The sequence below is a fragment of the Lipophrys pholis genome (genome assembly GCF_963383615.2).
Source record: "Lipophrys pholis genome assembly, chromosome: 22".
Taxonomy (NCBI): domain Eukaryota; kingdom Metazoa; phylum Chordata; class Actinopteri; order Blenniiformes; family Blenniidae; genus Lipophrys; species Lipophrys pholis.
Window position 1 is genome coordinate 17,935,471 of NC_137644.1, and position 116,559 is coordinate 18,052,029.

The window sequence follows — 116,559 nt, forward strand, 5'->3', positions numbered from 1 at the left end:
ACACTATCTACATAGTTTCATCATATAATATAAGATGACATAATTTACATCAAAGTGCGTATGCAAGGAGAAATTATTTGCTTTCTGTGAGGAAGGAAGGTCCATACCAGGGCAGCGGTGGCCTTAGCGATCAGAAAAGCGGACTTGGGATTGGAGGTTTGGAAGTTTGAATCCTCCTGCAGAAAGGTCACCTCTGTGGCTCTCTGAACAAGACCCTTGACCCCCGTCAGCTCAGTGAAGCATCTTAATGTGGCTGCCCGCTGCATCCTAGAAGAGAGTGGTTAAATGATGGAAAAATTATTTTCCCAAGGGGACTATTTAACTATAATTAGTTTAGTTTGACCTTCACTTTGATTTCAAGAAAAACAGTTCTTGGGAAGATTGTTAAGTAGCGATGAGGGGGTGTTTACCTTCTGCTTGGTAAGACTCCGATGACTGAGGACTCATGAGGGATAGTTGCTCCCAGAGGTGGGCAAAGAGTGTCCAGAAACCCATTTACGCACAATGGAACAACCTCACTCTGTAAAAAAAAAAAAAATGTGACCACCTGTGTAGTATACTATAAATAGTACCACACATGTCCTCTGATATAATAATTTATTATAAATAAATAGAAGAAAGATGAAAATCCTCGCTGTTTCAGGGGGTCACGCACTTTGGGGCGTGTTGAGTTGTGACTAGGTTGTTTTTTTTTTGTTTTTTCTTGCAGTGTGCAGAATGGCACCGCTCTGCCGGCCGAGCGCTCAAACGCGCCCTCCCACTTTTTCCTCCTTTTTTATTTTTTTGACACGCGCCGTGGATGAGCTCTAATAGCCTATCGCAGTTTGAGACACTTACTTAACAGTCACACGCGCTCCCACTGAACCTAAAAAAGCACACTCAACTCCACCGGTGGGGGGGACACACAGACGCCGGATGAGATTTGTTTCCAGACGCGCACCGATGGCGGTGTGAGCCGTTGTTTTTGGGGCTGAGAAGTACGCACGGCGCCGTGGATTTGTGGACATTTTTCTTGCATCTTCTCCCCGTCCGGATCGTTTTTTTTTGTTTGTTTTTTCAGGGGAAGGGAAATAAACAAAGCTATGGATTACTCCATCTGTCTATTCCTACTCCTGACAACCGTTTCGTCTGTGTCGACCGGACAATTCCCAACAGCGCAGATGTGAGTACAGCTTGAAAACAGCCTGTTGGCTTTTCAAAGTGTTGGGTGACAGTCTGGAGGGGTGACAGCATATCTTTCTAAAGAGTTTTAACACTCACACTCTACATTTCTTTTTGGGAATTTAGAAATGAATCTTAAAGTAAGCGCTGCATCTTTATATCTAGATCTTAGTTTGGACTTTGGAGTAAACGAGCACTTTTGAATGAGCAGAAAGCGAATTTCTCCTTCCAAGAGATGATAGTTACAGTATTGTTGAAGGATACAGCTTAACTTTGTGAAACGTGATATTTAAAGCCCCTGTACATGTATTACCAGCCTGCAGCAGTGTGGCATACGGCTGTCTGTCACATGAAGGTAGACTGGGGTCTGAACTTTTTCTGAGCCACAGTTCAGAGGGATGCGCACGCGGGGGCGCGCTCTGGTTTACTTTACAGTACGTGGAAGCTGAAACTGTAAATGTGGGTGAGCTTGAGAGGACGTGCTCCTCTGATGAGAACAGTTTTATTTAAAGAAAAGACAGCTAAGAGTCTTTAATAGCTTGGTCAAGTTGCAGAAACTAACACAGGCAATCAGTTTTCATCAACAGTAATTCTATTTTTCTGTCTTTGAAAACTAATGGACAATCACATAAAAAAAAAAAAAAAAGCAAGTTGTCTTCCATTGCTTTTACTTGTTAATGTAATTTTCCAAGTATAATTGCTCCCTTTACCAAAACAGGAAGTCAACCCAAACCAGTTATTTCAAGGTTTCATGTACACCTTTGAAAGTTTATCTTCATTTATTTGATGCTATGAAAGTTTCCAAATTACCACAAAGCTTAGAAGCAACTGGTTGACGTGGGAAGCTCTAAATCCATATGCAATCAGTTTTAATGATTTCCAACATTCAGACATGTATCTGCTTATCAATCTTGAAATATAAGTACTCAAGTCCTCAGCTCTGAGTAAAATACTCTTATCTTGCAGAATGGTTATTTGGCATAAGGTAGAGTGCCGGTATCGCTCTCTCCTTCGAAATGTGATTCCTAAGGTCAATTTTTGCAGTCCGGCATTAATGGATGCAACAGATGATATATCAACAATCACAGTGATTAACCAAACATGTAGGTGTTCAAGCCTGCTCGGTGGCCATGCTGCACCTCACACTTAATCAACAGGTTCAGTGCTTTCCAGATGGTTCTGAGCAAGCCAGGCCTACAGGGTTTGGTTTTGAATGCAGCCCAAAGAGCGGTCCCAGAGAGCTGCATGATGGCACTTAGCCTAATGGCCGACTACAATGATGTCAGACTCGCAGAGTGGCCTGCCCGCTCCCTATATTTCATGGGCACTAAGTGGATTGATCTGTGGGTTGTGTACATGATATTCACACAGGCTTGGCAAACGGCAGACCCCACGTTCGCTGATGTAAGTGTCTTTGTTTGAATTAGAGCGTAATTCAGGTAAAAGGTTGCCAAAAATCAAAGCGGGAGCACTCACGACGTCTCAAATCTGTCTGGACTATATTTGAGTATAAACGATAGACGATCAAAACGAGTCTGTTTATCTTCCCAGTTTTACTGAGGCGGACTGCAGCCGCTCTTGGTCTACTGTTGTGATGATGGTGATTTTGAGTGACAAGCTTCACATTGACTCCTGAAGGTGAAAACTACAGAGGAAGAGAAGAAACTCGAAGGGCAAGACTGGAGAGACTGACCCAGTGTTACTTCCTTCAGGAAATTCACAAAATGTGGAGGAGCGAGATCCTGAGTCGTGTCTAATAAGTGAAAATACACATTGGAATAGTCTCCTTTGTTTTGCGTCGTCATCTCATGGCTTGAAGTGTGACTGTATCTCCGGGCTCCATCTCTAACCTCACATGCCAGCATCTGTCTTGTTTCAGAGCTTTCTGTTCATCTCTCCATCTCTCGGCCCTCCCTCCATCCCTTCTCACCCTCTTCCTCATCGCTCTCTGCTTCCGCCCCGCGCGCTCTCCCTGTCCATCTTCTTCCTGCCCCTCTCCCTGTGTGTGTCTTCATCTCCCGCCCCTCTCCGCTCGTCTCCTCGTCTCCTCTGCTCTTTGTTGCCGGAGGGCAGATGATTATCATCATCGAATCTGAAATGCAAAGTCTGATGTCATAGACTGTGCCCCAGAGATCCGAGCGCCCCTCGAGCGCGCTGGGCGAGATTTAAAGACAAGACAGAGAAGCAGGGAAAAGAAATGCCAATAAAATCCAGACTGTCTGACCTTCTTGTTTGCGTTATCTTTTATATAGACTCGATTTGTGCACAACAACCAAAGTGACAACAAATGTTAGATTTATTTTTTCTATTTAAAGATTGCCATTTTTCTTGCCTTCACTCAAATCAAAGACATATGTTCCTACTGTTTGTGTCACCCTCTTCTCTGTTTCTCCCTCTCTCACTTGCTTCTGAACAACTAACTAGATTTCATGCTCGACCAGCTACAGAACCATGCCTCTCGAGTTTGCGGCCTCGTCTCCGGCGATCAGGGAACATAATGTGAGGAGGTACTTGATCTAAACAAAGAGCAACAGGAGCAGTTGTGAGACAAAGGCTCACTGAAATTAGGCAGTGGCTATGTGAGTCAATACCTCCTCAAAATCGAGACCCGGACAAAGAGCAAAGAGCAGTGTTACTGCTCTTTGCTCTTTGTCCGGGTCTCGATTTTGTCCGGCCTGTGGGCCGCATGCAGCTTGTTTGTGGCTCATGAGCACCCTACGTGAGAGAATTAGTGTGCATGATGCATGCAACACAAGTGCTTTACTGTTATCTTGAACTTGGATTATTTTTTTCAGTGTGCATAGTTTGAGCTTGTGGGAGTATCTTTCATCATCACTGTGATGGCTATCAGAGTCATTACCTCTCAAACTATGAGCTCATAGTACGAACAAAAAGACTAATCCAAAATGTCCATGTTTTACCAAGACATTTAAAATATGGACTCAAGAGTTGGGTTTAGTTTGCAGCCTGGACTTTTGCAGTAGTCATAGTATTTTCTCAAAGTGACTCCTGGGAAAAATACAATTGCTCATCAATAGGTTGACATTTTGGTAAAATGTGCGTATGTGCTTACTTTACTTTAAAAACAAAAGTGTTAGAATTACATTGTTTTCTATTTTAAAAGTAAAGGGAGCTATTATTCATGGGGGGGGGGGGGGGGGGGGGGGGGGGGGGGGGGGGCGGGTTCTTGGCAGTCCTCAGTGATTTGTAGCTCCTGGACGGACAACCTCATGGATGGTGACGAGGCATGAGGCCGAGCCAAAAAGCATAAGTCAAAACACATCTTAATTAGCGAGGGTGTAGAGGAATTCAGTTATTTCCTGATTATTTCTCTGTGGTTTTAGTCACTATAAGCTATCAGCTGCTTCTCTATCATTCACATCTAATCAAACAGATGCGACAACGATTCAAATGTACATTTGATTAAGTGATAACGTTCTAGTTCCATTGCAATGTGCAATGTGTCTGGAGCTGTTTTGACTGATGCCAAAAGCTGCCTGTAATGGACACGTCTCGGTTCCCGCACGCAGCCACACATGTGCACCTTATTTCATGGGAAAGCTTCTGCTGGATCCCAGATGCTCGGCCTGTAGATTCAGTCATAAAATGTAACATCTTGCAACCATAAAACTCCAAAATGAAGATAAAGGGACTAATCATGCATTTAATCTACACCGCTTTTATCAAACAATTACTGAAATCATAATATACAAATTGGCTTGCAGCCGCCTTCACATTTCTTTGCGTTACGTCATCATCGCATTGCAAGACGCGAACCAGAAAATGTGGCTACATCCCCGGAAAATCATGCTGGCTACAGTCGCACTGTCCGACACGTTGACATTTTATTATTTCATTCATTTAAATGATGCTTTATTTTAGTCGATGCAGAGTGCCGCAGGCTTTGCTTCTTGATCGAATCACACACGCATGCTTCTTTCTTTGGCAGAGACGCGGGGGCGGGGAATGTCTCATCTATTAGAAATCACAGCAAATAGATACGAAGAAAGCCAGATAGATACGATTTTTACGTCAACTTGGAGTATGACACTGCTAATACGGGGACATTTGAAGAGGATGAATTAAGTGTGATGAGCAGCAGATGGAGATGATCAGCTCGGGGGCTGTCTTGGGTTTCCTTGGCTGTGATCGGCACCTCTTGGCCATAAGGGAGTTTGAGCAAGCAGGTATATTTCAGGAGACATGCTGGTGCCTCCAATCAGGCAGCTGACGGTTATATCTGTGACACACACACACACACAACAGAGCAAAATCCCCGTCCATTTATAAAGTTTTCTCTTTGCTGTCATTCTCACTGTCTTCTAATTTTTATTAAAAAAAATTCCATTTCCATCTGTACCTACGAATGTTCTCACTGATTTCTAATCTTTGCTCTACTGATCTTGCCCGCCTGCCCTCATCTCAACCCTGGCTATATTTAGGTAAGCCCTTAAGTGTCCTATACCGCAGACATTGAGTTGAAGATATGGGACAGAAGGGTGTCGAGTGTCTTGGGTGGGCTGCCTATCATTCTCCCTCGCCTCATATACTGAAATTTTACAATCCTTCGCTTATGTTTGGCCTCCGAGTTTGCTTTAGTGTCTGGTTTAAGTTTCTGCCGTCAAGTTCAAGATACTGACGTCTGTGTATGCGAGAGGAAAGAGGGGGGTTCAGGCAATGCCAAGGCAGTATTATTTAACTCAGAATTCTTAGCCACATGGAAATTCCCAAGAATTTTCCACTGCGCTGCTGCCCAGGCAACCTTGGGAATAGTTAACAGCTGTGTGGATGGGAGCCCTGCTTGGTACAGGAAGCACATCTGTATGCGGAAATATAAAGTAAAGGGAGGATAGTAAATTGAGCATATGTCACTCCCTACTTGTTTAAATACTTTGGAATATTAAAAGTGGCAATACAGAGTGAGAAGAGAGGCTCATGTTGAGTGAGACTGAAAGCCGAATATTGTAGAATTACCCAATGGTAAAACCACTCTTCTGTTTTAGGTTTGCAGGTTCTTCCTGTACAAGTGTGTGTTCTTTTACAGATACTCCCGTTTTTTCCCACAGTGCAAAAACATGCATTCGAGGTTATGTGTTCTCTCTGTGTGTTTGCCCGGTGATGCACTGGTGACCTGTACAGGTTGTACCCTGCCCTCATCCGTAGTCCCCTGTCACCCCAAATTGGATTAAGTGCAACAAATGATGGATGGATTGATGAGTTCTCTATTTCAGGAAACCGTGACGCCCTTAACTGACCTCCAATAAATGGTTGCGTAGCTAATGCTAATGGTTTGGCGATGTAATGGTTACATAGATGACTTAAAAACTAATTACAGGCAATGTTAGCAATTGTAGACATTTATAAAATAAAATAGTTAATCTTTTTAAATAAATCCTTGAACTTATATTTGAAAAAGGCTAATATTTAAGGCTTATTTAGCAGGATGGTGGGTGTTAATGTTGAACCCCGATTGTCACGATAATAAAGAGTGTGCCCACGATTAAATTTGTGAAAGTTTTCTATAAATAAACAGAGCTGTGGTTAAGGACCCATTAATCTCATCACCTTATCCAGACATTAAGTGCAGAAAATAAAAAGCCAGACAGCATTAGTCCATCTGCTGTGGGATATTTTGAGAGAGATCCACAAAAAAGTGGACCTGTGATGGCCTCTCTTGAGCTGCCTAATGGAGCCGCCTCTGCCAGTGTTCAGACTACAGCGTACAATTTGTGTAGCCATCAGGGACACCAGCACTCAGTACAGCACTAACGGTTCTCTGCTGTGTGGGCGTTGAAATTGACGTTAATTGGACATTTTGGCTAAGAGACGGTGGGAGCACAAAGCGGGTAAGGATTTCAAATCTCTGTTTTTGCACACATGGTACCAGACTGTCGGCGTTTAGTGAAGCTGAAGATGGCTGGGTGAGGTATGGGTGGACGGGTCACGTTTGCTCATAAAGTGTGAAGGTGACAGAGATGTGGCGATTCAGTCATTTGAGCGGAGTTCATCAAGGCGTGTAGCAGAGAGGATGACAGCTGGAGGGGACGACGGAGAAAAACAAATTATTACTTTCTGTGAGATTCTACGTTTGCACAACTGTGAAACCACGAAATGCATAAAAACTGAATTTTTTTGTGTTTATTATGTTTTAAGTTTCAACGCATTCCATTGTATTGATTTATATTGACTTCTCCTCTCTGACATTCATCAACTTTGCTTTTCCTTCGGCTCAAAAACATCTTCAAAGAGATCAGATCATCAATATCAAGCCCCCAAGACACAACCTGACCTATATTTCTAACCACAGATCAAACACGAGCATTACTCCCGTACACTGTATTCACATCAGTCGTGTGATATTAATTCAGTTGCTGATGTTCGTACTCGCACGTCGGTTGCGCAGGGACTTCAACAGCAGGTGATATCGCTGCGTGGCGAGCACAAACACTTGCAGGTGTCACAACAGTTCTGCGTCCTCCGGTCTAATGTGTCCAGACACCTGCTGGGAGAGGTGATACAATGAGAGCTGTTAGTTCTGTCAGGACTTGTATGCCGCTTGACACGAAGGGTGTGGAGGAGGCGGACGAGGCGTGAGGGAAAGCCGAGTCGGTCCAGGCTCGTCATGGTATAAAGTGTGAGGTCAAGTGTGGGTAAGTGTAGGAATTAAGCCGATTCTGGGAGATTCAACAGAATCGTGTTTCCAGTGAGGAGACACTTTATCCAGTTCAGGTCGTGTGAGGGGCTGGAGCGGACCCCATCTGAACACGTTCCGGGTGCATCTGTTATAAATGAACAAAAACACATCCATTTAAGAGAGCATCGTGTAATGTGTAACCAGTTAGTGTGGGGGAAAAAAACAGTATCCACAGGAAGAACATGCAGACTACCCATAGAGGAAGATTTGAGGCTCTTTCTGTGGTTTTTGTGCTGTGAGAGGAAATTGCTAACCATTACAGCACTGTATACATAGCACCAAATGGATTTGACAAAAAAAACAAAACAACGCAGAATCTTAAAATGATGCACTAAAAGCTAAAATGATTGGCTGTTGCCCATGGGAACAAAAATCCATTTATGGATCTTTGTACCATTTAAATGTGTTTTAAGAAGAATGCAAAATCAGTGTTATGTGGATGTGACCAGTTGATACTTTCATCATGTTATTGTTGTTTTTGTCAAACCAAAAGATAGTTCAAATTTAAGAAGCACAATTTTTTAAGGATAAGACCTTCAGGCCCTCCTTCCACTCTTTGAGGTTAACTGGTTGTTCAGTGTGTGTGTGCGTGTGTGCGTGTGTGTGTGTGTGTTTGTCTTTCTGTGTGTGCCCTGTGATGGAGTGACGACCTGTCCTACCTACTTTCACCCTCAGTCAGCAGGGATCAGCTCCACGTCACTGAATTGGATGAAGCAGTATAGAAGATGGATGGACTTTTTCAGAGATGCTTACATACTCATCTTGTTATCTGTCGCTGAGACACTATCCCTCCTAAAGCGACTTCTGATGAGCGTCTGCATCTGACATTTTCTCCTGTCAGGCTCTCGAAGCGGTCCAGATTATTTTTCTCCGATAATTATCATTTTTTGGGCTGTCCGTTTGAACACATCACCCATGACAGCTGATATTCTTGGCTGTCAGACTTTGTCCCTGGTAATTTTTGGATTAAGGACTTTCGGAGACATCAAGTTATTTTTAGCAGTTATTAATTGATTTATTTTATGGCACCAAAACAAGTTACACAAGGGATAGTTAAAAAAAACAAAAAAAACCCTGCTTGTTGGGCTAGAAAAACGCTTTAAAGTTTGCATAACTCAAAAAAATAGACAAAGTATCTCTCGACGTATCATCCTGTTATTCAGAGTTAATTAGTTTCCTTTTGGGTTTTCAATATGAGGCTGTTTATTTTTGCCTGTATGTTCACCTTTTCAATAAGTCCCGATGGGATCATCTCTCTGTAACGTACATTCAAGACGATCTCTGTGTAAACCCGGCTACAGCACGCTGCAACAGAAGTGCTTCACAAAGCTCACAAACTACTATTGTCAAGGCGTGACTTACATCTTCGGATCGTAGTGAAAGACTCGCTTCGAGGGAAACGCAGAGGAGAGGCAGGAACATCAATAACGTATTGCCACAGAGGATAATGAGGCCGAGAGACATTTACAAAGCCTGCAATTATGGCGTTATTGACCTCAATGAAGGAGAAGATATCCTCACTTGTCTCCTTTGTACTCTGTGGTGAAACATGTGATAGAAGGCAGAGAGGTGCCGGCGACAAAGGCAGGAAATTTCCTCCTTCATGAGCTCGTTTAGCCTGAAATACGATAGCGAGAGGCAGAAAATTAGGATAATAATTATGCAGAGTTTATTAGATGAAAGATTCAAGCTGCCGGTGGTGTGAAAGAAACAAGTCCAGATTCATCAAGTTACGCACAAACGTCAAACAGTCAGCAGAGTGGCAGAGGTGGAAGCAAAACGGAAGGAGAGACGAAATGAAGAGGGAAGAAATAAACTAATGGGTGGTGCTTTGACATGTGATTTGGGAGGAAAAAAAGCAAGGGGAAGAACAAAAAAGACAAGATTGGAAGAAAGGATGTCTATTATTTTCTCAATGTCCTGTCAAGCTCGCTGCTTATTACATGTATTGCCTTATAGTCAAAGCTCACAGTGGCTCAATTACATCCATGCTGACATCCTCAAACATCCCCATCTCTTTAGTGCTTGCTGTAATGGTGTCAGCCTTGTTTCTCTTTCTGACAACAGATTAGAAGCCCAAATTACTACTATTAGAGGCGGATTTAAGGTTTCAAACTGTCTTCCAGCGCTGGGAACCGTGACACCAGAACGTGATGAGATTGAAGGTGGTGATGGAGAGGGAGGGGGAGTGGGAAGTTTGCTGTCACAGGGTTTGGATGGTATTAAGAGATCAGCTGTGGATCTGTGGACTGGGTTCCGAGTATAAAAACAGGACGATGTTTACAAGGCGGGAAGGCGCTGGCGTGGAAACTCGGAGATTGGATATTGAGCCCCTGGATTTTTGCCGCTGCTCGCACACCGGCGCGTCGGTCCTGCAGAGCCGGCGAGTGACTCACGTCCCAACCTTTCTGAATCGATATTCTGGACTTACGTGGTGTCAGAGTAAAAAAGACACTAAAACAAAATAAACAGTCGTAATAAACGTGAAATTACAAAATTTATACGATCAAGTGAGAAGACTTGACTGCTTTTGAGCCGCCAGCACGTTAACCAACGAGATGTGAAAAAGGTGTACGACTGTTCCACAGCGGGACGTCGCAAAACATAAGAACCAGATAGACAGAGTTCCCCTGCTGTCTCCTCTTCAGGAAAGGATTTCGAAATGGGTTTGAGAGTAGAGACAGGACTTTCTAAAATAAAGAGGGTAAGATCTCTCCCATCTTCTCTCCATGAGCTCCACCGGGGAATGTCTTTTAAAGCTGGATTACAAACGCTTAAAAAAAAAAAAGTTTTTCATAGAAACCTGGAATGAAGGAAGTTACAGCTTAAAGTTTGAACGAAGTCATGTTCAAGGACAAATTGAGGCCAATTCATTTCTTATGTATAATTCGTTTTTCCCCAGTTTTGCCTTTCATTGTCATAGTTTCAGCTTTCAGTCGTAAATGTTTTGGTAGATATGGAGAAATTGTCGCTATTCAAAACAAACAGGAATCAGTCCTTCACTGCACAAGGACATTTGTGAATGATCTAACAGCTTTATCTTTTTTGTTTTTGTTTTGTTAAAATACATTTGGTATTTTATAGCAAATAAGGAGAAATGGTGCATGCACAACTGTGATGAGTGCAGCCGGCCGGATAAACAGATGGATGTTTACAAGAGAAGTCTTGAGTAGTTACATCCTGATTCTCAAGATGTTGGTTCAGAAATTGCCATGTTGATTATGATCAAGGCCAAATAAATACCTTCCGACCTTACACAAGATAATTCTTGTTAATCTGAGCTGCAATCCTCAATGTCAAGAAGCGACAGTTCGTTTTATCCATTGGTTCATGCTCTGTGGTGTTGTTTTTCTCTTCCAGTGATCTGTTTACTTGTGTCAGTGTTTGTGTCTCTCGCTCCATCTGACTTGTTGGTAATGAAATGTGAAAATATAGACAAAACTATAAGATTCGTGTTGCTAGTGGAAATCCTCTCCAAACACTGCAAGAAGCTGCTTTTCCTGTAATCTTGAGCTGTTTTTCTAACCTAAATGGCTTCCTGACATACTGGACCCAAGGGGCTTTAATTGGGGTGGCTTTTTCAGAGCTGATGGCATTTTTTTTACTTCTCAGGCTGATGTTGCTCTCAGAGTGTGTTATTTTGTTTAAAAGTGTATGAAACTGCATGATATCTTGCGGCTCGTGACTGTGGTTTTGGTCACACAGCGAGGAGGGGAGGACACAGTCCACCTCCTCCGCAGTCGCTCACAGCGAAGCCCGAGGGGTTAATGTGGCTAAAAGTAAGACTTGCATGCTGAGTCATTGCTCTCTAATCTCGGAACGAGTGTGTCCACTTTCTCCCGTTCGCCCAACGAATCTGCTCCTAACTGGCAGAGCGAGACAATTTGGTTTTCATTAAGGTAATAATGGTGAGTCACGATGTTGGAAATCGGGGGTTTCTTCCCCTCTCTAAGCTCCTTTTTGTTTTTTGTTTCAGTGTTTCTCAGGGCAGCCTTCATACTTATAGTCACGAAATACAAATAAGTGCTGCATTCATTTCCAGTACCGTTCCCGTGCTGCTCTTGTCTCAACCAAATGTCTCTTTAGTGAATCTTTCTCTGTTTGTCCAGTTTTGGCTCACCGGATCTTGTTTGCTGAACGTGGTTGTTGACTGTAACAAGGTTTATGAGATCAGTGAGGCTCCACACCAGAACAATAAGCTGAAAGAGGCCAAGATGGAAAATAGTATCTGTCGATTTTCCACTATAAGCAGCACTTGTCACATTACACCGGGGGGTGTCAGAGTCTGAATCTGTGGGCCTCCTCTCCTTAAGTTACACTTCGAGTTTTGCTCAGGTCTAAGATGTCATTGTTGAGGGTCATCCCATTTCAAAGACGCAAATTTCCCAAATCTTCGGACGACTCACCAACTTAGATTCTATTTATATTATTTGATTCTACCCAACAATTGTTGCACATAATTCTGAGCTTGGTTTAATGTAGATTTTTGAGGCTTTAAAAATTGCATGATGTGCACTTTTCCAAAAGTCAACTGTTCATGCTAAAGGAGTTGTTTGCTTCTTTGTTTCTTTGTTTGTATAAGCAGCTATCTTTAATGTCTATGACAGTTGATCCATTGTACCATATCTATGCAGTTTTGACTTGTCGAGGACTAGAAAAACCACATACAAATTATTCAAGCTTTAAATTTCATGGCTGCATTGACATCATCTCTGGTACAATATGAAGTGAAATCCAGATGATCAGTTGCAGAGGCCTTAAATAATCCTTGTGATAGTTTATTTCCTTAGACTCCCAACAGATGAGCTGAAATAGCCTTTTGATGCTGTTCATATAATTGCATACTACACAAAGCATGTAAATAATCCAAATTATCTGTGTCCTCAAGCATTTATTCAGTTTCTGATTTCATGGAAGTAAGTGAAAGTCACATTCACACCTAGAGGTAATTTAGGGTCGTTAATTAACCTCACATGCATGTTTCTGAGCCGCGGGAGGAAACCGGAATACATGGAGGGAACCCCCACACACACAGGCAGAACGTGCAAACTCTACACCTAAAGCCCGGCCTGGCTCATCAATTCATCCTTTGGTAAAATGATATCACGAATACATGTTGAGATATTCCTTCCCTCTAAATTCAGCAAAAGAGCTACACATATCCTTTTGACCTTTGACCTTGCGAGAACCATAGAGAAGCAAAGCGTTGCCCCCTGCTTTCCCCTGAAAGACCGGACTGCTCCTGTTACAGACACACATTCACATGACAGCTGGCCTTATGGAGGCAGCTTCTCTTCCAGTCATTAGAGCGATGAAGGCTAAAAGGAGAAGGGGAGGGGCTGCTTTACCCCCCCCCCCCCCCCCCCCCCCCCCCATCAGCCACTGTACTCCAGGCCACATGGGTCAAGCACAAATTACAGACACAGACTCACTAGTATGAGCATTGAGCATTGAGGAACTCTCATTTCTTTTGTTTTGTTTTCCCTGAACTGCTCTGCTGCGGTGTGCTGTGGCACTATCTGTAGTGGTGTTGCCACTGTTGGCCGGCACCTCATCTAATTTCACACCATTTAGCATGCTGGCATATTGCAGCTCGTGACTGAGGACGTGGAAAGATCTTGATGAAAATTTAATGGCGTCCCCTTTGCAGTTGGAGCCCTTACATCGGACAACCTGCTTGTCTAAGCTCCAGCCAAGTGTGTCTCCAACTCTGATGTCAGTGAACCTGGGATGATCTCTGCCATATGCACACTGAGTCACATTTCATAAACAGCATGCTGAGCGAGTCGGGCATCAGAGGTTTCTCATTTAATGCCTAACAAGTATGAAGCCTTTCCAAACCCAAAGCGGGTCCGTGTTTTAAATTCATGGCTCATTTCCAGCTTGGAAAAAAATCAGCACGCGTCCCTTATCATCTCGAGATTGCGAGTGACTGCAGCTGCGCAAAATGATATGCAGGCTGATAGGTATTTCCTACCTGGTTGAGTAAGCTTTTATAAAATGTGGAACATTTCTGCTGTCAGGTAGCCTGGCGAGGACTGTTTGTCACGCTGCCCTTTCAGCTCCTCTGTGCTGCTGACAGGCAGCTGCTTCTGGGGACAGAAATGCCAAACAGGCTGGAGTCATGGTGGATTGAATCAATCAAACGCTTCGGTAATGTTCATGTGCAGCTCGGATGAAATGTAGCCTTCTTTGCAAATTCCTTAAGTACACAGGAGATGAATCACAATGTGCTACACTTCTACAAAAGGAACTTCAACATTTTTTCTATTGTGATTAATAGAGACGCTTGTGAAAATCTTCAAATATATTCAAATGTAAGATCTTGATTTTTAAGACATCAGAAATTTTGAGCATCGGTAACATTGAAAACGTTAAATGCTGAGACTTCCTGCTTCTGTTTTAAAAGAAAAAAAATATTTTTTGTGCTTTATTCACACTCCAGCCATATACTGCAGATAAAATAGGTCTTATAAAGTGGGGTTACCTTTTGTTTGGGGTCTAATATTTTGCTCCTGGTGTTACGCCGCGTTCTGCACAATGACAGAACGGAGGACTCAGAAACAAGACGGACCAGTTGGATGATGGAGTCAGTGAAGCATCAGGTGACGTAGTGGTCAGACTGAGAGGAAAACAAAGCAGCTGCAGGTGCTCGGTGTTATTAACAGGCTGTTTAAAGGCTGCATCACAAATCCTTTGGACGGCAGTGAGGATGAGCAGGTGGAACTGGAACGCAAGAGATATGATGGCTATAAAGAAATCAGCTGATTGATTTAATATGTTGTAATTATTGGAGACAATACACATGACGTCTTTATAAAAACAAGATTTGGTCTGCCAAACATTTTATGAAAGAAGGCAGCTCATCTTATAATCATGGTGGAACAATACAGTACTGGTAGTATTTCTTATCAGAAGTGCAGAATTTTGATTGATAACCAAACAAACATACAATATCTCAATGTGTCTTTTTGTGACAACTATAAAAGGACTGTAGTTCATTGGCCAGTAGTTTCCTTGGAGGTTATAAAAACACATAAATAATTCATTTACTGTGTTTTAAACCTGAGAAATATTTGCTCCAAAGGGATAAATCACATTACTGAAACCTCAATACTAACAGAAATATTATTATTTATAGTGTGACATCTTGAATTTGAACCTCCCCAAATGGGATCCTGAATATAACCTCTAGAATATGTCATACGCTGGTATTGACAGATTGATTCGCCCTCTTTGTGGCAGTGGATCTTCACTTGATGTGCAGAATGTTTGAGCTGCGGTCTTAAAAGGAATATTATTGAATTCAAAAGGCCAACATGCTTTTTGTGTGGTCATGTCTACAATAATGCACACATTGGTCAAATTTGCCTTCTCCATCAGATGCAAGTGAATTAGTTAAACTGCACTTCTGAGCATATTGCACAGCTTTTACAATAATGACCAAAACATATCAGTCCCACATGTTGCTTCATGCTGGTGTGCACTGTGCCGTTTAAATGTTTAAAGCTCTACTTGTTCTCAGTGTCTGAGTGAGAGTAAGAAAGCAAGCGACAGAGTGAGTAACCGCAACTGGCAAAAAGAACAAAAGAAGTTAAGCAGAAATAAAGGGGGGTCTCGATTTGGGGAAGAGAAAAAAAAAAAAATCAACCTTCCTGACAATAAAATAAGTTGTCTGCTTCATAAGTGGGTGATATTAATGACCCAGTGAGACAAGTGTGAGAGAGACAAGAGGCTTGCGCTGCCAGCAGGTCTCACACTTGGCTGAGTTTCACATGGTTCCTCTCATTTCTGGGCCTGTGGTGAACAACCGCTGCAGCCCACTGGCTCTACACACACACACACACACACACACACACACACACACACACACACACACACACACACACACACACACACACACACACACACACACACACCAGCCATTTTGGATGCTTCTTTTCTTTGCTTGTCACCCCCTCCCCTGCCCTTCGAATTCCCCCAAGGAGCCGGGCCATTAGGGAGGGACCGAGTACAGCCGAGCGTGGGGAGGAAAAATGATGCTATCTTGTTTTTTTCCATGTACTAGTATAACTTTTCTCCTCCTTTTTTTATTTTCCTCTCCTCTGCTCCGCATTTAGACAATGTTTGTGGTCCGCTTTGAACTCTTTCTTCACTTAAGAGGAAACCACACATCCTGGTGTTATGCATTCAATGCATCCTTTTTACTGATAAGAGGGAGGCGACAGCTTGTGGAAGTGGCTAATCACAGTGCTGCTGAGCCTTTTAGTTGTTACCCAGGAGATTTTATTAAAACCAAGATCAGACAGATTTCAAAACAGACGATAATGACGACGAGCAATTAGCAATAGGTTTCATTTTTTGTGTATTTATAGAGTGTTTGTATGTGCTATAAATGAACACAAAAAATATAAACTTTTAGGATGATTTCTAAATCCATCAATCTATGACTTTAGCCAACTTTATGTTGAAGAGCAGAGACGAGTTGCTTCCAGCTGAAAATATGCAGGGAACATCCTGGACGCCGCAGTACATGACACGGCAGAACAGAGTGACACCCACACACACACACTCCTGTTTGCACAAACAGACAATTTGGTATCCCAGATTATTCTTAAATTTGTGTTTTTGTTGGAAAAATGTTCTCCTGGAGGAAACTAATACCCATAGAAAACCCTGACAAGCACAGGGGAAAACATGCAAGCTTCAAAATAAAGCAGTAAAAGAAGCAGAAGGATAATTTTTCACCCATTACGAGGATGAGCTCCAGCACCTTGTTAACCCGAGTTGGATAAAGCATTATATGTACATTGATGGGCTGTGGTGGAACAGGTTTTATACAGTCATTGTGTTGTGATGCTCTGTTTGCTTGTTGCCAGTCGGATCAAGAACAAACCACTGTTGTTTGTACCTTACGTACTCAGGTGCTTCCCCCGCATCATGTTGTTTTCCCTTCATTCGGACTATGCAAAAGAAGCTGGGTCGTCGCAGGATTGGTGTCAGCTTTTTCACAACCAGAGCCGTCTATGTGCATTTCTCAACTTGGATCGGCACATCGTCTGCGATTTTAACACTAAATTTCTCCGACACTCAGTAGATTTAATGAGAATTTGCTGCAGTACTCTCAGGAAATGTGATGAATTTGATTTTCTGCAGAGGAGTTCATATTAATTCACTGAATTGAGTTGGTGGAGAATGAACTTGGCACAAGTGCAACGTCAGCGTTTGTTTGAAAAGGAGGGCGATAGTTTGTACAGTTTCACCTTTAAGTTCTTGTTGTTTCGCTGGTTTTGTACTTGTAACAACTATTAACCTGTAAAATAAATCTGACCTGTTGAATTCTACCGATGGAAGGTTATCCTATATTGTTGTGTTTCTAAGTAAACCCGTTGTAAGCCTGTGTGTGTCACCATGTTGTGGAAGTGACAAAAGCAATGTGCTGACAGTACGTACATCCTATATCCTCCGTCAGCCATTAGCAGCTGTTTCTCAAATGGCTAAATATATTATGTGGCCGCTGTGCCGCGCATTTCCAGTGGGAGCTAACCCGGCTCACATTTCACAGTATTTTCTTTTTTTTTAAATCCGATAACAGAGACGAGGTTCGTGTGTCAAAGGCCCCTCCGCAGTGTGGAAGGTGAAGAGGTTAACTCACAGGGTGGGATAGACAAGCTAATTTTCTTTATGGATTTTCTCATGTATTTTTCATTGGCTGCAGTACACACTGAGGGAGAACGTCTATAGGTGTACTTACTGTTTGCCCTCGGGGAGGTGGGTGGATGGGTAGGGGGTGGGAGCGGGCCGGGGGAGTACATGTCAACAGGAGACTGATTGCTTTGTGGGTTAAATAGAGATTTTGTTACGTGGGAATTTGAGGAGGAAAAAAGTCAGAAATACCACTTTTAACTGTGGCTACAGTTTCAGGGCCTAGAACAGGGGTGTCAAACAAAAGACCTGTGGGCCAGTACCGGCCTGTAAGAGGCTCCCGTCCAGGCCCCCAAATCAAAACGCAAATTGTAAAAATGTCTGTGATTTTTTTAAGTGTAGCAGAGACAACATTAAGACCCCAAGCTGAGATATCAGTGATGCTGCCATGGAAGCTGGCAAACTAACATTTGCTTGAAAGCCAAGCTGTCAGAGTGACTTTGCAAAAATCTGCACAGTGATTGAGCAACCAGCTTAATGTTGAGATTTGAGTAATTTACGTGAGTATTTGTTTGGTTTTTGCAATAATATAGGCATTCTCATCATGTACACACTGCACAATAACAAAGAAAAACATTAAAGTTCACATTGAATGGTTATTTTTTTACCGATCCAACCCAGTCAAGATAAAATCGGTACGTATGTGGCCCCTGAGCTAAAAAGTTTTTGACTCCCCTGGCCCAGAGGCTTCAAGTAATAAATTTGGGCCGGTTCGAATCCCACTACTGATGGATCACATGACCCACTGGGGTAACCCTGTTTCAATGGTTTAAATGTCTCCAATGTCTTTCTTGTAATACTGTGAAACTCTAAAGTCCTGCTGGCTCTACCTCGAAATACTAACCCACACCCAACTCTTTGAAAAAAGTGATAAAAATACTGAAAAGTTGCTATAATCTGCTAAATAAAAACACAGTCTAAAGAGCAAATTATCTTGTGAACATCAGTGAACATTTCCAGACAGCCTGCAAGTTTGTTGCCCGTCCTTTGGAAATAACTTTCAATAACTCGTTGGTGCATGTGAGGTCTACAGCCGTGTCACATCTTATCTGACAAGTGGAGATTCATTGCTGTTTTGATAGTTGCGGGGGGTATGGTTGGTATGGTCCTACATGGATGTCTGTGCACATGCTCACACACACACAAGCACACACACCCCGAACTGAACTGAATGTTGTGAATTCCATATAAGGAGTCAGTGTCCTTAAAATCCTCGTGGCTGAAGTTACAGGCCATAAATTTGATTCACAACAGGTTAGACATGCTGGTTATTACTGTTTTGTTATGTTCACAGAGGTTGTGGAATACCACAGGATGCACTGATGTTTTATGCAACAGGCTGACGAATCAGTTCTGATTAAGTAGAGAACTCTCAGATATCTTCTGATTATGCTAGAAAGTGGTAAAGGTATACATAAACAGTTGAATCTTCATGAATGAACATTTGTTTCTTGCTTGCTCTTTTACATCACTTCTACTTTCAATCCTCTTTTTGTCAGAGGAATACATTAACCAGCGTCTCACTCCTGAGGATGTTACTCTTTCATACGTACATCTATGAATAGCTGCGGCTCGAATGCACAGCTCATGTGGCGTGGAGCAGCGTATTCACTCGGATAAACATTATTATTTCATGCACTCCCCATGTGAACATGCGGGTAGTTCTCAAACTGAAGTAACTCCACAAACTTGATATGACTGATTTGTTTTTTTGTTTTGTTGTTTTTTCTCTTGTGTTTATAGGATCAAGGAATGGGTGGACCAGATGCAAAAAGATTTAATCACATTAACAGACACGTCCAGCGGCAGGTCCAAACTAACAGAGGTAAGCGACCTTCTGTCACACACACACTTGCAGTTTTTTTTATTTTTATTTCAATGCATTTTTTTAACAAAATATTAATGATGAATGTTGTAGGAAAACCTCTTTCATACATGAACTGTTGAAATGCAGTCTGGTTCCAAGTGTATTTTATTCCGTGAGACTGTCTGAGCCCTTTTTATTGTTTGACGTTAACCTTTGCAGAGCACCTACCTGCTGGAAGTTAGTCACCACTGACACAGGCAGAAATTATTCCACGTACACATAATGTGTGTGTGTGTGTGGGGAGTGGACAAAACTACCAGAACGGATATGAACGGGAAGAATCTTTGGAAACGTTAAAAATACACAATTTAAGCTCCATGTACGAGCAAAAGTATATGTTTTAGGAAATGACCAAAAAAGGAGGGGTTAACTTACTTGTGTTAGTTACATGTTATGCAGATTTTTACTCGGCACAATACATCGTGGAACATGTTTCCTTGTAAGAATTATACTTTTTTTTTTTTTTTTTTTATGTAGTAAGTGCTGCACTGTAATTTAATGCTATTTATTGATGCGCTACCAACTGTTGATCGTCTTTACGATCACACCTCATAGAGGTCAAGGTTTTAGGGATAACGAGGAAACTTGAAGTTAAAGTTGTAAATAGCGAAACCCCCCTATCGCCTCCATTTTCCCTCATCAACCAATCACTGCAAGGTAGAGCTGCAAAGAAGAGATCGACTGTTTGAACATTGCGATTGTGGCAATATCGCTCTGTGCCCCAATTTATGTCGGCGTGTTAGCGTTACATAATTCATAATGATAACATAATGATGACAAGCAGATTAGCATGAAGACATTAATGTCACACTGATCACACAAATACACAACATTTACTTGACGTAAAGGTCAATAATACTGTCAAATTTTGAACTAAAGCTAAAGTCTCAAAAATCCCTTCTATTTATTTTAATTGATTATCTTTACTTGCATCTCTTCTTTTTTTCTCTTCATAATTAAACAAAAAATTATTTCTTCGATTACACTTTTATCCCAATACAAACATGAACTAGTTTCCCTGTGGCATTTCTCTAAACTGAAGCACAAAGTGGCTCTAAAATATCTGCAGGCAGATATCTATTAATTCACTCGGCTGGTTAAGTGCTATTATAGGAGGGCTGCATAATATATTACACTTGCTGAAGTGCAATAAAGAATAAAATTATAAATCATGTTTCTGATGCAGTCATGCACTGAATGTCAACATATTTGATAAATCATGTGAAGCCTGACTGCATGAGATGTCCAGCTGCTTGGTAGATGTGAGTGTGACAAGATCTTAGGTAGCATCATGATGTCATAAGGGACGGAGACAAGTGAGGGAAAAATGGACAGAGACAGTTTTCTAGCTCCAGTGCAGCATTGGTGAAACTCTGTCCCGAATGATTTAAAGTCATTCTTAACAATGCTTTCTATCTAGAGCGGCTCGGTGTTCAGCACCTTTGACTTTACGTATATATAATATTCACTGAAGCTGCAACAGATTGGGGGGAGAGAAGATCAAGTCAGTCAGGAAGTTTCCACATGAAAGGTTTTGTTAATCCGGTCATTTTTTTAAATGTGTTATAAAAACCGTCATAGCTGGCGACTGCAGAGCGGAAGTCAGAAGCACAAAGGCACTTAAATCAAGGAAAAGTGACAGAAAACACTAAAGTCAACAAACTGTCCAGAATGTGCAGCACAGACAGAACGAAACACTAATCTCAACACACAAAGAAATTAACATCGTACACTTAAATTTCATTATCACAATTCATATTAATATCACAATACTCTATATTATTAGATTCCTCATTTTGTGTCTTGTTTTTTTCATATTGTGGATAGTCCCAATGTTTTCAGTGTCTTTTTGCTCCGTCTTCATTTCCTCCTCTTTGCTCCTGCTGCCCCTGATTACCCATTATTGTTTCTCGTGTGTCTCCCCAGCCCTGTGTGTATTCAGCCCTGTTTACACGGGAATGAATACAAGTTAAAACGGGAAACTTTCATTTGGTTTTAGGCGCCCGTTTACACAAAAACGGTACTCGGAGCCACAGAAAAAAAAAAAAAATGTCAAAAACATTTTTGATGAGAGTGGAACTTTTTGAAAACGTTTTGACTCTGTCAAAAGCAACTTTTCTGAAATGCTGCTTCTGCGCCTGTGCACCACGGCCATAGTAAAGAGTTATTTTGAACATGCATGAGCACTTAGACAATAACAGAGTGGCATGACTCCCAGTCCACATTCTCCTGGGACTTGGTAGTTATATTGTTGACAGTCACCATAATAACAATCCAACTTGGTGGTCTGTCCATATGAATGTCTGTTAAAGTTTATGGCATTTTGTTCTCAGCATGTATTTGTTTATGGTTTTATTACAAAAACAATCATCGCGTGGCCCCACAGCAAAACTAAATAGTTTTCAGCGTTTCCATGTCAACAGACATTGTCTTCAGTATGTTGCTGTTTAAATGCTAAACTTTTTTTCAAACAAAAACAGAAAAAGGATCCATTTTCACTTCTTATCCTGCCTTTTTGCTTTGAGTTTTCGACGTGATTCCTTGGCGAGAAATAGTTGTTGCTTTAATTTGAACCTCTCTGACGATTATTGCACTTTGCTTGTTCAGTTGATATTGTGCAGCCCTACGCTACAGCCAAACTATATTTAGTGACACAGACTCCGGCAAATATCCGTCCAGTCGCCAGTTTCAACACTTTGGAACTTTTCTCTTTTTGTAATTACAGTTTGAACCACAAGAGTAATCCAGTCAAAACTAACACAGAGAGGGCTGTTTTCTTCACAAAAATATGTTTGGATATCACTTTGACTTCACATTATATCAATACCAAGGATTCAATATTGACTATAATTAGGGTTTATGCTTTCTGTCACTTCTCTCACACTCATTAACCCTCCTTCCTCGACCTCAGCTGTCAAAACACATCACTAGTCTATATATATATATAGCCGATTCTCATTCGACATAACGCTGCTTCGTGGCCTTCTGCCAGCACAGTGTACACACTCGGATATGCTCAGCATCACAGCTATGTCGTGGTGGCTGTAGTCCGTGCACACACACACACACACACACACACACACACACACACACACACACACACACACACACACACACACACACACACACACACACACACACACACACACGTGCACACTTAAACACCCATGCCAGAACCCCATCTGACAAAGAAGAAGCTTTTTAGATCCACATTGATTGACGTAATGCGTCGGGCACTTTGGCTCCCTCGACAATACAATCAGTCGTCTCTCAAACATTACAGAAATCATTACAAAACCTGTTTGCATCGGATGCTGTGGAATGACTTGTGACAAGATCAGGGAATTGAATGTACTTTGAAATATTTATCTCTGTCGAGCCGTCACGTCCGCTGCTTTTGGGGACACACTTTGTCAAACAGAAAGTGGAATTGAAAATACATTTAATGGGGCTACCTTTATTATCCATTGAGATGAATAATGTGCTGTACAATTCAAATGATGGCAAACACACTCTGCTGGGGGATTTAGTTGGTTAGTTTTAAGCTCCAATACCCCAAAATCCAAAATAAAAACGTAATTTTGTCCAATTCAAACATGCAACTACAATATTGACATTTCAAGATGAACAAAAAAGAGGATAGTTTTTATGAATACATTCCAAGTATAAACTTAACCAATATTACTTTTTTATTATTACGGCTCCTGTGCTAAGGCTAAAGCCATCTGGACGCCAGGAGGACGAAGGCAAACACAAGCACGTGCCTCAGTCGTGCGGTTTGAATGTCGGACAATGATATCCCTTTAGGCTGCTAAATAATTGGATGTTTGGCATTTGTGTTCCTTATTTCTCTTGCTGAAGCATACTTCATAGCACAGTGAATGGTCTTGTTATGTAACCTGACGTTGCAATTTAATCAGAGAATGTGCAGCTTTCTTTAGTAATCATGTGTGCGTTGGTCAGCGATGTCCAGTGAAGAGGAGAAGATTGCTTTTTAGAATATTTCTGACTTATTGACTCTGTACAGAACATCTTCCTTGAATAAAATGCTGCAACTGAGTTGTTCTGTAAATATAATAAACAGAGATCATTGTCTTATCGGGTTGCATTTCCAAACACAGGACTAGAGAGAATAATATCTTTGTAAAATTAAGAAATGTCACCATTACTGTTTTTATTCAATATTGTTGAACTTCACTCTGACTCAAGCTTCTATGTGCTGATTGTCTTAGATCTTCCATAAACACAGAATGCATTTCAGCGTGGAGTCCAACAATGCGAGGGAACTGGTTGCCACGGCTGCTGGGAACATCGAGAGACTCCTGGCGAACCGCTCCGAAGCACTAAAGGTGAGTTCAGACTGTTGATATGAAGACGTGTGTTGTTTTCGTCATTGCTCTGATGACTCTGATCAATAAGTGTTGGTGATTGTGTAGTTTGAAGGTTGAAACTGGTGCTAAGATCTGGTCCATCGTGCCTCTGGTTACATTGGCCGGATCTCAGGAGAACACACAATGCAAAACAATCTGCTTCTCGCCATTTCACATCAGAGCGGACACTAACAACTCGGCCGCCGCTTCAGGCCAAACTCTGATCCAATGTTATCAGACATCCTCCAGCGAGATTACTTAACTCATAGTCTGGGTTGCAACATGTAAGAACAAAACATCTTTACTGTTTTGATGGCCAAATTCCAACTCTCAGTAAATCTTTATGTATCCATATTTGGCTTTTTCACTTTGTACATCTTCATCCAGCTAATGCAGAATCCTTACCACACTTTTTTTCAATTGGACACAATGTGACAAGTGGGAATGCATGCAAGAGATGGCTGGCTACATCTATCCAGTCGCCCTTTCACTGATCCTACAATATCTGGCCAAGTGTATTAGTATCTCAGGATCCTGCCAATCTTGATCAATCGTACTCAAAGGGGAGAGAAATGTCCATTAAAGCCTGACAGCCTGTTGCCATAGCAACCCTCCTATTGATTATCCCATCAATCTCGCCAAGCATTGTGTTTTTCTTACATCCCGGTAATTGCCAAGCGACTGGGAACAATTAGTTTTGGGCGTAGTTGCGTTGCACCTTGGGAGATGAACAAAAAATGTGTACAGAGGGGGAGAGAGATGTTCCACCACAGACTCTGTATTTTCACCATCTGCTGTGTGTTTCACCTGTGCCAGATGTTGGCATTCATTTATTTCTTGAATGAAACTGTGAAAACAAAGAAATGTTGTAATTTATAAAATGCGTTTTTAGACAAACGCCATATGCTGAGGCCTTGTTACTCTCACATACTATATAGTGTAGTATAGGCTGTGCACTGCATTAGCACTTAGGAGTCAATGACTTTTGGTGTCATGGTAGCGACTGCAAACAGCGTTCTGTATAATGAAATAGAATCGAGTCAGCTTTATGGCAGGCAATTTATGCAAGGGTCCATAAGTAGTCACATGGTCCATTTAGCTGAATCATGAATTGAAATGGAAGTGGAGATGACTGTTGCATCTGTAATAGTCTTAACCTGCCATAAATGAGCCCTCAGTTTCGCTTACCAGCCTCTATATCCCCACTCTTGTGTTTAAAACCATCCTCTTCTTTCTCTGACTCCTCTCATTTTGCATGTCCAGTTAGACCGGCTGATCACGCACAGCAAGAAGCGATCACCTAAAAGAGAATTGCTTTCTGTCAGAGGGAAAGTTTGAGATTGAATTGTCTGATTGCGCGAGTATGAGAAAGATGGTGATGGCAACCGTAAAAGAGAGGATGGAGAGCAGCAGGAAGTCCATGGGCACACGATACGGCACACCTCCCATGAGGCAGCGTGCAATAGACTAGAAGCCCAGTGCAAACCACCAATCCATTAGGATGTCAGCCTTTTAGTACACCATTCAACAGGCAGCACTGTCTCCTGTGTTCCCACAGCACTGTTTGAACCTTTGAAGCCATTTATCTAACAGACTCACAGCCATAGAAACTACCACACACACACACACACACACACACACACACACACACACACACACACACACACACACACACACACACACACACAGACACACACACACACACACACACACACACACACACACACACACACACACACACACACACACACACACACACACACACACACACACACACACACACACACACACAGGAATAAATGAGCCACAGCACACAGGTGTAGGTTTCCACCCACAGCTACTCTACCCTGCATGAATTCTAGTTACTCAGTGATCTAGATTATGCCAATAGCACTTATGGAGGATACCTCTTCCCTGAATCCTCCACTGCCCTTTGAAAGGCTGTGATATGAAGACGTGCATTCAATGGAAGAATGCATTAGAGAGTGAATAGATAAGCGCTAACACAAATGACATAAAAGTCATTCATCCGTCTTCAATACCTGCTTCATCCAGAGTAGTGTTGAGGCGGGACTGCAGCCAATGTCAGAAAATTAAAAGATAAGAGCATGAAAGTCGCATGTTATCTTGATGACAACAATTAATAGGACGCCATATAGAATATGAATGATGTAACAGTCGGGACTAGAAATAGCTACTCACTAAATACTTCATAAGTCATGCAGAGTTTGACTTGGCCTCAAGCTTTATGGTTTAAAGCACACATACATGGGAAAGTAAGAAATTAGTGATGTATATTGTCTTTAATTTTCACTTATGCAGTAAGCACTAGAGCAAAAATGTGCATTTATTCCATACAGATTTGTGTTGGAGGAGGTGAAGCTTTTCTCAGCTAGAATCCAGTAAAAGACAAGTCCATTACAAAGCAAACACAAAAAGAGAATCATCTTTACACACATTCACACCTATGACCAGTTTACAATAATCAATAAACAATAAAAGCATGACAAACATGCAAACTCCATCCAGAACTTGCAACGAGATCGGCTTCCAATTGATTCAAATATTGCCAACATAAAAGAGAAGAATTTTCATAGTTGTACAGCTTGATAAATGAGCCAAAAATACACAATTTGAAAATTCTCTGACCTGGATGATTTTAGAAGAAACACATCAGTATTAGTTAATGTGATAAGCAAATTGGAGTCTTCAAAGTTATTGTATTAAAAATTTACTTTTGATATACTGATGATCCTGTCATTTGATGATGTGCAATTTCTTTTTGCCAAGTATATGGAATATGATAAAGAAAATGACCACAAATGTACCATTTACTGGCACTCTCATTGAGTTCCCTGGCAAGTAGTGATCAAAAGACATGCAATGTGCTTTGACATCTTTCACTTCTGGACTTGGCTCTGAATCTTGTGACGGCAGTTAGGAAGTATTCAACCGTTCAGGAACACCTGTTCTTGGACAAAGCTTTTCCCCAGATGGTTGAAATGGTCCCAGTTGGATGTCTGCTCTCTTGGCTTCAGTCATCCAGTTCATGACCTGGCCAAGCGTTTTTTATCAAAGTCACATATCAGCCGACTCACTTTGGTCTGGCAAATTGGAGGAATTAGCAGCTAAGAAAGTTGCCTAGTCGGTGGTGAAGAGAACTGGACTTGCGCTATACAATATTAAAGCAACCTGGGTTTTTGTTTTTTATGTGATCTTAAGCGCCCCCGGCTGGCTCAGTTGGTAGAGCATGAGACTCGCAATCTCAAGGTAGAGGGTTCATGTCGCCACCTTCCCGTGGGTTCACCACCCGCAGGAAAGGTTCTTAATCGGTGTAATGTGATCTGGGTGACAGTGCTCAGACTGCCACCCCCGCGACCTGGAAACAGATAAGTGGGAGAAAATGTGGATGTGATCTTAAGCAGTGACTGAGTTTCATTGTGTTTTGTAGGTCTGTTTACGCAACGTCATTTTCAGCGTTTCTGCTATTTCCGTGTCATTGGACATAGTGTGCTTCATAGTGGGCGTTTTTATTTGAAACGTTGTCGCGTAAACAGGGTATGGAGGAAGTTAATATTACCTTTTGTCAAGAACTCAAACGTCTTGTCTTTTTCAGTGTAGAAAAAAACGTGACACTGTCTGTATATAACAGATATAAGAAATGCACACGAGAACGTAGAAACACATCATGTCAAACATCTATATTTATAACGTATATCTGTCACTTTACAGTTCAAGCTTCGCCTAAGCAGGACAGGCCTCTGGCTACGCTTTGCTTCTTCCTGTTTGTATTGCGGTGGGCATTTATGTAAGGCCCAGCAACTGTCAGTGAACCCTGGCCCATTAGAATGATGACTCTTGTCATTAACTTAATCAGTAGCCTGTCTGGATTTGCTATCCGTCAGTGTGACATCTGCCCGTCCTGTCACCTCAATTCAATCACTACATTTCACAACGGTGGTCCCTTGACGTGCAATCTCTCAAACGTTAGCAGCTGTTGCTATTTAGAGAAGGCAGTTAAAATTTATGCCACAACTGACATTATTATTACACTTACTGAGGCTCCATCTATGTCATGTGGTGCAGGAGGCAAGAAAAACTCTTTGCAAGACTTCCTTGAGCTGTGGATTCATGAATGACGCTGTAGTATCGTCATCCCTACTAGTATGTAGTATGCATCTGATTTTAAAAAAAACAAACAGACTTAGCAATGTACATTTTGTTTACAGTGAGTTATACTCTGTATGTGTTCATGTGATCTAACTTGCATCGCCTTGGTTTACAAACCACAATCTCAGAGAACGATACTGATATCTGATACTTCCTCTCTTGTCATTCCTGTCACTGCTCCCACTATTTTCTGTCCGATCACCCTGTGTTCCCCTTAGCTCCACGTAGCTGCATGCTTCCTGTCACACTGTCCTATTGTGAACTCAATTAAGATCTGCCTTCTTTTGGGAAAAAAACTAAACAAAACAACTTTAATCCTGAAGGTGATATCACTCTTCTCGCATGCTTTTTTCAGTGTTAACTGGAATGCATGGCGCAAACTTTTCATTGTCAAACTGTCTAAGGGAACTTTACAGCGCTATCTCATGGTGTTAGGTGCCAGTGTGATAGTATTAAAGGCTGCAAATGTGTCCCTCTCTTCCTCTCTCACACGTACACGGTGTGGTTTTTAAAGATCCCACCCTTCGGCTTCACTCAGTTCAAGTTAATGCTTCCAAAGTACTGGTGGTCTGACAGGAGAAATCATTTTGCATCTGTACTGCTCATGATGATGAGAGTTTTCACCTCTCATGTACTGCCATGGTATTCTGCATTCAGTGTGCGTTGTCCTTCAAAGAGTAAAACTGTAATTCCCGACAGGAAAGAGAGAACCGCACAACCATTTGCCTCGATCAAACCCCCACCAAAGTTTTATTAACTCTCTTTTTTTTTTTTCTTCAGGGAGGGGAGTATTGATATGTTTATATGTGTGAGCATGTCTCAGAGCGCAGAGACTAAAAGTTTTCTCCCACATCTCTTTGACACGGCAGATGAGTCAGATTTTTCAGGCAGCTGCTGTCGGAGCTTAGTTTCACTGCTGAAACAACTCTGGAGATTACAGCTGAAGCTTTACTTAAACACCAGCTTCACTCCACCATTTGTGTGCTCATACACAAAACTGTGTTTCTTATCTTTCTCAGCTTTTGCTCATTTTCCAAAATCCACCTTCCTGTACCCTTCTCGTCACACGTGGCATTTTACGTCTCTCTGATCCATTTATTTTTCTCTCATCCCTTCCTCCAAGCCTGCCCTTCTATTTGTCTTACCCCCGTAACTTCACCCTGACCTCTGTCACTCTTCATTCCCATTTCTCTCTTGCCCTGTGTTCCTGTTTTTTCCCTTCTGTCCTGTCTTATTTCCTCGATTATTGAGCTTTTCTGTGCATGTCTTGACTTCAGATATTTCTTTCCAAAAAATGAAAGAATGAATGAACTTCTGAGTGTATAAAGGTTTTTTCAAAATGTCTTGTTGTTTTATGGAAATGTAAGCAGTCAGTCTTTCTTCAATGAATTATTTCCATGGTTTAACTTCTAACCCAACGATGTTCAGGGGGATGACTTGAGGACTAATGATTCATTTGACTTTTTTTCTTTTACAAATTAGAAAAAAAAAGAGTAGCTGCATTGAAGCAACTTCCTTCACTTTGTAATGAATCTACCAACAAAGATTTGGCTTCTACTTCACTAAAGGACAACCCACAAGCCTACCACATCCGGTACACAAAGCACGACCATCCTCGTGTAATCCCATCGCCAAATTTGCATTCTCTGTGTTTTTTTAGCTGACGAACTCTGAATACACCTGGACAGTTCACAACAGTCGTTTACGTACGCCAACACAGAGTATATTTTCCTGCCGGTTTATCAGATGTAAAACTGCTGATATTGTTCGTCATGGCTGAAGAATATAGTCTTATCTTGTACATTTAGAGGGGTTTACGTCCGGCTGTCGTCCAGCCTGTGATAACCGGCAATATATTTTATGATCAGGTCAGAAATTAAACAACCTATGACTCCACAGTGTGACTGCTGTTACGGCAACACACCAACTAATGGAAATGCAGCAGACAAACAATGCAACCCTGCAGCATTTAAAACACAGGGCCACGCCCATATTTTCTGTTGCCTTCTGTTCTAGTCCAGCAACTTAAGTCTAGGTTACATTTGCTTATTCTTGACTGCACCGTTGGCTCATGGATGATGTACGTGATGACATTTGTTTGCACTGAGGTATGTCTTAGAGCTTAAAGCCTTCTTTTGGGTGGAAGTCACTCTTGCAGCGGTTTTCAAAAAGTTGCGTTTTCAGTGGCTCCGAGCACCGTTGTTGTGTAAACGAACAGCCAGAATTCTACAAACTTTTTCCTTTTTCACTTGAAAACACTGTCCTGTGAATGAGGCCTCAGTTTACCTCCAACAAAGCTCCCAGTTTCGGAAGTTCAACTTTTCAAAGGGGACTTGCTTGTGCGGAGAACAATACGCTATAAACGTGAACACAGGTTTGTCACAGCAGAGTAGAATATGGATAGATGGCAAATATATATCAGTAAACTACATGCATAACATTGTTTCTCTTCTTATTCAAGAATTTCCCTTTGGGATTTAAGTATTTCTGTTTCTGTTCTATTATTTCACAGTGCAGCCAATACCTCCATGCTTCAGGTTGTGAACACTGATTGTATGAGTCATCACATATGCATCAGTAAAACAAACAAACAAAAAAAACCCATAAAGTGTTCAAGTTGCTTCTTGGATGGTGTTGGATGCCGTCTAAAAAAAACTTATTAATTAAAACATTGAGTGAAGATGCTACCCCGCACTGTGTCCCAACACTTGCTGAAGTTGTCTTTGTGTGTCGATGACTCACAGCCTCCTCCACTTCATAGGCTCTTAATTGCCTCTGTCATCCTACATAACTGTGACCTACAGTGCAGGTTTGACTAAGAGTCAGTCAGTCATCACACAGAACACACACACACACACACACACACACACACACACACACACACACACACACACACACACACACACACACACACCCCTCCCGTCCAATGTTCATTACACTGACCCATGCTTCTTTTTTTTAACCCGCCTCGGCAGCAGAGAGCCTCTCTGATATCCAGGCCACCTCTGACTCCGCTCTCATCAATTATTGAAACGTTCCTCTTAACCAATACTCTTTGATGGAGCCAGTGGTTAACTTCCCCCAGAGGAATAGGTCATTTATCTCTTCACAATGACACCGGCAGAGATTTTAAGATGTGTTCATTCATCATGAAACGGAGGAATTTCAAGTGGTGGGTATAAAACGGAATGCTTGTTCCTAAAAAAAAATACAAGGAATTATGGAGCATATCCTCTGACACCAGAAGCGTTGACATCAACTTACATTTTGAAGCCTGTTTTAAAATGATAGAATCTAATAGGTTGAGACCAGTGTATTGTATTTTTTTTTTCTTCACCACACACAACAGAATTGCTCCACAAACTCAGTGATTTCTTGAAATATATGAAAGACGGCTTAAAACTGAAGATCTGTGCTGAAAAAATAAATAAATAAAAAAAGATGGTTAATCTGTGTGCGTGCCGTCCAGGACCTCTCTTCCATGCTTTGTAGCTTCCTTTAGGGATGCTTGTTGACTAAAGCACCTGCTGAGGGGCAGATGGCGGCTTGCCAGGACCTCCCAGAGGGACAGAGACCAGACCTACCTGCAAAAAAGAAAAAATGAAAATGGAAGAATGAAAGACAAAGAGGAGACAAGGAGGTCTCTTTGTTTCAAAACAGTTTGAGGGAAGTTAAAAAACCAAAAAAGTGACCATCCAAGGGAGGGAAAAAAAAGAGCATAAGTGGAGGAGACATTTCAGGATGACAGAACAGACAGAGGAGGACTGTGCTATTTGAATATTGATTGAAGAGGAGGTTTTTTTTTTGCTTTGGCACTTTGGCTGCTGATTGGAAAGCCTTTGGCTGCCCACCAGAGTTTTAACTGCTGTTGGTGGCGGTTTTGGAAAGAAAAACAACAGTCGTTTACCACTCGAGGCCACTTGCATTGCTTTTGCTCTCCGTCGATGGGAAACCAAAATTTCCCTAATTGTGAGTGGGCCGATGGCGCTGAGATGGAGAGGCAGGTTGGAGTTGAGTCCTAATTGCCGAGCAGAAAGCCGGCCCGTGCTGCAGCGGGAAGATATTCAACAAAATGTTCCTGGTCTCTGGCGTTGCCATCGCATGGGAGCGTTTGCTCGCCACAGAACATGGACCACGGATGAGGCAGGTAACCATGACATCCTGATTGCCTAGCAACCCGGGAATCATAAACAGATGCCTTACTCCCAAAATGAGTCACTTTCTTTCCTATTTGTCCGTGTCACCCACTTTTACACGGGCAAACAAGACAGGGAAGCTTTTATTCAAGCGCCCTAATCTTTTCCCTTGTCTACCTTACGCGTGTACAAGATTGCCTATCTGGCAACAGCCGTGCTCATTAAACTGTCGACGAGAGAATGAGAGCACAAGCGTTAACACTCTTTTAACTGTTGTGTTATGTGGTGTTGCATAATTACAGTGCAGTCGCTGATCTCTAGTGTCTGCGAGCGCGTTATTAAAACGCCACTGGATGACATGCTGTGAGTCATTAGATACTGCTGTTAGAGTCCTAATCATAGAGTAGGCACACACACACCGATCCACACAGAAACACGCACACATGCTCATTAAGCTCCTCATTCACATATTTTCTATTAATTTGTGCAACAAAGTGGAAACTGTTTTCCTTGCACACACTCCCAGGAGTTTATATCCATTTGCACCCAAACATCAGGTTGTTTGTTTTTTTAATCAGTTATATTCATGAATGTGACTTACGGAAATGCTTGTTGAATTTATAATCTTCAGCAGATGAAATAAAAAACCTTTATAACATGTCACATCGTAAGGCAATATTATTGGCAGGTAATTTATACAAATGGGAAACTGACGGTGGAGGGGCCCTTTCAGAGTAAATGGCTTGTTGCAGACTTTATGGACATGATTAATATTGTGAGCAGTCTGACGTTGCAGTCACAGGGAAACTGCAAAAAGCTGTGATTAATGTTAGGATCATAACTTGTAGTGAAATATCATTATTCAAGATTATTCCAGAAGCAGAAATTGACAAATATGAGCAAGCTTGTCACTTTTTGCTGTATTTACGTTGACTACGTGAACTCAAGAAGCCAATGATGTGTGATAAAAAACTGCACAACATGCACATGCACAAATATGGATGATTTAAACAAAGAAACCATACATCAAACGTTTATTTTACTAATAGTTGCTAGGGTACATTTAACATGGATAATACAACTTGATAACTCGTGAAAAAAGTATAAATAATGCAATGAATACAAATAAAAAAGACACAAGTATAACATGCAGAACTGTTAGAGGCTGCTTGGAAAGACTTTGCATGGATTTGAGAGGAAAAGCAAAAAATATGTTTTCTGTAGTCAATGTGTAGTTTAATTACAAAAACAACCAACAGCACCCACTAGTGGCCCAACGTGAACACTACATGGGTTTTTTCAATGTAAATTGACATCGTTTTCAAAATGCATAAACAAGACCTTGATCCAGTAGTCATCCAAATATTACGTGCAAGTGACAGTTATGTTGTCAGTTTAGTGCCTATGCATTATTTTGATTTATTGACTACGTAAATATATTCAGAATTATTTTTAGATCATGAAATATTACAAAACAGTACCTTAAAATAACTAATTTGTTTGTTTTTTTACAAAGTGTATTTAATTGAATCAAGAGTTGCAAACCCTAACACATGCAGCGATCTGAAGTGATACATCTACTGCTTAATTTACTGCGTCGTCGTTTCATGCTCACATATTGAGCCACAGATTGATCAGGTATAGTCCGAGACTGATCCATAAAATCCCCTGTGATCCGGTATTTGCTGTTGGGCTCAGACTGCGCGCCTCGAGCCAATTTGGCTGCGTTCCTGCTCTGCATTCCAGTGCCAGAGGATACAACATATTTAAAAATCCTAACCTGACCCAACACTGTACACACAATTAGCATGTTGCTTACAGTAAATGAAAACACATTTTTCCCCCAAACATTTGCAGAGACATTGTAGTATTGACGTACACGAGGTGGTCCGAGCTCGCAGGCTGTGTGTTTGTAGTTTCAACAGCAACGTCTGCATGCATACACATATTGCATGCACAGTGTAGGCATTGCAAGGTAGTTTTGTTTTTGTTTTTTTTTAGTTTTTAAGAGTTTTGTGTTTGGTGTGATGCAATGTTGTATAAACACATTTCTGTGTCTGTCAGCTTAAAACATTAATATTTGAATATTTGAGCTCTATAATGTTGCAGAAACTGTGGAATCACTGAGTGTGAGATTTTGGCCACGAGTGACTCATTATCCAGCACGTCCTGTGTGTGTGTGTGTGTGTGTGTGTGTGTGTGTGTGTGTGTGTGTGTGTGTGTGTGTGTGTGTGTGTGTGTGTGTGTGTGTGTGTGTGTGTGTGTGTGTGTGTGTGTGTGTGTGTGTGTGTGTGTGTGTGTGTGTGTGTGTGTGTGTGTGTGTGTGTCTGTGTGTGTGTGTGTGTGTGTTGTCGTCGTCAGCCCAGCTGTCGCTCTCTCGGCGTGTCTCCACTGTTTTCCAGCTTTGTGTTTGTCATCTCTGTTTTCCTACATGAAAGTTATCAGACGTACAGTATCTGCATACAAAGAGTGAGTTTACATTTGATGCTTGGCTCATTGTACCTCCCTCAGTCACAGCTGGCTAAATTTCTGACTAAAAAAAGGTGATAGAAAATTGTGGCGTTTGTTTTCTAATACAACGTACAGCAGATGAGGTGTGCCTATAGGTGCATGCATGTGCAGGAGAGCCAGCGTTACAGCTGGGTACAGCTGTAATTGGGAGATCTTGGCAGCCAGCTGGCACACAGACAGGGCGGTTGGCTGGAAGAGTTTGTTGCGGGAATGATGAGCTGTCGAACCGGCGCACAGCAGTGGATCGCACATCTCTCGGCTTCACTTTCGGGGCATGTTGGTGAGGACTTCCTCTCGAGAAGATTACGTCTGTGATGGATAAGAGTTGGCTTGTCAAGTGACGGATTCTCACTGTACAGTTGTTTTCTTCTGTTACCAGTGTGTGGGGTTACATATGCATGTGTAATGCTCGCTTTCTATCCTCTCTTTCAATTTTTTTTTCTTCTCACCACTCTCCTCCTGACTCCCTACAGGCTGAGCAGGATAGATCTGACTAAAGTGCTGCCAGTCACAACAGCAGATGCTCATGTTTCCTCTGCTCTCCCGTGCCTCCCTACACATCAGTGGGATGGCAGGTGTGTGTGTGTGTGTGTGTGTGTGTGTGTGTGTGTGTGTGTGTGTGTGTGTGTGTGTGTGTGTGTGTGTGTGTGTGTGTGTGTGTGTGTGTGTGTGTGTGTGTGTGTGTGTGTGTGTGTGTGTGTGTGTGTGTGTGTGTGTGTGTGTGTGTGTGTGTGTGTGTGTGTGTGTGTGTGTGTGTGTGTGTGTGTGTGTGTGTGTGTGTGTGTGTGTGTGTGTGTGTGTGTGTGCGTGCGTGCACGCTCTGTCCTGCCAGGACGACATACTCTAATCACGCTGCCAGGAGCGGGTGGCAGAGATGCAAGCGTGTGTTTTCATGGTATACATCTCTCTGAGTGGCTTACAAAATGTAGAATCACAGGAGTTTCGGAGGATTGTGTTTTAAATCTGTCATCCTGCGTTTTTAAGGGGGTGATGGTGCTCAGCGTGTGCGAGTGAAAGAATTTTCTTACATTAATCGATCCCATTTCCCCGTCAGTCGTTTGCAGTAAATCTAATTTAAATTAGACGATTCCCGCATGATAAAGCAGCAGGAGCTTTTATTGATCACTGGACAGGCGACCCTCCCATAGTCATCTAATTCAGATCTGTGCAATAACACTGGTTTTCAATTTAATTTTGAAGGTGACGATTTTACTTTTCAATTGTTCTTTTTGGATTGATGTGGCGACAAATAAACCACCTTATTAAAAACCAGTGAGAGTTATATTGAGCAGAATGAAATAGATGTTATTTGTCAGATTTATCCCATACTCTTCTCTTATCGCTTATGTTTAGTTGCCGCTCCATCCTCATGAAGGTGCAAGTTGTGGACTTTTTCTGGTTGTGTTGCAAAAGGTGGTGGCCACATGGAGAACGACGGCTAACGACACTGGAACCAGTTCCTGAAGTCTCAGGCATGAAGCTTCACAGCACGAACCGAACAGATCACCTTCATTATCCCTTCTGTAACTCAGCAATACGTGCTCATTAGTCATTTTATGGCAGCTTGATATACATTATTTTTCCTGCCAGCTCATTAGCAGGTCCACATTTTGGCATGCTTATTTATTCTCATTACTTTGAGTTTATATATTTATTTATCCTTTTTACTTATATGTCACGTAATTTCTCCTGCTCAACATTCGTTGAGATAACAAGTTATAAGTTATCTTCATGTTGTCAGAGAAAGGATAAATCAAAACCACACGGAGCTCATAGTAGCCGGCTTAAAGGAGCATCCATAAAGTACAAGGCCAGACTTTCGACCCTTTGAACCCTTGACCTCCTGAACGACAGCCGAGCTCTGCGTTAATGAGCGCTCGCTCCTCTCTGGGTATTGATGTGCAGGTGTGTATAATTTCTGGAAATCCAAGTTGACCGCCGCGCTCGCGTGGGCTGAAAGGAGTCAACGAGCAGGTCAGGATGTCCCGAGGAACCTTCCGCCCACAAGGAAGCGACGAGAAAGTGAAAAAGTTAACCGTATAAAACTAGTTGCAGAACGAGTCTGGTTAAAATGCCAGCTTTTGATTCAATCCACTCTGCAGTAGTGCTGCACTATAAATATTGCAGATTTATTGTTCTGATATCAATATGTGCTCTATACCTACTGCAATAAATTATTTCCTTGCACTTGTGTTAATCACAACTCAAATCAGAAGATTTCATTGGAGAATTACTGTTTATATGTAGAAGTCGTTCAATACTTTAACACAGTTATTCATTTCTTAATGACTCTTTTCAAAGAAATCCTTTTTTATTATTAATCTTTACATGCCAAGGAGATTGTTTGAGTCATACTTCGTCCTTTTGAACTGCAACAGTTTAATTTCTAACTGAGTTCATGTCGAGATAATTGTAGTGAGCCAGATAAAATCCTTGTCACCTGAAGTCATCGGATGATTGGAATGATTGAATCTGACTCGACGACTTCAGAAAAGTGAGAAATGTTGATCTACAATATTGTATTTCTTTCAAAGTACATAGAGATGCGAGTCAGAAACTTTGTAACATTGAAACGTCTTGTCTTGCTTCACATTGTGTGGCTTCAGGTCGGGTTTACATTCAATTCGACATGAAAGGCGATGAAGAGACGAGTGGCTCTTGATCGACGTTTGTCCTCGTTTGTCACTTCGGCTTCCAAGAGGAGTAATCACATTTTTCACAAATCACATAACTGCCGCTATCTGATAACGATGATCACATTATGCCGTGTACGTGATCACTTGAATGATCTGATAAGTGATTGAATCTTTAGAGTGCACGTAAACGTGCTTGCGTGTCGCTCTGTATCAGCGATGAGTCGTGTCAACCCGCTTTTTGCGTTCTCCTACCAATGGGGATGAATGACTTGCAAGGACAAAACTCTGACACACGGTCAGAGTGACGTGGCGAATTGAACAACCTTGGAAGATGAACCACTTTACCCACAGCTGCCTCTTTTTGTTTTTGGAGAATACACATAATCACAAAGAAATATCACGTGATGGATTTGTTTTTGATAAACTCATTGTGTAAATGTCAGCTTCTTTCAGGAGTCTCTACACGTACACAATTATCCAGATGGAAGAATGTGCAAGAATTTGCGAATTGCATTCGTATAGACATTGTAATCCACACAAGCTTCCTGGTTTCATTTAAAAATGTAATGTTGTGATGTTTTCGACTTGAAATAGAGCCCATCCAGAGTAAATGACCCTCCGAGGGTTTTTCGTCCACAGTATCAACACGCAGCACAACTGTTGCATCAATAATGATCTGGCTGGAAACTGATATATTACACCTTCAGGTCAGTGTGATCTGCTGACCTCTCTGCACAGCCATATGTGGTATAATGATGGTATGTTACATATGCTGTGTTGTTTCCATACAAAGTGAATTCAGACTAGAGGTGCGATATGCCACATAAAATTACCTAAATAATCAGCAGAATGTGTGGAAACTGCATTTCACGGAGTAAACTGATTCAGAGGTATTTACTTAGTAACCCAACTAACCAGCTGAATCTCCTTCATGCCTTGTAATGCCAGTCTGCACCACAAGGTGGTGTGATGAGTCAAGCTAACATTTAGTTTTCTCTGAGTTTAACAAGAAAAGATAAAGTTGTCAATCCAAGTTGATAACACGGTGAGCAAGATGATAAGTGAAGGTTTTACAGTGACATACCAAACAGCTAAAACTGATGATGCGCAGACTGGACTCAACACGGCAACCATTTCAACAGCAGCAACTAAATTGCAAAATGTTCACGTTGCATGATGTTAGTTAAAGATGCGATAATGTTGTTGGGGATCGCAGTTTCAATAAGTATATTCTCCTCATGTCTTTGTGCTTTTGAATTTGCATATTATCCACAAATGCTCATTCATTTTCTGGATTGAAACTGAACTGCACCACATTTACTTTCCTTTTTTGTTTCTTCTTTTTCTTCTTTTAAAATCACATGTGCAGTTCAAACCAGCCATGTTTCAGAAGTGGAACAGTTTGTTGACTTTTGTTTGTTTTTCTCATTGTATCTTGATTTTTTATTAATTTTTTCAATTTTTTTTTCTATTTTGGTGCTTTATTGCTTCTGATTTCTGGCCTGTTGCCACCAGCTTTGATGTAATGTTGCAGTAATGAAGTGAAATTTGATCGGTTTTCTACACAATCTAGTGCAGTAGGTCTCCATCTGGGTTGACAACACGTAGAGAGCATGAATACATGGTTCATTGTGTGATTTAACTGAAAAAAAATGCATTTCTAGTAGAATTTGCCAAGTTACACACCAATCAGTGTTGATATAGTGTCGTTGTTCTTCATTATCAATGCCAGATTGAGAAAATAGCAGTAAAGACAAACAGGTATTTTGGGGACTTTCCCCAAATGGGAATCATACCAGAGTCTCACTGCTTCATGGGTGTTTGATCCCATGTGGTGTAAAGTCAAAACTCTGCTTTCAGGTCACCCCAGTGTCTCTCAAAGCTGCTGCTGCTGCTAAATTTCCCATGTAATGAGAGACCACGGTGAGCCTGCTGAGATAACCGAATTTTAGACAACAGGAGTGTCAGCCCCCAGCAGGCATGACGAGTGATCCAGAGCCAGATCTGCAGGAGGGGAGGGTCATTATCACACTGATGCCTCGGCGCCAGCTGATTACACAGTGAGGGAGTTATTCCATTTTAATAAAAGAAAGAGTACCGAGACGGATCAAAACCGAAAAAATAAATAAATAAATAAATAAAATGACCAGCCATATTGCTGTTTGAATGTCTGTTTGTGTAATGTGACCATATCTGTATAATCTGGATTGTGAAGCGACGCTGAAAAAAGTTAACCGTTTGCATTTCCACTCATTTTGATTGAGTGATTCCAAGATTGATCTGCACCCAAAGCCCTGCGACTCAGATCCTTTGAGATTTGCAACAATCTTGTTTAATTTCACAAGATTTAAAGCAATAATTCATCATGTCCACCCCCTCCCTCGTCTTTTTTCCAAAATGAATTTACTCCTTTGCCCCCCCGTCAAATTTTCGTTTCCCTCAGAGTGACTTGAAGTCCCTCGTTGCCATACAAATAAGCAGAAAGATCCGGATTTGACATTTCCCTGGGGAAATTAATAGTACAGTACATATCTGGACCAGCTGCAGATTAGAAACTGTGTCTATTAGAAACCTATTAACCTAGTCATTAATACCAGATCGGGGAAAGGAAGGAATAGGCGAGGGTCTATTTTTAGTGCCCCGTTGTGTCATTGTAAGGTGGTGTTAGACCGGCTGGAGGTATTTTCCCTGCTTCTGCTTCTGTTTGTCTTTTTCGGACTACATTTAGGTGTAAATAGTGTATGTCTCGAGCTGAGCTGACGGGCTAATGGCTTTTCGGCTCACGCAGAAAGTCACCCTGAGACAAGAGTCGTGATTTGACGTCGATGTGGCATTAACATGAAGAAAGACATAATGTGTTTTTCTCTTCCTTCTTGTTTTCTTTCAGAGACTAGCAACAGAAGCAGAGAAGTTCCAAAGGGAGCACGAATGGAGGGAACACAGTGAGGTGAGCGAGAGGCCGTGCAACACCCTCATCAACACCGGCTGCATTACGCACAGATCAAGTCGTACCGGGAACTCCACATGTGGAGCCGGTTGGAGAAGGAGCACATGTGTTCTTCATAATCCAATATGATTGTAACGATTGGATGGCAAACCTCATTACGGTGACAATAGTGTTGTAATGACTTCGTGGAATAAATTGACTTTCATTATTTTTGCATAATGAGCGGAAACAAGCAGGCGTGGCCGTGATGAAAAGACACTTCAGCTCATGCAAACAGGCATGCGTGCCAGTAGCTCTCGCACTTGGTCCAGTCGTGATCATAATATTGACATTATTACATTGGAATGTACATAAAATTTAATGAACACATTGTGATTTCAGACTGCGGCGCCTCACTCTGCATTGATGGTCTCTCGGGGAGTTACAGCGTGGCTCGTTCAGCTTCTCACTTGCCTGCGTTTTACCTCTGGCCTTTCCATAATAAATGAGCAGATTTTAAATGAACTTCCCCTGCAGCCACTAAACCGATGAAAAATTGTGTTCTATGTGCGGTCTCGGTGGCGGAGGAGCTTCAGAGAGGCTCAACTTACCCGTTTATCCTCTTACCTTTACAACTGCTCACGATGGAAAAGAATCATCAGGACTTGACAAACACAGTGTTAATCAAACTTTTCCTTTTTTTTGCTTTGCTTGGACATTGATTTATGCACAGATGAGCAGGTCACAATGTTTGCCTAACATTTGTAAGTAATTTTTGGGGAATGGAATGGGGATTCTTGCATCGTAGAACCGAATCAATATGAAAAAAATAGGCAGAGATCTACAGCAGTGTTGCAGCTATACAAAACCGATATAAACTCGTAAGATGCTACTGTGGTTTATTTCATTAAAGGTCAGGACTCTGTGGAGTTTGCATGTTGTCCTTATGTCTTCAGCGTGTGACAGAAACCATAGCCACACCTGTGAATGTGTTTAATGGTTCTAGTCTTTTGCTCTGTGGTAGTAGAGTGTAGAACATGACTGGAGGCGTGGATATATTACCGGTTTTTGCAGTTACACTTGGGCCTCGTTCACACTGCAGGGAAATGCCAGCCAATTCAGATTTTATGCTCACAAGTGACCCATATCCAACCTGTTTTGTGGCCGTGTGAAAGCTCCAATTCAGATTCTTTCACACCAGACCCAGGCCTCGTTCGTATGTGGTACCAATTCAGATATGTTTCTTCATGCCACTGCTCTGCCAAAATATTAAAGGCTGTTAAAAGCTGTGCTCTATTTTTTTTCCTCATTCTCCTTCTTTCTTTCGTCGTGTTGTCTAGATTATGTCGGCTCATATTTAATAACCACTTGAATCTACATGGGCTGACCGGCGTTGCTAGATATGGCGGTATCCCCCAGTTGGGGAGCCAAACTCTCTTACCTTTTAACTTTGTTTTTTTTGTGCATTTGTGTGTTTATGGCATGTTCATTTTTTTTACAGATATAATAGTTTTACGATTTTAACATGATTCCTTCACAGGCTGAGATTTGGGCTGGATTTTATTGAGGTGTGTGGGTTTTATGTTGTTCGGGCTGGAAACTGAGTCACATCTGGCAACCCTGGTGCTGACCGGCGTGCCATGCGTAAATAGCGTGCTCGGCGTGACTTCACGTCGTCTTCTTTGCTCTGGGGTCCGAAAACATCCGATCCGATCACGTTCACACAACAGGTCGTTTCTGAAATGGTCAAACACACGCAAAGAAATCTGACCCCAGCAAAAAATCGAAATTGAGGATCAAGACTTAGTCTAAGTCTAACTTACAATGAAACCACTACCTTAACAATTAACCTCAAAGGCACATTTTTATACTGTGTGGAGGAAACCAGAGCACGCAGGTAAAAGATGCAAACGCCACAGAAAAGCCCAGCCTGGATTCAAATCAATAAATTTCACACTATGAGGTCAATTGCCACCAAACCATGCAGCTTTGGTATTATACTTTAATAGGTTATATTATTGAAGAGAGTACGGTGAAGACATGTACTGTTTGATTTCTGTGACCAATGAAAAAAATCTGCTCTCGCTGTGCAGATATGATTAAATCATAAGGGCAATCCACAAACCCATGATTACTCACTTCTATAAGCTGATAATATTGAATAAAATAAGATAAATAGAATGTTTACATCAGTAGTGAAAAGTGAAAAAGTTTTCTAATAACATTTCTAGATTTATCAAATAGAATAAGTATCAGTTTTGTCTAAAAGGTGATTTATTGTCTTTTTTTTTTTAATAAGTTTTACCAGACATACGTAAAAAGTTTAAGTGACTCAGCACCTCGCTTGGCAACAACAAGTCATGGAGCATTCAGGGACACATCTGCGAGGAGTGCAGCTTCAAATTCATAGCTGTTGAAATCCTTTCTGTCTCCTGCCATTTGTCGTGACGAAAGTTGAACGCGTTTCCCTCCTCTCAGAATTCTCACAAACATGTTTTTGCAAAATGCAAACACCCTGTCCTCCTCTGAAAGTGTAAAAGACGTCCGCAGTGATAAAGACATGTTTGACATAGCTCAGCGGCAACAATTTAACACATGCAACAACAGTTAGGATGCCACCTACGACCGCGATAACGTCTCTGTTGTGTTGGTGCTCTTAAGGCTGACAGCAAACAGGTAATGACGGCTCAATGAATTTGTGTGCTTACACACAGGATCGAAAAAAAAAAGGCTTGTATTAACCAGCTTGTACCTTAAATACAAGAAATTAACGTATATTGATAACAGTATATGTCTAACAATCTATCCATTTTAATGCCACTGCCATGGATTTCAAATCTACATGAAACTTAAAAAGAAAAAAAGTCTAAAGTTCAATAGCAGTCCCAATATCTGAAATTAAATGATCTCCCCAGATTACCCAGCCCTGTTAAGTTAAGAGCAGTACCGCCATCGAAATACAGTGCGTGAGCCTGCGTGCATGCGTAAGTTCTTTTTCACCTTTGATAAGTGGGCCAGTACTCGTGGGCGCCTCTCCCTGCTGACACTAAACACTTAAAGGCTGTGACAGCTGAGAACTACACACCCGCATGTGTCTGTTCAGTTTATCATATTGACTTTATTGCTATTTATAAATGCTGTATCCAGCTGTTTAGCAGATATCAGTTCTGTTCAGTTTCTCATATTCACTTTAAGTATTTGTTACCCTCATATATTTAATTTAAAATGGAGTTGTGTATGTTTAAAGTCAAAACTGTTCGCAGATTTTAACACCTCCGATAACTTTGATTTTTGGTATTGAGGTCTCTTTTCTTTTCTTTTTTTACAACCAGTTACAGTAATGAAAGTAGTGGGAACAGATGTTGGAGTTTTCAGGGAGTGGATGGCATACTGAGTGAGTCATTAGGTTTTTACAAGTGTACAAATGAACTGCAGCGACACCTGGGAAAGATCAACTTGCATAGCATTAACAGTTCATACCACACCGAAAACTATTTGCTGGGTTTTTTCCCCCCCACCTTTTTGCTTTTTCATCCCTCACACATGAAGTGTTCTTGCACGCAGTGGAGGAGTGTGATGGTGTGATCTTGGTGCGATCGTCACCTCTGAAGGTGCACATTGTTGGCAGCAACTTGACCTGACAGAAGACATCAGGCCCCCCCCTGCGATCAGCCCCTATTATACAGTATGTGCATATTGGTATATTTGACGCTGCACATATATTGTCCTTGAAGTCATCGTCTGGTATCACAGCTGAAGCAGAGAGCAGATGCTCGTGCCTCGTACACCGTTCTCCGCTAAAACACCTGATTTCACGGTGTGTTACATAACAGTAGTAAGGACTGGCACAGTTTCTGGAGTGTGGGTGAGCCGCTCCAGAGGTGTCAGGCAGGTTGTGGGAGTCAGTGAACCAGGTCCGTGACTCCGGGGCATCTTCACATCAGCAGCCTGGCTAACTTGTTTGCGCCCTGCTAGTCCGTGCACTGACAGGAAGCACAGCCGCGTTAGAGCAAAACAACACTCCTTCCTTCGCCGACGCTCAGTGTCAAACACTAACCACAGCCACTGATACAGCCTCAAACGTGCAAGTTTTACTTACTACATGTTGTGTTTGGGATTAACTAAATCCATTCTTCAAAGAAATCAGTGTCAAATAATTGATCTACGAGATGGTTATGTAGGAATGGGTGCATTCCATCAAGCGTTCGCACTGTTTGCCCTTCAATAACAGTTTGAGACGTATAAGTCAAGAGTCTCGCCGTGCTTTGTGGATGATATTGGATCTATCGTCTTGCTGTTTCACGTCATTGTTCGGTGCAGTTCAAGGTGCAACCAAATCAAACTTCCGGACGGACCACATTGGAAAGTTCTGTTACATGTGAGCAGCAACACTCCTCTTCGTCATGCTCCACCTCTGTGTGTCTGCACGTCCTCGAATGTGTCACTCATTGTTCATCTCTTTGTTTCTCATTTTTATTTCGTTGCAGGACGACAAAATTGTTTACTACAATGCCAAAGATGACGTAAGTAAAACTTAATCAATCTGATCCTTTTTATTTTTCTTTCTCTTTCTCACATTCAACCATAATCCAGCACGAGAGATTATTACCAAGGCAATCAAGCCCTATAGTGGAATATTATGATTAGGATTATTCTAAATCTTACACCTGTTGGAGCTAAGAAGTTTGTTTGGCTTAAAATCTATAAAACGTAAAGTTTCTTTGTCAATGAATATGTGTATTCAGAGATTTTATTTATTTTAACCATGACATGCAAGTTCGACTCAAGCTGAAAGGAGAAGTGAGCTTGTTGGAAGTTGAACGTTTTAATAGAAACGTAAAGTTGCAAAGACTCAAGTGAAGATTTGCCCGTCAACAGATGTCATTCATGGACTGCATATGTATCTGCCTTTGAAAACAAAATCCTATTTTAATTTCTTTTTTTCAAATATAGGAAATCCAGAATTTAACCAAAATGTACATCTCAGTGTGAAACAAACTGGCTTTATCTCTTCTGGGTAGATTAATATTAAACCCTAGAAATGACTTCAGCAGGGCAGATCCATCGATCAAGATATATATAGTCCATCTATCTTTTCAGCAAATCACCCCCTGATGAAACGATATCGCTGTTCTGTATGAAAGGAGTCATTTTTCATGCATTGCCATCAGTACGTGTTTTGGACTTCATACTCGCAGAAAAATGAGCATGTGTGAGACATTGAATCCTGGCCTCAGACGTCATCTGTCTGCTATGATAAACATGGATCGGCACGTAGTTTCTCTCCACTGTCCCAATAGGAAAGTACCACACACCCACAGCACACTGATGTCACTCTGTTTGACTGGCAGGCGCTCGCCCCTTTTTACCTCTGTCAAAGACATCTGAATTTATCTCTCGACGTCCAAAATTAAAAATCAGTTTCTCAATCGCTAACTGACATTCCACTGAACACTCAACACTGACACTACCAGTCGAAGTACGTTCATCAGGGTTACACATACGTCTATAAAGTGGGAAAAAAAATGTTTTATACTGCATGATGGCGTCTAAACTAAACACTCGCCTCTGTTTTGGTTCTTTTTACAGCTTAATCAGACCGAAAACGAATACCGGTACGTTCCAGATGACTTTCACGTCGACCCGGACTTCAAGCGTCCCGTCTCCTACAACACCACTGCGGTCCACATCCCGACAGATATATATGAAGGCTGTGAGTAACAAAGAAAAAAAAATACACACTCGCATGCATTGCTTTCTGTCTCCCTCTATCCCTGTCATCACTATCTACAGTACAGCCTTCCAGCACTGTCTGCACCGTAGACCGCTCTACAGCAAGACTAAGCCATTCTGCTCTATATATAACCCAAATGCCAGCTTCCCAGTGGTCAGCGCTCTCCCGCCTGCCCGTCTTTACCCTGGTCACCAGCTGCTGTTTTCCCTCACGCCCGACGCTGTGCCCCGCCGACCTCTCCGGACAGTTGCGCAGTATGTCAGCACCTCCAGCGCTGAGCGGTCTTTTTTTGCAGAAGCTTCTGTTTCAGCTTCCTGTGTACAGCTTGTCTCGACAACACAGTCACCTTCTTTGCAGTGTTCCTCACAGTGTTAGATCGTTTTTACGGTCGCGAATAAATGAAAGAATCATTATTTTTGCATCATCTTAACTACTTGGCAAGGGAGCATGAAATGGGCTGCCAAAAAACATCGAGGCATGTGATGTGTCCTTGCTCCAAGGTATACAGTCTGTGCAGGATCAGAACTGCTCTTGCAAGCTGGATTTCATTACCTGGTGTTGTGTGTATGCGTCTCATGTTGTAATGCAGCAAGTTGACTGTGTGCACATTTTAGCAAATTAGAAGACGTGAGGTTAATGTTGGGGGCTACAGTCGTTATAGTTATCAAAGCAATCGCAGGTTTAGGCTGCTTTTGCATTTAAATATGTCCGTTATTTAACACAATTACACTTCTCATGCTTGTAGCTGATCTAAATCTGACACAAACATCTGTTTCTCAAGAGCTGAATAATCCTTGCAGCCATTTAGATTATGTTATTTTACCGACGACCGACCTCTATTCAATAAAATGCACTGCAATCTGCAAAAGAAACAACATGGAAGAATGTCAACGCAAAACCAGCTATCAAGGGAAAAGCAACAATGCAAACACTTGTAAAAGGAACACAAATGTTGACTCAGGCCTTAATAGTCTAATCACATACAAATGACTTCATCGGGGTAATGTACCGTCCCTCTCCTCCGTTGCCTCTTCCAGCCTGTGTTGTTAATAAAGCAGGAAAGCAGCACAGACAAGCCACCAACTTTCATGGCTTTGGCCCACAGTGAATAAATGGTCAGTCTTCAGTGACCTCACAGTGCCACCTGTGTAATGGAAATGAATGTAGAATATAGTTTTCATATGCAAAATACTGGATTTTGGTTTGAATTACACAAACTGCCCCTCAAACTAGAAGTGGAAACTTTCAAAAAAAAGTTCCCCACCGTGGGAAGAGGCTAAGCCCCACAAGCCATGCTAATAAAGAAATTCACCAAACCTCTTCCAGACTGGAATCACCGCCTCTGTACATGTACATTTTACAGACAGTATGTCAATACTTCTCAGACCTTCAGGCACAATGAAGCTCAAGTATCTTACAGCGTGGAAGCTGAAGGTCGCCTGACTGAACGTCAAGACCCGAGCATCTAAAAGAACAATGAAATAGCTTTTAAATCCATCCAGAAAGTCACTTTTTACCCGTTTAGATTCAAGGATGGCTAAAATTGAGTGCAACCTTCTTTAATAGACTACGTCTGTACGCATGCTCGTGCTCAAATCCTCTGGGTTTATTAGTCTTATGTGGTCGGGCACTGTTGAGTGCAAGGACACGGTGACACACATAAACTCAGAGAAGTCTGATGGTTACATACATACACAAAGGAACATGGGATCATGTCCTTTTATGCAAGATACAGATTTAGAAGCGCTTTTTTAATGAAATTTGTACAGGATAATCGACTCAAGAAAGGATGGCGATAGGCTTACGATGTAGTGAAATACAACTTGAAAGAGACATTTGTTTTCAATGTAATCACACATATTTACTCTAGTTAAAGATTACATGGGATCTTTTACCGGAGGCACTTTTTAACTAATATGGCATATTTCCACATCACATAACACAAAAGTACATCTGACACCAAAGCAATTAAATTAAGATATTAAATAGTTTTACTATCCTGGGATTGAGTAATAATCCTTCTTGACATTGACAGGCATTGGTTGAGCATTCAATATCAATTACAGTAATAATATTCACAGTGGATCTATTGAATGCAGTGGACTCCCTCACATGACTTGAATGTCCTTATGCAGCCAGTCACTCCATATAAGTCGGACTATAAATGTGCAGAGTGACGTTCCTCTGAGGCCTCTGTCTGTGCAGACATTTTTGTCATTGCCAAATGCACCCGGTTATTTTTACAAGCCGCTGTAATAACCATGAAAGAACGGGTGGTGGGTCAGGCTGGTGTAGGAGGGGGTTGCTCCTGGTATGATTCATCAGTCTGCCCTTTTATCCTTTTTCCGTAACACACGTGGTCATTTTATGTCTTTCTTATCCCTCAGCTTTAACATTTAGAGTGTAAATACACTTTTCTCCTCTCGTGCTGAGCTAGAATAATATTGTACTATACATGTTTAACAGCATTAGCTTTGAGGATTCTTCTTAGTTAAATGCAGCAGACCTTTGTTCCATTGAAACAAAACAAGCAAAAGTGTTGCAGCATCAGTTCTGCCCATTTGGTGAAAGTGCGAATGTTGCTGAGCAAAGTCACTCTTGTCACTGGAGACTAATTTCACTGTTCACTTGACACATTTTCTCATTAAAACTAGTTGACTAAGTTCACAAAGAAAAAGTTAAACAGTCAAAACATAGCATTGTTTCTAGTTGAGTATTTTAAACTATTTCCCCAATTTTTTTTTCATGTTAATTCAATTCAGGCAAGTGGCAAGTCAGTGTGCGCATACACACACACACACACACACACACACACACACACACACACACACACACACACACACACACACACACACACACACACACACACACACACACACACACACACACACATTTATATTGCAGCCAATTAATGCACATTCTATTGTATTACTCTTGTGTTTGTAAGTTTTTTTTTGCCAAAGCTTGATTCTTTCAAAGTCTTTTTGTTGCTGAGTCATTCACTTCTGTTTAGTTTCTTTGTCTCTGAGCTGACAGGGGAAATCTTACTTGTATTATTACATTTTATAGTAAAACACTCAGCAGTGATCAATTTACCTGCGCATCAGTGAAACTGGAAACCAGAGGGGGCGCCGAGGCCAGGTTATGAACCGATTGAACGACAAAGCTTTTCATTTCCTTTAAATACATCACTGCAAGACAAAGCCAGGCTTGTTGTTTCATCTTCTTGTGAATCAATGCTAATATTTCCGGTTGACTGTGCAGAATGTGTGAATATGAATAGAAAAAATTGCCTCAAAGACAACACAGTTTTTTTGTGACTAATTACTGAGCTTTATCCGCCTTGTTATTTTCATATATTCGAGCTTAAAAAAAAAAAAGAGCCTTGCAGGCTGTGTTGTAATGTTTCCAGTCTGTTTGTCGATGGCCTTCAGTCTCCAGCTGAGTTCCTGATGTATGAATTCACTGTGTTCGCAGTCGTCAGGTCGATGGTGAAGGGTGCGGCTGGGTGGAGTCCAGCAGTGAAGCCTTGCTGTTGCTGCTGTCTCTCTCTCTCTCTCTCTCTCTCTCTCTCGCTCTCTCTCACTCGCTCCCTATCTGTCTCCAAGGACGGGCTGCCATATCGCTGCCTCTCTGGCTGGCCGGTACTGCCTCTGCGTTGCCATGGCGATGTGTATGGAAGTGTTTGTCTGAGTGTAGGAGACGTACGTAGGTTTCTTGGACACGCCCTGCCGTTCTGTCTTGTTTTATGGAGGAGGGACCGGTAACTTGATTAGGGGACTTTGTCTAGACGAGGCCGGCGTCCTTGTAGCTGAAGGAGAGCTGCAGCATCACTCACCTCTTTTCAGTGTTTGAGACTCTTACATCTGTTTTTCCATAATCTTATTCTTTTGTTACTTGTTCCGAGTTGCTTTTTTCTTTTCATATTATCTCTTTTTATATTTTCTACCTCCTACCTTTCTATCTAACTGTCTTTTCTCTCGTCCTCTGTCACTTCATCCTTTCCCCAATGCTTTGCTCCACTTTATTAAGCATATTAATAGTGTGCTCTGCGGAGACAAATGTGCGACTGTCTTTTCGCCCCCGCATTAGTCCTGCTGATTGGAATCCATTCTCCCTGCTGATCCAGTGTGGGTGGTCAGGCTGGGATTTATTATCATGTTTATGTGTGTGCACGCATGCATACCAGCGATGAATCAGTTCGTGTGTGTGTGCGTGCATGTGTTTGGAGGAGGAAGTACACACTCGGGGTGTGAGAGTCGCCGTCCCATCACATGCACCTACTATGCTGGATCTCACGGCTGTGTGCATGTCTTCTCGCTCATTAGGCAGCCTTGGCGTGGATGCGATGAGAGGAGATGAGAGGAGAGGGCTGTGGCCTTGGCAGGAGATCGGAGGCTCGTCTGATGCCCGTTTGCATCAACGCTGTGTGGCACCTGTCAGCCCGAGACACGCACACACTGTGACGTGCTGAGATACTGTGACACCGTGTGTGTGTGTTTATGTTTTAGTCATGGCCCCCTTAGCCAAGCTCAGAGCATGTAAACTGAATTCCTTTTCTTTTTTGGACTCTCGTGCCACTTGAAACACGTCGTTTTTGATTTACAGTGCGAGCAGTTGAACTCTGAGATCCCTTCACCTCTCTCCACCTCCATGCTTCGTCCCTCCTTCCTTCCTTCCTCCCTCCCGCCTCCTCGTCTCGCCGTCATTGCATATGTCCTTGCCACACGTTGGATGCCTTCCTGCGATGCTGTAATCAGCTGATTGGGATTCGCTGGAGTCTCCTGCGTGCCAGCCGGTTTTCCAGGAGAAGTTACCTTCTTGTAATCCCATTTCGCCAGAAGTCAGACACGGGTGTGCGTGTCTGGTGTCTGAACGATTGCTTCTCAGCTCTGGCTGGTAAAGATCACTGAAAGTGCTTTTCTCACCCGCATGAACGCGAGTCCTTTCACATGCAATGGAAATGAATATAGCTGTCATGTCTGTGTGCGTGGGCCGGTGTCCATAACTCTTTATCCAACCCCCCTCCAGGCCACAGCAGCTATAAATGTGTTTCATGTCAACATCTTCATATCACCTCCGTTTCTTTTCACACTTTAAGTAAACACACCATTTACTTCTGTTTCAACATCTAACGATCTAATGAAAGTTGTCAGGAGGTCTACACACATTACCGTTTAATTACACATTACAACCGTCAATGTATCACCTTGTTATATCCATTTTCATCATTCATTCATTCTTCTTTATTGATATCGTCTTTACCAAGACATTTAAAATTCCAGGAAACACGTTGCGATTTTTGACTAATTTACTAATTTATGCACTAGGTGGCAGTAGTGAGTCACTGTACTATCTCTTCAGTCTATCTCTTTGTATTTTTGATTTTTGCGATTTTATGCTTTGTTTTTGGAATTGCTTCGTGACTATCTTTGAATTTGAAATTTTTCATTTGGACTGACGACAGAGTTTATGCTTCATATACAAGCCGGAACAGGCTGGACTTTTCTCGTTCCGTTTACTCATGTAAGCATGACACAGAGTTAACACGACGACGTTTTCAAGTGAAAATGGAAAACTTTCGGGGCGTTTAGGGAGTTGCTTCACACAACAATGGCACTGGCAGCCACCGAAAAGGCAACTTGTCAAAAACGATGTGTCTCTGTGTGGACGAAGGAAAAAACTACTTTTCTAAAAATGCTTCTACTGTGTAACATGGCCCTGATAAATAGTTCTTTTGCACATGCACAGTAGATTGACAATAATTATTTGAGTAGTGAGAAATAATTATTCCAAAAACAAGTGGCCCAACATGTAAAGGAAAGCCCATAAACAATGGGTTTCCACTGGGAATGTTGTTGTTTAAATGAGGTCATAAATATCAGTGGAATAACATGATGACTGATGTAGCTTATTAACAACTGCAAAAACAACTCGAAACACTACATCCTGTTGCTGAGAGAATTATGTCTAAATGAGTGAAGTTTGAGTTTGTCGTGTTCAAAAGTACATTGTACACCCTGCTGTCCATCAAGATAATATTATTCTCTAGAAGTTGGAACAAACACCGCTGGAAGAGCTGTATCAGTGTAAACAGACAATCTTGACATTTGGCATCAGCGGCCGGAAGAACACGCGTGTCATCAAGGTTTATGGCCAGAATTTACAGCCTGCACAATCAAACAGAGAGCAATGTTTACAAGGACGCCGCTGAAACTGGGTGTAGCAAACACCGCTGGTCGATACAGTGCATGGTGATATTGTAACTCGCCTTCACTCAAATCAGTTTAAGTGCTTTACAATAGTCTGGTGGGCATCACGGTCTAAATCAAATGAAGTCCACATCATTTACTGATGGTGATCACTCCCTAAAAAGCTCTTACTGTTGTTGCTAAGCATTCTTTGCTTCCATGTTATTACTTTGACCTTCAATATTTGCCTTCTTGCTTTCACTGAATTCAATCATAACTACTTACCTGTGTTATTTACCTCTTTGGAGTTTATTTTCTTTCCCTATTTTGTGATTTAATATCCCGAAATGTATTGTCCTTCCTGTTAATGTAGCTTTCCAATCAATACCACTATTAATAAGGTCTTTTACTGTCAGAAAAAAAAACTGTGCTGTGTGACTGCATACAGAAGTAGTGCACTTGTGTTTGCATCACAATGAGTAGTGACCTTCAGTGTCATAGAATAAACAGCCCCTCCTGATAGGATGATTGTAGGTATTCACTGATTCAGCGCCATCTCTGTAATTATTTTGAAATGCACGGGTAGTTTCAGCCACGGGCGATCTGACAGGGCATAGCACCGTGCAGCCTCTCCTCCCTTCCGTCACCACCCCCCACGGCCATCAGCTCATCAGTCACTGCCAGGATCCTGAAGGATTTGTTTGTGAAAGCATCTCCATGCCTCACAGGGAATATTTTGAATATTCTTTTCCATATTCAGTTCCCAAGTCTTCTTGACCCATGAATCATTCTTTTTTTTTTTTTTTCCTCTCACATGTCTTCACTTGTTAAACTTTTGATATATGAACTGTTTCTTCCCATATTCATTGTGGTCAGAGGCAATATTTCAGCTCTTGTTTCTTTTTTATTCATTCTCAAAGTCGCACAGACGAATTGTTGGCACCAAGCTAATGAGACCAACTCGAGTCCTGCTGGAGACACTTAACATGTACCACCTTCAATTTGTCCACACTAAATCAGATTATGTCTAATCGTCAGAAACAAACATCAGAGCGGGGTTTTGATTGATTTTTCCACACACACAAAAAAAAAAGACTTTTCTCCATGATCTGGTTGGATGAAAGATCCGGGCACTTTTAAATGTGAACCTCAATGAGATGTGCAATAAAAAGGTGTGAAGGCGAGATGCACTCTGCACAGACTGTCAATCCATCACAGGGCAAACGCAGAGAGACAGACAGTCACACACACTCACATTCACACCTACGGGCAACGTAGGCTCACATGCACGTTTCTGGACTATGGGAAGAAACAGAAGTACACAGAAAACATGCAGACTTCATAAAGAGAAAGATTCAGACAAAGAAGGTATTTATTGCATTGCAGCCATCTGTGTGCGTTCATGTGAATGTGATCAGTAATGCATTGCTTTTGTTACTGAAGCTGTGGGGGAAAAAAAGTGAAATAATTGAAATCCATTTACTATTTTAGGTTCTTTTTGAATCGAAAGTGGATATACACTCTGCAAGAACAGAGGAAATTAGCTATTTTTGTCAAGGTGGCAAGAACACCAAGCAGCTCTAGTCCGACCATTTCAGCACTAGTGAGCAGTAGTGCGCGATTCCTTTTCTACATTCTTTCATTTTTCATACTTTTCAACAACATCCACTTTGAATTTCTGACTGTAGTTGTCTGACACCATGGAAAAGGCAAATTTGATGGACAGTGAACATGGAGTAGTTGCAATTATAAATAGAAATAGAAAAAAATGTTTTTTAGCAGCAAGCCAGAGTGCGATCAATGAAAGGAAAATTAAAAGAAAAATCAGCACACAGATGGAGTTTTTCAAATACGGTGGCTAAAATACATTACAGCAAGTAGTCATCTAATCAGATATGTTCAGCTTTGCAGACATCACCCATTTTGGGGATGATAAAATGACCCTGGAACTAAAATTAGATCCTGAATCAAGCACTCAAAATGGTCCCTTGTATTTGGGGAAAGTTCTTACTGAACTGAAAATAGGGTCATTCACGATTTTACCGATGCAATACTAATTGTGTCCTTAAACAAAATAAATGTGTAGTCCTGCTTCGCACAAGATCTAATTATAGATATATAACATTATATACTTTTTTCACTTTACATCTCCCCTAGTTTGTCATTTTAAAAACTCTAAATGTGGACAAATCCCTATAAACTGTCGTGGTTGACATGTATGTCAGAGCGGGTTGTGCACTCACAATGCTGCATGGTGCAAACTGACTAAACGTACCTGTCAAAACAAAGTCACAGCTTCATTCTTTCTCTTCCTCATGTCATCCCACTTTTTTTTTGTCTCTCTCTGTCCACTCATATGTGCTGTCATCTATCTAATCGAGAACAAGTCGAATCTTGCGACTGAAAACTCTTCTGTTACACGCTGCCATCGCGTTTTTAGTCATTCGTCATTGACGCGAAAGCCAGCTTTTGTTTGAGGGATAAAAAAAAAAAAAAATCATGTTTATTGGTTGTAAGTATGCAAACACACTCGAACACACGTGTCCCTCCCTTCCAAAATAATGTCCCTCGGGGACGTGAAGCCACCCCAGACAAATTGAACCGACTGGAGTTCTGCGCTGCCGCAGTGATACTTCTCATTTCTCGGTCTCATCATAGTGACCTCGAGTCAACAGCACACACATCAACACAGAGATGGATCTGTTTGCTCTGAAACTGTGATTTGTTCCAGTATTTGGCTCGGATTAGAGGACACTGCCTCGCAGTGGCACAATGTTTCAGCTGAGGATTCATCAGCGAGGTCCGACCTGCTCATTCAGGGGTGTGTGTGTGTGTGTGTGTGTGTTTATTGTTTGGGTGTGTGTGAGTTGTGTCTCTACGTCTAAAACTCCCATGGCGAAACGATAATAGTTCCAGAGAAGAATCGCACTCGGTGAGAGAGCTGCTGGAATCGCGCCAGTCGCATATTTTGTCCCTCATCATGTATACAAATCAAATAGATTGGTCGTTACGTTGGTTTCCTGCAGTGACGGCTTGGGAAAACATTAAACACTGACTGCTCTTTTCCCGTTATTCCTGTGTTCAGTATGAGCACCACCGGGGGTAAAAGAAGAAGAAGAAAATAGTCATGTTTCTTGTTTGAGGTCTCGTTACCAAGAGACTTCTTGTTGATGTCACAGAAACCAGCAGGACTAATCCATTAAGGGCCGTCCGGAGGGAGCGGGGAGATCAGGCCTGAACAAATAGTCACCACTTATCATTAGGACACACTTTTCTCTGCAATACCTCGGGGAGCCATTTAAGGCCTGGACTAAACTCTCTCTTTATCTGACAAAGCAAGGAAATAGAGCTTCAGTACAAGATTGAGCTGTGGGTGAGGAAGGTCGGAGGTCTCAGACAGAAAACATCATATTTTCTGTGTTTCATGGCATCTGCTATGATTGAACTCTTCTTACATTTTCTTCTGGGTTTCAGTGTGCAAAAGTAAAATAAGCGTAATGGAAGTTCTGTAACTTTTGTTTTATGTGTTCTTGGTAATGTCTTTCTTCCGTGTGTGGTACAGTGAATGGATAAAGTATTTGAGCATTGTGTTTTTCATGGGTAATTGTAAATGTACTCAAGAAAATCCAGACAAACATTTACAGTTCATAATAGTAACATCATCAATGATTTGATATATTTCCTTTAAACCGAGTCAAGTGTGTGTATGTGGAGCAGATATTCATGTTCCTCTCAGCGGATCATTTATCGCATTGAACTGAGCAGATAGTTTGTTTTTATGAGATTATTTTTTTATCTGTATATGTTTAGTCTAAGTAAGCACGTTTAACTGGAATAATCAGGGGGGGAAAATTATTTCTCCTCCAAGATTATTTAAATGAATGTAATTCAATATTAATCCAGCTTTTCCTTGATTTTCATCCATTTGAATATTGGATCATATGAGCTGCATTCAGAATCTGCTGTGTAGAAGAAGAAGGAGGAGGAGGAAGTGCTTCCACTCGCGGTGCCATGTGCCAGAGCAGAGCTGCCTAATTGTGGGGGGAGTCAAAGGGAGGGCCTACCTTGATTGGGATTGGCTGAACCCTCGATGACACTAGATAGGGTTTGATTTATTCCTCCTCAAGCTAAACACGCCGTGGATATGGCTTTTCCTGAGCTGACCCTGGATCTTCTGGCTATCCCACGTCTTATTAGGAAGGTCCCTTTTAACCCGTTGTCTATTGTTTCTTTAATCCAGCCACTGTCACAAACACATACGCATACATAGATGAACGGACCTGTACACACACACACACACACACACACACACACACACACACACACACACACACACACACACACACACACACACACACACACACACACACACACACACACATACACACAGATATGAGTCACACATCCTCAGTTGGACAAGCAGCCCACTCTCCCGGGCAGAGTGCTGCTGCCTTTTTGGATCAAACTAGATTGGTGGAGCATTAAGCCAGTGAGAGCCTCTGCAGACAAACAGGTAAACAAAACGTTTACTGTATGTCTGTCCACTGAGTTCCCGGAAGATGATTTAGTCTTATTCCTGAAATATCAAATTGAATCATTTTGTTTCCTCCACCATGCTCCTCCTTGTGGAAATCTCTCGCCTCTCTCTTGCTGTCTTTTCACTGCTGGAGAATTTCAGTGTTTCGGGAGAGCGAAGCTCAACAACAACAAAAAAAAAAAAAAAAGGTGAAAAAATGGAAATTTCATGAAAGCAGATTGACGTCAGTTTCAATATCTGTGAAGAAACCTCCTCTCCGCCGTCAGTGTCAGTAGTCTAATGCTGCCAAATGTGCTTATGTGTGAAGGAGAGATTTGAAGAGGGGCATCACTTTTTCTCAGATGAGATTTTTGGAGTAAATGTTTCATTTTGAAAAGCCTTGACATTTTATGTTTTATGTTCTTTACAAATGAGTCATTTAATCTTTCTGTTTGTGTGCTTACACTCTGTAGCCACCATCATATTAAACGAGTTGAATTGGACCAGATCCTTGGAGGATGTTTTCCGGAAAAACAAAGAGGACGACCCCTCACTCCTCTGGCAGGTGTTCGGCTCCGCCACCGGATTGGCTCGGTATTATCCAGGTGAGTCCAGCTGGTCGTGGTCCAACTCACATCTCAGTGATTTCAAACTTCTTTTGAGAGCTTGGATTGGAGCCTCTTCCCAGCTGGTTTTGGCCCATGGGCCACATGTTTGACACCCCTGATATAGACACATTGACACCTGCTTATATACGCACAAAGGCAAGGATTTATTAATTTTATTAAACATGCATGTAACTTTAGTTACTTTCATTTTGTAAAGTTAAACTAATGAAAAAAAAACTAATTGCCCGTCATTATTCCACATGAAAGTATTGTTGTAGACGATGCCATTGCTTAAAATACGAGCGAGCAATAAAATGCATGTTGATCTGTAGTCTGAGAATCTAAATATAATTTGGTTATATTAATGGATTAGTCTGATTTGCCCACATGTGTGCGAGTATGTGTCGTCTGGACCTGATGGGCTCCTGATCTGTTAGTTTGGTCGACAGTTTGATCCCAAACTGTTCCTTTCTCGTCCCTCTCATTCCCAGCATCCCCTTGGATCGACTCGAGCAATTCAGCAAATAAGATCGACCTCTACGATGTGCGCATGCGACCGTGGTGAGTGGCACCACTCATGATGGGATATGCGGCTTTATGTCGTATCCAGTTGTTCGCCGCGAGTCGTTTATTGTTCGCTAAGGCTGACACATGACTCATTCACTGCATGTGTACATTTGTTTTGTGTGATAGGACATTTTATTTTCGAAAGCCGCATGTTGCATCGCCTACATAAGAGGACACACAAGCACACACTTCAAAACAATCTAATCCAGGTCTCTGGCCAAACCTGAACCCACTCATAAACAGATCAGAGCACTCTGATGATGAAGCCACTGCAGATCAAAGGATACCAATACGAAAGCTTCATTAGTCTCCTCAAAATAATTAACAACCTGGCCGGAAGCCACCAGTATGCTTTTAAGCACAATATTATATTAATTTGCGTCAGACACCCCGTCGGGTACTGACAAAAGACACACAACTGTATGTTGAAGAAATGAGAGTCGAGATAGGTAATTAAAGAAAAGAGCACTCCGATTGATTTTTCATGCAAATGATACTTGGTGATATTTGCTCAAAGGAAGATGAATGTGATGAGACTGCAAAATATAAAGTCTCCATCTTTGTTCGAATTAGTTTAAAAATGAACTTTTTTTTTTTTTTACTGTGTGTTTGCACCTTTTCTTGCACGGCATACATCACTTGTCTGTTTATTACTCACCAGGTACATTCAAGGGGCGGCCTCACCCAAGGACATGCTTATCCTGGTGGATGCGTGAGTGACGACCGTGATTCATCCTTTACAGTCGGACTTTATTTTCCTTTGCGGTGCCAGAAGGCCGTGACGCCAGCTTTGTGACGGGCTTCATCCCGCTGGGCGTCGCGCTCACGTGTGACACTGACGAACAAACGCAGCCAGCGTGCCGGACAACTTCATTATTTACAGTCCAGTTATCTCCCTCCTCTGATATAGGCCTGAAATCTAAAGTTATGGGAATATAAGCTATTCAAAATGGTTTGGACAAAAGTGCAGACTTAGATCGGATTATACAACCATTTTCACTTTAACACGTCCAAGTTGTCCAATTAAAGACTGAGAAAGATGGAGTTTAATAAAGGTACAAAGTATAGATGCCGGCAAGTTACTTTTATTCGGTGAGTGTTGGGCTGGTTAATCGCAGTTCCTGTGTAGTTTGGTACAAGAATAAGACACTTGATCCTCCCGGAGCAAAGTAGTTCTGTATCAATTTGCATGTATCTGTATGAAGATTCAGAAGAGAGTATCACTTTCTAGTACGGTCAATTATACATAAAGTATAATGACGCAGCAGTAGTAGTTAGTAGGTGGTGTTAAAATATGACATGCAGTCATCTTTTCATTATACTTATTGATGTACAGTAGGCCCATGGTAAGAATTGAGTGTATTGCCTGGAAAATGCATCAGTTAGATTCAACATTGCAATTTGTGACTAAGTGTAATAAGTGGCTAAAGACGAAGGACACCATGACTTCACAAGTCACAAGTATTATTTATTTATATTCTATTTCTTCTATTTATAGGTAATGACTTCACTCTCGACAAATGAAACTGTCCAGCTAACAAAGATCATACAACATGTATTAGTTTGATCAATATGATCAGCATGAGTCCTTTGATAGTTAAGAGTTTCATTGGTCTACGTCACAGTAAAGTTATTAAGTGTTATTACCAATAGAAATCCATAAAAATTATGAAAAAGTGTTTTTGTCAAACTAAATGGTGTAGCATTATCAGCATGAACCTTTTGACTCAGAAATCTGAGGGATTTTTTATATTTATTTTTTTGTCCACTGGGGTGGAGTTTCATTATAAACGACAGGCACGGTACACACTGGGGCAACGTAACCACGCAATGTGGTGAATGAAAAAAACAAATTGGTCCACTTGCATCTCTTAACACTGCACAGGTTATTGGCACACGTTGGATTAATGAGGCTCATTAAAAGCTGTGGCTGTGAGACTTCAGAGAAAAGGTCATTAAAGGAGCTGCGCTCCTCTTTTTTCCCCACTTTCTGTCATTTTTTATTCTTCTTCATGAAACATTTTAGCTATTTATTTATAGAGGGGTCTGAGTAGGACTCCAGTTTTGACAGTGTTGAGGTTTTCTTCTTCTTTTTATTATTATTATTAGAGACAGGATATGAATTGAAGTTCATGTTATAAATGATGATTACCAATCCTAGACTTTACTTTTATGAAAATCAGACAAAAAAATACAACAACTTGAATTTGCACTAATTTTGGAGACATAAAAATACAAGTTGGGAATCAGACATGTTTTTGAAATGTGGAAGCTATTTCCTATTCTATTCTATTGCTCTATAAAGGGTTAATGCCTCTGATTCACTTAAAGTCTACTGACTGTAATTGTTCCAGCCTTCTGGTGAAGTCGCTTTAGTCACGATGCAAGGACAAACGTTCCCTCCCCGCATGTCTATCCCTTCTCTCCCTCCAGAAAATGCTTGTTAAGACCTTTTTTGGCTTGCGGGTATTGTTTTGTTGGAAAATTCTAAATGAATAAATGAATAATAGAGAGAAATTCCCACAGTGATGTTATATCTTAAGATGCCGATGACATTTGATCATAACATCACTGTAACATTTACATTATGGTAAAACGTGCAGTTCTGTTCATTACAAACAAGAAAGTATGTTTATTTATCACTTTTTTTTAAAAAAAAACTCTATGTGTTTTTTGTATCCACCCTGTAGGAGCGGAAGTGTATCCGGTCTCACTCTCAAGCTCATCAAAACGTCCGTCAGCAAGATGCTGGAGACGCTGTCCGACGACGACTACGTGAACGTGGTCTATGTGAGTACCCGCGCTCGTCTCAGGGTCACTTCTGATTTTTGATTTTTATTTTTTTTCGCTCAAACCTTTGTCACATCGGTCAAACACTGATTAGAAAATGTGTGTTGAATGAGTTGAATCTGCAGGCGCGCTCATTGACGAACGTCAACATATTCATCTCTCAACTGTTTGAGTGACTTTGGCCTTATTTGAGTCATCGCTTTAAACACAGCTCTGACCTTTGCAATGACTTAATGGAGCACACATGGATGGATCTCCACCGTGGATGCATATGTTCATGGATGCACGCTCGTGTGCTCATTTGGCTGACTCAACATGTCTCTGCATGCATTTATATGTAGCTGTGTATGTGTCTGTATTATACGGTTGTATGTATGATAGGAGCATCTCCAGAGCTGCATCCAAGTATGTGTGACTAATCGAGTGAACACATGACACAGCTCGGGCAAGCCCTGAAATGCCAGAAGATAAATCTGACAAATGAGTGTGTGCTGCATTTAGGAGCCACACTCGAAATATGCAGCATATGATTTGGACTGGGGGGGGGGGGGGGGGGGTCGTCGTCAGTTAAAGCATTTCTGCATCCAGGCAATATGATGCAGATAAAGACGATGCATCACAGCTTCCTGGTCTGCTTGCTGTTCTGATAATATGCTTCTGTTGATCCACCTGTGGTCACGCATCAGTTCCCGGTAGAAGCATTGAAAGGCCCTGCAGCTGCTGAAGTGGAGTTAATTAGTTTATCAGTGGATGAAAAAGGTCAGCGAGAAGCAAGCACAACCAAACAAAAAGACTGTCGGTTGTATGTGTTAACTGCTGCAGGCTGAAAAATATCACACAGGTTTTGTTGTTGCATAGACGTGTGTTCTTGTCAAGCATTTGGAGGATGGGCTGAGGAAGCGAAAACCCCAATTTTTCAAACACAGCTCTTTGAAATAGACGAACGACAAGTATTCCAGAGTAAAATATAAAGTACATATGATGATGATGAAGATCTTTCTATCAATCATCATTTGTCTCTTCTGCTGATGGGAAAAAGTTCATTCGTGTTTTCTTATTTTACAGATTTGTTCACTGCAATTCATTTTACACTGCCTCACAGTCTCACTTTTATCGTGTGTTTTTTTTTTTCCTGAAATATTCCACACGGTTTTTGATTCACTCTTCCTTTTCTTTTTACGAGTTCTGTTTGTGGTTTTCTTCACGTCGTCTCCTCGGCTCACATGTGCGGGTGAACACATTTCCCTCCGCCTTAAAGCGATCATCCGCTGGTCTGCACGACCTCAAAGTCAATCAGTGTTTTTCTGCTCCGAGTCCGAGTTTCCTGTAATTTAATCAGTTGTTTCTATTTCTGTTGTCCTTTTCCAGGAACCTTGTTAAATCTTCCAATAAAACGTATGTTTTTATTTATCTATTTATTTTTTGTCTTATTCTAGGAGATCCAGTGAGAATATATTTGAAGTGTTGGAAAAGGCTTTGTTTGCTGCTCTGAAAATACCACATCATACAGTCTTAAATAATTTACAAATAGGCACTTAATAAGTGAAAGTTATTTGGCAATTAATGCAGATTTTGTTCTTTATTTACACATACTAGTATGTCATACACACCCACACACAGTATGTTGTTCTGAATTTTTGTTATTAATGCATTTGCGACATTCTGAGAAGTGTATTATTGGATAGATGATGTTCAAACTGAGTGTGTGTGTGTGTGTGTGTGTGTGTAGGAGTGTGGCTTCGGAGGATGAATGCCTTGGCAGTGTATGGCCCTGAGACGTCTGCCAGCATGTTGAATACTTGGAAACCGTTAAACGGAAAAGACCATTCTCCGGTGGTCGAAGGATGTAATTTCTTCCTGCTTCAGTACAAAGTGTTGCTGTTACTCGGTGACTCTTGCAATCACTGTTGCTTTGAAAACTCACTTAAGCTGTCACTCCTCTTGGTTTAACTTCTCTTTGTAGATGTTTTTCAGGAGGACGACTATAATTTAATCTGAAAATCCAATTCTCAAGTATCCACATTTGTATTAACATGTTAAAATTGATGTTTTTGTGCATCGTTTGTGTGTTTGCACATGTTTTGAACGTGATTGTGATTTGAGGGGTGTAGTCAAGACCAAAAACAGATGTTGGGTATTAATGAGCCATATCAAATCCCTCCATAGCGTGTGTGTGTGTGTGTGTGTGTGTGTGTGTGTGTGTGGGCAGGTGGGTGGGTGTGCATGATTTGATTTGGCTCCATCTGTTCGCCGACATTAACTATTCACCATTATTAACCTGAAATACTTCACATGTATGGTTGTTGTGAATGTGATCTAACCAGTTGCGGTAATCTCTGCCTCTGTGGCATATTATCCATCCATAATCATGCTCTTTGTTTTTTTACCTCCTTATGCCACTTGTTTGCACATCCCTGCTTTCCTTCCAATCCTTCCTTCTGCTCCTATAGCCCCCTTCGGTCTGTGCAGATTTGATTAAAACTGATTTCATTTGTTCATTTGTTTTACTTTAAAAAAAAAAAAAAAGAAAGAAAGAAAATGGAATCGCTTTAATCTCTTTGTTAAAATACTTCATTTTAATCGATCCTAAATCTTTAAGGGACACTGCATGTCTGTGCGACGAAGGCAGAAAAAAAAGAAAAAAGAAAAGGCCACATATTTAATTGGAAATATGTGCAAGTGCCTTCCCTTCCACTTCCCGTCATCCCTCCTTCCCTCTTCCCTTCAGTTCAACGAGAAGGCCACGTACGCGGCGTGCTTTCACAACCTGGTGCAGGCCAACGTGCGGAACAAGAGGATCCTTAAGGACGCCGTGGAGAACATCACTGCCAAGGGCATCACCAACTACAAAGGGGGCTTTGAGCTGGCGTTCAGCCAGCTTGCACAGGTAACGAGTCGGCGTGGACACGCTCGGTGAAACCTGCTTGGATGACAGTGATGTAGGAGGGTAATTGGCAGGTGCATTGTGGTAGTAACGGTAACTAATGGTGAAATCTGAATATGAAAGCAATGGCTTAATGCGGCTCATTTAATAAATGAGCTTTACGACATAACTGAATTCGTCATAGTCATTTAATCATGATTGTAATTAGAGTTTGTATCACATATTGATGGCTCAATCAGAGTAGTGGGTTAGTCAAGAGTGAGCATGTGAGGACCTCTACTGGTGGTTTTGAACATTGCAGCGAGAGTAAAACGTGTAAACAAAAAGACGAGGGATTTCCTGCAGCTGCTCGTGTAGGGTTTTTGTTTTTTGGTTTTTTTTCCTGCAGTCTCATTCACTTATCTTGAGTTGCCTGCTTGCCTTTGTATCTATTAGATGAATGTGTCCAGGGCCAACTGTAACAAGATTATAATGCTCTTCACTGATGGAGGAGAAGAAAGGGCAGAAGAGATCTTTGAAAAGTATAACCCAAAGCAAGCGGTAGGACTGTAAACACACGGCTTATCACAAAGCAGAACACGTAATGGCAGAACTCTTTTAATGTCGTATTTGTGCAACTCTTTCTCACCCTCCTAGGTACGCATATTTACATTTTCAGTAGGTCAACACAACTATGACAAAGGACCAATACAGTGGATGGCCTGTGCTAATAAAGGTAATTAAACATCAGTTCATCTTTCACTGGTGGATTTCTTCCTCTCACCACCTTGATTAAGATATTGCTGAACCAATATCAATGCAGACTAGTGAGAGGCAACTATGCATTTAAGTGAACACATAAAATACCTTCTAAAAGTGGACTTCTTTAATCCTAAAACAAAAACCTGTACTACTGTGTAACATTTGATCTTTCCTAAATGGTCACGACACAAAGTGGGCTACTTGAAAAGTACCTGACTTGTTTTATTCACATCATTTAAAAGGGGTGTTAGAATGAAAATAAGCATAAGTTTCAAAATTATGGCTTGAATATTCCTTTATTATTCCCACACTGGGGGGATTTCACTCATTAATATAAGTATATACATACACATCATATGAAGACTCAAGATGAATAGGAACACTTATAATCACATCTTTTCAAGCAGTCCTAATCCTATTATTTCATGTTTTTTACTGTACTGATTTAATATACCTTGATGTTATAGTTGAACATCGGCTCAAATAATAAAAGTACTCCCTCCTTTTAGGTTATTACTATGAGATCCCGTCTATTGGTGCCATCAGGTTGAACACTCAGGTAAAGGACACACTCATGTCGTCTTGTTATCCAGCCATGCAGTTGTGTGTTGTGCCCTCTTGTGGCTAAATGGCTGATGTGCAAGTGGCAAAACGCAGCTGAGGTCTTCCTGTGTCCCTCCTGGCAGGAGTACCTGGATGTTCTGGGAAGGCCGATGGTTAAAGCTGACAATAGGGCCAAACAGGTTCAGTGGACCAACGTCTACCTCGATGCGCTGGTACGTTATCTGTTACAACCGCTCCGAATTGTATGGCTGCACATCATTTAAGACAAGAGACCAGAGGAAATTATCTCTTGTCTGATATGGAGCTCTGCGGGAATAAGGAGGAAATCTGTTTCGTGTCATGTGAAGAATTGCAGATAAGTCATGTTCAGTTATAGTAAACATTTCCCGTCGTGTCATTCTGCTTAACGTAACTCTGATCTACTGGTGCTTGGGAAAGCGTGGGTTCCTTCACAAATGCTGCGTGGAGGCAGTTCTCTCGTGTTGCTTCTGTCAAAACGTTCTGTTAAGCGACTGTGTAGATAAGAGCGTAGACTGATAACATGAAGCCAAATGGTTTGGATACTGTCAGCTTCCATATCTCGACTGACCTCGTCAGCACCACAGACATTTTGACCTCAATATGTCTTAATGAAGATGGTTGGTTGCTTATATGATTCCATTTCTGTCTTTAATTATTTCCTTTTCACATAAATTACAGCTAGGGAATTTACATTAACTACGCCATGCGGATATGTCTGTTTGTCTCGGTATATAAAATAAATTGAATGTGTTTAATGTGTTACTCTTCCAGGAGCTTGGCCTGGTGATCACCGGAACTCTGCCTGTCTTCAACAAGACGAAAACGGGCTCAAAGGTATCGAAAAATACACTTTCAGGTTATTCTCTTGCTGATTTCATTTGATTTCTTATTTATTAGATCGAGTAAACATTAACTTTTGCACACCTTGGAATCATTTTTCAACTTTTTTCTTAGTTTGTTGGACAAATGGATCATTTATGTCTCGATTTTGGCCAAATAAATGATCAAAAACTTATTTTCAGTCTTTTTTTATGTCAAATCCCTTTTCTTTTCTTTATTTCCCAAAAGTGGTTTTAACTGTGCAATGACTTTTCTTTTTGATTTTTATCCATCGACATTGGAGTACACACGCAGCTTTGCGCACGTCTCTTTACCAACAGCAGCACAGAATTAGCGCCATGGAATATGGAATCAACTAGCAGCCTGACATCTGTTTCAAAGCGCCGTCGCCTTTCATTCATATTTTACGTGTTTATTCCCCGACTGTCTGTTGATTGATGATTTCATTCTGTCATCTCTTGTCTGCGTCAACTGAATTTATTGTATTGCTTTTACACTTAGCCCACAGGAGATCTTAAGTCTGTGGTTTGAGGATGCAAACATAATGTTTGCCAGGCCAGAAAATAAACACCCCAATGCTTTCAACTATTGTCTTATCCATTAATGCACTGCTTCTCTGCTGGTTCTTCCTTATAAGTTGTAGTGATGCTGAAGCGCTGGACGCAAGAAAAATGATCCAGTAGCTAAGTGTTTCAAGATGAATTTACATGTCTACCTATAAGAAGTCGAGGTTACGTCCACTATGACTGAAAACAAGTCTGGAAATGCCTCCTCAGTGACTCATTGCAGCACGTGGAGCCTTGTGGGGTTCGAACTGTCCAGATTTCTATTTCACCCCATTTCCTTGAAATCATTCAGTATGCACAGAGGGACTTGACTCATCCATAGAAAAAACAACAGGACTCAAACAGGGATCTTACAGTGACTTTTTCCACCGCTGACTGCCTTTTCAATTTTTTTCTTTTCTTCCCTTTCCTCCCTCAGAAGTCTCAAAACCAGCTCATTTTGGGGGTTATGGCTATTGATGTCTCGCTGGAAGATATCAAGAGACTGACGCCTCGGTTTACTGTAAGAGCATTTCCCACATGCATGTCCATGTTTAGTACAATGCTGAGGAATGTATGCAACAGATGTGTAATGCAGCACGGATATACTGAGACCTAAATGACCGAGAATATTCCCAGGAGGATCCTCTTTTTAACCTTTTAAACTCTTTTCTTCAACAGACATACACACATCAGCCATAACATCACAACCACTGATGGCTGATGTTCAGTTTTATCAGTGTTATTCACCTCAGCTGGGAGTTGGTGGGACATATTAGGTAGCAAGTGAACATTCTGTCCTCACATTTGCCGTGCAAGAAGCAGGAATAACTGCAAGCATATGGATTTAAGCGAGCCTGACAAGTTGTGATCGGTCTGCGGTGATCAGTATCTAACTGTGTTAGACCTTGAGAGGTGTAGTGGAGTCCATGCTTTGGCTGGGAATGAGTGGCCGGCAGTTTTAGGCAGGTGATCATAATGTTACGTCAGATCAGCTTATGTTGTTATTTTTCTCTCTTTTTGTTCCATAGTTTGGACCAAATGGCTACTACTTTGCCATTGATCCCAATGGATATGTGTTGCTCCACCCTAATCTTCAACCGCTGGTAGGCCGAGTTGCTCTTCTTCAATACAACAGCAATCGAATACTTCTCTTTTTTTACTGTGGACTGTCTAAAGCAGGAGTGTCAAACATGAGGCCCTCAGGAGGCTCCAATCCGAGACCCAAGCTGATATATCAGTGATGCCGCTCTGAAAGATAGCTTCCTCTTTTTTGGACATGTGTTTTGGAACAGAAGGTTTCATTTAAATGTTGAGATCATTGTCATTTTATTTAGTAATTGTTTGGTGTTGAGAACATATAGACATTTTCATCACATAAACTCTGCGCCACAAGAAAGAAAAACTTTAAATTATACTTTTAGTTAAACATTAAATATATCATAATTCACCTGTTATTAGGTGAGAAAATGAGACATTCTGATTAACGAGAGATTTTTTTTTTTTGGGGGGGGTGGAAACACAAATTCTCAGTCTTTCTGCAAACATTTGAAATGCAGGACCTAGTTTTAATAAACCAATTTATTACATTACTAAATGTTGTTTTGCAGAAATGCCAAGTAGGCTTTTGCTTTTGTCATGTTTATGTTTTTGGGGGAACTTAATTTTTTTTTTTGTCCTTTTTTGAACTTGTGGTCCAAGGATAACATTTGTGGAAGCAAAGGCAACATGTTACTCATTTCCATTTGAAACACACTTTTTCTGGTAAATTACATGCACACTGATTGGCTACATGTGACTACATTCACAAGCCAGAGAAATTGGTTTATAATTCATTCCTGCTCAAAGACTACAAAGTGTATGTTCTTTTGGATTCGAAAGATCAAAAGTTTTCTGGTCAGATTTTTTTTTTTTTTTTTTTGTATATCCTTGGTTCTCCAAGCCAGCTAAAATGTGAATGAAAGCGTGGGGTGATGACTAATTGCTTACGTTTCTGCACAGACTGCCAAGTTTCATGAACCTGTAACACTGGACTTTCTGGACGCCGAGCTGGAGAATGACATCAAAGTGGAGGTTTGGAAAACAGATGATTAGAACTTAATGATTAAATTAACTCGTGTATTAAAAAAAACAACTGAAAAAAACACAACCTCACTTTGTCAATGTAATTGTTTACCAAACAGATCAGGAAACAAATGATTGACGGACTAAAAGGAAATTATACTATATCCACGCTGGTGAAGTCTCAGGATGAGGTAATTGCATTTCGCTGGAGAAAACACTGGAGGAACATCTGTTTAGAAATGTACGTGCACTGACAGTGTGCTTGCTTTCCAAGCGTTACATCGACCAAGGTATGAGGACGTACACATTTGCACCGGTGAAGGGGACCGACTACAGGTAAACAAACATGCTTTCATAATGTTTCGGCCATAACAGCCCTATTGCATGCAGATAGCAAACTTTACGAGCCGCGCTGCAAAGAAACCCCAGATGTTTCCGATCGACACGTTTTGTCCTCGCTGAGATTGGCATGTGATCTCGAGTCCCGACACAATTGAAAGTCACTGAGGTGGAGCTATGGGATGTAAGTGTTCATAACTCTTTTGTAATGCTGAGATAATCCGTTCCTCCTGCAGGAAAATGCTTTGCAGTGGCACCATGATGCAATCCCGTGAATTAAAAAAAGAAGCTGTTTTTCTGTTGTTTCTTTTGTGCTCTCACCAGCCTGGCCCTGGTCCTACCCCAGTACAGTATGCATTACATCCGTGCCACGATTGGTGACACGATCACCCAGGCGAAATGTAAGTCTCCTTTTAAAATCACCTTGGCATCTTTTCCAACTCATGTACTTTCTATTCACAACACAAAAAGACACGATGCTCAGTGGAAAATTACTGCTAATTTTCTCCTAATTGTGAGGGTTAAGAATTACTCTCAGCTTGAGCGTCTTCTATATATATATATATCATCACACTTTCTCCCTTGTGGTGCAGGCCATCAAGCAGCAGGACAAGTTTCTCCCTCTTTAGAAAGCATGCAGTCATTAGTTCATTTATAGCAAAGTGCCCCACTCTGTGCTGGCGGTGTTCGTGCGTGTTCAAGTCAGCAGACGTATGCTCGGTCTCGGGTTATAGTCGATCACAGAGTCCATATATGTGTGTTGTCTCATGTCTCGGTTTTAGCCCTGTCTGTTCCCGCTAATAAAACATGTCATTGACTCATAATGTTACTCAACGGACAACTGTGTGTCTGGATCCAAAACGTTTGCACTGGTTCGGGTGTATTTAGAGTTTGGGATGTGAAGTTATTGTTAGGAAAACACTTAGTTGCAACAATTGCTCAGAAACACTCTGCGCCAACTATATAGACCAGCATATATGTGTGTATAAATTAACATACGGTGGTTTACTATGAATGAATGTAGATGAAAATAGAAAAGTTTTTTTTTAAACTGTAGGAAATGTACTTAATGCTGTGATGCTGATTGCAGTCCTACATGACCTTATTATACCTGTAATATCACTTTATATTTAAATTTTGCTTTTAATTATAACCTATTAGATCTCCAAGCCAGTTTGAGTGCCGCATACCTGCATTTGTAATGATTTAATTCAGTATAATTGCATTTGTGTGGTTCTGTTATGTGATGGAAACAGAAAAATGGCATACATTTCTATGAAAATACAACAGGAAAAAAAAACAACCATGTATTTCAGATTCACACAAACTGAAATAATAGATAAAAAGTGGGACTTAATTGGGAAAATATCTGATAAATTAGAGGATTGTATTTAATTGCATAGTGTTTGACACAAAACTGTTTTCGATTTATACATTTTTTGTTTTAGACAAATTGGAGCAAATTCATTTATCTATGCTTATGCAACATCTTCTGGTTTTTATTTTATAAAGTCAGCGTTGACAACTGTGTGTTTCCACATGATTACTAAAGGTCACAAAGCATTTTAACGATGAAAGATCATTTTGACCCAGTAGCGATGAGCTCAAACCAGATGTCACATTGGCGGCTTTAGAAGTGCTTTTCAAATTCGTCTACAATATTAACCCTGTGGGCACTGAACTCATAATACTGTGACAAGCAGCAGTGCTACATAAAAAAAAAAAGCCATAGTTACACATGGTATATTCCCTGATCTTGTTTTTATCTGCTACCAGTAGATTGCAGGCAGATGTGGCTTCGCTCCTGACGTCAGTCGTGGGTGTTTATATTCTGCGTTTTTGAAATAACAAGTTAAAAACTCGCCCTCTATGTAAGCGTGATGAGCTGGAGGAATAAATAGTGATTTACAGGAAAACACATCAATACAAGGAGATTTTTTTTTTTCACTGGTGAGGAACTTCCTGGTTCCGAGGGGGAATATTTAACTTCTAATAATGATCAGTGTCGAGTGAAACAAGAACATTCTGTACACAGTGACAGTCCACATGAGGCAGCATGCTGAGGATGTTGAGGCTTTGCTTTAACAAGGATTACAGAAGCGAGGCTGACAGGGAAGTGTTTGGGAGCACAAAACGACCCAAAGAACAGCGGGGGTCATGGTAAGAGGTACAAAAGAGGTCAATGACAAGAGAAAGTAAATCTACTGTGCAAATAAGTTCAATTTCAAATGCTGAAAGTGTGCTTTCATACCTTTGAATGTTTACTTTTATGTTGAATTTTACTGTAAAAAATCTGTAATCCAATATGGCCGCTGTCTTGTGCCATCACTATATGCAGATGATTCCATTACAATATTTCCATCACAAACTTTGGATCATATTGAATATTGGTTATTTATTTAAAACTATATTTTAAGTGTAATCTTGATACCAATATTGTTTATTCCCCCAAAAGAAACTTGTGGCACTTAAATCTTAGCCACATCATCATAATACCTAGGATTTTTATGACACATAGGATAATGTAAACAGTGACAGTACATCAACTGTAGAGATCAGCTCTTAAGAATTATGTTAATTTGGAACCAATCATGCAACTAAACATCCGTTGAATATCAAAAAAACAATATCCAGCAGTATATATATATATATATATATATATATATGTGTGTGTGTGTGGTAATTCATTCTTTAATGGCGTAGTCCATAGATATCTAAACATGCATCAGAGCAGTAGACACTTGATGAGTACATCGTAATGAGCTTCACTTTTTTCCCAAATGTCTTTTCAATCGTCCATTTGAGTTTCTTTCTTCTCTTAAACTGTTTCAGCTGATCAGCAAGAGCAGCCCTTCGACAACTCGACCGCTTCCTCAGGTGCACTGAGTGGACAAAATAAAAGACCATTAGATTAATGTCCCAATCTTAATTTCAATAATCTTAAAAAAAAAAAGAAAAGAAACTAACATTGAAATGTGCACTTTCATTTCCATCTGCGCATGCTGACAGTTCCCTTTGAAGAAAACTCACGTCTCCTCGTTTTTTGATTTACTGAGTTACTCTCATGTTTGAATGACTCACTCTTCACTGTTTAACAGTTACTGTAAATAACATATCTCGACTCTAGACTACAAACTGTTTGTGAAGGATTGCTACGTGTCTTAGTGTCGTAACACGTCATTGCACCCTTCTGATTCCTGGATTACCCGAAAAACACCTCTCGTGTTTTTCAGCAGTTGCTTACTCAAACTTTTAAGTGTTTCCTACTTTTGTATACAATATTCTTATTCAATGTCAGTTTGAATAAAATATTGTGAAACCTTGTTGGTTGATTTCCTTTCCTGCTCTCTTTTCCAATCCCTTCTTTCCCCGTCCTCCTCCTGACCATTCCCGGTGTGTCGGATCCCCCCCACCCCTCTGCAGCGTTTTTGGGCAAGTATCCTCCTCTTGTGCTTCACCCTCTAACCCCCCCCTCCTCCCTCTCATACCACACGCAGACTTTGGATGTAACTTCACTTCTTAACTTGGTTGATTTCTGTGTGGCTTTGCAAGCTCACAAACCGAGGAGCATTTTGTTCCGTCCATTATCTGTTTCTCTTCAATTACTGGCTTCTGATTAGTAATGACAATTCATGCTTTGCTGAATCCAGCTGGCCTTTGCCTTCGGAACCAGCGATTCGCATGCAATGCGTGCCCAAAGAGTGTCACACACACAGTGTGTGTGTGTGTGTGTGTCTGCGGCTGCATGTATGTATTTAACCCCCCACCTGTTGCAATGGCCCTCAGATGTGGTTTTGGCACTAACCCAGTGCAGCAGGAAGAACAGAGGACAGGATGTTTGTATTACCTAAAGGTGAAGCCATAAAGGAGAAAGCTGTGAGTCTGTACCCAAAACACGAGCCGCTGTGTGACTTTGTTTTCTTTGGTTTTCTCTTGTTTGACTCATACTGGGTTTTACAGCCTTTTTAAATAACTCCTAATGAAAGACAGGGTCTCTCTTAACACATTAGGCCCCCATCTATTCTGTCTATCCTTCTGTGCGCTTCGTCATTAGCTTAACCTCGTTTGTGGGTTCAGATTGAACGTTTACTGCAGCACAGTGATAGAGCTCGGTGGTCATTCTTGTGTGTGTTATATTCAACGAGTGTCAAAGTCGATGTAAAAAAAAACTAAAAAGCTGTCATGTATCAATTCCCACTTCCATTAGTCCTCGACTTGCCAAGCCAACGCAGCGTCTCTCCCGTGTTTCTGTGTTATGTTGAAATCCATTCGTGTTTGTGAGTGAAAATTTGATTGAATTTATAAAACTGACAAAAATGTCATCATCGGAGCACAAAGGCGTGCGAGAGTCCAGCAAATGTATTCAGTCGTCACTGCCCAAATCTCACCGCTATCCATCATTACTGGATACTTTGTTGGATTAGTGAGCACTGACCAAATATCAAAGAAAGACCACATGGGTGCAATTACTTCCCCAACTCTGACCACCAAAGAGGGAGTAGCCGTGTCGTCATGTGAAATTTTGCTGTGCAGTCAATGCGACGTGCTTTTGGAGAATGTCAAAGGAACACCGAGATCTGCGGTCAAGATCTCCCCATTTTTATTTTATTGTAATGCTGACACATCACAGACGTCTAGTAACACCACAGATTTACTGTGATCACCAAAAGAATGCTAATACTAATGCTAAAAACACAGACGTATCACTTAAAACCTTCTGGCCACATGTTAAGCCTCTCTCTGTGTTCCACATCGGCACCGTCCCCATTTACATCCAAAGACCTAAAACCTTTTGTTCAGAATGCAATATTTCTATTCAGGGCTCGCTCTGTGAATAAAATATTGTCACCTTTAACCCCTGTGGTTTTTTTTTTTACCCTGTCCCCCAACCCTCCCCTTTCTCCCCCCCCCATCTCGTCTTTACCTCCCTGGGGGATGATCCTCTTGTTCGCTCACTTTCTCTCTGCTGGGATTTTTTCCACTCCAGGGAAAGATGGCAAGTATTTTTCTCTTTACTTTCATCTCTCTCCTCCTGTTTTCGGGCCACGTCGTGCTTCAGCCAGTTCGTCTGGCTAAAGCCGACTCCCACCCCAACTTCTTCACTACCGGATTCTCAGGTGTACGTGCAGCGCCGTGCTCCTTTATTGTGTTAGTTGTCCGCGCAGTTTAAGCTCTCAGAACATTTGCTTCTACTTAGTGCAGCTATGTGAAGTGGGTGATAAATCTAGCCTCCGTTTTCTTTTATTCCAGAACCCTTAACTTTATATAGGCCACACACGGTCAGAAATGTGCAGATATGACACTACAGTTTGTGGTCTCTGTGGGAGTTTTGTCTAAACTGTACTGTTGAATATTCAGCAAGTGTTGCACTGTACTCCAGTGGAGCAACACCTCTTCTATACTTTCAGTTCAATGTTTAGAGCAATACCCTCTCTGGTATTAACCTACGTGACAGGAAAACTCATCGTATTTTAAACTTACCACCAGTTTCTGAAAGCTTGCTGGCGGACAAGTTTGACGAATACGGCTACACGTTTATCGCGCCCAGGTAAGATACGTACATTTTTGTACTTTCCGCTTGATGTTTTTCACTGATGTTTGACAAAGGTGGTTTTGATTTCCCCGCAGAGTTTACTGCAAGGACCTAAAGCCACCAGAGAAGAACTCCAACAACACTGAGTTCCTCATGGATTTTAACATGTACATCGACACAAAGACTCCAAACAATCCTATGTGTATGTATCCCAAAAAAAAAAAAAAAAGTTTCTTCTGTCCTCCAGAAACAAAGTTCATATGCCAGGGATTCCGCCAGGGAAAGTGTTAAGCCCAAAAATATTTGCTCTAGTATGTTTATGTGAATAAATCTCAGACATCTGGCTCAGTATTAAGGTGTGCATTGAACATTGAAGGGAATTGCGCCAACCAAAATGTATTCCCAGAGGCCTCCCTCTGCAGTCAAATGCAGACCCGGCTGGAGGGTTTGGTGTGCATGACCAGGCAAAGCTTTTTGTAATGTGGAACCCCCTGTGTTCATGTTACCCATTTTGATGCTAACTCTAAAAGTCTGACCATCACACGCCTGACTGCACATGTGTGAGGCACGTCAAGCTTAGATGTGACACACACGCCCATGCGCGCACAATATTCACCAGTAATATGCCTTCCACACCCCACCTATAGCCGCTCGACCTCATCCAATTACTGTGTGTTTGTGAGAAAGAGCAGGACACGTCAAGCCGAGAGCGCGAGCGGAGCAATAAAACACAAATCAGAGGCCAATGGACCTTCTCCCTAACATCTGACCAACGCATTAACATCCTTGCCATTTCTTGCATACGCTCAATGATATGAATCGCTGGTTTTTGGGGGGTATTGAGTAAAACAAAAGGTCCCCTGGTCTTTATAAAAGGGCTCCATTAATATGCTCCATAGTTCAGTTTGATGGTTTGCGTTTAAAAACTCACTTCAAACGTCTCGACGTGATCGATCCAATAAAACTTTTCACTCAATTTAGATATTACTTTCAGTATTATTGGCTGCTAGTTTAATGGAGTCCGTGGAGAGTGCGGAGGTAGTGGGAGCGAGGAGCTCGGGCCCATGTGGACTCTCGGCGGCTCGAGCGTCGTTACACGCCTTGCTTGGTTAAGCCACTGCAGTGGCGAAGAAGTTGAAGTACATTAGGAATTCCTCGGCTGCCTCCAATAAAGAATCTCTAATGAAAACCACTGCACGGGGAAGGAAGGTGGAGAAGGAGGGGAGAGAAAGTGTTGCACCAGCTGTTTTCTCTGATGTGTGTGGTGTGTCATAAAGGTTGGAGGAGGTGGTGGGTGTGTATCAACGAGCCTCGATGTTAATGGACTGGAGCGGGTCGTCAGAGGGTTCAAAGTGGCAGGCACGGCCTAAAGAGAAAGTGGGCGAGGGGCGAGCAGCTTTTATCGGCTGTTACGTCTGTCATGTGGTCTTGTAGGACGTCTGCAGAAAGATTTTCTTACACCTTTTACCAACCTGTTAGGAACACCCATTAACAATGGTGAAATAAATATAGATATTTTCATGACCTCCAAGGGTTCGGCTTGCCGTTTTGAACAACCTAGAGACTCTAAAGCCAACTCAGAAGGTAATATGTTGATGTTTTGCTCTTCAGGCAATGTGGAGCTGGTGAACAGATTACTCCTGGACGCTGGCATTACCTCAGACCTGATCAAGATTTGGAGATTAAACGAGCTGCAGTGAGTGAAACGCCAATATTTGGTGTTTGATAATGAATGTCCAAGTGGAAAAATGGACTACAGATGGCTCAAGTATTTCAGCACCGACCGTAAATGTCAAACAGGCAGAAATCACATTCCAGATTTTTGTAACTGTATGTTTTATAGCTTTATTTTCTCTGCTCGTCAGGCATGGTGTCCTGGCCAGATTTGTTGCCACTGATGGAGGGATCACACGAGTCTACCCCAAAAGGTATTTGTCAAAAGATGGAGGAGGGTGGGTTGATTTAGGAGCACAGGAAGAGGTGGATAATATGTTTGGGATTATCTGATAAAGAAATATGGTGCGGTCTGCTGAGAGAGGTAAAACGTGCCCGTGTAGCGCTTGATCTTTCAGAAGTTATAGCATCAAATAATTTGCTGAATTCTAAAACGTCCTTTAGTCACTGCCAGTGTCTGGTTCATGGGGGTAAAGGTCAAACCAAGTGGCCTCTTATTGGCTTATTTATCTCCAGGGCTTTCCCTAGGACGCTTTGGGCTTTCTTGGGCCAGGCTAGATATTGACGAGTTAGTTTTGGGACTTTGCTTGATAACCTACCAGCGAAACATGATTATGGTACAACACACGAAAAATATCACGTTTAAAACTAAACTAAAGAGCTGAAGCAGAGATTCTACTTCACTGTAGATGTCAGAAATTGTCACATTAACAATGAATGATAATGAAAAGTTCAACCACTGAAGGTAGAAGGAAGGTAGGAAGTAAAGACGAAAAGTAGAGGAAGTCAACATATGGGGTTGTTTTTTTATAATGCATTGAAAGAAAAATTATTTATGGAAGAAATGTACAAATGGATAAAACACCATTCAGAGACGAGGCAATTCGGTGCTTTACAGGAAATAAAGGAAATCCATTAAAATAAGGCGATTAAGAATCTTAATCTTAAACCATTAATTTTAGGACTTACATTAAAACACTGATTAAGAAAGGCATAAAAAATAAAACTAATATGTAAGCTTTATTAAGATAATTGGAATAAAATGAGAAAAATATGTTGTTTTATGGAAAGCCTGAGCAAATATTAGTGTTCTACGCCCTGATTTAAAAGGTGTCAGTAAGTTTGTTCCTGGAAAACCTGAAAGACTGACATGATGGAGGTGCGGCCACACATGCCCATCTTGAGAAGAGGAGGAAGTACTTCCTCTCGTGGTGCCATGTGCCCGAGCAGAGCTGCCTGATTGTGTGAGGAGTCAAAGGGAGGGCCTACTTTGATTGGAATTGGCTAAACCCCCAATTACACGATATAGGGTTTGATTTCTACACTCCAGAAATATATTTGTACACTCCATATTCATGAAGAATATTGTGAAGATGAGTCTTGTAAAAAAAACAAAGACAGAAAGTATCTTTTAACAAAAATGACTGTGTCCCTCGAGGATCAGGATTGTCCACTTCTGCATTATGGGATGAGTTGACGTTTGTCAATGAGAGGTTTGATAATGGCATCGTGTTCGTCTGTGTGTCTTTTTTTCCGGCAGTGCTGGGCTGAACTGGAAAGAAGAGGCAGAGACGTACGAGTCAAGTTTCTATAAGCGCAGTCTGGACAACGACCTGTACATCTTCACTCCAACACCCTACCAAGCCACTGAGAACAACAGTGAGTGAGAGACTATTGCATGATCGGTGTGAGAGGATTTATATAGTCTGCAACTGTCATAACGGTTTCAATTACGGCTTTGCATTAAAGCCTGATTTATCTTTTCATTGATTCTCCATTAAACTTGAAAAATCTTAGAAGAATGTGTTTCTATTAAACAACTACTACATTAACCCTCTGCTTATTTCGTTATAAGTAAAAAACCCTTTGAGAAAAGGCAATGAAGTGGGTTTCTCTTATTTAAGTCTTGGTTGACATATAACAAACGCCTGCTATTCGAACACAATACAATTCTGAAATACCACTTTTGCCTTAATCAAATAATAACTCAACATTTTTATGTTGTTGGAGTCTAGATTTAGCACACGTGTGTTGAATTACGCTGAGATTTACTAGATTCGAGCTGTTCTTTCAAGGTGATTTACGCCGATGTCACAATAGCGTGGGGACACAATCGGGCCGAAGTTTAAAAAGTGGTAACTTAACTCAGCGAGGGAGCGTGTAATGCAAAAGCCAATAAACGTTTTAATAAAAATGAAATGTGTATACAGTCTCTGTACAGTGTTTCCTTTGTTCTTCTCGCAGCAAATGACGACTCGGTGCTCGTGAGCAGAGCCATAAACCTGAAGATTAACGGTATCACGCTCAAGCCAGCTGGTGAGGACACACACAAGTACAGACAGGCACAAATTGTATTTACATGCTTAAATCTTAGATCTCAAATTGTGTCTTTTACTCTGCCACCTGTACGTAAACACGCTCACTCTCACTGTCGTGCTTTGTATTTGCAACCCTATAGCCTGAACTGAATTCGTGCTCCTATATCTCAAGACACGCCCTCAGTCTCTTATTTAATGGCCACCTCACCTCATTTGTCTATTTCTCCCTCTCAGTCTGACACATACACACAAACACACTTACACAAACCGCACATCAAGTTGTCTGGCGGCCTGTGATCGTTTGCCAAGTTTGCATTTTCTAAGTTCAGAGTGTAAAGTTTACACGGAGGTCCAATATGATCGAGGACGTCTGGCTTTTGTGTTTTGTCCCAGTGGTCGGTGTGAAGCTGGACATCGGGTCGTGGATGGCGAGCTTCATCAACACCACGTACAAGACGAACGTAAGTAGATTAGATGTGTGGGGAAAACCGAAATGTGCGTACGCACTTGATCCAAAACTTGTCATCAATCCGCTCTTCTGTTCTTAAAGTGCAACGATGAGATCTGCGGCTGTCAGAGAAATGACGAGGCGAGTGGTCCATATTCATATTTTCTATAATTACTTATATTTACAGGAAGTCGGCGCTGATTTTATCTCTCTTTGTAATTACAGTACGTAGATTGTGTGATACTGGACGACGGTGGCTTCCTGGTGATGTCCAACAGAGATGAATACATCAGTCAGGTGAGCCTCCACTTTTAACTCACAAGATCATTTGAGCTTGTGAACAAGATGCATCATCCAGCCATCTTCTTCACCTGCTTCACCATGAGGAGGGAAGCAAATATGGACATTTCACCAATCCATTGTGTGGCTGACACGGAGAGATGACTGTCCTCACATAGATGTAATCTAGACTCACTAATATGCCACTAAAACAACACAACAATTATGCTCTTAGATGTTAGGTGGGCGTGGAAAAAAACCTACACATGACCACTTACTACCATGCGTGCATCATATAATCAGTGTATTTATTTAATCAATAAGCATCCCAAATAAGACACTGCTGTCAGGCACGTTCTAGAAATGACAGCCACAACCTTTGACTTCTAAATATTTCTCTACTTAGTTTGGTCAATTTGTGTCCATTCAGCTATCTGACCGTCATGGCGTTACTCCTTGTTCACTTTGTTCAATTAGTTTTCTTAATCTTCTTAATTTGTTGTTATTTTCATGATATCGGTGCCCATAGAAGTGAAATGACGAAGAAAAACAAACAATTAAATAAGAAGTGGGACACGATTAAAAAAAAAAAAAAAAAGCAATCATAATATCAGTTCAGCCGACACACCCACAGTGTGAACAAGAACTTTTCCCATGCAAAACATACAAAAGTCTGCAAGCAAATTATTCCCAAGAGCTCTGAGGAAATGCTGCTGCAGAGTCCAACAGAAGGCTAGAAACAATCCGGCCGCTCGCCAGCGCACTCAGCAATCCTCCAAACTTCCAACATGTCCACTTGTACCATTCCTGGCGTCGCACAGGCAGTCTGTCAGAGGAACCTTCAGCTTTCGATTGAGGACCTCTCGGTAAACTTCGCATTTCGCTGTTTTACAAATATGTCAAGGCTCAGAAGTCCAAACTGTTTCCAGTATTAACAGACCCGCCGCCTTTAGATCGGCATCCCAGGGGTAAACTCGGGGCAATTTCAAGGACCTGTAGTTTTTTTTTCAAGATGGCTACACGTAGTGCAACATGTGAGCATAAACAGTGTTTTTGTCTTGTTTAAACAGCATGTAGAAGACTGTCTACCGTTTTAATGACTCATACTTTCTGCTCTGCTACAGTTTTGTCCGTACAAGTGGAGGTTTGCTGTTCTTTTGGGTGAAATATAACATATTGCAAAATATATCTCTTGAATCCACACTGTTTTTTTGGGTTGTTTTTTTTAATGAACATTACAAACTGTTGCCTTTATTGTCAAACACTCAGAAGATCTGAGGCAACCAGAAAGCAACAACCGCTGGTTCGCCACATGGATGACCTTCTGAGATTGTGTGTGTATGCAGATGGAGCTCAGATCACAAAGCTGAACATTATTAAAAACGTCCGCAGCATTGTTCAATCATGTGGTGACTGAATGCAGTTCAAGGTCTCCCGAATTGATGTGAGCATTGCAGCTAAAGTGACATGACTTCCACCTCATTAACATCTGTAGGGATGATTGTCTGGAAACAAAAACAACAACAACAACAACACAGACGCCACGGACATGTCCATTGAGTTCATTTCTGACCTTTAATTCAAGGGTGTCAAACATAAAGCCTGTGAGCCAAAACTGGCCTGCAGGAGGCTCCAATCGGGCCAAACTACCAAGAAAATAAAATAAATAAATAAAAATTTCAGCTCTTGGGAAACTTTGTCTTCCTTGTGCACACCTGGGTTTCCTCCAGGTACTCTAGTTTACTCCCACAGTGAATTTGAGTTTAATTGGTGACCCTAAAATGCCCGAAGGTGCGGCTTCTGGTGACCTCTGGATGAAGCCATGTAGAAAAAAAGATGGAAGACTAGAGGAAAAGGGCTTTTGTTTAAATATGGGAATGGTCGGATAACACCTGATCAGTTTCCATGGCAACAGAGGAAACTTTTCCTAAAACACAGCCGAAGCTAGTTACTGGTAAAATGACCATCATGTAAATGTTTTCATTTAGAAATGCCTATGAATACTACACCTTCAGACTACCGGAGCTTTGATTAATGCACTGAAATTAAATCTACACTGCTCATAACCTAAACAAGAACCCACTTTGTCCTGAAGGGTTACAACCTGTTCACAATCCTTCATCAGTCTCAAATTGCCCTTCTCGATATTAGTAAAGAATGAAAACACAATTTGACCCGTTGTTTCCTACCATTAACTGATACGAACCCAAATCCGAAAAAAAAAAAAAAAAAACCCGCACCTCTCGACCCCCTGGTTGTGCTACACTGTGCTAACAGTGGGCCCCCGCCGTCGTCTGAGTAAATGTTTTTCATGCGGCCTCAGCTCCTTCCTAATCAGGGCCCGGCGTGCGCTGGATAAATCAGTTGCCCTCTGAAGTTTGGCAGCAGCACTAAAACTCAGAGACCTTGTTTGGAAAAAGACTGTGTGCCCTCAATCATATTTCCTACAGGAGCAAAGTTTCTCTGAAAGCTTCTCGCCTTCTCTCCCGCTTTATGTCTTTCTCGCTCCTGCTCAGGGCTTTTCTTTCTCCAAAAAAAAAATAAGAAAACCCTCGGGGAGTCTGCAGCCAACAGGGCAGTGACTGTTAATTCATTATTTGTGTTATTACACAGGGAAAGATGAGAAGGCCTGCCTTTACCTTATAGATTGGAAGATTTATATATCCTTTGGCTGTTGGAGGAAAGTGGAATGGATATATGGAGGGCGGCTTGTTAACACTGACCTTACAAAAGGCAAAGGAAAAGGATAGTTTGCATTTCCTCGTGGGCGCACACACACACACACACACACACGCACACACACACACTTGGATGGGTGCTACTTACTGTACAAACTCCCTCCTGGATACACAAGAACTTAAACGCTTCCATGCACGCGGTCGTGTCACACCTCTGAGATGCCGAGACAAACTACTTCCTCGGGGTGGAAATTTACGGTCGTCTGGTGGACTGTGTTAATCAGATTATTCTGAAGTCTATCATCCTGGTCCGGGGGAGATTTACAGCGTGTCAGTGTCCGTTCGCTGTGAACACATATATGCACTCTCAATGCTTTTGTTCATGCTTAATATCATAAGAAGCATTATTTTTTTTCTTCATTACAAAATGTCAATGGTTCTTTGTTTCTGATATTATTCCCCCTTTTCGGGTCGAAGAGGTCAAACCCCCACTGGCAGCTTTTACCTCCGAGCCCTCAGACATGTGTCTTTTTATTTATATCATAAAAAAATCAAATGCCATGCTGCACAAATGCATTGAAACCGCCTCTACCCCTTATCCCCCCCTGACATCAGATCGGGCGTTTCTTTGGAGTAATCGACCCGATCCTCATGAAAAACCTGGTCAACTCGTCCCTGTTCACCTCCAAGAGCACCTACGACTACCAGTCGCTCTGTGACCCCGAGAAAGAGAGCAAGGCGGCTGCAGGCCTGCGATCCGTCTACGTGGTGAGTTACATAAGCCAGAGACCGACTACACACACACACACAATTTCACATGCGCACACCCACGCTGTGCATGTTCACACCTTTTTGATATCCGTACGTATACATTTACTCGTTTCCCAATATGACCAGAGGGGCAAATACAAGAGCAGCCAGTCGTGCTTGGAGCTACACTTTAAATCGCTCACACACATTCACAGAAACACACACACACACACACACACACACACACACACACACAGACCATCGCTCACAGGGGAGCCATAAATCTGGATCTAGCAGATGAGAAGGGAAACAGAGGGTATGGTGAAAGCGTTAGAGTGGGGAGTTGCAGTCGCAGTAACAGGATTAGGTGGTCCGGCGTGCTTGGCTAACGCGGCAAGCGATGTAGAAACCGGCGCTGTTTTTCATCACTTCCAAAACGTCTAACTTACAGTGAAATGATGCAAATTGTCTGCAGGCATTACAGTGACGGTGATGAATTTCCCCTGATGCTGAAAGGTTTATATTACAGGGAGTGGTAATGAGCTGATAACTAGTAAAAAAAGAATTTTTTTTTTTTTTTTAAAGTATTCATAGTTTCAGAAATCCAGGGCAAGTGAAACTTGTACTTTCCCAGCTGGACCATAAATGTGTACAGAACGCTTGAGTGGCCAAGGTGAGATGAAAGATTGCAGATTTTTTGTCCTGATCAAAGACACTGTCAACAGTCAGTGATGCCTCTAACACGGTTAGTTGGGACTCCTTGATGACTCAAGCAGCCATCAAGGAGTGAAGGAAAAGAATACAGGCCTGATTCACCAAAACAAGGCCCTCGCATGCTAACCCTAATCAAAGCAGCATGCCGGGGCCTTTATTCAAACCGTGTGCTACTTTGTTTTCTCACTGCTCCTTTGTTTACATATTTATCCTCACATCTGTCGAGGAGGATTGCGTTCTAATTTCCTCCCAAAAAGGGAAAATCTCTGACCGGACCTTTTGGTCTTTGTGCCTGGTAAAGCCGATCCGTCTGCAGCCACTGTAAACATAAACAGGATGTTCGGAGTGGCTCGACCAGCTTTAAATGATTTGTTAAACTCTACTTCATAAGTCCGATTAAGTGGTTTGCTGATAAAAATCCTCATTTTTTTTGTCCCTCACAGCCTACCATAGCAGATATTTTGAATTTAGGATGGTGGGCGACAGCTGCGGCCTGGTAAGTCCATTTTCTTATTTAGGTTTTTTTTTTGTTTGTTTTTTTTGGTCACATTTTCTAATGTGTTTAGCATTAGTGTCATCCTTTTTTCCCCCCCAGAACAGAAATATACAGTATAAAAACCAGCATTGTAAGTCCTTAAACCCAGATTCTAATGGAAAGCAGGCAAGAGTTTTTTTTTTCTTTCCTCCAAATGGACATATAGCATCTGTTTAATAGCTGAATTGTTCCCAAGACAGTCGACATTCCACAAAATCTTCTCCTGATTTATGCTCCTTCCCTCCGTCCTGATGTCATTAACAGCTTGTTTTACAATATGTCCAATAAAAATGGATCTTAAGAGGGAATGACCGTGTGACCACATATATGAATTTGAGCTTTTTTAAATTAATTTCTAAAATTAGAAAGAAATCTGCCTTCAGGGCCCACACACACACACACACACACATACACAAACATACACACGGGCTGTTGGTTTAGTTTTGGTTTGCGTCAGCAGTCGCACAGATGATTTATTGTAGAATACGTTCCAATGAATCCAGACATTTTTCATCTTTGGGACTTGCTTTTGCTCTCAGGTCAATCCTGCAACAGTTGCTGGTCAGCATCACATTCCCTAATTTCCTGGACGCAGGTGAGCACTCATCAATTTCATACATCGGAAAGGTTTTAATCGTGCTTTTTTTTTTTCTTTATGGCCCACTTTGTGCAGCTCAAATGTCCTCATGGAGATTTAATTGTTATATATGTGCATTCTTTCCCCCCCAATTCTTTTTTTTACAAAGCTAGTTTTCTGTCTTAAAATCTTGAAGCAATACTCAGCAGATGGTGGAATAATGTGCTCGCGATATTGTTTGTAAGCACCGTCGGATACTTGTCGTCAGAGGATGTCAGATGTTGCCAGACTGTGAAAATGCGGATTTGTGTTTGTGTGTATATCCTGTGTGCACAGAGATATGTCATTAACAATTCAAAACAACAAACTGCCGTCAAATGACGTGACGAGTATGTCTCATTTGTGGCCCGTAAAGAGTGTAGCATCCGTTATGGAAATAAGCGCCTGTGTTTATTTTTATTTTATTGTAAAAATAAGTTTTCACTGCCGTCATGACCACAAACACAAATCTGCTCTCCTCGCAATTAGTTGGCAGCTGAAGTTTTTGCAGACGTGTTTGCCTGACCAGAGGCTAACAAGCGTCAGTGACAGAAGTTATTTACGCTTGAATAAAAACAGTGAAAAACAGAAGAAAAACGAAAAATCTCTTTGACACGAAGCTAAAACGAGCCACTTGCCGTCTAACACGCCAACGGTTCAGCTCAGTTTCTCTACAAATACCAACAATCATTTAAAAATGATGCTTTATGAAGCATATTCCATTACGTTTGTGGTTTAGAATTTGAAACAAATTTAGAAATGGAAATCCCCGTGAAAAAAAAAAGTGATTTTTGTGCTTGGATTAAACCCCAAAATGTTCTACAATTGAGCTGAAATTGGTCTTAACCCTTCAACTTCCACTCAACTATAAAACTACTACTACTACAGTAAATTAGCTTTTTCCCACTTGACTATTCAAAAAAGCCACGACAAGGTAGGCAAAGATTGAGCTGAATTGATTAACTTGAAACACACCTCTGCATTTTCATTATTTGTAGGACTTGAGTGGAAAAAAGTGTCACTTATCGTTTTATCTCAAGCGTGTGATACGCCATATAAATCTGTGTGTGACGGCCTCCTGCAGCTGAGATGGACGATGAGGCGTCGGACGCCATGCTGAAGGAGGTGTGCATCACAGAGCAAACGCAGTACTTCTACGAGACCGACAGCTTGTCTTTCAGAGGCTCCGTCGACTGTGAAAACTGCTCCAGGTAAAACTCCACACGAGAGTCCGCCACGAAACCCCACGCAGCAGGCTTTTATACAAACATGCAGTTTTATACCAAAGCTCCCGAGTTTGAGTTGTGGCCGATACTTTTCCATCCGTGAGATACAAATGAAGTCCCCAGCGATAGCGCTAAAGACAGGGCTGTAAAAATTCACATGCCATGAAGGTGAAGTCAAGTCACTTGGTGTGGACCACCGTCTTGGCATGTTCGTGTGTGTGTGTGTGTGTGTGTGTGTGTGTGTGTGTGTGTGTGTGTGTGTGTGTGTGTGTGTGTGTGTGTGTGTGTGTGTGTGTGTGTGTGTGTGTGTGTGTGTGTGTGTGTGTGTGTGTGTGTGTGTGTGTGTGTGTGTGTGTGTGAGAGAGAGAGATGTGTGCACGTGTGTGTGTATATGTACGGTGTTTTAAGGCCCCCTCGTGCCGGCTAATGGAGTGCCTGCCCGCATGCCGCGCGGCGTTCTGCACATTAGCCGCGCACACGTTTCTTTTTAACGACCGCCATAAAAAAAAAAAAAAAAAAGCAGAGAAAATCATTTGCGCAGCAGCGACATGTGGGTTTCAGTAAAGCTGTGAGAGGACAGTGGGGTGGCACAGCAGGTTTACGCGCCCCGAGGTATAGAGGCGGCCGGAGAGCGCTGCATTTTTTTCATTGTGCCTGAGTGTTGAAGATGAAAGCTTTCTTGATCACGTGTAGGGGAGAATAACTGTCTACTTTAGTCGCTTTATTTAAAAAAAATTACAAATAAAGATTAGAACCGGCAACCAGAATATACTCAAACCTCCTCTTTCTGGTGAAGTCTTCAACTTTCTGCATCTCTCGTGAGTGCGTTTGAGTGAAATCGTATCTTTCCTGGACTCGAGCCCACGTGTCAACAACTGCTGGTGTGTCTCTTGTCTGTGTGTGTGTGTGTGTGTGTGTGTGTGTGTGTGTGTGTGTGTGTGTGTGTGTGTGTGTGTGTGTGTGTGTGTGTGTGTGTGTGTGTGTGTGTGTGTGTGTGTGTGTGTGTGTGTGTGTGTGTGTGTGTGTGTGTGTGTGTGTGTGTGTGTGTGTGTGTGTGTGTGTGTGTGTGCTCCTCTCCAGGCTCTACCATGCTGAAAAGCTGCCCAAGACGAACCTGGTCTTTATCATTGCTGATGCAAAAGGCACCTGCACGTCCTGCGACACGAAGCCGTTAATACAGGACGAACAGCAGTGTATCCTTTCACCGAACACGGCTATCATCTGGCAGGGGACGTGTGCGTTTGATTCAGTGAGCAGATGTTTTACAACTTTGACAAACCGGTCACGGGGAGATGCAATCTTTTTATTTATTTTTTTCCACCGTTCACCTTTTGAAAGAATCTCGGGAAGAGAGAGCGCGTACTCTCTGCCTTTTTTGCAAATATGTTGTTTTTCCGTCGTTCATAACTCTCACCGCTCTCCCCCCATTTGCGTCTTTTCTAAATCCCACAGCCGTAATAACGAGCGCGCATTTCCGTGGTAATTGACATTTACAAACTGGCTCGCAATTGAGGCTCGGCTGCGCTGGCTCGCGCTCGGGAGTCTGTACGGCAGATGGTCGTGTGGGATAAGTCTGCTGAACAGCTTACAAACAATTCTATGATGTTCTTTTAAACACACAGGGCTGTGCTCAATTACAGATAAAGCTGCTTGGAAAACACAATGCTCAAAAATGACGGCCACAACTTTGAGGTATTGGGCAATGTGCTGAAAATCATCCAGAAAGAGAGGCAACTTTCTTCTTCTTTTTTTTTCCACAATTAGTTGAAGATTTAGGACTTTAATTAAAAATAAGGATTTTCCTTTTTAATCATAAGATATTAAACGTTTTCCCAGCAGTAAACAAGTTGGGGGGCGGGGGGGGGGGGGGGGTATTTATTGTTAACATCATCAAGTTGTGACTTGTTCCTGACTGAACTCATCCAGCTAATGGTCCGAATCCCTGTGAAATGGCCCTCAATCCTCGGTACAGGAAAGGGCCTGCAGTTTGTTTTGACAACAATGAACACGTAAGTAGCTTTCGTCACAATCTTGCTTGATTTCAACGGCGCTATTCCTTTTTTTTTTTTTTTTTTTTTTTTTCATTCCATGTAGGGTTTTACCAAACTGCTAAATCATTGAAGAAGTGGATAGGTGTTTATTTACTTCTAACATTAAGTGTCATTATGGGACTTGTATCCAGCCACCTGGTGAGCGGGAGTCAAATATTCACTCCGTCTCGGCTCCGTTTTGGTTTTCATTGCCTCCTGGGGGGAAATATTCGACTCCGCAGCTGCTAAATGTTCCACTACGTTCACAGGACAGTCGCTTACCTGCTATTTGGTAGAGAACAGGTAGTATATAGCAGATTTATACGAGCCATTTCACGGCAAACAGTTGCTCTTATGTGAGCGTTGAATGGAAACTCGGGGAGTGTGTTATGTTAAAGAAACAATGGAGAGGAAGATGCTGAGGTCAAACTTGAGGCCCGGCCTGCAGGGCCGACACGTCATCACACGTCTGACGACGCTCTGAGGAAGACTGTAGACACAAAGATGTCAGCAACGTAAAACATCTTTCCATACTAATTTGTCCATTAAAAGAAACGACAAAATGAACATAATCCCACTATGTCCTATTCTTGCAATTGCAGTACAATTAAATTGAGAGATTTCTAACTAGTACCGCCGTCATTAGACAGATGAGGAGGCCGGAGTATCCCTCTTATATATATTGCAGTGCTTTGTACCCTCCTTCTAGGATTCAACACCTACTTAAACAAACCACTTGACCTAAAGACTCTCAACTGACTCCATGTGTCACTAACGCACGTATGGCCTGAACTACCGAGGGTTTGCGTGTATAAAAACTGGGGCAGACTCACGTTCACCCTCCAACACCTCTCGTACTGAAGATTGGATTTGTCACGTTTTCCGAAATGAAACGTCTATGAAACGGCTGTACTTTCCTCAGTCGGCTCACTGCCACTTTTGATTGACAGTTTAATATTTTCAAACACTGACTTTGTCACCAATCATCTCCTATGTTGAATTTCTTTTTTTATGTTTTCATTTTTACATTTAAATCGTTAGTAGTAACAATTCAAAATGTTCAATAACTTCTTTAACACCCAAAACACTGTGAATTACACTAAAACACAAAGTTCATCAATTTTCCTTGATGTTGTGGTGTTTTTTTATACTGTGAAATAAACAAATGAGGGAATGTGAGATTGTCAGAGAAGCTGAATTTTAAAACAGGCAGTTAGTTAAAGCCTCTAACCAGAATAGAATATGAATATTTTATTAATCCCAGAAGGAATTTTATAAATACTTTGATGTAATGATTTGCAAAGACAGAAAGCATGATTCAATCCAATCATAGCTTTGAGTAGGAAAACAAAAAAATGAGTCGTATTAGGCTCTGTTTACACAAAAAACTATTTTCTTTACGAAGAGCCACGTTTGCATCGTGGGAGATGATCAGTCACAAAGTCCATGTTTGAGGTACGACACAGAAAATATTTCATTTAAAAGTCACATCAGGTTCACATCAAGATCAATATCAACCTTTTTATATTTCAGGGCTTAAGAGTTTAAAACTTTACTTCTGTGTAGGTTAAAATAACCAACAAGCTGGTTTTAATTATATCAGGAGAAGAGAGTACAGACATTGGTGTTCAAAGTGAGGAAAATCTAGAATTACCCCTACAATCTAATACTACTGGAAATGATTCATTATTCACAATTTGTAAGCCAATAAGAAGTATTAAAGTAGTAGAATATACAGTGTAATGTATTTTATGTGTAAAGACTATCAAACCAATGTCCCTTGCTCCTGTCCTGCTGTTCTGCTTAACCTGTTTTCCCTATTTTACCTGAAAAGCGAGAGGAAGTGCACAAGAAACATATTTGGCAACAGACAACAGAAAACTTTCACTCCGGTTTAATCGGTCATGTCTCGTCAGTGGCGACGCTCCAGGACACTTAAGCTGCTCCCATGATATGGAAACAATATATCAGAAGGAGGAATCCTACCCACTGCACTTTTCCACTACTTATCTCTATCTTTACATGGCGCATGTCTTCTCCCCCCCCCCTCTCTCTCTTCTAAAATGTGTACAGGTTTCCCATGCAAAGATAAACAGCTGGTTGCTACTCGACTTATGAATAACTAAGCCAAACAAACATATTTTATGAGCCGCGCTGAGTCTCTGCGTGTGAAACCTCACTGCTTGAATGTGTTTGTTTTCACTCTATAGTCTTTTTTTTTTCTTAATGTCAGTGTCTTTAAAATGAACTCTTCTGCCTGCACTGTCTCATTCACGCACAAGCGCACACACACACACACACACACACACACACACACACACACACACACACACACACACACACACTCTAACTCTTTGAATGCTTAACTCTTGTACTACTATTGAACTAATCGATGCTTCGGTTTGCTTCCTAACTTGCTAACAGTATGAACCTTTTTTTTCTGCATGATTCTTTCTCTCTCTCTCTCTCTCTCTCTCTCTCTCTCTCTCTCTCTGTTTTCTCTGTTTCCTGCCTTGTGATTGGCTGTTGATGGTTAGGATGAGGCCATGTGCCGACGGAGCGCAGGCTCCCCATTGGCCGCCTCTCTGCTCATGTTACTGCTGCCACTGTTCATGTCCTGTCTCGGGTCAGTCCCATAACACTCTCTCTCTCTCTCTCTTTCTCTCCGTCTCTTTCTCTCTGTCACTCACTCATTACCATGTTGTCATTACCTCATTGCTCCAGTCTCTGGCTTTGCTGTGAGTTTCCCGTCCTCGCTGTGTTTTCCTCACCTTATCTCCTCTCTCTCTCTTTCTCTCCCACCGCTTTGAGTCTCCTTCCATCGTTTTCCCACACTCGTCCCCATCACCTGTTGCCTTCTCATATATTACACCACCGTCTGACTTCACCTCCCCGACTTTTACCTCCCCGGCCGTTTCTGTCTCTCGTCAACGTTTCCTCCGACTCACCTGACTTTGAACTGAAAGCCATGCTCTTCGCAACTTCCCCCCCCATCTATCATTATTGTCTCCGGCTCTCGTGTCTCTAATGATTACTGTGTGTGCAGACGCTCGCAAAAACAGACCACTCACTTCTCATTTGTATCTCGATTTTCATGTGTCCTTTTTAATGCGTCTCAAGTTTTTTTTTCTTCTTACCTCTCGCTTTCCCTACAGCGATACATTATCAAGCAGTTTTTGTCATTTTCATTTGCTTAAAGTTTTCCAGACATGTCCAAAAAAAAACCATTATTATCATTCTTGATTAATTATGTATGTGAGCCTTAACACGTATTATTAAAATATTCACACAAATTCAGTTGTTTCAGTTTAAAATCAGAGGAGGTTCAAATCATTGATATACAAACTTTTAGGTTTTTTTCAGTTTTTTTTCTCCATTCCAGAGTGTGACATCTTTCTAACAATTTCCCAGCCAGGTTTAGAAAAAAACTAAAAGAATCCATTGAAGCTTATTAATATTATTATTTTTATATATTTTCTGTAAACGTATTTGATTAATTGTGTATGTGAGCCATGACGTATTATTAAAATAATGACACGAATAAACTTATTTCAGATTAAAATCAGAGTCGGTTCAAATAATTTCTTATAAAAACCTCAAACTTTTAGGTTTTCCTGACGATTTCTCCATTGGAGAGTGTGACATCTTTCTGACATCTAATAAGTCCTCTAAATAAAAGCTTCTTGATGTAGGTCATGGCAAAGGAGTTAAAAATGATCCTCAAATGCATTGTTGCCAGGTTGGACAGACAAAACAAGCCGGAGACCCGTTCAGAACCGATACAGTCATTGAAAATATGGCCTTGTAAAATCATAAACGCTGCTTGTTAAATCCAATCGTGTTGATAACCCGCAAAATGACACCATAATTTATCGATGTGTCAGCATTAAGAACATTCTACTCAAAAACAACTTCAGGCAAACTGTAGACAAGGCAACTCTGTCCAAAATTAATTTAAAAATAAAATGCGTAAAGAAAGATTTTTCCTCATTGACACAAATTTAAACCAACTGCAGCGCATTTGATGCAAAAAGATGTTTTATCTGTGGATTTGTAAGTAGCACTGTCGCTGTCAAAACGCATATGCCTTTATTCAGTCTGATATTGTGCAAATCTGGCCTGCGTGGGAAGTCATGCCAGAAGTCTCTGCTACTTAAATTATAACAATACATCAGAGTCACACAAGCTTTGAACAAGAAAAATAAGGTTTTTCGGTTGTATATGTAACAAATTTGTCAAACATACAGCCTGCAGTCATAAAAAAAAAACACCATGCATTTCCACTTGAAATGTTGTTCAAACAGGGACTGAACTTGTCACTGTAGCTGTTTCTTATTTGAACTTATGGATGCATGACAAGAGATCAATTATTGCGTCATTGAAAATTAGCTTTGCGAATAAAGTCACATTATCGACATGAATGAAAATACGAGCTTAAAGCTGCAGAAACCCGAGAATCAATGAACAGCAAATGTCCATATCAGGTTTTTTTTTCCAATTGAAATATAATGTACGCTACGAGAATTTCAAAAAACATGGAGAACAACCTTAATGTATTTTGCTTGAGTAACATTGTAAATGTATTTATCATCCATGAAAAAAAAATTATAATTACTAGTCCAGGTTCTGTAAAACGATATTTAATTACACGTAGAGTCACAAAAATTTAAAATCTATTATCCTATCATGTTATTGATCCAGCTACTTGACATCAAATTGAACTTAATGAATGAGTTTGCCCCCCTCTTCTGCAGATCATTTATATCTGTTGAAACTGAATTGAATTTTAGACTTAGGCTTAGTGAAGTGTTTGTCTTAACTTAACTTTTTTCCCCCCTCTTGTCCGTTGGAACCAGGAGAAGGATCCCGACTGCGGCGGGGTGTCCGGCCTGAGCCCCTCGGTATGCCTGATGGTGGCTCTGCAGCTGGTGCTGCTCTGGATCGCCACTGACTCCAGACGCCACGCCGTCCCATCATGACCTCTGAACAACAGATCGCATCTTTATGTCCCTCCCTCCGTATCCCCAACCTGGCAACCAGCATGCAGCGCTGCCACCGAAATGAGGAACGCTCGACGAGAAGCGCTCGTCTCGAACAAAACAAAAAAAACCCAACCTGTGAGCCCCACATTCTGCCAGTTTCTTCTTCATTTTCAGGGGTTTCTCGAAGTGTTCTCACCGGGGTACAAGTGACGTAAGAAATGTATGTGACAAGATGATAATTTGAATGATAAAAGGCCTTCGACCTACAGCTATTCCTCGTCCCTTTAAAGGTCCCTGCCAGCAGAGATTAGAGGAACATTTGTTTTGATTGGCAAATAACGGACTTTATCCAGCTTGATGTCACTGAAGAAAGACATTGGACTGCCTTACAGTATCCGGACTTTAATCACAACGTGGGGACTCGCTGTTAAAAGATGATCTGTTTCATTCACCACTGCCAGAAACAGCGCTTCCCTTTGCAGCAGTATGCTTTGTTTTTACTTTGAATCGATTTGCAGTGGTTAGTTATGTAGGTATTTTATTGCTTTTTTTTTTTTTTTTTTTCTGGTAGGGTGTTCGGCAAAGATTTCCGAAATTGATGCCAAATCGTTCCTCTCGGCTGAGTTGATTAGATAACTCCACCCATGACATTTCTCTCTCCGAAGCCATTGGCTTCTTCTCATCTGCATCCTCTTGTTTGCGGTGTGGAAATCATGTTTATCGTTCCGTTTATGCACAAAGAGCTGCCCCCCTCCACTGCCACAGAGCGCCTGTTTCAGAGTGTATGGATTTTAGCTTTGTAGCTGATGGTCCTGAGCAGGAGTGGGAATAGTAATCGGACTTTCTGCCTTGGTATTGGATCGATCCAGTCCAAACTCTGGTGCCATTGCGAGCATTAACCCATGAGGATGAGCATGGCTGATGTCTTGCGCTCTCTCAGTGGACTAAAGATTTTCTCGTGCCATGTGGACTCCGTGACTCAGACTAAACCCCTACATGGTAGTTTCATTTTACTATTTATTAGTTAGCCGAATGAAGTGTCAGGACAACTTTTTACTGCTTGTTTGAATGCCGCTATAAAATAAACTGAACGAGGGTTATAGAAGAATTTGTTTTGTACCCACATTTGCACTCAAAGTCCCTTCAGAACTGTTCGAGCCCGGGACAAGCTCTCGACAACCTCAAACGTTCCCTCGGCCCTTTTGTTGTCTGCGTTTTCACTGCAATCCAGAAAAACCCACAGAGATTTGGCAAATTAGCCCGTGGACCAAAACTTTCACTCATTAGCCCCGACTGTCTTCACTGCACCAGCCTAATGTGGTCACGACTTCATGAGGCTCACGTCCATGAGCCTGTTGTTCTTTCATTATGTAGCTCACTTGGGTTCAAATACATAACCACCGCTTGTAAAGTAAAGTGTTTGCAGGGACAGGAAGAGCTTTTGTGGTCGTATTTGCGAGTGGGGCTTAAAGTCAGCTCATTATCTACATTTTTTTCATTTATTTATTTATTTATTATCCTGATTGGGGTCCCAACAGCAAATAAATAGTTTATGTCAAATACTTATAGTTTTTTTTTTTATTATTATTCTGGATGTAATAACTTTTCTGATACTAGTAAAATAGCCAGTAAAGTTTTATATGAAGGAAGTTCACTTCTTTACTATTTCTCTCTACTGCCCCCTAGAGGTGCTATTTCTTGATCAGAAACGCCATTCACTGTCCGTAATCCCACAGTTTGCAGTAAACTGGATTCATCCTCGGGTCCCAGAAACTAGTAATCTGTTTCCAATTGAAGTATATGACCAGTTTTCAGTCAGACTGTATATCGAAAGTTATCTTACCACTGTTGCCAACTCATACACTCGCCAGCGCCCAGACATTGTGTATTTATTTCCATCTGATTGCAGTCAAAAAGGAATAGTTCAGCACCAAGAAAATGTCTGTTTAAAAACCTTTAATATAAGGCGAGGGCGTTCAAATATTTAAATGACGGCCAAGTTTGATTTTGTGAAAGAAGTTTTTTTTCTTCTTTGAATATCTTATGATAGCTGAAATTTCACAATCTATGCAAGACAGCAAAGGCATTGATTGACGTAAAATATTTTCATACATAATCATGCTGTCGGCATGAGTTGAAAATGGGAACAGCATTTATTTATCTTATTATTGCCAAAAAGTAAAGCGTTTTAGTGTGTGGTCCATATCAAATCTAACTTACCGATCTGTGTGAGCCAGTTAACTCTGGAAGAAACTGGATGTGAGAAAGTAAAAAGAAATTGATTAAACTGATTAGTATTTCCCAGAATGCCTTTTCCTTGTGATATTTAAACAGGAATCATGTCAATAAATTTTAAATGCAAGGTACAGTAAGGTTTAGTTTCATCAAAAGACACTGTTTCGGAGTGTTTTAAGTAAAAGTAATGGTTTGGCAATGACCAATTTTTTTTTTTAATAATAGCCATTATAGCATCAAGGTAATTCCTGCTGCTTGGTGGGAAGGGAAACAAAGGCTGGGGGGTTGTGAAAAGTTGAATTTAAATTCAAACGCAAGATGAGTGCTCGGAGACGCAGAAAAAAATATCACAATTTTTCTGAAATGCTGCACATATTCTCCTGGGACTTGGTAGTTTCATAGTTGAGAGTCACCCGGAATCACAATCCAACTTTATTGTCTGTCCATACGAATGTCTGTGTGCTCCCATTGTTCACGTTTTAATGTATTGTTCTCTGCGCACGTTTGTGTGTGTGGTTTCATTATAATAACAAACAACAGCACCCACTAGTGTCCCTACAGGAAAACTACATTGTTCTCAGTGCCATCTCCGTGTAAACGGACATAAAATTAGAAAATGTTGTCCTACAAACGAAAAAACAATGTGTTGAAACGTTGTCACGTAAACATGGCCTTTGCGTTTTTCCTGTATTCCTAATACATGACGAAATCTATTGGATGTAAAACCAAGCAACTGTTTATTGTTATGAATTGCAGGTAAAAGTTCCCAAAAAAAATCAACATAAATAGCAGCATCAAGCTCATTATTTATGTTGGCAAACTCCGTATATCCCCATATACTGTTTATGAGTGGAAAAACAGACAAAAAGAACTCAATTACTATGAAACGTTGCCAGAATGCAACAACCCTCTGGAGTCTTCGGAAGGGAAATTATTTACCTCTGGAAGTAAATGCTTTCATTGCTTCCAGTTGGTTTGTTTGTTGGTTTGTCAACCGGATAACTCAAAAACTAGCAGACAGATTTTTTTGAGATTTCATTTTCCCTGAGATCGAGATAACATCCTCGCCATGCCGAGTGCCTTCCCGTTGGAATTGAAACTACATTTAAAAGCTGGGCTGTGGTGAAAACGCAGTTTGACAAGCTGAGTTTGTCAAAGGATGCAAATAGATGTTAACATGGGTTTGGACATATTTGTCTAAATTTGTACTGGAAAAAAGGAAAATGCAGTTCAAACTACAGTGTTTTAGTTTTTGTCCAAACACTCACATGGTGGTGAAACTCCTTGCAGTTTAGAACACTGTGAAAGCACCAAGTGAAAACTACTATACAACAGCAGTCTGTCCACACTCCTACTCCTCCCATGTGGGCTCATCTCCGTTCATTTAGTGTGCCTTTTTCTCACATTCGGTCCATATAAATGCATCGTAGGCCGGCAAGACAATGTGTTGATGCTACTGTAGATGGTTTTTAAGGAACCGGACCTTTTCTTTACTAAATGCACTCATAAGAATTCAGCTACTGATTCAGAATCAAATAATTCAGCCAAGAAAATCATAAATAATACTTAAAACCCACAGGACCAGAAGTGGACACTGGAAAAACAAATCAGTGTGGAAACTTTTGAAGATGTGGTGTGTTTATGGGTAATTTATATATCTACAGCCTATCAAGATATTATGTAAATATTGCTCAAACTACCGACACTCTATGGTTCATTTGATACTACTGCCCTTGATAAATCAGTTTGTGTGCGTATCGTTAAAGAGGATGTTGGTTTCTGCTGTTGTCTGACAAATACAAGGTCGACTGATCCATATGGAGGCGACGTGGGATACATTTATATACCTTCATGATTTTATCACCTATTCACCGACTCTCCTTCCAGTTCATGGTTTTGAAAATGTGGAGCATTTGCATCAATTTCCTGTAAGTCAACAGTTATCTGTGTTTGGCATTGGAGACGTCAACACTGGAGGGAATCTGAGGATGCTCCATTCACCACCAAATCACAAGCAGCGTGTGCGTCTTTTTACGCAAGACTTTATTTGATAAACATGAGTGGGATGTTTGGAATTGTGCTTAATTCTGAGGGAGAAGCGAAAGCCACATGCATATTTCCACTGACACTTATCCTCCACTAAACTTTGTTGGTGTCGGGTTTTGTACAGTAAGCATTTCTCGGAGTCGGATCAAGGAATTCTTCTTCTGTGGCAAAGAGACGCCACGATAATTAAAACAAATCCATCATCCTCTAAAAAGACTGACGCATATTTCGTTTTTTGTTTTTTTTCCTATCTTTAACTATAACCAACCAAAACTGTGGTGAAACTAACACTGGTATTTATGCACCTCATTTACTAACACTCAAATATCAAGTGCCATATAAAGTAGGATTCTTATTCTCTTGTGGAGAAACCTATTATCATTACTATTACATTTATGCAATGTTACCAAGGCAAGACGTACGTTTCATACGTTGTTTTTCCTGTGCTGCATGGTAATGGCTGATTATGGAGAAGAAGAAGAAGAAAAAAAAACTACCTGGTGTGCTCCTGCTTTAGTGTACGACGTCGGGAAGCATAATATCTCGACCGTGAGGCGTTTGTTTGTGAAATACTGAGGTTTGATCAGCTGATACTGCCGTGTTCTTGGGGAGACAGCATTTGGCTCCGCCCTGAGTCGACTGGAGGGAGGAGGGGGGAATCGCTGTGGTGTTCGAGGGTCTATCTGATTGTTTCAAGCCATCTGCGAGTCACTTTTATTCAATGACCATACCAGCGATTTAGCCTGATTAGTAAAAGTCACGACTGTCGATTCTCTGTTTCGGCTGATGCAATTCGATAACTATCAAATGGTTTGCTATGAAACTTTAATGGAGGATAACTGTTCAGATTCCTTCCTGTCATTATCAAAAGATTTTGCTACTATTTTGCCAACCTCCTGCTTATTGGGACAATCACCGTAGCCGTATATATGATTTTGTCTTGTTTATTGAGTTGTATTATCCATACATGACCTAATGGTCTCTAATTGGGAAGTCACACTAATATTGTAAAGTTTCTCAAACAGCAGTAGTGAAATATGGCTAAGTGAAATGCTGGTATGGTCATTTTGGGCATAGAAATACGAACTAAAGTACGAACTGGATGCGTTTTAGACGTTGGAGAACCTGAGAACGAGCTTCACACTTGTCCAGATGTTCCATTCAACTCTTTAAGTGCTAAAATCAGATGCTGTCACCTCAGGAATAATCTACTGTCGATGTGATATGAAGTGTTTTTGATTCTGTTGGTGCTCTTTGTATGGATCGGGTGGGTTGGCCTTCTTTTTATTTATGGATTTTTGACGATTGCTTAGTGTGTGTGTGTGTGTGTGTGTTTTTTTTGTTGGGTTTTTTTCTTCCCTGGCTGCCACTCTTCGGCAGATGATTGACGGACCTGTCAGTCAATCGTCCACTGCCTTTGGTTTAATGGCAGGCTCTCGATGGAGGCATCCACCAAGTCACCACTCGCCAGAATAAGCTCTGGGAGGGGCTTGGTGGGCCTCTTTGTCGGTCTCCCTCGATTGTGCTTTAATATGTTACACTTTAGTGGAACCTGATTCTTTCCAGAATTCGACATGTAAAAAAAAATTTACAGAAGTAATGTTGTTGGAAAAAAAACAAGCAAACAATGTTTATAATCCTGGGGAGGAACGTGTTTATTCATGTGAAAATAAGGTATAATTCAGAATAAAGGTTTATGATTACTATAAGCTGCATTGTGTTTAGATTCTGGCTGATTTCCATGTTTTTTTTTGCAAAATGTCTTTTTTTCTTCTTTTTTTTCGCTCGCAGCAGATCAGATTTCTACTAACTCCTGTCACATTGCCAACGTACATTTCCCATCCAAATGTGTGTGAGAATGAGAAGGAAGCACCCTGAGTCTTCTCTCCCAGTGTCTAGCCAACATCAGAAACTGACGTCCGGCCAAAATCAACAGTCCAGGAAAAGAAACCAAGGATTGGAAGGTCCGGCCTCGTCTCCCCACAACACTGAGTTTTGCTCAAGGACGCATCCATTAACAACGAACTGTAATGTAATGTGCCTCTGGTCATAAATTTGCAATAATTCCTGTTTTCCCTATTCCGCCTTGATCAAATGGGAAGTGACTTTCTCGTTAACGCAGTCCGCTTTGTGCTTGAACCTGAAACCAGCTGTGCTCAAGTCCAGAGTCTTAGAGCTACTATTCCTCACTGCCCCCCAAAGACAAACTACAGGCTCATTTTACGCTTTTATTATAGACGTTAAACTAACCCTGGTCCTGAATGCACGCAGCGCCGCTAAGCCATGACGAACGAGGAAAAACCTCAAATCCTTCAGGCGCTTGGGGACATTTTAAACAAGGGCCAATTACAATGTCTTTTACTATTTATTTTTAATTTTGAAAAATGGCCTTTATTGTTGGTAGCACAGCTGTTAAATGACCACATAGAGTCCAATAATCAGAAATAATGTGTTTTACAGAGGGCTGCATGGTGGTGTGGTGGGTACGAGTCTGGTCTTACAGTGAGAAGGGGGTGGTTTGGATTTGAGATTGGGGCATTTTGGGGTTGAGTTTGCATGTCCTCACGGTGTGGATGTTTTATCCCAGTATCATCACTTCCTCCAGTAATAGAATGAGCTGCACATTAGTCCACGTTTCATGTGAAAACGCAGTGTTTTAGAAATGTTTCGCATTTCCACGGCAACATTTTGAAAGCGGTGCAGTTTTCATGTTGGGCCACCAGTTTGTGCTGTTGGTTGTGTTTGTAATGAAACCACACGCACATGCACGCTTTAAACAATCCGCTTTAAACACGAGAACACGAACCTCCGTCCCAGGAAAATATGGACTGGCAGTCATGACTCTCCGGAGGCCGCCATTGTTGTTACTGTCTATCTCATCATGCATGTGCAGGAGAACTATTTACTATGGCTGTGGTGCACATGCACAGTAGCAGCGTTTCAGAAAAGTTGCATTTCCCCCCCCGTTTCCATGGAGACAGAGTCAGAGTGTTTTCAAAAAGTTTCATTCTCTACTGTTTCCACGGAGATGGAGCATTTTTGAAAACTTTCCATTTTGGAGCCATTTTAAAAAAGTTTAATTTTCAGTGGTTCTGCGCTCCATCGTCGTGGAAATGGACGCCTGAGTTTTACGTTTTCAGTTGAAAACATTTTCAACCCTAACATGGACAAAGTGGGTATTGAAGATGGATAACATGTTAGAAAACTGCTATTTTTGTTCATCTAAATGAACTAGCCTTTATTCAAGGTCTGCTTATAATCCCCATTCAATCGGGAAACCATCGTAATGCAAAGAAATTACACAGTACATTCTCTTAGGCCTGCATCCTCTAAATCTCTTTTTGAATGTATTATTTTTATTTGTTTTTCTCCTTGAGTGAATATTGTATGAAAGATTTATCGCCGTGTTTTCCTGTGACAGCACCCTGTCCTTCTTGGACTCCAATTTTTTTTTTTTTCTCCCTCCCCAAACTCTTCCTTTCCAAAAGTGTTATTCCTTGTCTGTCACGGATGAGTTGCGATGTCAACAGCACACTGTGGATTTCCTGCCAGAGGGCTCTGGATTTCGCGTCTGGCAACAAGATGACCCTGTTGGTTTACACTGAGAGGTCACTCCTGTTGTGTTTTTGATTGTTATCCTAAGTCTCTGGGCTTGTGGCCCTCTGTCACTGATTGATATCGGGCCTGAAGTCCCCATATGTAAACGGCCCGCAGAGTAAATATGAAAGGTTTATTATGTGAGTAATTACATTTGTAAGTATTAACAAGTCTCTCATTACAACAGCGGCTTTGTTTTTCAAAAACAAGATTTCCCAAAGAGCGTCGAGGTGACGTTACACGTTCACCAGCAAGAGTGTTTAAGTACTTTTTGAAAAGAGGGTATCTTAAATACCTGAATGGTCACTATAGTGTAGCTCAGCGCTTCATATATATGCATGTCCTGCTCAAACCCCCTTTCTCTCCCTCTTCTCAGCTAACGCTTACTCCTGCATTCCTCACCGTGCTAGATGAAGAAGATATGGTTCCTGCACTTTCCTTTCCTGCTCCGTGGAAGTGATGTTTAAGGGACTGGTTTTAGATTACTGGAGACTACGACGTCCCCTCACGAAACCCGTTTTATGCCAAGCGATCGCCGCCGAGAGACCTTTTTTTAATTTTTTTATGTTTTTGCAGGCTACAAAGCGTCCCGTACGCACAGTGCTTATTGGGGAGAGCTAACAACTGTGGGTTTTGGAGGAAACAGCATTGACAACAAAGAACAAGGAGAAGACCACCAAGGCATTACTGAGGTTTTGTTTTGTTTCCACATCTCCCGCCTCTTCGTTTTTTGTTTTTTTTTGTGGGTTTTTTCTGAGATTTCGAAGGTCGTTACTTCGACTCCAACGAGGGACATTTATAACCACTGCCATTCCAAATTAAATTCAGACCCCATCATTTAGATTTCAAACACCTCATAAAGGCATTTGTTTGGCGTGGGCTCAGGAGCCCATCAGGGCCGCCGTCATAAATATCTTGTGATTCTTACAAGGCACCAGGGGAGCTGAGATTGATATGTTTGGCAAATCTTGTTCTTCCCCACGGGACTTTTTTTTTTTTTTTCTTCAAAATGTGTTTCTCTTGTTCAGAAAGACCGAACCCTGAGGTCAACAGTCAACTGCCTGCAGCTCCTTACATAAACCTATACCTTTTTTTTAGATATTAGATTAGGATGAAAAAGATTACAGTCAAAGTATGGCTTTCCTTTATCATGACTGAGCATCTTCTGGTACCCGGTTGTTTCAAGAAAACATACCTGATTGCTGATTCAGCAACACAATCACTACCACATGGATTTGCTTGGAAAATCCTTCTTTTTTTTTTTTTTTTTGCCAAACAGATAACAAGGGCAAGTTGAGAGGAAACAATTTTTCACAGGTTTTCATCCCTAAAGTGTGAAGATTGCTTCAAAAGATGCAGGTTTAATCTTGGGTTCATTTCAAGCTTGCAGTTCCCTGTTGACCACACATGTTTGTTCTGCCTGCAGGGTGAATATCACAACATGAATGCAATGATAAAATTGCATTTTAAAGAGCATCTTTATGTGAGAATTACAGCTGCCGGGAAGGTATTTTTGTGGCCTTCACTTAAGGTGGAATGTCGGCTTGAAACTATTAAACCTCGTATTGGGAAATTGACACAGATAAAGATGGGGGAAGGCCTATATTTTCCCATGTAAACAGAAGTGTCTTTTAAACGATTCCAAGCTAATTCCTGAAGAAAAATCAAAAGAAATTATTCACATGGTTTCATGCAACGTGAACTCCCCGAAAGAAAAGATAAAAAGGATTTCGAAGAACTCAAAGTTTACAAAATAGCCTCGGCCAAGTTAAAATCTTCTTTTCATGCTTACAGAACAGCTCAAGTTGCAAATATCCTCCACCTGCCCTGTTGTCTCCGCAGCGCTTCGGATCCCTGTTGGGAGTTTTTATTTTTGTTGTTGCTTTGTGATTCATCTGCGGGTCATTAATGTACTCACTTTGTTGTAATTGCTGCAGTCTGGTAGCATCGGTGCTTCATGTTCCTTTCATGTTGCTTTTCTTTTTTGTCTTTTTTTTTTTTTCTCTCCACCACAGAGAAAGTGAAGCTGAAGCTGAAGTCCCAGCTGTATCAAGAAAACCGAAAAATAACCAGAGCAGATGTGCGACGATTTCCCTCGACCGGGGGGGGGGGGGGGGGGCGCCGTGACCAGCACCGGAGGTTTGATGTGGTTTTTGAATCAGCGGCGATCGCCCACGGTTCTGTATCAGCTGTCCCTGACTAAAACTTTGACGGAGTCTTATCTCGAGCGAGAGGAGAGAGAAAACAGGGGAGCACTGACAAAAACTTCCAGACGGACTAACGGCGAAAGAGAAACAAGCTGTCAAGACGTTTCTTTTAAACGATGGCGCTCAAAACAGGGAAGGAAACATGTTCGGCTGCTTTTCAACACCGACTGGAAAATGTCTCTGTGATTGACTCTCACAAACATTTCATCATGCCGTTTATCAACTCCTGTTGGCTTTAAACAAGGCTGTGTGGTCTGACAATATTACTAGTTAGTAGAGTTACTTTAAAACTTCTGGCACATCAGAATCCCGTGTTTTTAAAAGTAGTTGAAAGCCATAGCTTGAGTAAAAGTGAAGATACTGCTTGAAATCTACTTGGGTTAAAGTGAAAGTCATCCATAAGATAATTACTTGAGTAAAAGTCTGAAAAGGGGCGGCATGGCTCGGTTGGTACAGCCGTCGTCTCCCAATCAGAAGGATGCAGGTTTGAGTCCCATCTCCACCTGCCCACATGCCGAAGTGTCCTTCAGCAAGACACTGAACCCCAAATTGCTCTACTGCAGTACTCGGTAGTACTGAGTCAGTAAAGAATGGATGAGGCACTCCACCGGTAAACAGGAGTTTTGAAATGGTAACAGACTTGAGGACTATGGATAGGGTCATTGTTGTAATGAAACTTTTCTATATAGTAATATTTGTCACGCAGTTACAAACTGTAGTATGTTGCATCCTGCGTGCAGTTTTTATTCAGTTTTATTGAAATATTGCAGAGCGCCTAACGTCATGATAACCCTGAAGTTCAAACGAAAAAAATACTACCTGTGTAAATCAGATCTGATACTCAGACGAGAGACTCACTTAAATGTTGAAGAAAATAAAACGACAAAAAGTTTAATGCATTAAAAAGATTCAGTAGTTAAATAAAACAATATTTCTAGATATCGTGAGAGTCAAGGATCAAGTGGGTAAATCTGTTTAATGTGGACGAGTCAGCTCTGAGAAGGAAACACTCATTTTCTTTGTGATAAGAGAAAATTCCTGATAGAGCAGTGATACATGCTGAATCAGTCATGCACGCCGAGTAAACACTGATGGTAAGTCCAATTGTCTGTGATTTGTCAGCATCCGCATCTCCTCTGCTGGGACTGTTGTTGGCGTGTTGTTGCCTCCCTCAGACAACTTCATTGCTCACAGTCACAATGAGTGACCGGGTTTGCGGGACCACTGATTGCACTGCGGGGGGGGGGGGGGGGGGTCTCTCGTTACCCCATCAGATAGAACCTCGGTTACATAACACCGATGCTCAGACATGGCAGAATTTACGTTCTGGTGGAGGGTGAGTTATTTCCTCTGCTGTGAGCTCCAGGTGTCCGATGGGGACGGGCAGTCGGCGTTTCATCCGTGTGGAATAACACGGGGTGATTAAGTCTGGCACACACAGAAAGTTGACTCTTAAAGATCATCAGACACGCCAAGCTCTGTCTAGCGTGGCTCAAACGAGCCTCCAGCTGTGTGAAGCAGCTGGAGTTTTACGCTTGCGTTTCTACAAACCCACACGCATAAACATACATATGCATGCATAAAATACACGTACAACAGATAAATAAAATCGTAAAAACTTTAAAAGAAACAAACAAAGCCTATGGAGAAAGTGATGTACACTCTCCCAAGCAAAGGTAACTCCTCTGACTCATTTACAAACACTCACCACAGACACAGACACCTCACGCACACACACACCTCCCACAAGGAAGAAATTACAAGCATGTAAACAAGAAAGTGCAGAACTTCACTTACCGCAAATATCAAAGCTCTATATGGTGTGTGTGTGGCTCAGGTAATTAGATGAGTAAGTGCAAATGTGTTTGAGCATAATTACTTCAGTGAGTAGAGAGACAGTCGCACTTACTTTCTGAGAGGTACCAGTCTCAATCTCATGGAACCAGGATATGTTAGATACCTTGATAACTAGTTCACTACATGGTTTTAGAAACATGCTTGTTGTTATCCAAGCATGGTTTTTGATTGATGGAAAAGCTTAAGATTAGATAGAGGGGCCACACAATTTTGTCCATAGTATAATCTTTTAAAAAAAAAAGCAAGATGAGGTGAAAAAGTTCTCAGGTAAGTTCTTTACAAAAGTTAATCCATTTATATTTGGTTCACAGTTACACGTTTTGGTTATTGTGCAAGCTAGCTGGCTATCTATCTATCCATCTATCTATCTATCTATCTATCTATCTATCTATCCATCTATCCATCTATCTATCCATCCATCCATCGATCTATCTAAAAAACATTTCATCAACTCACATTTTTTAACATTTTTTTTAATGAATATATTTTTGTATAGCCATTGATGGTGTGTTATTTATTTATTTTTATGTATCTACATCCTCCGGCATAACCTCCTACACTCTGCTTTTCTTTCTTTTTTACAACTTTTCCCAGACATGAAACTTTGTGGGGATTTTAAAATGTCAACGGAGTCAAGCTACCTGCAGCCTCCTGCTTCCTCCTGCTTCCTGTTCAAACACAGAAAGGGATCAGGAGAACCGGCGGGATGGATTTCTCAACATGTTGAGCTTCCACTTTGAAGGAAGAAAGAAAGAAAAAATAGTAATAATATGAAGGGGAAGAAAAAAAAAAAAAAAACAGTTTGTGAAGTCATGTCACCACTGAAGATGTATGTCAGTGCTGTGCAGCCGTAACTGTCAGTGCATGCACACGTCGGTACGTCTATGTAAGTGTGTGTCAGAAGGTATGTGACACAGGCGTGTCTTGGGGGTGGAGGTGGGTTGCGTTGAAGGGAGGTCAAACCTGGGTCCGGGTAATTTGCTGCAGATGAAACCTGAGTCCGGTGCAGGAGACCGGCACAAGTAAACGTTTCAAAGCTGCAGGAAATCTATTAGCACCTGGTGGGACTCCCTGCACACCTTATGCTCTCTCTCTCTCTCTCTCTCTCTCTCTCTCTCTCTCTCTCTCTCTCTCTCTCTCTCTCTCTCTCTCTCTCTCTCTCTCTCTCTCTCTCTCTCTCTCTCTCTCTCTCTCTCTCTCTCTCTCTCTCTCACCTCTCTCTGTCCCACCCCAGTTAATAAAACCACACAAGACCACCACACTCCTGCTGTGGCCCTAAATCCGGGGGGGATTAGTGAGTGTGTTTGTGTGCACGTGTGTCTGTCTGTGGTGTGTGGCAAGGTGTGTGTGTGTGTGCGTGTGTGCACACATCAGGACCTGTCCTTTTAACACACGTGTAGCCAGTTAGCAGTGAATGAGGTGCCAGACAAGCACGCAGCAGCTGCCACGCTAGAAACAATAGCTCATGATCCAGACACAGTAGGCCACAGCCGCTTCATACGTGCCGCTGAAATTGCTGAGGTGATGGTTGGCGTCCAGGTCGCGTGAACTGTGGCCGTTTTGTCACTGTTCTGTTCCTGAAACTGTCATTTCGTGGCTGCGGTCATCTCAGTTTTATGACTCTGTGAGTTTGCATGTTTGAGGGAAATAAAGACTGTTTAATCTTGTTATTGATGATAGGAATATTTCTGGATTAAGAGCGCTCATAGGAGGGAATAGCGACCGTGAAAGACTCTTTCCACCTTGGGAGCCAGTATAAAAACTTTGCGGGGACAGTGGATCCGCACGCTGGCGTTGTGTAAACGGACCCCCCAAAAGTGAAGAAAGTTTTGCGGATACACTCGTACTCCTTGTCGTGTAAACAAGGCCTTAGTTCATATTTTCACAGACCTCAAAGTATATATATTTTAAGAAACAACATCCAAATTTACTTCTGGCCACAAGCACACATCTTAAGCAGTGTTCACTTCAGCATTTTATTATGGCCCATATAGTGAGGGATTGGCTCTAACACCCTTGTGACCCCAAACTGGTTAAAGTCATTGACAAGATTGATGTTAAACAATTAGAGTGCAATTATAAAATGGTAACACCAGTATTGGTACCCAGTGTAAACCCAAATAGAACATGGACGACATATCAGATGATAATGGGATGAAATTACACTTTAAAAAGAAAAATCTATTTGAATTTAATGGCAGCGACATGTTTGGGGGAAAAAACGGTGGCCATAAAAGGCCCTAAAAGTAAGTGGCACCAATAACAAAACAGCTGGAGCATTTTGCAACTAATTAGGTTGATTGGCAACAGGTCAGTAAAAGGACAGAGCATTTTAGAGGCAGAGTCACTCCGAAGTAGATCCAATATATATACATATATATATATATATATATATATATATATATATATATATATATATATATATATATATATATATATATATAATTTTTTATTTTTTATTTATTTTTTTCAAATTTACATTTCTTGGGAACTCTGCTTAGTAGATTACAACTATTTGGAAAATGTTTGTCTGGCAAGAGAAAAGGTTTATGTTGATGATTACAACGTTTTGAGTGTCGATTTACACCAGAACGATGGTCGGAGCCACTGAAAACGCCACTGATGGACATTCAATTCACGGGCAACTGCTCTGGTGGACATTCCTTCCGTCGGCATGCCAATTTCACGCTCCCTCAAGACTTGCTACATCTGTGGTATTGTGCCGTATGATAAAATTGCCTTTTGTTCCTTTATTTTGTTGTGGTCAGCCTAAGACACACCTGTGAGGTGGATGGATTATCATCGGCAAAAGAGAAGCGCTCACTAACACAGATTTAGAGATATTAGTGGACAATATTCGAGAAAAATAAACCTTTTGTGTACATAGAAAAGAACCTAGTCTCTGAAGTTTAGTTTAACAATTTCCTGACCAGCTGTATGAAACAAACAAACCCAAAAAATAACAGCAAACATGGACCAGTCAAAGTTTATCACCCACCGCAGCTTCAAAAACCAGACAAACCCAAATATCCAAAGCCTTCAATTAGAACACTGTTTTTCTTAAGCTTAGAAAGTGTTTCAGCCTGATTAAGTCCACGACTTTACCTGCTGGCAAAAATCTGATTATTTAAGTAAACTCTATGCGTGGAGCATTCTCGTGTTCGGTCATGAGCGGCGCTCGCCGGCTCACCAGCCAGCCCGTGGTCAGGGTCCGAGCTAATTGGATTTATGTGCGGGAATGTTTTCCAAAGCCACACTTGTGAAATACCTCCACATCTGCTGCCCATTAGCGGTGGACATAACACACAACAGAGAGGAAAGCCCCCAACGCCTTGATTCATTGGATAGCGGCTCTGCTTTTATTGCAGTGGAGGAAAATGGCTGGCTGCAGTGTTTCAGCACAGCGAGCGCCGCCTTATCTAGCTGTCTTTCTCTTCCCCCTGCTCACTATTTCACCCCCCCACCCCTCACCCACCCACCTCTCTCTCTTTGGTCATTTAATCCCTGAATCCACTTGCTATCTATTTGTCCAAACTCCTGCTCCATTTACGTCCAGAAAATCATCCATCTTAAAACGTTCATCGTGAGTCGTTCATCTCCTCCTCGGAGGTTTGTACTGTTACTTTGATCTGCTTCGTTTCAGTCTCAAACATTTTTTTCTTTCTTTCTCGTCTACCATTTTTCCTGCTCCAATCCATCCAATAGGTCTTGTTTGCCATCTGCTGAACCCCCCCCCCCCCCCCCCCCCCCCCCCCCCCCACGGTTCTCCACTCGACTGGGCGCTTCCGTGCCCATTTCTCAGACAGTCATTTGTCCACGTCAGGACGGCTTCCATCTCTAAACCTTTTTCCTTGTCACTCCCTGAGGCAACGACGCCCTTCTGTTTCATCCCTTGGTGGGCACGACGAGAAACTAGCAAGGGGGTCTGACAACCCCCTGACCCCTCATCTGTCATCTGCATGGGGAAAAGCACACTCCTAATTGGGGGGGAAAGCGATGAGGGGTTGTGGATTGGGGGGGGGGGGGGGGGGGGGGGGCTGGTATGAAGGTTGTTATTCTAGTGTTGGGTGGGTCAGAGGTGGAAAGGGGCAGATCACACCGGTGATTAGCCGCCTTCATGTGCAGGGATTGAGGGTAGTGGGGGTGGGGGGTGGTCAGGGCTGGGCAGCTGGGTCATAAAATGATTAGAGGGTAATGAGTAAAGTATTGCATTTAGGTTTGGTCACGCTTCCATAAGGCGTGGACACCTGGAGGCCGAGGAGACGAGTCCAGGTGAAATTAAAGGGTAGATGCGAGCGCTTACGCAAAAGAAGGGACTGCAACTCGAAATTTACTGTGTCTGTCTCCGATGTGGTCGGGACCGAGTGAAATTTCATGCGCAGACTAAGGGCCCCCGTTTACACAACAACACTTTGAGTGAAAACGCATTGTTTTGCAAACGATGTCCCTTTACATGGAAACGGCAGAAAGGCTGATAATGATGTAGTGAGCATGCCAGGCCACGGGTTGGTGCTGTTGGTTGTTTTTGTAAAGAAATCACACACGTGCACAGAGAACAATACACTTGCTGTGATGCGCATGTGCAGTGGCAGCGTTTCAGAAATCTTGGGAGCCGTTATCGATGAAAGTTTTCCATTGTTCCATTTGTTGTGTAAACGCTGCCGAAATGAACGACAATCTGGGCCTTGAAAGTCTCCCAGTTGCTTTCAATGTAAGTAGAAGTGGAAGGGAACCTGCCAGATGAATAAATGCAACAGCTGAATCCAGAAACGTTTCTTATCTCCGTGTCACATGTGTGGCATCAAGCCTGAAAAACGTGTCGGATTTTTGCACACGCCGACAGGATTTGGCCTCCCCTTCTCCCTCCCCTCAATCCACCTGATGATGGACTGCCCATCGCTGTGGGTCTCCCTCCTCTGCCTCCTCACTCCTCCTGTCCACACCTCCTTACGTGGCTCAGCAGGCCATGAAATAGATGTGTTTATGTAGGCGTAAAGAGCGAGAGTCACACGGGGAGAAATTTGAAGAAAAAAAAAAGGAGACAATAACGCATGCATGAAAATATTCACATTCAATGCCCAATAAGTAAGAAATTGCGTATTGAATTTCTGAAGTTTTTGCTTGAAGGAAAGGCAGAATGGGAAAAAATGAAAGGCATCTGTTTATGTATGTATATCTCTCACGGCTGACAGGTGTTACTGTACGAGAACTGCCTCCGGACTTTCCGTCTGCAGGCAATCCGTACCTGCCCAACATTAACACACACTTCTAAGTCGACCTATCAAGTCCGCACTTGCCACAAACGTCAAGCGCTCTCTTGTGGTTTGGATTCTCAACTTGGCGGACAAGATCCTAACGAGGTTTTGTTGGGTGAAAAAAACATTTTGAAAAAAACATTTTGAATTTAAAAAAAATTTATTTACCTCTAACCTGTTTGGCGAAAATGCTTCCAGCTTCTTCTGTGTGTTGCATATCAACGAATGCAGAGTTGAGCTTGTCCATGTTTTCACGTTAAGTGCATCAGGTGCACGCAATGCTTTGGCAAATGGCCCGAAGACACTAATGTTTATGTCATAAATGGACACATTGCAAAATACTTAAGACAGGAAACGTGAAATCCCACCTGGGTGAAGCAGCTTGACTCCTCTGCTTCCTTAAAACCAGGTTTACCTTAAAGGGACTGTACAACATCTAAAATCTTTCTGCTGCAGCCAGAAGAGTTTTTATTATTGTTTTTTTTTTTTTTTATTTAAACACATTTTATTCTGTCTCAGAGCATGTTAATGCATCACTTGACTCAGGAGTCCTCCAACAAAACTTTAAAACAATGCTTCTCAAAAAGAACAAAATGGATTCATCAATACTCAATAACCACAGCCTGGTATCATTTATCCAATTCTTGCAGAAACTTGTCAAAAAGCAATTGTGCAACTTTCACTTTCTGATTTTTTTTTTTCCACTGCACAGCGCTGAGATGGCAAAATGCGTGGGGCAGGTGTCCCCTGTTTGGTGGGTGTCCCCTGTTTGGTGGGCGTCCCCTGTTTGGTGGGTGTCCCCTGTTTGGTGGGCGTCCCCTGTTTGGTGGGTGTCCCCTGTTTGGTGGGCGTCCCCTGCAGGGTGGCAGCCGAAGATATCTGTGGGACTTTTTCAATGGGGATTTTTTTTTTTCTCACTTTGCTAAAGTTTTCTCCTCTGTTCAACATTTTTGTAGCTAAATATGTTGTGTAATTTTTAGACAAATCAGACATATAAAATAGTGTAAAATCTTGATCGTAACCATGATTGCAGCCTCTAAGGCCACGTTTACACATACCTGGGTTTTTACAAAAACTGATATTTCCCCTCTACGTTTATAGTAAAAGCTTCCGTCTTTAGATGCAAACAGACACGGAGTTTATCCGGAGTTTTCAGGAATCATCATCTGTGGTGACTGAGCTGCGTTTATGTATAAATGCAGGGCCCAAACACAGAGAATTATCACTTTTTTTTTCTTTTTTTTTTAATAACCCAGGTATGTGTGAGAAGTAGCGTGAGGAAACTTGTCCAAATCACTTCCATCAACAGCCGTTCACAATTTTTTATTAAAACATGATAGACAACAGGGAATAAGGCATCTAACAATGTATTGAAGGGTTGTATTTGGCTTAAGTTGTGTCTTCTATCACATTCATTGTGTTGAAGTTTGATAGAATTCACTGCACACCGCCGCAAAAAATTTCAGCCGTAGTTTTATTGATCTTACAGCTACATTTGGTTATTGTAACGTATCCCTAGACTGGAATGTTGGATTGGCATCTCCAGCACATAACAGAACTAAAATCTACAACTTCTCAGTCATTGGGTAACTTCAAGTCTGGGCTCATCGAAATGACAAGTTCCACAGCTCCACCCTGATGTTCCCAAATATTTTTGCTTGTCTGATCAAAGATTCATGTGAAGTAACATGATGATATCAATTTTTTTATGCAAATATTTGTTGTAATTGTTTCATTACACCCAAGCTAGAGGCCAATCAATCATCACAGACAAATAACGAACTGTGACACTGAACCACTGCACTTTATAAGAGGTGATCGCAAATTACTCATGTGGGAGGGATTTTTTATTCATTTTTATTACATTTTTTTTTACACCTGATGAGAAGAAACTTGTGATTGTGCTTTCCAAAGGCCGGACCTCGTTGTTGCTGGACGTTATGAAATGTGTGTCACTTCCACTGATTACATCTTCAGCTCGTCTTTAAATAAAACAGCTCCCCGGTCTCGTACGTTGCGGCGCTACCAAACTTCCCATGCTCTTAATTAACAACGCCGAGGCCTGACTGACATTTTGGAGTCCTCAGCAAGAGGCCCGCGGTGAAAAAAATAAATCGTGGAAGTTAATACTCCCATAGCTTTGGTGTGTTATGAAAGAGCACTCCCACTTCCAACATCTTCTCCCTTGACGCATAATCAGCTGTCAAACGTAACTTATTTACCCAAGGCTTGTGAAGCACATGGGACGGGGCGAGCTGTAAGTCAAAAAGTACCAATCCACAAAAATGTCCTCCAAGACAGTTTTTCTGAGCGTCTGGATTTCCTCTCTGGGCTGACACTGATTGACGTTGCAAATGTGATGTGTGTGTGTGTGTGTGTGTGTGGTGAAAAGTGCAGCTACGTGCCTGCTGCCAGGGCGTAGAGCGCGCACACACACACACACACACACATACACATACACACACATGCACCTCTACACCTGCTGGTACACTCTTTGCACACACACTTACGGCATGCAGACCAAAAAGGGAGGACAAGGGACCAAAGAAAATGAAATGACCTGCACGCGTCTTAATGAGGGAGGGCCGGGCATCTGGCATTTACCTCAAACCATTTCGTCCCCCTGCTGTTCTCTCAGGAGGGCTTTAAGTCCGCCGCCCGTTAACGGCTAAAGTGTGGATTTCCTGTCAAATAAGGGTTAGAGCCCAACCAAAGTCTTGGTTTCTCGTACCTAAATAGGATCACTTCCAGCTGCCCCATCTAAACACACACACACACACTCTGTTTTTGTCTTGTAATGAAGTGTATACTGTGCCAGTGGTACTTTGCTTTGTCTTTAAAGTGACCTTATTGTACCTTTACAGCAGTTACTTAAACTCCAATCATCATTATGATGCTCCTATGATAAAGACATTGTGTCCCTATATGAGACGTTAACAACACATGTCTTATTCACATCAAGTGAATTTATTGAACCTTTAAGGCACATTCAAATCCCATTTAACAAATAGCATTCCTATACTAAAGGTATAGGTGATAATGAAGGTATGAGGTATGAAAAATACACGTCTTATACGCTTGATGTCCTATAATGAAATTTAAACTGTCTGTAATACTTTTTAACTTTTATTTCCCCGTAAAAAAAGCCATAGGATATCATATAGCATGATAACACGACATCTCTGAAGTGTCTTTTGACATTTGAAGTGCCAAAGATATAAAAGTTATATGCAGACTGATATCCAACTGTGTCTTTATATGAACATCTAAGACTACATACCGTTTACTCTTTATGAAGCACATTATGTCACAGTTTCTTCACTGTTATTCGCTGTGTGGGCTATCAAATAGTATCTTTATCATATAAACAACATAGCTCTCGACTCTTTTGCATTTTCTTTTTACTTTTTTTTTTGCAGCTAAGAATAATAGATCGTTACCAAACACAAAATGTAAAATTTGATATTTGTGCTGTAAGATGAGACTGGTGTTGTTTTTCTATTATGACAGGAATATGCAAATCGTGTGACTATGTAAGAGTTTTGATTTGAACTGCAACTAAGTCAGTGTATACAATCAACACATATAATTGATTCAGGTGAAAATATTTTCACTTTTTAAAACATATTTGTATGTATTCTATCATATTTAGGGTATCAATATATATATAGGTGACGGATCTGTTTTTGGTTACTTTTGCCCTTTTAAAATATTGTATATCAGTGCAAAGTAAATGTGTTCAAGGTCCCAAAGGTTTTAAAAACTAGTTATCCTAGTACTCCAACATCCCTTGTCTGAATAAATCACCTCCAAAGTGCCACTATGTGCCATGTGTGAACTCCAGGGACAGCCTTTCTGCCCCTCATACCTCCATCTCCTGTGAGAATTGTCCAAAAAACATTATAATTCAGTGCGTGACAGATATATTTCATCCTTGCCGTGATTTAACTTCCACGAGGATAGCTGACCCTGTGTGTTCCGAGAATAGAAGACACGCTTTCCTGGTGGATTTGTGCTGTTCAGTGTCCTGTTTGTGAATTTTATTGTCCTAAGGTGTCTTGTTATATCAGCATATTCCACCTGAGTCCTAACATACACAATCGCAAGGTTTATGCTTGTCAGACTTATGATAAATTATTAAGTGAAATCCTCTTGAAACCCAGGACGTCCTTGTATCGCAGCCAGAGTTCAGTGTCAACAGGATTTGAGGGTTTCAGTGTCTTGCTATGGGGCATTTACATGTATTATGATTATTTATTTATTAATTTTTTTTTACATGCTTAATATCTGTGAACTTTGCCTGGTCCTGCAATAGTTCTGTTGCAACTGGCTGACCCTCCGAGGATGTAATCAATACTTAAAGCCAAAAATCTATTTGGCGCATCATGTAAAGAATCCCATCTGCCTTTTCAGGCCGGCCAAAGTGAGGCAAGTGAGAAGAGACAGACAGAGCGTCCTGTCAGAACGATCCTGCCTGATGACCATCAGCCCACGGCGGGTCAGTTAATTATCTGTATGGTTTTCAATTTTCAGCGTCCTCTCTGCCACTATTGCTGCATTCTTAGTATCATATCCAAATTTTTCAAAACCACGCATTATAGAGAAGCAGAGGACCATAAACCCGGGTCATTTTTAATCATTAACGTCAGTAATGATTCCTAAATATCTTACTCAGCCGCTGTAGATCAGCTGCAATCCCTTCAGTAAACTGTTAGGCTGCCAGGACTGTATAAAAAACAGCTTGGCTGATTAGATATTTCAAAAGTAAAAACGTCTGTATGTAAGCAGATCGTCTGGAGAAAGTTTCCCACCAGCAGATAAGACAACGGCGAATGTGTGTAACTCAAAAAAAAAAGGTTTAGTAATCTTTCCTCTCTTTATTAGAGCACAAACAAATGGTTCTTGAATACAGCAATGGATGTAATGAAAACACATAGATTAAGGTTCCAATAAATTGCCGTCCCGTATATCTTTGGACGTGGAGTGAAGTCATGCTTCTCCAGTTAGTCATCAGATAGAGAGGAGAGGCAGAGTCCTGGGAGCGGTGAGACTCCTGAAGCTGTTCGAGCAGTGAGGAGACTTTGCACGAATGCCTTGAAGTCTCCCTCCAGAATGCAGGAGAGCACAAAGGTGATGAGAGGGCTGACGGGATGAAGGAACACGGTAACACTTTGGCTCTTGTGTATCTCAGCTATGGTGAGAAGAGAGAGAGAGAGATTATTCTCAAAAGACTCTGCAGGGATTGATGGAAGGCAGCTTCGCAGTTCCCATATCAGAGCCCGATAGCGCTTGTCAGCATGTTCTGGATGGCTCCTGTGATTGTTACGGATGAGAGGTGTTGGTTTTCTTCACAGGTCCACAGGAAAGTCAAGGCATTACTAGACTTTCTTGCTAAATTAGTATTCCTGGGACTATGTATGATAGGTAAGTATCATTATCAATGCACATGTATGTTTGCACGTTGTAGTTGATCTCTCATATTCCTATTCTGTTGGTACTGACCCATTTCTAAGATCCTCAGAAATAAACACCCTCCAGAAAAACACCCATATACTTGTTGAGGTGGCCCCTCTACTGTAGGTCTTCTTCTTCTTCTCTTTTGGGGATTAACAGCAGTTTGCCTCCATAAAGTTGCATTACCGCCATCTGCTGGTTCTATCTATCTACATCGTTTCCCACCGCTCTCTCGTCGTCCCTGATGACTGTTTCCCCATCTCTCTCTTATCAGAAGCTTTTTCGTCCCTGATCACTGTTTCCACTTCTTCGTCTTCTTCACTTGGGTTCAACGGCATTTGGCATCCGTGAAGTTGCACTACCGCCATCTGCTGGTTCCAGCTGGTCCACACCATGCAAGACCTTATGTGATGTTCTACTAACAATGACATTTTGAAAGGAGTAACGTATGAATGTCAGTACTGACTGTCAAAATCCTTCCATCATCTATTCTGCAAGTCATGAGAGTAAAAATTATAAACAATTTAATTATTGAATTTGAATGATTGTGCCACGGAAATACTGCAGTGAATGATGCGCAAGAAAAACAACAGCTACATGAGCTACTTTTTACTTTTACTTGAGTAAGTTTTCAGACTGGTAGTTTTATCAAAAGTAATTGTACTTGAGTAGAATATTTTAGTACTCTTTCCACCTCTGCTTTGCAGCCCCCCTGTTGTGGCTCCATGACATTTTCAGAAAATCACTTGCTTGCAGTTTTATTTGTTTTACATACCAAGCTGATTTTCAAAAATGGCCTAATCTAGGCTAAATAAGGTAAAACAGCAAGAATAGATGGAACCGCCAAATAATATATAGATAGAATACCAAAAACTACTTGAGTAATAATAGTAATAAAAGAGTTAAACTAAAATGATTAAAATTGCTTGTACAGTTTCCGCATTTAAGTTGACTTCCATGTTACATATTCCCCACGACGCTGCCTGAGCGGCTCAACTACCATCATAGATAGTCACAATTAATGTATTATCATACTTTAGTTTAGTTTTAAACAAATATCTTGGTGAAACAACTGTCCAAGCTGGATTTTCTCAGAACATAAATCTGAATTTTTTTCATTATTTTGGTTCTGAAAGAATAAACAAAACAAACAGCTAAATTACTATTTAAATGATTTGATAATGAGTTTGAAATCATTCATCCAATCGTTGATTTGAATTTCAAGATGTTGACTTCCGTGACTAAATCATTCAGCACCGATTGATTTTGTGCCTTAAACTTTTGAATGTAGTTGTTGTGCTATTGTTTTAAAGGAATATCTTAGGTCTCTTTATGTTCACTTTATTATATACTTAATTGTTAACAAAAATCTCCATGTGCCTCGATTAAATGTGACACAGTCCAAATTCCTTTTTCCACCCAAGTTCCAAAAACCAGCGACAAACAATTAGTCAAACTATCACCCTGCTCTGTTTGGAAAAAACAAATGCAGATTTCAAACCTTTGGTTTGAAGTCTGTTTGAAACATATACACCATAAACATGA

The 116,559-nt window shown here is 41.4% G+C and overlaps 1 protein-coding gene across 2 annotated transcripts; it reads left to right on the plus strand.

Annotated features, from left to right (window-relative positions):
• Positions 1 to 801: 801 nt before the first annotated feature.
• Positions 802 to 93,466, plus strand: cacna2d1a (calcium channel, voltage-dependent, alpha 2/delta subunit 1a). 2 transcript variants are annotated; one of them, XM_080491623.1, is made up of 39 exons: positions 802 to 1,162; positions 19,304 to 19,385; positions 23,660 to 23,776; positions 40,138 to 40,197; positions 44,664 to 44,699; positions 45,766 to 45,889; positions 57,091 to 57,222; positions 57,717 to 57,786; positions 58,454 to 58,504; positions 60,483 to 60,582; positions 63,311 to 63,469; positions 63,902 to 64,006; positions 64,103 to 64,181; positions 64,717 to 64,766; positions 64,894 to 64,983; positions 65,564 to 65,626; positions 66,617 to 66,700; positions 67,209 to 67,283; positions 68,179 to 68,250; positions 68,361 to 68,432; positions 68,516 to 68,577; positions 68,905 to 68,981; positions 71,413 to 71,466; positions 74,068 to 74,128; positions 74,209 to 74,315; positions 75,725 to 75,809; positions 75,979 to 76,041; positions 77,328 to 77,446; positions 78,032 to 78,103; positions 78,499 to 78,566; positions 78,656 to 78,694; positions 78,779 to 78,850; positions 82,126 to 82,278; positions 83,418 to 83,470; positions 84,049 to 84,104; positions 85,210 to 85,336; positions 86,432 to 86,544; positions 87,278 to 87,360; positions 92,238 to 93,466. In XM_080491623.1, exons 1-39 carry the CDS (start codon positions 1,083 to 1,085, stop codon positions 92,358 to 92,360), a joined length of 3,288 nt encoding a protein of 1,095 aa, XP_080347749.1. In that variant the 5' UTR covers positions 802 to 1,082; the 3' UTR covers positions 92,361 to 93,466. The 2 variants fall into 2 exon arrangements, with proteins under 2 accessions (XP_080347749.1, XP_080347750.1); XM_080491624.1 differs by lacking the exon at positions 71,413 to 71,466.
• Positions 93,467 to 116,559: the final 23,093 nt, after the last annotated feature.

Coding starts and splice junctions, on each gene's coding strand:
- cacna2d1a (XM_080491623.1), top strand. CDS start 1,083: ATGGATTACTCCATCTGTCTATTCCTACTCCTGACAACCGTTTCGTCT. Junction 65,627..66,616: donor AGACGAAAACGGGCTCAAAG/GTATCGAAAAAT, acceptor TTCCTCCCTCAG/AAGTCTCAAAACCAGCTCAT. Junction 85,337..86,431: donor GACTGTGAAAACTGCTCCAG/GTAAAACTCCAC, acceptor GCTCCTCTCCAG/GCTCTACCATGCTGAAAAGC.